The sequence below is a fragment of the Alligator mississippiensis genome, chromosome 9 (genome assembly GCF_030867095.1).
Source record: "Alligator mississippiensis isolate rAllMis1 chromosome 9, rAllMis1, whole genome shotgun sequence".
NCBI classification, from domain to species: Eukaryota; Metazoa; Chordata; order Crocodylia; family Alligatoridae; genus Alligator; species Alligator mississippiensis.
The window spans coordinates 40718001-40858084 of NC_081832.1; the positions used below are offsets into that span (position 1 = coordinate 40718001).

The following is a 140084-nucleotide window of genomic DNA, read 5'->3' on the forward strand; positions in this document are numbered from 1 at the left end:
GCGGTCAGAGACCACCAGCAGAGGTGGTGGTGGCCAGCAGCAATCAGCAACCGCCCAAAGACACCACTGGCAGTTTCAGTGGCAAGCGGGGGAGGGGTGGCATGCGGTGACCACCCGCAGGCACCGCCGGCAGCGCTTCTCTCAAGGAGTGCTCCACCAATCTCGGGGGGTGCATGTGCACCCACGTGCACCCTCTACACATCGCCAATGCTGCCTGCTGTGGCCTCGGGGCTCCCTGCCCTGCTGTCTTTTCTCCAGGAGCCCCACACCAGCTGCACACCCCCTGGCCCCCGGCAGCAGTAAGGGCACAATTCTATGTTGCTGCCACTGGCTGCTGCTGGGCAGGCAGGGGGCATGTTGTTATGGCAGTGCAGGGCTCCTGAAGGAAAGGCAGCAGATTGGGGAGATCCAAGGCCACAGCAGGCAGCCTACATCCACCCCCGACCTAAGCACAAATCTGGGGGGTACATGCCCCCCATGTCCCACCAGAGGATGCACATAGCAGCAGGGAGATGCCCTCCCCCACACCCCTTGAACAAGTCACCCGTGGTTGTTCCACTCCCAGACTCAGGGCCATCCACTACCCTGGCTGGGAAGCACCCCTCCCTCACTGTGGAGGCCTTGATATGCCCCCCTTCTCCCCACCATAGACTTACCTGCAGGGAGCAGCTCTCCAAGCTACCTAGCTCTTTCCTGGCCACCTGCATGCATCCAGGCTTGCACATGCACACAGTGCTCCCTGCACCCGCTCCCGGCAGCCCCAAGCAGCCCCTTGTAGACTGGAATACTGCCAGCCTGCACAGGGAAACCCAGACCTCTGCACAATGCTGCAGATCTGAGACAAATGCTGTCCTGGAGTTGTGCAGCCTGGGACCGGAACTTGATGATCCCATTCCAGAACTGTCCCGCCCAATTAGGGACAGGTGGTCAACCTACCTGAGAAGCCTATCCCAGGCCTCTGCCAACTCTTCTTGTCTCTGCTCTGCATAGAGGGACAGGACCAGGGAAAGTGGATCAGCACCCACCTGGGCTTCCAAGGCTTCTGGTATTTAGTTACCTGAAGGATCTCTGAGGCCCCAACAACATTTACGTCTCTGTTACTCCCCCACTACCACCACCGCCACCACCATCAATTCCTGCCTTTAAAAGCTTTATCTATTCTATAAAATCTCTTTCTAATGGCCATGCTGTCCACAAACAGCCAAATTATCCTGCCTTATCCCTATAGTGACACAGCACTACATGTGTCAGCAGCAGCAGCTGGTTCCCCATGAAGGCCAGCAGGGAAGTCACTGAAACTGAAGTGTGTTTAGTAATGCTGGAGGTCTTCACTAAAACATGAATGGTCCCATAGCATAAGAATTGTCACTGCCTGGGCATGGTTTGCAGCTCAGTAGAGCATCTTGTCCACATTTCACTGAGGTATTCTTTACTGCAAGGGCTTCAAACTACTTCCTAGAAGAGCCCAAACACTTAGTCATCTCTCCAGGAGCAGAATACATCAGGAAAGAAGCCCTACAGGCTTCTCAAGTCACTTGCTAATGGCACCAGCATTCTGCTTTCCTTACTTTTTGGTACCTGTTAGAGGCCCCTTTAAGAGAGCAAGTGGCTGTCATCCCCTCCTGTTCCTAGCTGCTTTTCCAAGCAGTGCACTGCCACCTCTAGCAGTAGTTTGTTTTCCTCAATCCAGGAATCAGCCCATGTTGAGGGGAGGGAAAAGTAGTAATCCAGTACCTAGATAGTGGAGTAATATTTGAGCCAGAAGAAGTGGTGGGACAAGAGTTCCATTTCACAACAGCCTGCGAACTTTCAATGTTTGTTTCCCTTTTTCCTTGAATGAAAGCAAAACCTTGCAAATATTTTTTTTTTAAAATGGAGTAGTGTCAAAATGCCCATTTTTCAAATGAAAAAGGTCAAGTTTCTGATTCTTCAGCCCCCTGTAACTGAAGCAACTACAGAATCCTCGCAGGACCTCTGAGGTGCTCCTATTGAAGACTGTTGGCCCTGAGCCCATGCTGTGGAACATTTCCACTTTGATGAAACAATGCTTTTCTGTGTCAGTACATTTTTCACCAGTATTTTGACCATCTCCAATAGGCTGATAAATACCAAAGTGTTAGATAGGAGGCCTTGAGCTAACGCTTTAGAAAGTATGTCAACAGGAAGTACACAGGAAATGCCCCAGTCATAATACCGTCAAAAGTATATTTGCAAGACAGGTCACTCCACACACTGATTCCCTTCCTCAAATGCCATTTCTCCATAGCAGGCCAGAATGTAAACCAGCCCCACCTGCCCCACCCACCAGACCCTCTGAAACAGGCTGTTAAGGAGGCATCTTCCTAACAAAGTGACAAGAATCAGTAAGCAGCAAACAAGATGCCAAGCCATTGGGAGAAACCAATATGGACCACAGCCTCATGCACGTCTATGAGAGCTGGAAAAAAATCTCCCCATTCCCACACCTGTAGCTAGATGGATCTAGAATCATAGAATCATAGAAGTAGGGTTGGAAGGGACCTTGTAGATCTTCGAGTCCAAACCCCTGCCTGGGCAGGAGGGAAACTGGGCTCAAGTGACCCCAGCCAGGTAGGCATTGAGCTGCTTCTTAAAGACCCCCAGGGTAGGAGCCAGCACCACTTCCCTTGGAAGTTGGTTCCAGATCCTAGCCACCCTGACTGTGAAGTAGTTCCTACGGATGTCTAATCTAAACCTACTCTCCAACAACTTGTGGCCATTATTCCTTGTTATCCTGGGGGGGGCGCTAGGGGAAACAAGGTCTCCCCCAAACCCTTCTGGTCCCCCCTAGTGAATTTATAGACGGTCACCAGGTCCCCCCTTAGCCTTCTCTTGTGAAGGCTGAACAGGTTCAGGTCCCGTAGCCTCTCATCTAGATGGTGATAGTGACAACAAAAACTATACAACAGTCTCTACACTGTAATAAGATCTCTACATTTGGTGTAGGAGCGTGGAATGGATGCTCCCAGCTCCCTAAAATCAGACCCTGTCCTTCCACAGCCCATAAAAGAGCCATCAGTGAGGGCAGCTCAGGAGCTGGGCTTGGCAGGGGTCATCAGTGTCTCTTCTCCTTACCCTTCAGCGCACTGGGTTACCCAAGGCTTTCACCTTTATATGATGGCTTTAAATGAAGCCAAGCTGGTATTTAGCCTCATTCTACAGCATTTTAGTGGCTATCCAAACTAAGTGAATGTTGGGGGATAGGTATCCTTAACACTAGGGGCTTATTGGTGGGGATTCTAGTTTTCTCTGTTTAAAAATAACAAATTCTCTGATTAAGACTCCCAAAATCTGTAGTTTGCGATGATTAAAATGAAACGCCACTATATAAATAAGTATTAGTTGAACACATTGTTTTATTGATATATTTATAATTTTAAAGCAATTTGGAAGCCTACCAGTGCCTCAATCACTATTCTAATATAATAAAAGACTTAGTCCATCTGTCTGTCTGTCTGACCATCCGTAGCGCTCTAGGTCACATGTGTATGTGCCACTGAGCGCGCGGGTGGCGATTGGCTGGTCCAGGCACAACTTTGCACCTCTGCTTGGTGGAGGGGGTGGAGGCGGAGGCAGTTGGGGGCGAGAGAGCCGCTGCACCACACCACATCGACAACAGCCAGCAAGGAGGGCAGCAGGAAGGGGAGGGAGGGTGGTGCCAGGGGAGGAAGGGCAGGGAGGAGGGGGTGACTGAGGCTGAGGCTACTCCAGGCTGATCCCAGGAGGCTGGGTGTGCTGCGCTCAGGCCAGACCGGGTCGTGGGGCCATGGGAGCCCAGCAGATCCTCCAGGGGCATGGGTGGGTGGGTCCCGCCACTGCGCACACTGCAGGGAAGCCGGGGGGGGGAAGTGCACGTGCCACCCCCTTGGCAACCCCGCACAGCATCCCTGGTTGAGCCACTGGGCCCCAGCCGGGGCCCCGTTCACAGTGAATGGGGCCCAGCCAGGCTAGGTCATGGGACACTCGGAGCCCAGCAGCTCCTCCAGTGGCCCCCCAGTCTGTGCACAAGGCAAGGGTGGGATCCAGCCTCTGCTCCCTGCCTTGCTGCCACCACTTTGAAAGCAGTGTGGCACAGCACCATATCAGGGCAGTGAGGCATATTTGGGGAGTGTGGCTGTGTGTGGCATCTTGTGCTGTGTGTGTGGCCTGTGGCTGCGTGTGGCTGTGGTGTGTGTGTAGCGTGTGGTGTTGTATGCGTGGCATATGACACTGTGTGTGTGGTGCTGTGTATGTGTGGCTGTGGGTGGCATATGGCTGGGTGTGTGGCTCTGTGTGTTTGGCTGGGTGCAATGTACAGCATGGAGCTAGGTGTGTGCGGCGTGTGGCGTGTCGTGTGTGTCGGTGCGTGTGTTGTCGTGTGTCTGGGTGTGTGTGTGTGTGTGTGTGGCTGGGTGCATGTGTGGGGTGTGGCTGGGTGTGTGTTGGGGGGGTGCACAGGGCCGAACACAGAGCCGGGGGGAGGGTTGCATGCGGCTGGATGAGGAGTGGTGGCAGCGTGGGGTGGCGGAGCTCCATTCCCGCTGCCCTCCTGTCACTCTTGACAGGCAATTGGCTAGTAATAAAATACATTCTAAATACCTATAATTTTTGGCATTTGATTTGGGGGTTTTTATCATGGAAAAATCAGAGCTCCCCCTGCCCCCTTTGCTCACCACAGGTCCAGCTGCGGCTGCATTCCACCCCTGCATTGCTTTGTGGTGCTGGGCAGCCTGGTATGCTGGTGCCTTGCCCATGCCAGTGCCCCTCACTCCCAACCCGCAGGCCGCTACCCCTCGCAGCCCTGCCGGATTTCATAGACATTAGGGCTGGAAGGGACCTCGGAAGATCATCGAGTCCAGCCCCCTGCCCAAAGGAGGGGGCCCCCAGCTGCCAGCGCTATGGAGCCAGGGACCTGGGTCTGCAGCCCTCTGCCCACCCAAGCAGCACCCAAACCCCAGCTTCTGCCCATGGAAAGCAGCAGCTCCTACAGCCAGACTGGAGCATGGAGCCCAGTTCCCCCCTCCAGTGGGCAGCATAGCTGGAGCGGAGCCGGGGGGGAATGGGGGCGGAACCAGGTTGCCCACTGCAGGTTCAGGGCTCCCCGCCCTGCTGCCCTCCCACCATGGCCTCCGCAGCCCAGCAGGTGAGACCCAGTGCGGCAGGGCAGAGCAGGGGAGGGAGGCCCAGTGCTGCTGCTAGAAGCCCTGCCCCGCTATGATGAGGTGCCCCCTGCCTACCCAGCAGCAGCAGGGCGGGGGGCACAACTCTTTGCTGCTACTCCACTGCTCTCAGGTGGGCAGAGGGCACCTTGCCATGATGACACATGGCTCTTGGCAATAGCACTGAGCCTTCCTGCCCTGACGCACTCTTCCATACCAGGTCCTGCCTGCTAGGCTACAAAGGCCAAGGGGGAAGGCAGCAGGTCAGGAAGCCCTGAGCCCACTGCGGTCAGCCTGCATCTACCCCCACCCCGCACACAAATCTGTGGGTCACATGTCCCCCATTCCTCCCTAGTAACACACACAGTGACAGAGAGACAGCCCCCACAACCCACTGGATGAGCCACCCGTGGCTCCATCCTGCTCCCCACCTGCAGCTCTGTCCTACTCCCTGCCTGAGCCCTTTGGCCATGCATTCCTGCCTCAGCCCTGGGCCCCAGGCCCCACACACCACCCCAGCTGAGCTGAACCCCCAGCCCGGCCCATCTACCTCCCTTTCTGTAGGGGCCTCAACCCCACCTCCTCCCAGACTTACCTGAGGGGAGCTGCAGGAGCTGCTCTCCAGGCTGCCTGACTGCCATATGCATGGTGCACACACACATGCACCATGGCACCCCCTCCCTGATTGCCCTCCTCCCGCTCCCCCCAGCTCCTTGCAGGCTGGAACTCTGTCAGCCTGCAAGGGCTGCGGTTTCCTGCGGTTTTCTCCTTTAAAGGAGAAAATCAGCATTTTACTATGTTTTTCTGCAGCAAATGGAAAACCTGGATTCCTGCTAATTAGGAGGGAACAGAGCCTGGGTTATGGGGAATGATCTCTCCTCTTGCCTGAAGATACAGGGATTTTGGGGCAGACCTGAGGCCTGTCTCAACAGCAGGCAATCTGTGCATGGGAAAGGTTGCCCTTACGCAAGCTCACCTGTCCTAGGGATGGAGGATTCTGCTGACTTTGTGCCAAAGCAACAGTCAGGTGCAGAGAATCCCCTGATAAGGCCTTTCCCAGCTCCCTCCCACATCTCCCATCTGCCCAGAGAATACGAGGAGCCCCTCAGCCTCCACAGAGAGATAAAACAGTCTCTACCTCATGAGTTCCATAATGGGGGCCATGGGAACAATATGAACATCCCAGGGAGAGGGAATCTCAGGACATAATAATCAATGTGCTCTGACAGATTGCAGGATACAGTCCTGACCAGTTTCCTATGGTGATCACCCCGCAGAGGTATCAGGAAGTGGACAAATGATAGACCAATGCTTTGTGCCTGCTATAGTCTCAAAGCTCTTTTCAGAAGCATGTGCCTTTCAGAATCAGTACCTTGCACTCTGCTCCTTCCAGCTGGGACAGAGTGTCTCAGAGAAAGGAGCCTTGCCTCTGCAGAGGCTATTTTTCCCTTAGCAAACTGAGTAGTTTATATTTAGCCTGTAGCCAAACGGATGCAGGTTCCTTAAAGAGATAGGGTGTCAACTGTTGAGCCTTATCAGATCATTAGGCAGAAATGTTGGGTTCCCTTATCTCTTGTGATGGTCTGTAACAGTCCCAGCTTGTCCTCCTCACTGGATGGCTGTGATAGGGATTTGATGCTTTCCCTGCTCAGGATTTGCTGGTCAGGGAGACTCTTGGTTACACCCAGTAGGAGCCCAACCCAAAGAGAAAGGGAAGAGAACGGGCTGTGCTTGTAACTCAGCATGGAACCCTCACAGAGTTCTGCTTCTGCTTTGTCCAAAGTGGAAACAAGCCAGCAATAAGGAGAAGCTGTGCTTCTGCCACTGGCCACAAGATTCAGACTTCCACATGTCAGACCGCCTTCAACTCTCGCACAAGTATATCAGGCTGAGTCCACAAAGGCTGGTAGTGCAAACTGTGCAGTTGCACAAAGCTTTGAGCTGGTCAGGGCACTGGCAATAGCAGCAGAGAAAGTGACTAACAGCCATCAATTTCTAGTCTCCTGTTAGCATAGTTGTTCAGTTAAGAGGGGACACCGGTACTGGGACCTTTGCAGCAGCCTTCCTGGAGCCCACTGCAAATGCCATTCTCTGGGGATCTATTCTGTGCCTGGTAGAGGTACTCTGGGCTATAGTAAGTGTCAGGGGAGGGTGCTAGGCATTTAGCAATACCCTAATGAGGTGCAGCCCAGCTATCAGCCCTGTGATCAGCCAGTGGAGGACTGAAGGATATTGTGAGACTGGCCGGAAACCCAAACCCCTCCCCTCCCAGCCTCAGAGCTCCTCTGAATTTCTTTGCTTACCTTGCCCTGTGGCTGACAGTTGGGTAATAGGGCAGCACTGGTGTAATTGCTAGGCTGCGCATGGCTCTTGCAAAAAAGGGTTGCACTTGAGCACAGCAGAGTGGAGGTGCCACTCTTACCTTGTGTGCCAAGCACCAAAGCTACTTGCTGGCCCAGCTCCACCGCCAGGAATCAATTAATTGTTCCCTTTCGTCAACCATGAGGGCAGAGAGGTCATCTGCCCATTTCCTCCTTCCCATGGAATCCAGGACTCTACAAGGAGCATGTAGATAGGTGTTGCTTGGACAGGCTCCCTGCTGGCTTCCTGGTGTCATATAAAAGGGTGGTCAAAGGTGCCAGTGTTTGCACAGGGCCTGGCAGATGCAGCTTGGGGAACTGCCCTAAGCGTTGTACAGCATGAGCAAATTCCTCTGCCCCAGACAGCACTAAGGAAGCTTCCCTCCCCCTCTGCTCCAGAGGCAGGGGGCTGGCTGCCCCAGTCCACTGTGGGACCAGGCCTGGCTGAAACCTGCAAGACATTCCCATTCAGCAGAGCTCTCCACTTCGTAGGAACCCAGGTAGAGTGGGGCAGTCCCATCTCCAGGAGATGTTCCTGTCTCTATGTCCTGGCCCTTCAGGGTGAAGCTACTAGCTCTGCTGCTTGGGCTGTCTGGTCTTGGTGGGAAAACCACTCCTGGAGCAAAGGAGGAAGTTAGAGTTGAAGAAGGGCTTTCTATGCCATTTATTTATTGACGGTTTCATTTGGACTTGCCCTGTGCTCCTTCAGATGGTGCCCCTTCTGCGACTCCCAGCGTTTCTCTGGCTCCAGCCAAACCCCCCTACTGGCCAGACCAAACCAGAGCAAAGTGCCCTTAGGCCCATTTCCTCAGTGCTCCCCGGCCAGCACTGCATCAGATCAGGGCCTGTGCAGTCAGATGTCCCCAGCAGCAGCTGCAGGGAGCCACAGTCGAGAGAGAAGGGCACGGGACATGCTAGAGCGGGGCAGAAGGTGCAGACGGCCGGGGAAGATCAGAGGACAGCAGGTGCAGGTGCAGGCGCAGGGGCAGCTGGAGCTAACAGACGCACTGCTTGGAGGAGGCAAAAGCCGGGGCAGGGGCAGGGGCAAGGGCAGGGCCAGTGGCGATGGCCGAGCACCAGCGGGCAGGCGCGGCGGCGGGGAAGGGGAGAGAGCCGGGGGCAGGGACAGGACAGGACGGGGCGGGGCGGGGCGGGGCGGGGCCGCCAGGGGGAGGCGCGGGTGGCGCCGCCGCGGGTGCACAGCGCTGGAGAGCGGCGGGCGGAGCGCGCGGGGATCCCGCGCCCACGGGACGGCCGGAGGGGCCGCCGCGATGGCCGCCGCGATGGCGCTCCGCGGGAGCCGGAGGCCGGCCGCGGCGCTGCAGGGGGAGAGGTGAGGGGGTGCGGGGCGGCCCCGGCGGGGGAGTGCCAGCCCGCCCCGTGCCAGGCCGGGGGAGGACCGGCCCGTCGGGGCCCCGGGCCGCACACGACCCTGCTGTGCCCGCCCTGAGCCCGGACGGGCATCGCTGGGCCCCGGGGCAGATGTGCAGCCCGCCCGGGTCCGGCCGCCCGCGCAGTGTCCGCGGCTGCAGCAGGGACTTCCTGCGTGTGTCCGACAGCGCAGGGCAGCGGCGGCTGGCCCGGCTCCTAGCCACGCATCCGCGTGTCTTGCCCTCTGCGCCCCCAGGGGCCCAACAGAGGCCGCTCGGCGCCCCGCCCCCTCCCCGGCCGGCTAGTGCCCTGTGGGGCACCTCTGCCCTGCCCTGCCCTGCCCTGCCCTGCCCCGGTCGCTGAGGGCTGCCCTTGGAGGCTCTTGGTCTTAACCTGAAAGAGAAGAGAGGAGCACTGCTAAGGCCCCGAAGATGTTACTGTAAAGTAGCTGTCACAGGATGCCCTGGGATCCTACTCCCCTATGGCTGCCACATTTCATGGACCAGGGTTTGCACTGGACACACTTGAGCCCAGGGCTGGCAGTGAAGGTCCAGAAGGCTCAGTGCTGCTGCAGCCGAGTCCTGGCTAAGAGTGACTCGTCCGAGGCTGAACAGCAGCAGAAACAGCTGTGGCTTTCAGGGCAGGCACTTGGAACCAGATTCTGTTTCACGTGATAGGTTGTCTAAGCACGATCCTACTTCACCCTGAAAAAAGTTAATGCACCTACTTTTGTAGCACTCCATCATCTGAGCCTTATGATAAGGCAGAAGAAGCAGCAAGGAGGATTAATGTTTTGAATTAACGTTTTTTCCAAGGGCTCACATTTAGATGGTTAATGGCTAGATTAGAAACTGGCCCTTGCTGCCTTCTGCTGTGATGTGGAGAAGTCTCCAAACTCACAGCAGGCTTTTTAGTCAGTTGGTTCTGGAAAGGTTTATTTATCCTCCATGCTTAGCACACACGGCCCACGCTCACGCACACTTCTGCACAGTGATGCATACACTGACACAATTACCAGTGCAACATGCATACACACACATACTCAGTAACCAACATGCAGTCTTGCATATCATCTACAAGTACACACACATCCACACACACACACATCCACACTCTGGTACAGACAACAGTATAACATATTTAGAGATTCGTACATGATACACCAGACACATCTCTACACAGTCAAACAGTCTCTACAGCATACATGGCGCACGCACACAACTATGCACACACAGTTTACATGCTGTTTCAGATGCTAGCATAATAAAATCACATTCACACATCATTTTCCAATACCCACCCACACACACCACACACTGATACAGACAACCACAGAATCTGAAAAACTCAACACACTCATCAGTACATGCACACACGATATCACATACATTACAGATAGCAGTGCACTTTCATAGATACACACAAAATATAGATGAACACACTCACAGGCACAATGACACTCTGAGACATACACACTTGTGCTCAGTATACACAGACTCAGTGCCAGAGTCCTTCCTGTTCCCATTTCAAGGCCGAGGTAGGTCCTGTTGGGAGGAGGGATAGGGCTGCGTGGGAGAATGTGAGCAGCAGGAAGGAAGTCTGCACTGAACAATAGGGGGAAATGAAGGAACTGGAAAAAAGACCCAGTGGCAGTGGAGTTAGCACAGATGGTTTAGTGTGGAGAAGCATGATTCATGGGAAAAAGATCTCACAGCACCATGCACCAGGCTTCAGAGAGCAGAGCTCAGTCTTAGGCTGAAAGGGACAGCAGGGAGTAGGGGAAGCTGTGCAAACTGTTCTGAGACAGGAGAGAAGGAGAGCAATTGTTGTCATTGTGGTTTACATTACAGAGGTTCCAAGCAGAATCAGGATTCCAGCATGCTGGATGTTGCAAAGACCCAAAGGGAAAGAAAGTCCCTGTCCTGAAGAGTCTGCAGTTCCAAGGTATCTGCCTCATACAAATGCTAAGAAAACCTCTTTGAAGCTGCCCCTCTGAGGCAGAGTAATCATTCCCCACATGGGGGCAGCATAGCTGGGAGCCTGTCAGGCACAGATGGCATGTGGCCAGCTGGGCTGTGTGCAGCAGGCTGTCTCCCTGGACTTGCCTGTGAGTCATGTTGACCTCTCCCATGCCCTCACCAGCACTTAGGGAGATGATGGCGCACTCTTTCCGGTAGCAGAGCCCTCCCTGAGCTGGCCAACATCAGAGAACCATCCTGTGGGAGGGGCCCAGCTGCACCATGGCTATCTGCTTTCCCCAGCAGGTCCTCCCCCCTTCCTCCCCACCACCCCCTCAGTGACCAGGACTGAGATTCTGGGCAGAGCAAACAGCTTGCTAATTCTCTCTCACAGCAAATACAAATTGCAATAGGAGCCAGGGATCCTGCCTGAGAACCTGCCTACAGGGATGGAGCCTTCTGGCATGCGCACATGTGCATGGGACTGTTTTTTGTTGGGCTGGGAATGACCCTGTATCTGACTTAATGGGCTGTCTCTCTGGGACTGGGAGGCCTATACATTTGTGAGACCCTTGCAGCCCCTGAGGGAGGGATGGTTCCTGTCACAGCAGGGGTCTTGACCTCCCAAATGAAAGTGGTTTCAGTATTTGAGCGCTTGGGGGAGGGTTTGGAGAAGTTTGGGTTTGAGAGCAAACAACAGTTGCTCAGAGTGCTCAGACCATCCTGCAAGGATGTGCCCACAGGAGAAGTAAGCCAGGGCTTCCATGGCAGGAACTGACAGCAAGACAGACAGGGAGATCCGAGGCACATCCTCAGTTCAGCTTGAAGAGGGTGGGCCTCGGAGAATCTCTTTTCCAATTGGTCTGGAAGTTAGGGCCCCTTTAGGTCTTGGGTTAGGACCTCAGAAGTGTTCAGTTTGCCGGTTACACTGGCTGTCAGTCCCCACTGAGGCTTTGCTGCCCTCTTTTACAGACTATAGATTCATAGATGTTTGGGTTGGAAGGGACCTTAGCAGATCATCGAGTCCAACCCCCTGCCCTGGGCAGGAAATAGTGCTGGGGTCAGGCAACACTGACCCCGGCCACGTGTATGTCTAGCCTCCTCTTAAAGACCCCCAAGGTAGAGGAGAGCACAACCTCCCTTGGAAGCCCATTCCAGATTTTGGCAACTCTTACTGTAAAGAAATTCTTCCTGATGTCTAACTTCAATCTGCTCTCTGTCAGTATGTGGCTGTTGTTCCTAGTTACCCCAAGGGGTACCCTGTTAACAGCATCTCCTATTCCTTGCTGTCTCCCCTGATGAATTTGTAGACAGCCACAAGATCACCTCTCAGCCTTCTCTTGTGTAGGCCGAAGAGATCCAGGACCCCCAATCTCTCCTCGTAATGTGATGTTCTTTAAACTCTCTTCCCTTTCCTTAGATGATGGCTTGACCATTCTTCCAATCCTGGCTGAGGGTCCCTGGGGCCATGATCTCCCAGTACAGTGCTGATTCTGACATAGCAGACTGGCTGTCCATCATCCATCTGGAGAGATACCAGGATGTCTTTAAAAAACATGGATACTATGTGGCCAGAGATGCTGTCTTCCTGGACAATGAGAACTTGCAGCTGATCGGCATCACTGCCACTGGGCACCGCAAGAGGATCCTGAATCTGGTGCAGCAGACACTGGTGTTGGTGGAAGGCAAATTTGGGCCCATGGCAGGAGATGCCCATGCCAAGCCTGGTACATACACAGAGCCCCTGGATGCACCCAGAGTGTACCAAATAGGTGAAACCAAAAATGGTCCAAGTATTGCTAAAGGAGCTTCTGGAGCAGCTGTTGATAGGGTTGGAAATAAACAGCATTCAGCTGGTCTCAGCCAAGACCCAACGATGGAGAAGGAGCCTGTTCCACCCCTCACTAAACCAGTACCCAAGCCCAGGACTATCTTCTACTGCCCATCCCCAGCAGCAAAGTCAGAGCAGGACCCAGTGCCCAAGCCGCTGGCACAGTCAATAGTGCCAACACATAAACCTGGCTCTGATGGGAATCCTGGCTCTTTTGTCAGATTGGAAGGGTTTATGCCAGGGGAAACTTCCACAGTTCTCAAGAATTCAAAGCTTACCCCAGAGCAACCAGGTCGCACAGGAGAAAAAAGTTCAAAGGATGTGGTGGCACCCTCTATAGGGGTGAGGAAGAGTGCTTTGGAGCCTACCCCTGAAAACGAGACAGGGCTAAGTGAGATGGGTTTAGCTAATGAGGGTGAACCTGAAAACTCTTCTCCTCCCATCCCCTCTGTCCCTCCACGACTTGGCCACAAGGCACAGTTAATTGAGTCCAGCCCAGCAAGCCTGACAGAGAGTTGTCCTGCAGGCAGCTCCTCTCTGCCTGCTGCTGCCACCCTTGCTACCAGCACACAGGGAGAGCCCTTGCTGTGTCCAAGTGCCTCCTCCCAACCAGCCCTTGTGCATCGCAGACTGGAAATGGTATCCAATGTCCTCTATGAAGGGCTAAATCCTTTGTTGGAGCCTGCTGGGTATTCTGGAGGTGAAGTCATGGAGAAACAAACTACTACACAACTACCAGGCCTAGCCACAAAGGAAGTGTCTCCATCATCTGAGAAGCCTGAGTAAGTGTGCACTTACCCATAGTATCACAGCCTTCCTGAGCCAGCTGATTCCCAGAAGACATTTCTCAGGTCCTCTCAGAGGGTCTTGGCTCCAAAGGACAATGTCCAACCATACAGCCAGCAGTCCTCAATTGGACCTCCAGACCTTTTCTCATTTCAGTCCTCAGATTCTTAGGACCTCCCCTCTGGGTTGAACAGACAGATGTGGAGAGGGGTCAGACATAGCCGTTAGCCCTTTTCCTTGCACCCCATAGTCCTAGGCTCTCTGCAGGGAAGTCAGAAAGGATGATTACCCTGCAGCAAGGCATGCAGCATGGAAGGGATAGGCTAGGAGCAGTCTGACCTGATGGCTGAATGACGGGACAGCCCTGATTCTCACATTGGGTTACTTGCTGGGGAGGGGATGTGCTGGAACTGCTCAGGGAGCACTGTCACCAAAATATGTGCAGAGGTCATTCTTGAACCTGACCAGTGGTTCCTGAGGGCCCCTCTGCCTGGGTTACACCATGAAGTTGGCAGTACTTGAATTGTTCCAAGTTGCAGATTATGGAGATAAGAAAGGAATGGGACCTGGTCACAAAGTGTAGATTCAGTGTACCATGATGGGTAAAAGCTCTGGGTCGTATGGCTGAGACGTAGTGCAAAGAGGCTGTGCATGGGTATGGGAGCTACAGGCTTCAAAATGGGGTCATACAACACAGTGGGTATGGGCTGAGATAAGCAGGGATCCAGGCCTTTTGAGAGGATCACACAATGCAGAGGGGGCTATATGGGAAAAGGGAACTATAGCCCTGTGAACTGGTCATACAGCTTCAAGGATCTGTGTTACGCTGGAGAGGTCACTAATCCTGTGGCTGGGACATGCAGCACAAAACAGTTACATTAGTTGGGGAAGCAGGGAGAGGGGTTCTGTGTCTTGTGGCCAGGTCATGCATTGGAGGAGGGCAGGCTGGAAGAGGGAGAGTAGTGTGCCCCATGGTCAGTTTACACAATACAGTGGGCCTGGCTGGGATGAAGAGTTCCCATGGGCAGGTCACACAACACAGAAGGGCTGTGTTGGAACAGGAAGGGTTCACAGTCCAGTGGCCAGGTCACACAGGCCAGAGTGGTCACGGTTGAGAAGCTCAAGGCCCTCTTGATTGTTCACAGATAGGACAGGGGCCATGCTGAGATGGGGAGGGTTACAGACCTCATGGTCAGGTTACACAGAACAGAGTGGCCAACCTCAATTGGGAGGGCTCAGCATCCTGGGGGCCTTACTCAGACAGATAGGACATGTATAGATGAGGAGGGCTAAGAACCCTATAGCTGGGTTGCAAAGAGCAGTGGAACATACTGGGATGGAAAGGACTACTGGCTCTGTGGAGGAGGAGCAAAGTTCAGATGGACTGTGCTGGGATAAGAGAGATTAAGGAGCTTCCATATGGGTCAGAGAACATAAAGGGAACTACCCAGAACAGGCTGGCTCAGGACCTTGCCCTGGGTCATGCATTGTAGAAGACTGTGGTGGGATCATTTTCAGTACATCATGCCTGGTTTACACAGTGCATTTCACTTGTGCTGGGACAGAACAGGCTCCAGTCCCCTTGGCTAAGCCACATGGTGCAGAGAAACTATCCTGGGACACGTCTAAGCCATAGTGTTTGTTTGGGGACACAAGTTAAGCTGTTACGCATTCACTTTGGAAATAGGGCAGATCAAGGGGTTGTTCTGGTGTGGACAGTCTGGTAACCCTGGCTGAAACATCCATATGCTCCGGTGGTTCACCCATTTAATATGGCACTGAATGCCACCCAGAGGAGGACGCTCAATGGAGTAATTTGAAATTTTCTTCCACAGGCCCTTAAGTGAAGTGGGGTGGGGCTTCATTATCAGCATGTGAGTTTTCAGGGACTTAATGGTCCCCTGCCACATAAGCTGCTCCCCCTCCTCCCCTGCTTGCAAAGGAGCATTCCATACTGTGTATGCTTAATGCTTTTCTCTTTCCCCATTGTTTCAAGCAAAGGTTACAGTGTCCCTCGGCATGTGCCCACTGCTTGCTCTCTGCCCTACTCTCTTGGATCCTTTCTGTTCTTCCATTTGCTGTGTTATGTCCCATATTTTAGCAGTGGCCTATCAGAAGAGGTTCTCAAAGACCTTATTGCCAGATTAATACAGTGTCTGAGGCAGGCTCAGCAGTAGAGCGCCAACAGAGCCCACCCTCACAGCCCAGGACTATCCTGGCCCAAAGCAGCTGTGGCTGAGGAATAATGGGGAGTGGTGGGTATGGGACATGTGGGCCAGGGCAGGTGGCCCTGGGATGCTTCTCTGCAAGTTCTGGATGGTGAGATGGGGGTGTTGGTCTAAGGACATAGGCCAACAAGCTTCTTTGGGTAAATGTGATATCTCTTATTAAACCAACTAAATGGTTGGAAAAATTGTTCTTTACAAGCTTTTGGGCACAAACACCCTTCTTCAGGCATAGGGATGGTGAGATGTTGATTCAGAAGTGCTGCCTGGTAACGAAGCAGCCAGAAGCAGACCTGGAGAGGGAATTGAGGGAAAATCCCAACAGGTGCAGGGCCAGTGCTAGGAATCCAGGTGGACAGCAAAAAACCCAAGATCTAGGAAAGCCACACCTGGAAAGAGGTCTTTGTACAGGCCAAAGTGCCTGCCCATAACACTAACCTTCTGCCTGCCGCCCCTCCCATCTGGTTTCAGGTTCCCTGTTGCGGTGGTGGGGAAGGAGCCCTCCTGCCTACCTGCTCACCCATCACCATGATGAAAAAGAGAACACCTACCCACATCCCTCAACCTGGCTGTCACAGAACTGGGAAGGGGAGCAGCCTTCCTACATGCACCATACTAGCACGCACACATGTGTGCACACTGACACACATGCAAAATGGCAGGAGGCCTCTCCAGGTCTAGTCTGCCTAGTTGGAGTTTGGGAGGGACAAGTAGTTCAAGGTGACAGTTTCGTCTTTCAGCTGTAATGCCCAAAACCAGAGACTCTGACCCACAACCCAGGGCATCCCTACCTCCGTGGGTATAGCAGAGCACTCTGCTTCATGCAACACAGCTTCCTATGCACTGAAACCACCCATTCCCATAGGTTTGTTACAGTCACTTCCCTGCTGCACCCCCTCTTAGAGGCAAGTTACCCTAGCTGGGTGTATAAACCCCTGATAAATCACTCTGGGGTGAGTGTCCCCTACAAGGAGAGGCTGCATAGTGGAGCCCTGCTCCATCAGCCTATATCCTGTCTGCTTGCTCCTGCAGGTCTCCCAGATGTCCATATTTGAGCCTGCCTCCCATCCCCCAGAGACCCGTCAGCAGACCAGGTGAGTTCTGAGAGTTCCTGCTCACATGTGCAGCCCCTTTAACATAGGGCCCCACTCTTCCACCTGCACAAAGGAAGGGAGCAGAGACATTTCCAGGTGAAGGAGTTGGCATCACAGAGGGACAGAAGTAAAATATTGCTAGAGGAGGAGGGAATAGGGCCCATACGGAGATAATGTGAGATGGGGTGGATTGGAGCCCATAAGGGAATGAAGAATAGGGACAATCTGGGATGGGTAGACTGAGGCCCATATGGGGATGGGGAATGGAAGCACTGTTGGTTGGGGTGGATCTGGACTTATACAGGGGAGAGTGGCAGTGTTGGGCAGAGTAAATTCACACTCATACCCTCCCACTGATACGACAGCTGCCAGCCCCCCAGCTCCTCTCTTTTTTTGGCACCTTCCATGGCTGCTGTCTATCCCCAGGGTGATTTCTGGACTCATGACCTAGCCAGTCATCATTCCCATGCACATGCCCAGGCCAACCTGGCAGTAGATTACTTCATGTGAGTGGTGTATCCATCCTGCTTAGTTTCGAGATCTGCCTTTCTGTGCTGGTCCATGGTCCTGGCTAGAGTGGGGGACTGTGACATGAAACACATTTTCTTCCAAGTAAAAGTTGCTGCAGTCATTGACACTAAACCCTCTCTCCTGAGTATTGGCCTGTGCCCCTCCCAAATTTACATCCACCCACTGAGAAGAGATCAAGAGGAGGTGGGTTCCTCCTCTCACAGCTCTGTGACTGGCTGAAAGTTGCTGTTATCATGCTCAAGTGCAGATCTTGATCACTTTTTTTCCCATCTTTCTGCCCACAGACTTGACTGAGGAGCCCATCAGTCCCTACTGTGAGTCTGTCTTTGTACGTAGTTTCCCTGCCCAGGAGCAAAAGGTGAGTAGGGGTGACAGGCTGTTGGGACTGGGGATGTTTTTGCCAGTTCCCACCTGGATCCTGGTGGATGTAGGAACAGGTCCACACTCAGGCCTCTCTGCCTGTTGCTAGAGGCTAGAGAGCTGCACTTGTGACAGCAGGGTGAAGCAGTGTACTTTTGGTAATATCTTGGCCTCAGGCAGAATGTCATCACTGGAGTAATGTGCTAGGCTGTGGCTTCTGACATACATCCAGTTGTGCTGGAGAATGCAAGCTAAGGAGACCTTGAAAATTAATGGGTGGGGAGGAGAGGGGAAAGAACTGAGATCCAGATTTCTCACCTAGGGTCTCTTTTCAGGGCACTGGGCTCTCCACTGGGCAGGGATATAAAGTGGTGCCACAGAAGTTCCCAGACCTGAAGCAAGAAGGGCCAAGGTAAGTACCGCTGCTCACATCCTATGCCCCCATATATGCTTCTTAGAACCTCTTATTACCCATGGGATGCAGGAGAAGCAGATAGGACTGTGGTTTCCAGGCTTTGGGGATTAGGCTAGAAGGGTTTGCCACTGGGGCAAGAAAGCAAGGCAAATTGGATGTGAGGGAGCTGTGCTTGTGGAGTACAGTGAGAATCCAGGCCCCAGCCTCAGGAAGAGCAGCTGGGACAGACATTGGAGAGTGCTCTGTGACACTCATAGCAGGATGCACTTCTGTCCTTGCATTTTTGGGGGGTCTAGAAGGTGGTGGTATGAAGGTCTGCTGTGTCCCAGACACTTTCATTCAGCAGAAACATTCCCAACAAGGCAAGGTACTGATTTGAGATTGCTCAGAGATCAGTGGCATTCAGTGCTCACAGAGGGTTCAGAAGGGCGCACTGGCCTCCAACTGGCCAGACAATCCAAGGTTTCATCAGACGACAAACACTTAGGCCCTGTACATGCCCTATCAGTGTATACTCTTCTCCACCTCCATGCCCACCCATGACCCTGGTTTGTGGAGGATCTGCCAGAGGAAGATGCCAGCTCTGTTGGCAGGAGGCTGACAGCAAATCAGCCTGCATTGTGGAGGTGGTGGCAGCAACTCATAATTACAGTTGAGTTCCACACTGTAATCAGTGACTCAGACACTTATATATGAAAACTACAGCATATTCTCCTGTTCTTTGAGTGCAGAGCATATTGGCTAAGAGTCTCCAAGTTAATCCTTCAATTAGCTAAGGAACTAAAATAGTTTAAAAATGGATCCTGGAGCATTCAGAAAAGTGTCAAACTTCATTTTTTTGCCCAGCAGTTTCTGTAGCACAGGTTGGCCACACAGTTAACACTTGTCACAATCTCATGTGTGGGCTAGACAAGAATGATGTCTTTTTGTATTTAATGGTAGTCTCCTGTCTCCTTCTAGTTATTAAAACTGAATTTCTTACCTTTCAACCTGCACAAAATGATAGAGCTGTGATTAAAGCATTTTGGAACTTGGGGGCCCAGATTCATAGATGGTTAGGGGCTGGAAGGGACCTTGTAGATCATCAAGTCCAGTCCCCCTGTACTAGACAGGAAAAGACAACCGGGGTCAAGTGACCCCAGCAAGGTGACTGTTCAGTCTCCTTTTGAAGATTTCCAGGATAGGTGACTGCACCACCACTGGAGGGAGTTTATTTCACAGACTAGACACCCTGACTGTGAAGGAGTTTTTCCTGCAATTGAGCCTGAAGCAGCCTTCCAGGAGTTTGTATCCATTGCTCCTGGTCTTCCCCAGGGATACCCTGGTGAACAGTTGTTCACCGAGTTCTTGATGTACTCCCCTGAAGTAGCGGTAATCCGCTACCAAGTCCCCTCTCAGCTTTCTCTTCTGTAGGCTGAAGAGGCCCAAGTCTCTCAGCCTCTCATAGATTCATAGATTCATAGATGTTAGGGTCGGAAGGGACCTCAATAGATCATCGAGTCCGACCCCCTGCATAAGCTCCTCGTGCATAAGCTCCTCGTATGGCTTATCTTGCAAGTCCCTGATCATACAGGTGGCTCTTCTCTGGACCCTCTCAAGTTTTTCCACGTCCTTGTTGAAGTGTGGCACCCAGAACTGGATGCAGTACTCCAGCTGCGGTCTCACCAGTGCAGAGTACAGTGGGAGTATCACTTCCTTAGTTTTGCAGGAGATGCAACAGTTAATGCATGCCAGCATGTTGTTTGCCCTGCTGGCTACAGCATCACACTGCCAGCTCATGTTCATGCAATGGTCAATCACTACCCCTAGGTCCCTTTCGGCCATGGTGCAAGTCAAACTGTCGCCTATAGGTATGGTGGGGATTGTTTGCCCCCAGATGGAGCACCTTACACTTCTGAGTGTTGAACTTCTGGTTCTGGTCCACTCAGCTCTCCAGCCTGTCCAAGTCTACCTGTATCTGCAACCTATCTTCTGGCATAACCATGGTCCCCCATAACTTGGTGTCATTAGGCCAATGTTTAAAGAAGCTAGATTTTTTTCTATTCCCCTTATATTTCACACTGCTAAGCTATGATTTCCTTCTGGTTCTTACTAGAGCTGTGCCTTTTAACACAGGTGCATCCCCTCCCCTACCAAATAAATCTTAGCAGCAGGTTTTAAAGGAACACCTTTGCATGCCTTTTTTTTTTTTGGTTAGCTTTCTTTGACTTCTGGTAGCATCCTAGAAAGTAGAAAGGAAAATATTTTTCCATTGATTTCATGGATTTGTTTATTCATTTATCCTGTTGTGTGTTACTAATACAGCTGGAGCCAAATTACTGCTATTTTTGTATTTCTCTATAGAGAGGGCCGAAGACCCAAATGTAGCAGGGTGGCATCTCCAGGAGGGACCATAAGCCCCTGGGGACCCCAAAAATTCCCTTTTTGTTCCCAGGTGAGCAGGGCAGTCCCCCCTTTACTCTGCTGCCATGCCTTGGTGTCTTTTATGATTATAAGAGGGAGGCTGCCCCAGTGCTTCCCAGACCTGTTCTTGTTCTAATGACAATCTGGTGACCACCTGTGGTCCTCTGTCTTATGGATCAATTGCACGGCTCCGTAACTCCCCTGCACCATGCCTCACAGATGGCATCATCGTGGATGTTCTCTTTGTCACATTCATGAAGCCCTCCTTCACACCTTCAGACCACTCCCATCCCCTTGCTGGGCCACTGGACCCTTCTGGTCCTGCTCTTGCTTTTATTTCGGGGTGTGCTCCCCTAACACTTCCTCACCAAGGGGTAACCTGCAGGGCAGTGGGAACTGGGGTTTTAGGGTGCCCCACACTCACCCTTCCCTGGGGTTTGGCCCAGTGGCACTTTCTAGGGGCTGCTCCACCACAAGCAGTCCCACTACAGTGACCCCAAACCCCAGTAGTGTACAGTTTTCAGTCATACCCAGGACCAGCTTAAACCCTGACCTCCATCTCCAGAGGCATGCTGTCCCTGTCCAACAACCCTGGCTAACAGGCTCCTTGGCCCCTTACTGATGTCATCCCTCTGGGCTCCCTTGGCCCCAGCGCTCTCTCTTTCTAAGCCCTGATCCTTCTGGCTCTCATGTGGCCCCACTTCTGTGCTCAGCTCTCCCCTTCTTCCAGGCTGCCTCTGGCCCTGGCTCTCCTATCTCTGGGCTCCCTGGTCTTGGCACTATCTTAGACTCTTCTCTACATCCAGTGGCCCTGTCCCAGCCATCCTTATTCTGGGCCTCAGTTTTTCTGACCCTTTGCTCTCTGGCTGTGGCCATACCTGTACTTTCAGCCTCTTCTAGGCCCTGGCCCTGCCTCAGGCCAGTTCAGAACTCCAGGTCCCTCTCTGGCTCTGGAAGTCTCCCTTTGTGGCCACTTCCAGCTTTCAGTCCCCCCCTGGGCCCTGGCCCTGTTAACAGGCCAGCAAGATTCTCTGGGTCACTCTGTCTGCCACCTTCTCTCCTGGGTCCTCCTACATTTCAGATAGCTCTGGCTTAGCCATCTTCATTCTGAGCTGCATGCCCCGGATTCCCTTCTTCTCTGGCAGTGGTCCTTCCTGACCGTGGCCTCTCCTAGGCCCTGGCTCCCTCTACACCAGTTGAGAGCTCCAGGATCCTTTCTGGTCCCCTGAGTCTCCCACTGTGGCCACCTCCAGTCCCTCTCCGGCCCCTGGCCCCACTGACAGGCCAGTAAGATTCTATCGGGGTTAGTTCTGCAGCCTACCAGCCCACACTCATTCACAGGTCCTCTTTCAGGCTCCTTAGCAGGTCTTGTAGGCTCTCAGTCCCTGTCTCTGAGTTGACTTGGGCACCACAATGGATCTTATGCACAGTGCTCCTCTCTGGACCCCACAATAGGTCTTCTGTGCTGAGCCCCTCGCTTCAGGTTCACCCAGACCTCCACTCTGGGTCCCTAGGAACTTCCTCCACACCTTTAATTCCTACCCAAACCTCCAGACTGCTTCAGCAGTCCTCTCTGTGGTGGTGCTCCAGAGCAGCAGTCTTTCTGCTAACATGGTGTTCTCTCAGCAGGCTCCAGATCTTACTGGTAGGCTTATACCTGCTCTAAGCCAAGCCCTCCTTCTAAGTCAAACAACTCCCTCCTGAATCAGCTGACTCCTTCTCTCAGGCTCAGCCTCACCTGCCAGCTCCCTGAGTCAGCTGATTCTCAACCAGCCCTGGCCTCCACCCGCTGGCAGCTTCACAAGCTGTTGACCTCTTAAAGTGGAAGGCACCCCAAGTGCCCTGCCAAACCAGATATCTAGAATTTTGTAACAATTAATTTATCACTCTACCTTTGTAGCTCAGGACCTTTTACTTCCCTGAGTGAAACAAACCTTGTGCATAGTGCCAACCCAAAGTCTTTGTACCACTTCAATTTCACATAAATCATCTTTGTGCTGGCTGTCTGCACAGGAGTGAAATTTTAACCTATCTGCATTAGCACTGTTTGAGATGCTAGCATGACTAACAATAGCATTTGCAATGGACTCAGTTGGATCGCTGTCTGGTGCATAGCATCACTGGCAGTTTCAGGGTTGCAACTGACACAGTCTGTCTTGGTGTCTGGATGATTGTTTTGAAATGTGGAGAGATGAAGGCAAGTACCAAGATCAAAGAGCTCCATCAACTTAATCATAAGAGAAAAATTTAAATGCTTTGTCATATCTTCTGATACCAAAGTTGTCCTGTCTTGTGCTCATTACATGTAAGAGATGACTGTATATATGACCACAAATGTTTGATGGTAATGATCTGACTAGTGCTGGAGAGAGTCAGTGCCACTCGCTTGTGTGTCATCAGCTCTGTATAGCTAACCGCTAACTGGCAAAGACCTTCCGTCAGTTCAGGAAGTAGGAGCCTGCACTTTGGAACCACAGGCTCTAAGTTGAACATAGTGTGTAACAAGGAAAACTTCAGAGTCTGCTCAGGAGTTCTTAGTGAACAGATTCTGCCAGGTCAGCAAGTTCATTAACACATCAACAGTTTCACTTTCAGTGGAGGTGATATTGCCTATATGCTGAAACAGGAGATAACCAAGCTTTAATAGATTCAGGAAAGACTGGATCTACTCCCTCCTTTGGAAGAGAAAATCTAACAGGACCACCAAGAACACCATATAGGAGGAAGTAGGGGGTACTCACCCATTTCAAAGTGTTATTTTAATATTTGGAGAGAACAATTTCAATATAGCTTCTAGGCAGCCTGCACCTGATAACAAACCAGAATGGGGTGGAAGCCTTCACTCAGCAGTAAATTAAGTCACAACCTGGGAAAGTTGCCCAGCCAGTGATGCCCCCCAAATACCTGTACCAGCCTGGAAGAGAGGGGTCCTGCTTCCAGTACTCCATCTCAGCTTGGTAAAGGGGGCTTGATCCCCTCATTACTCTCTCTGGCCTGGTAGAAATGGTCTGCCTACTCCCTGACCTCCAGGTTCTAAGGGATTAGCACCCTGCCCAACCTCCCTCCCTGCCCCATGGTACTCCCATCTGTGCAGTGTGCTGCTGGGTCTACAGTAGCTCCCTCTATACTGCTCTTACTTAGAGAGCACAGGTCCTGCTCTACAGTCTCTGGGTTCAGCAGTTTGGACTGGACTAACCCAGATACAGCTAACTGTTGCTGGAATCTTTAAACCAGTACCTCTCCTTCCATCTTGTCTTGAGGTGGAATTATCTGGGATTTTGCCCTCCCTGTACCCATTCCCACATCCTCCTGAATCCAGCATAAGTGCCTCTTTCTGCTCTACTAGGCCAGAATCAGTCTTCATTGAGGATTCCATAAAGCATGGGGTGCAGCCAGGGTCTGGCTGAGGAGGCTTACTCAGGGTGAGGGGGAGGTGCTGATGGTTGTGTGGATGAAACTGAGAGATCACTATCTTGTTCCTGCTAGTTGAGGTCATGTCTCAGTTGCTGGGGAGGCTAGCCAGGTCCCCAGTACCATCAGCTATTTGGAGAGGAGCAGCAGCCAGGTCGTGTTCTCCAACCATGTCCCCATCTTTCATAGGAGAAGCAGTGAGTGCAGCAGTGAGGGGAGAAGTGAGGATGAGGAGAGCCGAGCCCAGCTGATTAATCGGATCATCCAGAATGACACAGAGGGCTACTCCACTGTGGAGGCTCCCCAGGCTGAGGGCTCCCAGTTCAGCCTCCCGCTGCACCTGTACCCAGATGAGGTCTTGGATGACTTGACAATCTCCCCATATGCCAGCTACACCTCACTGTCTGAGAAACCACCTACCATGCTCAGTGGGTGGCTGGACAAGCTCTCCCCACAGGGGTAAGTGCCTGCTTGAAGGTAGGGTTTTATGCATGCCCATCTGGGTGGTAGTTAGAAGTATGGTTTTCTCTATGGAGGTAAAGCCATGTGCAACAATGTCAGGTAAGCAGGTTTAGGCTGACGCTGGTTTTGTCCATACTCCTGGGAACATGGATGCCATTGTTTATTCCAACATGGCCACCTGCGGGAGGCTTCTAGAAGAAGCACCTGGTTTGCTGTTCAGCAGGAGTTGGCATATCCTGGCATATATGTGCCAGGAGTTGGCATATCCTGACACATTTTGCACACAGCAAGAAACTGCTGCCCTGTGTGAAAGGTGGCAGCTATCCCAAATAAGATCTGCCATTGGGAGGCTTTGTGTTTGTTGTGTGTCACTAACCCAGTCAGACCCTCCTGTTTGCTCTTACTTCCTTGTTCAGTTCCTTCCATCAAGAACCCTTAATCTGGCTCCCTGTCCCCCATGTCTGCATTGGTCTCTAGCTGGTGTAGGGGTCACCACTGAGTCAGGACTGTCAGGTTTCTATTACCAACAGTTTCCCTTCTGCTGTCCTTTCAACAGGAATTATGTTTTCCAGAGGCGCTACGTCCGATTTGATGGGAAAAACCTCATGTACTTCAACAGTGAGAAGGTGAGTGCAGGAGCAAGCACGAGGCACAGTCTGGGTCTCATGGGCCCAATCAGCTACCAGCCACTGTACTGGAGGCTTAGGCAAAGATAGGGTGAGTAGGGACACATGGACAAAGAGAAAAGGTTGGGGGACAGGATGGAGTTAGTTCTTTCAGTGAAGGTTTTCACTTAATAGAAGCAAGAGCCCCTCCCCTTCCCCCCTCCCCCCCCCCCCCCCGCCCCAAGTGAGGGCGCACAAGGTTTTCCATTGTATCCTCTCATTTTTGTTGTCTGTAACCTGTCAAAATGCTGCCTCCCTTAGGCTGGAGTAACCAGATGTACTCTCTGCCCAAGAGGACTTTTAAAAGCGTGAGCAAAACTGGCTCTGCATTTTGAGTTTTAGGAGGTGAGAAAGAGATATTTCTCCCAGTAAAAAACTATCTTTGTAACCTTTTGAACAGCGTAGGGGAGAAGGTTTAGTTGGATGGGCCTAGGAGCCTTCTTGGGGGGCTGGGTCTGATCTGCAGTAATCAGGACACTGATGTTGCATTCTCTGTGGTATGCAACATTGTTTGGAATATTCTGTGCCTCTGCAGCTCTGTCAGAGGAAAGGTAGGGCTGACATGAGGTCCTGCACAACTAGTGACACATGGAGGCTATGAAAGACACAGCGTGTTAGGGGAGGGCACCATAGGACTCTTCCCCCTTTCACAGACATAAGATAGTGTAGTTATCTATAGTTAAGTACCCAGCAGGCACACACCTCCTAACACTTAGGTGGCCGGAACCTGGGAAGGTAGTACCCCAGGTATGGCCAGAACTGTCACATCGCCAGAGGCATCTTCACATGAGGCTGTCAAAATACTGCTCCACCTTCAGAGTATTTTGTTTGAGAAGCAGTGTAACAGGAAGCTGGGGATTCCTGTTAGGCAACAGAAGCATGCTTGTCAGAACAGCTGGTGTTTGAGTAAACAAGCCACAGAGATAAGAGCTGCCAGTCAGGGATTAGGCAGTCCCAAAAGGGAAAGGCAATTGATCAATGCAAGCAAAAGAGCCTAACACCTGGGGCCAGTGAGTCACGTGATGCAGGTGGTAAGAGGAATGCTAGATAAGGGCAGGCTCGGAAGCATAAGCAGGAGTTAGAGCTTGAGGAAAAAAGCAACTGCTAGAGGAAGCTTTTCAGTGAGCCAAGCACCCTTCCCCAAAGAAAGACTGATCATTAGGAAGTCCTGGAAGGGGAGCTGGACCCTTGAAAGCCAGGCAGGGAAAGGCGCCCAGCAGGGCTGCCCAGGAAATTTTGTTTATCCCGATCCAAGGGGATTTAGCATGATAAAAGGTACAGCTCAGTTCTCTTCTGCTTGTTGTGCATTTGAGCAGGCCTGCTCAGATTAAAGGGATATTATATCTTTTATCCAGGGTGGGGTATGTTTAGTTGAGGTGCATGCCTGAGTTTCTGTTTGGTGAAACCAGTGGTTTGGGTGGGACTATTTGGGGTGGTATGAAGGTCCTGGCAGTGCCCTGAACAGGGCAGAAACTCCACCTGGAGTTGGGCAGAGACTGAGCCCAGGACAGGATGATGCTGCATAGTGGGAGGCAGAAATTGAACCCAGAGGTAGCCCTGAACAAAATGGAAATGGATAGGGCAGAGAGCAAAAGAGGTGGAGGCCAAGAATATCTTGTCCCTAGATGAGAACACAGAATAATTGAACTATAACACCTGTTAGGCATGGGTGTGGCAGGGGGTGATTGGAGGCCAGGGATGTAGCCCTAAAGGAATCTAATGGGGATCGGTACTCGGTGAGAGTGATAGGGCCAAACAAGTGATATCACTAGGATCCCGGACTGTTTCCCAACATTTATTCCTCCAAACTTTTCATCAAAGTGCTGGCAGGTGACAGAAGAAAGGGTCCAAGAACTAGGCAGGAAGGGGTTTGATGGGTGTTTGGGGGTGCTACTTCCTCATGTGACCTCATCCTGCAACAAGCAGTCTGTGACCACATTACTGAAGAATGCAGTGCGAAGAATATGCCAAAGCCTGAGCTCTGAAAGTAGTCAACAAACAGCTACCTTAGCCTTTTTGTCTCTTGATGAGCTGTGTGTATGTGCGAAGAGTTTTTCTCACTCTCGGTCTCGGTGCACTTTGTAATGTGAGTCAAACTTTCCATTCACACCTACTCTCCTGTCAGGCCTAATAGTATGGGTAAGACATTGAGGCTCCAGTAACCTGGCCATCAGTCTTCACAGTAAAGGGAGTCACACAGGTGTCAGTGTATGGAGTTCACTATGATTCTTCAGTTTTATGCAGAGCACATGATTGTCCCCCTAGCTGTGCTGGCTCAGAAATTGGTGTCCTCAACCCTGACATGCATAGTAAAAAGGAGCTGTATCTGCCCAGCCACTGTTCAGAGTGCAGCAGCACTTTCGACCTTATTCACCAGTCTCACATGCCTATTCACAAATACAAAGTACCAAACAATACCAAATGGGGCCTATTTGCACAGCACCCAGAATGCTGAATTAGCCTTTTAACATGAGAGTTGCCCCTGTCAACTTTCCTGTGATTTTAATGCCAGCATAGGGGCATGGCTACATCTAGTTTGGGTGTGAGACTGCAATTCAGTCTCTAGTTTGGGTATGAGACTTATGTTGATCAGAAAGAGGACAAAGGAAGCTGTGGGTCTATTGCTAAATAGCCAGGGTGAGCTCCTAACAGAAGATACAAAAACAGACCTGCTCAACAGCTACTTTGCCTCAATCTTTATGAAACAATAAGCTGCAACCAGACAGCAAATAAAGATTATATAGATAAGTAAAGGAAAAGTCTGACAGTCACAATAATGACAAAGACAGTCAGTGTTTGATTTTTTTGAATGAATTTAAGTAAGCAGGTTGCTGAAGGAGCTGTCACAAAGGATCTTGGAGTCCTTAGCAATACTATTTACCAAAGCATGGGAGACAAGGTTCCAAAGGACAGGAAAAGGGCCCCTCTTTACAAAAGGCAAAAAGGAAGACCCAGAAAATTATGGGTTAGTCAGCCTGGCCTCAATACCCAGGAAGTTACTGAAGCAAATTATAAAGTCAGTTTGCAAGCACCTGGAGGAGGAAAAGCTGCTCACAAGCAGACACCATGAATTTGCTGAGAATAAATCATGGCAAACAGATCTGGTCTCCTCTGAGAAAGTAACAAGCTGGCTGGATGACAGGACATGAAGTATAGTGTACTTGAATGAAATAGAGCACCACAACTATCTTGGTTATGAAAGATTAAAGAAAATGTTTATGGAGGGAATAGGATGATAGAAAAGGAAGTTCTGGCAGCTTAGTAAGGGTGTGTGATGAGTGGAGTTGTGTTTGGCCTCCTGGTTGCAGCGCAGACTGGAGGGTGCCTAGTTGTTCCATGCTTCTGGGGAGCAAGGAAGGATTTTTCCCCCTGCTGTTTGCTACTTGTGTCTCAGGAGGGAGAGGGGGATCACCTTTCTCAGAATCATTAGGTGCTGGCCTCCGCCAAAGCTAGGGATTTTGGCAGGTGTGCTGATGCTCCTGCTGGGACTTAAAACGCCCAGATTTTCCTGGGTAGAAGGTCTTGTTCTGCTCAGGGTCGGACTGATTTGGGATCACAGAGGAACTTTACCCCACTGTCTGATCAATATGGAGTGTAAGGGGTTTTGTCTTCCTCTAGCAGGGGGCATAGTCCTCTTCCTTGGATCTCTGGAGTGAATTTTAATAAACTATTTCCTGTCCTTGTAGTGGTAGAACATTGACAGTGCTCTCATTCCCCCTGCTTTGCCTGTGGCAAGTTAAAAGGTATTTTTGCTGTTTGGGGCATTGTGCCTGGTAGCTGTTCATGAAAGTCGTTCACAAAGATTTTAAGAGCAAGTTAGACGAGCACTTGTCTAGGACAGTTTAGATAGAGATGATATTGTCTTGAGCAGCTGTTTGGAATAGATGTGACCTCCTGAGGTCTATGAAACAAGTTGATCTGAGTATGGGACTGTGAGCTAGGACATTGTCAAGCTCTCATCCCAGCCCTGCCACTCACTGCATGGCCTTTGGCAGGTCTCTACCCATCTTTGCTTTAGTTTAGGCTTACCAGTAGCTTTTCCTGCCCCTGCCTTAGAAGGATGAGTTAGTGAAGAGCCAGATACAGGGAAATGAGTATTGCTAAAATTAATTGTGGAAATTTGCTGAGTTAAACACCCAGTGCCCTCTCTGAAGGGGACACCCTACCAGTCAGGACAGTGGGACCCCATACAGGGAATCACAGAACAGGGTTCTGGTGTGCAACCTCCCTCTTGGACCCATTCCAGGACCCATACCCTAAGGGGGTGATCCCACTCTCCGTCATCGAGATGGCACGCTCTACCAAGGAGAACAAGTTCCAAGTTGTCACCAGCCACAGGATCTTTGTCTTCAGAGCTGAGAATGAGGGTAAGAGAAACCCCCAACCAGAACTCCCCCATTCACAGCTATCTCCTCCCCAATCAGAACCCCGAGCCCCAGACCTCCCCTTCCAAGTCACTTTCTCCAGTCCCCAGCTCCTATTTCTTTCAGCTATAAACCACAGGCACAGACCTCCCTTTTGCCTATCCTATCCAGAACCTACAAGCACAACCTCCCATTCCCTACCCCAGCCAGAAATTCCAGTCATAGCTCTTTCCTTTGCTGCCAAGCCTATGCCCCCCTTACCAGACCCCTGAACCAAGCTCCTCTAGAATCCTCCCTCCATAACTTCCTCACCTCAGTCATATATCTCCCTCTCTCCTGTGGAAACTTCTCTCAGTCGCCACTTCTCCATGCGCTCTATGGTCCAGTGATATTTCCCTTTGCTGGCCCACCGCCACTCCTGCATCCCCAGTGCTGCAGCAACTCTCTTGCTGCAGTGACAAGCACCTCTTCCCCATGTGTGTTGAGGAGAAGCTCTCTACAGCTCTGTCCACAGGTGCTGCTACCCTTTTGTTGTGGCCCACTGCACATGGGGCTGCCAGTCAGGTCTATGCTACACAGCTGGTTGAAATAGAAAGACCCTAACTTCTGGTTGAGTTCAACACATGAAGACCTGGCTTTTCCCTGCATGGGATAAATTGGCCTGTGCTGCAACACTCAGTGTCTCCAATTCTCCCCAGTTCCACATTCACTTGCCTCTTCCTCTTGGCTTCCCCTGCCCTGCTGCTTCCACAGCTCAGCGGAATGAGTGGTGCTCCACCATGCAGAAGAAAGTGGCAGAGCAGCGGCAGGTCAGCTCCCGGCCTCGTCACACCAGCAACAGTCACTGGCAGAAGTCCGGCTGTCTGGAGTTCAAGGGTCACAAGTCTAAGGTGTTTGCAGTTCTCAGCCTGGCTGAGATGTGGCTGTACAAGAGTGAACAAGTGAGTGTGGCAGCCCAAGTGCCTTGGGAAAGTGTGGGGTGTTTCTTGATGAAGGTGTCCTGGGGTCTACTTCACGTAAGGGTGAGTCTGAAGTCCTCTCCCTAGCAGTTCCTGGGCCTCACTCAGGAGTTTGCAAGAGGGACACTAGGCTGAGGCCTCTGTCCAGGAGTGGAGATATTTTTGGGAGCCTGTGTGCCTTAGCCCTTCATACCAGCTAGTGGAAGCAGGATCACCCTGGCTAGAGTGGCTAGAGACCATGAAAAGGCTGCAGTGTGGACATGTGCAGGGCCTGGGAAACTAGAAGTCCATTTCCATGCTTTGTCACTTCCACCAGGCCATTCATAAAATCATAGAGAAGTAAAGCTGGAGGGTCCCTCCAGAGGCCATCTAGTCCAACCCCCTGCCTGAGGCAGGATCATCCTTATCCAAACCATCCTATACAAACCTTCAGGAAGGCCTTCGAAGGTGAACAAGTTAAGAGGCTGTGACTTGGATGACTACACAGTCCGGTGGGTGGCGAATTGGCTAGAGGGTCGCACCCAGAGAGTCATAGTGGATGGGTCGGTATCGACCTGGAAGGGTGTAGGCAGTGGGGTCCCGCAGGGCTCGGTCCTTGGACCGATACTCTTCAATGTCTTCATCAGCGACTTGGATGAGGGAGTGAAGTGTACTCTGTCCGAGTTTGCGGATGACACAAAACTGTGGGGGGAAGTGAACACGCCGGAGGGCAGGGAACAGCTGCAGGCAGATCTGGACAGGTTGGACATATGGGCGGAAAACAACAGAATGCAATTCAACAAGGAGAAATGCAAAGCGCTGCACCTAGGGAGGAAAAATGTCCAGCATACCTACAGCCTAGGAAATTACCTGCTTGGAGGCATGGAAGCAGAAAGGGATCTTGGAGTCCTAGTGGTCTCCAAGATGAACATAAGTCGTCAGTGTGACAAAAGTCATCAGAAAAGCTAATGGCACTTTGTCGTGTATCAGCAGATGCATGATGAACAGAACCAAGGAAGTGATAATTCCCCTCTATCGGGCGCTGGTCAGACCGCAGTTGGAGTACTGTGTGCAATTTTGGGTGCCGCACTTCAAGAGGGATGTGGATAACCTGGAGAGGGTCCAGAGAAGGGCCACACATATGGTTAAGGGCTTGCAGGCCAAGCCCAATGAGGAGAGACTAGGGCACCTGGACCTCTTCAGCCTCTGCAAGAGAAGGTTGAGAGGCAACCTTGTGGCTGCCTATAAGTTCATCACGGGGGCACAGAAGGGAATTGGTGAGGCTTTACTCACCAAGGCACCCCTGGGGGTTACAAGAAATAATGGCCATAAGCTAGCAGAGAGCAGATTTAGATTGGACATTAGGAAGAACTTCTTCACAGTTCGAGTGGCCAAGGTCTGGAATGGGCTCCCAAGGAGGTGGTGCTCTCCCCTACCCTGGGGGTCTTCAAGAGGAGGTTAGATAGGCATCTAGCTGGGGTTATCTAGACCCAGCACTCTTTCCTGCCTATGCAGGGGGTCGGACTCAATGATCTATTGAGGTCCCTTCCGACCCTAACATCTGTGAATCTATGAATATGAATCTATGAAAACCATAATCTAAACTCTACATAAGATTACCCTCAACCCTGACACAACACAGAGCTAAAACTCTAACCTGCCACAGGTAATGCAGGGGAAACATGGCAGCCATCATCCTGCTTCTATTAAATGTTGTCAGTATATGCTCAAGAGATCCTTCTTGCCACAGTATACTGGTGGCTATTATCTGAACTCACAGATTGACTCCCCACTGTGTGAGAGGAGCCTGAGGTGGACACTGGGGCCAGAGAGAAGCAAGACACAGCATGGAGATTGCCCTTGCAAGCCATGCTTGAGTTGGTCTGGGGTGGTTCCTGGCATGGGTAGCCCATTTTTGACCTACCCCCAGGCACAAATATATGTGGATCTAACAGTTCCATAAATGCTGTCCATGTAGAGAAGCACCTGCTTGTGGGCACTACCCTCTGCAGTTTCCTGCCTGCCACCCTGGGTTCACTGGTATCTGTCTTGGCCATGGGACTGCTCTGCAGAGAACTGTAAAGAGCACTGTGCCTGCTGTGGACCTGGGCATAACTCTGTGAGACTATTGCTCACCACCACCCCCTCACCATATCCATCTCTGTTTGCAGTTCTTTAAAATGCGTATTGGCATCTGCTTGATTGAGCTGCGTGGTGCTACTATCCGTGAGGCCAAGCACCGTAGCTTTGAGCTCATCACCCCATTCAAGATATTCAGGTAACTGGGAGCTGCAGTCCTGGGGTTTGGCTTGTTTCTAGAGCAGGAGTGGGCAATTATTTGGACCTGTGGGTCTCTAGGGGAGTTTTAATGAGCTGTTGTGGGATGGGTCAGCACTCCCTCCCCTCCCCACCCTTGCAACAGCTTATCATAACTCCCTATGTGGGATGGGGCTGTGGGCAGATGGGGAGCAGTGTTTGGGAGTGGGGTGGGCTGGCAAGGCTGGGATCATGGGGTGAAGTCACAGGGCAGAGACAATGCAGAGTTGGGGCTGGAGCAAAGCCATGATCTGCCCGCATGCCCCTGCTACAGGTACTGGTTCTGCAGGCAGGGGCATGCAGGAAACGGATCGCAGCTGTGCCCTGGATCCTGGGCCTCAGGCCCCAGCCCTATGCTGTCACCACCCCAAGATGGCAGATCTGGCCCTGGATGCATCTCCCTGCCCAGCCATGGCCCCATCCTATCCACCTGACTGCATATACTGTGCCCCAGCCCTGGCCTGGGCCCCAGTGTCAATGCTCCAAGATCCAAGGGTCTCCCTGGCCCCTCCCACTCATCTCACTCCTGGGTGCTGCTCCCTGCCTGCCCACAGCCCCACCCCAGCTACTCAGCTGAGCATCATGCCCGTATGTTCCTGCCCTCCCAGCAGTTGGTGCAGGGCAGATGGGCCAGGGTTCCTGGACAGCGGAGCCAGATTTGGCAGTTGCAGTAGCTTTTCCACCAGGGCTGATCGCACGCACCATGGCTCAGCCCCCCAACTCCCCCCCCCCACCCCGTGCCTGGGCCTGGCAGGACCAAGGGACCTGTTACAGGCCAGATAAAATCCCTCAGTGGGTCAAATCTGGCTCGTGGGCTATATTTTGTCCATCCCTGCTCTAGAGAAACCTGCTGTGTTTTGGGGGCAGTGTGTGGGATCCTAGTGCAACTCAGGGACTGGTGCAATTGGGGCTCTGGGTAACTGAGGTGACTGGGGAAGAATCCAGGAAACTCAGTGTTTGCCAGATGTGCTTGTGCCCCCCCCCCCCCCCCCCCCAGTTTCACAGCTGAATCAGAGCGGGAGAAGCGGGAGTGGATGGAAGCCCTGCAGGATGCCATTGCAGAGACACTCTATGACTATGAGGTAGCTGAAAAGATCTGGTCCAACAAAGCCAACAAGTTCTGCGCTGATTGCAGGGCCATGAGCCCTGACTGGGCATCCATCAACTTATGTGTGGTGATCTGCAAGCAGTGTGCAGGCCAGTATATTTCCTTCATTCCTGCCAGCAGGTAGACAGGAGAGGCTGGGGGACACTGCTCCTGAGTGGGGCAGTGGGTGGGATGGCTGGGTGACTGAATTAGCAGCTTGGCTACTTGGCTACAAGTCATTAAAATCACATAGACAGAAGGAAAGGAAAATGGCTGAATTGGCTGATCAGCCAGTTGATGACAGGCAGGTTGAGTTGTGGGTATCTGACTGGACAGACTGGGGAGAGTGCTCATGTATTTACACACTCGTTGCTGCTCCCAACAGGTCAGCACCGGGGTCTGGGCTCCAACATTTCCAAAGTGCAGAGCTTGAAGCTTGACACCAGTGTCTGGAGCAATGAAATTGTTCAGGTACAAGAAGTGTCCTGCTCCCCAGCACTGCCCATTTGGGTTGCATGTGATCTGAGGCCAGGGCTCTTGTGTCCAAAGGGGCTGCTGCTAGTATCACAGAAACATAGTGCAGTGAGAGTGCCAGCTCAGGGGAGTCAGTGGAGAACCAGAGGTCTGAGGGGCTTATCTCTCTGGGGATGCCATAACAGGAACCCACAGTTTCCTCCAAAGTCTTGGGTCCTCCTCCATTTCTGTCTATTACCCCCATACCCTCTCTGGAAGCTTGAGGTGTCCTTCTGCTTTGCTAGCTCATAGATCGTCCCCTCTTTTTTGAAACCAATGTTCTTGTAGCTGTTCATTGTGCTGGGGAATGAGCGAGCCAACCAATTCTGGAGCCCACACATCCCACCCTCTGAGGCCCTTTACCCAGATGCCAGTGCAGAGCAGAGACGGGAATTCATCACTTGCAAATATCGGGATGGGCGATACCGCCTCCAACACCCCAGCTACAGCACTCAGGAGGAGTTGCTGCAGGTGAGTGCTGGTCTGGGCTGGCACACAAAGGCAAACATGAACCCAGCTATATGGGCACATGCAAGATTTGGGGGCATTGGGCAAATCCTTCAGAGAGTACTGCAAGCCCTTCATTCTAGCCCTGATTGTTCCTGTAAAAGCACTTGTATCTCAAGTTCAGATCCTTTAAGGGTGTAGAGGATAATGCATCCCATATATGCACACTCACTGGTCTCCTCCAGCCAATCAGTGATGTGCCAGGAAGCTGCATAGCAGGACAGACATGTGGCAAGTTGGTGTGCCTCCCTTTACAAGCCCCCAAGTTAGCACAGTTCATTGGCTGCAGGGCCCGGGGACAATAAGTTCCCACATGGCTGAGAAAACCATGGCCGCCTATGACATCTCTCACCCACAGACACTTTGTGCTGCTGTGGCAGGACCCAACCTGCTGAAGACAGTCCTGCAGTTCTTCTCCACTGCTGAAGCTGAGGCAGCTTTTGATGTAGGAGGCTGTGATGTGTCTCAAGGTGTTGAACTGTGGCAGATGTCTGAGAGCAGCTGCCATGGGAACAATTCAGGTAACAAGAGCCACCAGAGCCTCTCTCCCCTACAGAGGGGCAGTTCCATGCTGCTGCTGCCCCTACACCCTCTACTACACCTCCCATTCTAGGCCATCTGGTTCCCTTCCCGCTACCCCTAACTCTTCTGTGGAACGTCCTGGGCGTCAGAACTAGAACCTTGAAGCTCAGGCTGTGGCCAGGACTGTGCACACCCAGTGGCTAATCCTGCATAATGCCCATTTCCCTCCAGGATCATGTGTCTCTGTCTCCCACATTTAAGTCAGGGTGACAGGTGCATCTATGAACCCCCTCTGCCTTGGGCTGGGAGGGGTTTTTTGTACTGCAGCATTCCATGTCCTCTCTTTCGACAGTAAGACCCCCCAAGGTTGTTGTATTTCTGCAAGGTCAGTGCTGCCCCATACCTTCTGTTCTGATTCTTCACAGTATGTTCAGCAGGGAGCCATAGTTCAGTGGAGCCAAGCCTAGACAGCGTCTACAATGAGATCACCCAGCCAGTGATGCACAGTGGCTACCTCTATAAGGCAGCAGCCCTCCCCAGGTCTGGTGTCAGCAAGAAGAGCAGAGATGGTAGGTTTGGGGCCAGGCCAAGCATTACAGTGAATGTGATAGGGAGAGTCTGTCTTGCCATTGCTAACTGAGTGCTCCTTGCAGAATTCTGTCGCGTGTGGTGCTCCCTGGAGAAGTCCCTTCTGTTCTATGAAACTGACAAGTGCACTGAGCCACTGGGGAAGATTGAGATGGCTGATATGGTTTCTGTGGGTGTAAGCAAGATGGAGGGCCCAACCAGTCCTGGGCCTACAGAGAGGTATGCATAAGCACAGTCTGCATCCAGGGGCATGCTCTGGGGTGACCAAGGGTGAGGCTCATGAACACATCCCACCATACCTCCTCCCCTGTCATGGGTGCTCTGCATCTGCAAGACCAGTAGCTCAGAGGTAGTGAAGCCCACAGGCACTGGGTAGAGGCAAGTTGCTCTGGGCCTCTTCCTGCCTTACAGAAAGAGGCAATAAGTTATCCCATGGTCAGAGAACTTTATAAAAGGGAAGGGAAATAACTCACAGAAGAGGGATGCTAGCAGTGAATGTGGGGGCCAGTGCTACAGACAAGCCACTATAATAACAGTCTGGCCTGGAGTGAGCCTCCTTCTCTGTCCCTTCTACCCATGACTGAGCCTGTGGGAAAGGGAGCTTGCTTGGCAATTCCTTACAGGTAGTCCTCTGGCTCAGAAGGTTACTGAATCCAGGTCCCTCTATTCAACCCTGTGGGGATGTCTTCCATGGGCTGCCCAGCTCTGATTATGGGGATCTTCTGTTTGGTGTGGTGGATGCTCCAGAAAAAGCCACTCAAGGCAGCTGGGAAGGATTGCCCAATGACCCTGAGCCATATACTCCTTGATGTAGTCCCTGCTATCCTAGGGAGCTGAGTCTGGCTCTCTGTACAGAGGAGAAACTAGTGCTGACCAAGCCATGCACCATTGGAAAGATCCCCTTGCATGTCTCCACAGCTGGAGAAGTCCAACTTTTTGCATTCTGCCCAGAACTCCAGCCAGTCCTGCAAGTGCATCATATTCAGTGTTAATCTCCTAGGGCATTTTCTTCCCTGGGCAGGAGTTCAAGGGAAGGCCTCAGGGTCAGGGCTGCAGGTTTATTGGAAAGACAAGGTGATCCCTGTGCCAGGCCCCCAGGACCTGGTGAGGCCTCCCTAATCTGATGCCTTTGCCCTTGCAGGTTTCGCTTTACCTTGGACCTCTTCCTGGGCAGTGAGAAAGTACAGCAGCTGGGAGCTGATGGGCCTGACACCCTTCAGGCCTGGGCCAGTGCCATTGGCAAGGTAAGCAACACACCTGCAACAAGGTGTTCAGCCAGACCAGTCCCTCTGAGGGGACCTTGAGGAAAGCAGCTGCTGATAGGTTCTTGTCTGATTTGTCTTATTTTAGACTGGATATCAGGAAAAACTTCTTCACTGTTAGACAGTCAATTCCACTGACTCACTGCTCTAGGGAAATGGTGGAATCTGCCTCATTGTTCAAGAAGAGTTTGAACAAGCATTGGTCATTGATGAGCTAGGAGGAACTATGCCTATGCTCTACTGTGGGTAGTAGTTCCTGTGCTTCTGGATTTTGTTGGTGGCCACGTGGAGCTGGGAAGGATTTTTTTTCCTTTCAGTTGCTGCTCATGTTGGGAGGGGGGTTGCTTTCCTCAAATGCATTGAGTGTTCAAAGCTGGGAATTTTGCTAGGATGTGCTAATGCTCCTGCTGGGACTAAAACCCAGAAATTCCTTGCTTTCCCTCTGCTCCAGATCAGACTGGTTAACCAAATTTGGGATCAGGAAGGAATTTGACTCCATGGTCAGATTGGTAGGGACTGTGGGGGGTCTCTTCTTTCCTCTGTAGTGGATGGCTGGCCCTCTTTCATGGATATCACAAGCATATTTTAACAATCCCTGCAGCAGCAGCACACTGGCTGTGGTTGTCCCCCAGGTTTACCTGTGGCAGGTTAAGAATGCTGTGCTAGTAGTGGTGTGACAGGATTAACTATATAGTGCTAGTAATAGGTTAGACAAGGGTTTGTATGAATTGGTTTAGATAGGAATGATCTTGCTTTAGGCAGAGAGTTCGATTAAATGATCTCCAGAGGTCCCTTCCAGCCCTACCTTTCTATGATTCTGTGATCTCTCTGGTATGGTAAATTCCTCCCAAAACAGTCATGCCATGGATCCTATTCTCCTTCCCCGGCTAGGGCCCCGGCCTCTGCATTGGGCCCCCATTCTCCTCCCTCACCCCACCTGGGCCGTGGACCTCTATGTTGGGTTCCCATTTCTGTCCCCTAACTTGGGCCCTGGCTCTCTGTGCCAGTCCAACCCTGTTCCCCTTCCCAAGCCAAGGTTTGGCCCTCCATGTTTGCCCCAATGCCATTCCCTCTGTATGGGGTCTAGACCTGTGCTCTATTTCCCCTTTCCTTCCCATGATGGGGTCTTGTCCTTCTGTGCTAGTCCTCTATTCCTCCTGCTGTCTTGTTTGGCCTAACATAGTGCTCGTGCCCAGATCTACCCAGCCTCTCCTTCTCTGTGCAGTGGTTCACCCCAGTCAGCTGTCACTGCCTGTTGGGCTATGAGTTCCAGAAAGTGGGCCAGCTGCGCTATAAATCCATGCTCAACCCTGATCAGTGGCTGCAGGGCTTCTTCATCCTGCAAAAAGCTCACCTGTTCATTTGCCCAGTGGAGGAAAAGGCAGCTGAGGACAGCATCAACCTCCGGAGGCTACAAGAGCTCAGTGAGTGTGGACCTTCCACTTCCCAAATGAGAAACTACAGCCCTGCCCCTTCTCTGCCCCTGTAGAAGGCTGCATCTTAGTGCTAGATCAGTGAGGCCCATGTTATTATGGCTACATTTAAGTGATGGGTCAGTGAAGTCTGTTCTGTGTGGCTGAGCACCATTAACCATGAACCCTGCCTCATCTTGGAGCAGTGTTTCTCAACTTTTTCAGACTCAAAGGATCCTTATAAGACTTAAAGTACCTATCAGAAAATGCCAGCAATGAGCTTTCACTCATTTCTTGACTGCAGAAAAATAACAGAGCAAGTCTTCTGTTGCAAAGAGTTCAGAAAGACCACAAAGGGCAAAATTTTTTTAACACAGTGGATTCCTGATTGAAATATCTGGTTTATCTTGTGAATTGTGTGAGTGTTTGCACATCTTACAGTGCTAATATTGCACAGAACCCATTAGTACCCATAAAGGATCTTCTAATACCCTAGTGAGATAATATAATACCCAATGGCACCCCAGTTGAAAATTGCTGCCCTAGAGGAACTGGATTTCAGTGCTCAGTCAGCAAGGCCCAAGCTGCCCAGCTGAGTCTGCATATATGCTCAGGGAAGCTGAGCTGCCCTCTTTGGAGTTGACTGCAATTCCGTGCTAGATCAGTGAGTCCCATGCTATGTGGCTGTGCAGTGTTAACCACTAGCCCTGCCTCGCCCTAGAGGGACTGCATTTTAGTGCTGACTCTGTGAGGCCTGTACTATGTGGTTGAGTGGCATTAACCACTGGCTCTGTCTGCATCAGAACAAGCTGCACTTGACCAGTCTGCACTTGGTCAGTGAGGCCCATGGTATAAGGCTGAGCACTGTCAGTGACTGGTCCTGTCCTGGCTGAAAGAGGCTGTGAATGCTGATGTGTTGCATGTAGTGCTGTGAAGATCCTTCTACCTGACTTGGGGGTTCACTGCACCCTAATGTGAGATCTCTCCCTGATCTCAAGGCGTCATCTGATGTATACTTTTGTTCCCATGCAGGTGTGGTCCCCCTTAGTGAAACTTCTGAGAAGAAAGAGATGCTGATCCTAGTGGAGATGGGGAGGTAAGGTCTGCTGGAAGGGCTCTCAAGCCACTGGCACAGTGCAAGGCCCTGCTGCTCTCTCACAGCCACGCCCAGGGCAAAGTGCCCACAAAGTATTCCTGGATCATCACTGGGAGGAGTGGGGCTGGAGCAGCTTGCAGAGCAGCTTGCTTCTCAGACTTCCTCAAGGAAAGTGCCAAGGAAACCTACTTGCTGGGAGGAGTGCCATTGAACCCTAGAGCCACAGCCAGAGTTTGTTTGAAGGATTTTCACAGCATTACGTGCAACACACCAGCACTCACAGTCCCTTTCAGGTGGGACAGGGCCAGTCACTGATATAGAAGGTCTGCTCTTGGGCCAGGCAGGGGGGCAGAGCTCTACCCAGCCCAGCATGAACATCCCCTACAGTGGGTTCCCTTGCTACGGTAGTGCTACCCAGTATCCACCCTGATTTAACTCCCTTGCATATTGACCCAGCCTTAGGGCTTCCCCTACCTCCTGAAGGTTAAACCCCTGTAGACAGGTTCATATCCAGCAAGATATGGCTCCAGCAGGACCCAAGGCTGGTAGTGATGGCCCTTCTGCTTCTCTAGACCTTCACAGAGGGGTGGGGAGTAGGGGGGGGTAAGTCCTGGGGGCAAGGATGTTCATTCCTTGCTTTTTGCCTCTTTTGTTCTCAGGACCTTTTACCTGCAAGGGGTGTCACGAGTGGACTTTGCAGCATGGTGCATGGACATTCAGGCCTCAGCAGGGGGCTGGGGTAATGCCCTGCGAGACCAGCAGCTCAGCCGGAGCAACATCCCCATCATCGTGGACAGCTGCATTGCCTTCATCACGCAGTATGGTGAGCACTGCCACTGACCCCATAGTGTCTCCTGTCATTCACAACCACACTCCACCCTCCAAAGAGGCAACATAGCAAAAGCCAGTAATTTGGGCGTGGAGCAGAAGGTGTGGAGCAGCAGGCACTGCATTTGGGAGGGCACACAGTGAAGCACCCATGCACACAATGACCCGGGTGACACACACACACACGACTTAGGAGGGCATGCTCAAGTCATATTAGCTCCTGACTGCTGATCCTGGCTCCCTTTGGGGACCCTGCCCTCCTACCCCCAGGGCTGCGTCATGAAGGAATTTACCGGAAGAATGGGGCCAAGTCCCGCATCAAGGTGCTGATGGAAGAGTTCCGGCGGGATGCCCGTAATGTGAAGTTGCGCATCAGTGACAACTTCATTGAGGATGTGACTGATGTGCTGAAGAGATTTTTTCGGGAGCTTGAAGACCCAGTCTTTACCTCAGAACTGCACCCACAATGGAAGGAGGCTGCAGGTATCACCTTCTGTCTCACCCTGCCTTCATAAAGCCTATGGTTCTTTTTCACCCAGACCCTCTTTTGCAGCAGTGCGGCAGTATGCCTGGGCACCTGGGAAAAAGCAGATTCAGTGACTTCTGGTTGCTGCTGCATTCATAATTGCAAGCATGTGGCTACCAGCAGCAGCCACTTTTTTCACCCCCAATCCCCTGCCCACAAATCAGTGCCTGGGGTAGTTGCACCTATTGCCACTCCCTCTCTCTCCGCCCCACTTACACCACTGTTCTTTAGCCTTCCATTGAGGTCTTTATGATAGGGACAGGCTTGAGCTGACCCCCTCTGGGAATGTGGACTCTGAACCCAATTCTCTCCTGGTTTGTGTCATGTGCCAGCTGGTACCCCAGTGCTTAGGGCATGTAAATTGTCACCACTCTTATCGGCAGCATGTTACACGTATTTATTTTTTTAGATTTATAACTTGCCCTATCCAAAAGTCCCACAACAGCTTACGTGAGCTGTGCAGCAGCATAACCAATACCACAAGGGCAGTGAGTGCAAACTGGCCCGAGTTGGATCAGTCAGCAGTAGCTGCTTGTGCTTATGCCCATCAATGATGGGATGGCAAGGGAAGCATTGCTGGGGCAGGTGCCACATAAATAAGGTGTTGTGCTGGCATCTTGCTTTTGTGATTGTTTCCTCCCTCCAGAAATATCCCAGAAAGCCCAGCGTTTGGAACGATACAAGGAGTTGATTAACCACCTGCCTCGCCTAAACCGCAAGACCCTGGCTGCTCTGATTGGTCACCTCTACCGGTCAGTCTATCCCTCATTGGTCACTTCCTGCTTCTCTTGTAAGAAGCAATGTGATTCTTTCTGGGCTGGAGATGTAGGGCAAGCCCTGGGCTGACCTCAGCCAACAGAAGTGGTTTAATCAGGATAGGCCGTATGTCTGCTCCCTTCATGCCCCATGCCGTCTGGGACACCACTGGTCTCCAGCTCCTCTGGACAGGTGGTGGATGGCTAAAAATGCAAAACTATTTTCACAAGGTGAAGTTAGTTTCATTTCCCAGGGGCTAAGGCAGAACAACTTGGAGGTTTTTCATTACTGACATTTTTCTCTGTTTCCTTTCTCCCTATTTTTGTTCTCTGTTTTTTTCTTGCCACTCAGGTTAATAAAATAATAGGTTTTCAGGACATATGGTTTTCATTTTGTTTTCTACTTCCCTTTGTTACTGTTCAAAATTATTCAAGCCCAGTTATGATGAAAAATTGGGAAATTTCAAAACCCTGAAAGATTCTTGGATAAAGGTTTCTGGTTTTGAAAAAAACTCAGTAAAAAATTAGGATGATCAGTTCCACAGGGTGTTGGGAGCAGGTCTGGAGGGTGCTGAAGGCTCCTGGTTTCTTATGCCATGGCACTGGTCACACATGGCGAATTCTCTCTTTCCCGGGCTACCAGGGTGCAGAGATGTGCTGACTTCAATCAGATGGGTACCAAGAACCTGTCGCTGCTTTTTGCTCCCAGCCTCTTCCAGACAGATGGCAAAGGTGAGCATGAGGTCAAAGTGATGGAAGACCTGATAGACAACTACGTCCGCATTTTCAATGTAAGCTCCCTTCACTATGTTCCCCTCACCCTCTCCCTGTTCCCTTGCCTTCCCCAACCTGGCAGTACTCTGCCTCTCCCTCCTGCCCTGCCTCATTTCTTTTTCCTTCTCCTGACAGATTGATGAGGATCAGGTGTCACAGATGGACCTAGAGAACAGCTTGATTACCACCTGGAAGGATGTTCAGGTACTGGAGACACAGGTGCACTATGTGATGAATCACCCTCCCTTGGGGATACTACAGTTTTGACCTCAGCCTCTGCTGAGGTCTGCAGGCTTGCAGAACCCTTAGCAGTGAAGATGGCTGGCTGGGAACAGCTCAGTTCAGGCCATGGCTGTAAGTCCTCCCATTCCTGTAGGTATCTGTGGGGGTCACTGTTCCAGCATGGGTCTGCTCAAGCCCCTTAGACGAGCCCCATGCTCTCTCAGCACTAATCACCTCTCGAATGAGGCTTCCAGTAAGTTATTACTGCAGCTTACCAAAGAGCAGTAGACAGCATTGCTTCCCAGCTTTCAGCACTCTAGTTTTTTAATCTCCTGATCCTCTTCTCCCTGGTGTTGTTTCCCTATAGTGAATAGCTATTTTGTGAGGGGCCCAAAACCCCCTTCTCTTTCCTGACACCAGTCACAGTTAGTTGAGTGCAGCTGTTGTGGATGCAAGAGAATAGAAGGCCTGTTTGCAGGAAATGCTGTACTATGCTACTGATTTGCCACACCTGTTCCAGCCTCTGGGGTTGGGTTTCCAGGACACTGTGTGCTCCCAGGGGCTTAACCTATCCTCAATTATCTCTTCTTTCACAGCTTTCACAGGCTGGGGATCTCATCATTGAGGTTTACCTGGAGCAGAAGCTGCTTGACTGCTGCGTCACCCTGAAGGTGAGGGAGCAAGCATGTGGCCTGGCTGTAGCCATTGGCACAAAGTTACACAGATATGCAGGTGTCTGACTTGTCCGTGGCTCTTGGATAGCTCCACTATCCATACAGAGTCACAGTGCTGGGAACTCCTTTGTGGGCACACACTGGAAGTGGAAGTGGCTGCTCAGAACATCAGAGTTGTCCTGTGGTGCCAGAAGATACTTAGCGAGGAAGAGGAAGCCATCTATTGACTAATTTCCATCCTGCCATCAGTTTCCCATGTAGGCAGTGGTGAAACTCACTGATGGCCACAGGGCTTAGACCAGTTTGGTCCTGGAGCTGAGCATTGCTGAGCTGACACATTATGTCCCCAGGTGTCACCCTCTATGACAGCTGAGGAGCTGACCAACCAAGTACTGGAGATGCGCAGTGTGGCTGCAAGCCTGGACATCTGGCTGACCTTTGAAGCTCTAGAGAATGGGGAGCTGGGTGAGTGTGAGGAGTGTCTTGCCATTGAGGTGAGGGCAGATTGAGGGGAAGAGGCAGTGGGTGAGTGGGGAAGGTGGTGCTGAGTTGGGGGGGGCAGATTGAGGGAGAGAGGCGAAGCTGTACCGTTGCGGGGAAGGTGGCACTGTGCCATTAGGCATTGGTTGGGGAAAGCAGTGTTACACCTTGGAGGGACGAGGGAGAAGGCAGCGCTGCATTACTGGGAGGATGGGGAAGGGAGTGCTTCAGCACTGAGGGGAGCAGGCACTGTAACACAGGGTAGGGGAAAGGGCACCATGCTATCAGAGATCAGGGAGACTGCTTGGGTGGGATGATCTAGTTGGGGATGGTCCTGCTTTGAGCAGGTGGTTGGACTAGATGACCTCCTGAGGTACCATCCAGTCCTAATTTTCTATGATTCTATGAAAGGCAGAGCGAAAAGTCATAGTTCTGGTGAGTAAGGGGTGCATCCACATTTCATCTATGAAATGTTCAAGCTTTGGAGCCCCTGTACCTGTTGCCATGAGCCACCATGTAGAGGGGCACACCTGCCCCTCAAAGCCTCCCAGGTGCTAGTGCAGCCTGGTGGTGATGGCTTGCTCAGTGCTGTCATAGGGTCCTGCCTCACAATGTGTTCTGGACTTCTGTCCCAAGTTAGTGATATGCTTGCCCCAAATCAGCTTCTCCCACTGCCCAGCAGCAGCATCTGAGTAGGCCATGTCTCCTTCATCCTTAGAGCGACCCTTGCACCCCAAGGAGAAGGTCCTAGAGCAAGCTCTTCAGTGGTGCAAGCTGCCTGAACCAAGCTCTGCCTACCTGCTGGTGAGGAAGGTACCCATAGGAGAAGGTGGCTGTCTCTTTACAGGTGAATCCTCCTTCCCCCAACAACATGGTGGTAGGTCCTGCAAGGGACTATCAACTTATGGCCCCCATTCTCTTGGAGCAGATATAGTAAGGTCAACAATCCTCTCTCTGCCTGGTCCTTCAATTTCTGCCTTCTTTTGAGGCTGCCTGCAGGGGCCAGAGCAGGCATAATGTGGCCGTGGGTGGCACTATCTGGCTGTGGGGCTAGACCTCACAGTCCTGCTGAGTGAGTTCCAGCAGAAAAGCCCCTGAAGGTTGAAAAGGCAGTGTCCTGTGAACAACATCTGAGCTTTAGGTCTGACAGGGCAATAGTTCCATGACCAAGGGAGTGCAAGCCAGGTAGGGGGGGGCTCTGCCACCTGCCACTCTTCCCTTCCTGTTAGCCCCTAGTCTGCTCCCACCATGCTCTTCCTTTTCCTTTGCCTGCTCACTCTAGGCTCCCATTGTGTTTCTCAGCAGTTTCCCACAGTTAATGTTGCTCCTCCCCCACTGCACAGGTGCCAAGAGGGAGAGCCCCAAATGTGGGCTACTGAAGTGCCGGGAGGAGCACCCCAAACTCCTGGGGAGCAAGTTTCAGGAGCGATACTTTGTCATCCGTGATCAAAAGCTGCTGCTGCTGAAGGAGAAAAGGGTAAAGCTCATCCCAGCAGCCCAAGCTTTGGCTAATGCCCATCCTGCTGCCAGTCTCCCACCTGGGCAGTGGTGAGACTCACTGCACTTTCTAGAAATCCAAGGTATCAGGGAATGGTGTGCACAGGGAAGGGCAGCCTCATGAGCTGTGGAGTAAAACTTTACCTGGTCCTGCTTGACTGATTTGTGCCAAGAGCCGGTTCTGGAATCTTCTGCTATTTTCCCTACACATGTGGGGAGAAAGGCTTCTTCCCTCCCTGCGGAGCAGGAGACCACTAGGTCTTCCCCATAGTGGGAACCCAGAGGTCAAGTGGCTGCTCACTTATGGCTGTGGGAGGGGCATGCTGACAGGGTAAGCAGGCCTGAACTGGCCTAGGTGAGAGGAAGGGGTACTGATGTGGAGGGATAGAGAGGGAAGGGAAGCAGGTGCCAGTTAGGATGACTGAACTAGGGGAAATCAGGGAATGCTGGTAGGGCAGGGGAGGCAAGGGAACCAGGTGCCAGCCACAACAGGGGGAAAGAGGAGAGAAATGACTGGCAGGGCTTGCCTTGGCTAAGTGTCTGCTCTCGTTCTCCAGAGTGCCAAGCCAGAACGGGAGTGGCCTCTTGATTCAGCCAAGGTTTACATGGGGATCCGGAAGAAGCTGAAGCCACCCTCTCAGTAAGCCAGGTCCAGGGGCTGAGCCAGATTAACAACTCCCTCTGATCACTAGCACCTCCTCTAACAGAAGCTCCACACCCTACCTTGTCCTGGAGCCTGTAGCTCCATACTAGGGAAGCTCTTTCACAGTATTCTGCCTGGAGCCCTCACCTCCTAGCCTCAGGGCCTGACCTAAAGGGAACTTGCCAGAGCACAAAGTATGCTTGGTGCTCCCCAGAGCCCAGCACTGTGCCACAGCCACAGCAAGGTCAGATCTTGATAGTGACCCCTTTGCAAGTGCTTGCTTGTGGCCCTGTAGTGTGACCTGCTTGTGGTCCTGTAGGCCTTGTGCCCTAGCTCCCATGTTGGCCCTGGTCCCAAATAATCAGCCTGACCCCAGCTTCGGTTCCTAATCCCTCAGCTCAACCTATCCCCCTAGCTCTGGCTGTAGAGCTCATAAGCTCTGACAACATCTGATGTGCTTCAGTTGCCCTGCCTGACTCTGCTATTGTCCTTTCACTCCAGGTGGGGTTTCACACTGACTCTGGACAAGCAGCAACTGTGAGTATTTTGTATCTCTTTCTCCTGTGGGCAGGGACCTCCACTTCACAAGAGAGGCAGGCCATGAGAGCACCCATGTGCCTGACCTGCCCTTGGGTTTTTACAGCTGTGATCACTCCATCTCCGGTCCTCTCTGACCCTTCCTCCTTAACCCCCAAGCCCATTTTAATTCCCGCCCTCAACAATGATGAGGAGTAAAAGCCTGGCTGCACTGGGCACTGATGTGGTGGGAGCTGGAGAGGATGTGGGCAGGAGCACCGGGCCAAGCACACCTTTAATGCAGGCAGGCTAGTGCAGGACCCTCAGGAAAATGCATGGAGAGAGAGTGGGCATGAGTGACTAATGAGAGAGTGAGTAGAGTAAGAATTGCAGGCTGGGCTTGTAAACTGGGAGGCTGATAGAGCAGAAGTTGAGGGGCTATGGTCAGGCCCCAAAGATGGGAAGAGCAAACTGTCTCTGTGCTCCAGAACGTGTGCACGTGTGTGTGCAGTATAGCTTAGGTGGAGGGGTGGGGTAGCCTGTGTCTGTGAATGTGCATATATGTGTGCAGGGTGTGTATGTGTGCAAAGGGGTAGCCTGTGTGTGAGAGGTGGGGAGGGAGCCTGTGGAAACAGCACCATAGAGCCACCTAGAGAACAGCCCTGTTGGCTGGGCTCTTGAAAAAGCTGGTGATGAGAGGCAGACCCCAGGGTCCCAGTAACCAGTCAGTATCTCCTTTGACTGTTTTGTAGGTATCTGGCATGCACAGGGCAGGCTGAGTTGTGGGACTGGATCACCAGCATCCTGAAAGCTCAGGTGGGTGAGAACTGCCATGCCAAGCCCACAGAGAGCCTGGGCAGGGCTGGGGTTCAGCAATGCCAAGCACTAACATGTCTCGTGATGCCATGCAGCATGATGATCTGCGCTCAGTGATCCTACGGCGGCGCTCCTCCTCTGACCTCTCCAAACAGAAGTTTGGCACCATGCCACTGGTCCCTTTGCGAGGAGACAGCACTGACACTACCATGCTCTCTGCCAACCAGACCCTGGTAAGATAGCACCAAGGCTTAGCAGGGCCCTGCAACCCTGTGTTCCATGCCCACTGGGCCATCCCAACCTCAAGAGCACTTCCTGTCCAACTGTAGGCAGACACAGGGGGAGAGCAAGTGAAACATGCCTGTGAGCAGCTGTGGCAGTGTGTGCAGCAGCACTGTGTCTGTGTGGGTGCTCTGTGCCTGTGTGCGAGCAGGCCATATATGTGCTTGCAGGAGTACCACTCTGCGTAAAGCGTTCGCAAATTGTGTATAGCAGTGTGGTGCACTTTGCCCACGTGTTGAGTTTTGTTTCCCCCAGAGCTCTTTGCAGCCCTGGCGCTGTTCTGTGTTGTTAGGTGCTTATTCTCTCCCCCATCTCCCTCTGTTTCCAGCGTCGCCTGCACAATCGAAGGACTTTGTCCATGTTCTTTGTAAGTATCTGCATGTCTGATGCATATTCATGCAGGGGTTTACAGCCTTTAAGGATCATCTACAACAGCAGGGAGAACCTGGTGATTGGGGGTTTTGGAAATGGGGGCCTATTTGCAAAGCCCAGCCCTTATATTGTGACTTAGTCACAGTGATCATTTAAAGAGCAGTCTGGCCCACTAGTTGCGGGGTGGCCCCTCCAGTGCTGATCTGAGGGTGCTCAGTGCAACACAATTGGCCAAAGCCTGGGCAGAGTTTGGGGAAATTGCCCTGAGGAGTATCATTAGCTATTGTCTCATGGTCTTGCTCAAGGACTGAGGGACCATACTGGTGCCCTGTCTAAGCTGTAGACTGTGGCACCCTGAATTCCTGGCCTCTTGCTTGAGCAGGGGGTTCCTCTTTGCTTGCTGCTCTTGCTTGCTGTGTGGTGTTCTGCATGCTGAGGAATTACTGTCCCACCCCACCCTAGCAGTAGGCAAGGAGATACCATCCAGGGAACACAAGGCAGAAATCTGCTCCACTCTACACTATGAGGCAGCTGCTCCTAACATTTCTGACAGTCTCTACTGGGGCTGAGATGCCATGTACTCAGTCTGCATTGGTCAAAGGGGATATCTTTGGTGTGCACTATAGAAGGAAAATAAGCTGTCAGTGAGGAAAACTCTCTTGCCTCTCTATTTACTCATCTCACTAGAGCCAGATAACCCTATCAAGCTCCCTATGGCTACATCTAGTGAGCATGCCCAATGACTGGAACTGTTGAGTTGCCTCTGACCCTGTAAGTCCTGCTCTGTGTGGTTTCCACTCTGCCCTGAGTACATGCTCAGGTTTCCAGGGAAGTGCTGGGCAACTAAGGCCATGCAGCAGAGCTGGGCTGGGAGAGGCAGAGGCGGAAGCATGCCCTATTGCTTGACTTTGGTGCAAAATGCTGTCACAACACAGCCACTGGGTGTGATGCAGCAGTTCTGCTGGGTGCCACTGCTACAAAAGGTAGGAACATGTCAAGCACTGGAATTGAACTGTGCCTACTTCTGTGGAATAGCCACTAGACTGAGACTGAAACACTGTGCAACACCCAAACCACATGTGGCCCCAGGAGTGGGGAATTGCTATCCCTCACTGCCATATGTGCTGTGACCCAGAGTGGTTGGGCTGATGCACCCCTGCCTCTTCTGCTGTCAGGTTTCCTGACCCAGTGGAACAGCTCCAGCTTCAGTGTCTTCTCCTAGGGCCTATCTATACTGCAGCAGTTGTATATTGCAGCCACACTAGTGTTGAGTACACCTTACCCACCCATGCCTACAGGTGTAGCTGTTCTTGGATGCTCCCCTGTACCCACCCTCAAGCACTCTACAGAATGAGGTCTTGGAAATGGCTACAGAGGGAGGGCCCTGATCAGCCTTACCAGCATATGCCTTAGTCTGGAGCATCTCAATAAGGGCAGGGGTAGGCATGCTTGAGAATGACCAGGCCAGGATACACCACTACCAAGGTGTTAAAAAGCCCTTACAGCTGCATGAATAGATGCTTTTGCCATAGTCTGTTCCCACAGCTGGTGAGCTGAGACTGGGGCAGGATCTGGTGATTCAGAGAGAGCGAGAGAAGGAAGACCATTTGACCTAGTCCAGCCTGGCCTTACCCCATGCTCCATCTAAGGCTAAGAGCCTTCTGGGGAGCAGCTGACTAGAGATTATGTTCTGAACAGCCCAGAACAGATCCATCACAGTTCAAGCCCTTGTCTGGGGAAGGTGCAGAGCTGGTGGCTGAAGAGACCAGGGAGTGATGCTGGGCTGAGAGAAGTCTCTTCCTGTCTGACTGTGATGTGGGGAAGAGAAGACTGTACCGATGGGGGGATTCCTGCCAATGCAAATCAGCCACAGGAATTGAGCAAGTCTGGGAAGCCCACTTAAGGCCAACATCTGCTGGGCTTAGGGCAACAACATGGCCTTATGCTCCCTTCCCTGGCAGAGAAAGGTACAGGAGAAGGCATCTCTCACAAAGGGCCTGCCTCCCACTGCTGCAGCTGCCTCCTGCTCATTTGGTTCCCCTGCTGTTGTGCAGGTGGCTAGGAAGTTTGGTCACCTAATGTCTGTACCTGCTTTCCACCTGCCAGGACCCATGGGGAGGGATCAGACCTGCACAGCATTCCCCAAAGTTCCAGGCTCTCTGCTGCTAGGGCACAGACAAGACCTCCAGGCTCAAGGCAGATAGACTGGGGAAAGGAATGGCATCTAACCATGGAGGAAGAACTGTATCCCAGAAAATGTTCTCTGAGTCTGGGGTTCTATCACACATCTAGCCCCTAATCTCTCTCCCTTGCCAGCCCATGAAAATGCATCAGGACTCACTGGATGAGCAGCAGGAGAAGGAAGCAGCAGATGCAGAGCCTGTCTATGAGGAGGTGGGCAACTTCCCTACACTGTCCCCGCTGGAGCTGGACAAAGGCCTCCTGGCTGCGCTGTCCCAGGTGCCTGCTGTGGACAGATCCGTGAAACCAACCCTGTTCTCAGAGCAGTCTCAGCACCCAGCACTTCGCTCCTCACTGCCTCCAAGCCCAGGCCAAAAGGTGTCCAGCATGCCCTTTACTAAGGCACTTTCCCTTGAAAGAGGCCTCAACCTGGAGTCTGAAAAGGCCCTGTACCACACCAGATCATCTGGGCTCAGACCTACCAAAACAGCTTCCCTTGAGAGAAATCTAGAGCCATCCCAAGTACTACCTGCCTTGGCACAGGAGCAGGAGGCAGAGCAGAAACAGCCTCTAGTGCTAGAGCCCTTGTTTGGCAAGGCACCCCCTCCAGAGGCCTCCAAGAAGATCAGCCATCTGCCTTCACCCATCAATGATAAGCTGATGCAGGAGCTGAGCAGCGTCATCCTCAGGAAGAATGAGGGCCAGGGCCCTGAGCTTGGGCCAGGCCAGCAGATCACGTGATTTCCACTGCTGGACAGGAGGACATGTGACCTTGGGTGGCAGAGCAGAGGCAGCAGGTCATATGACTAGTAGCAGTAGATACAAGGTCTGGGGTAAATGGACCTGTCATGTGGCACCTGAGTGCTCCCTTGTGGACCATTTCTGCCTCCTGCCACAACCCCAGGAGCCAAATCAAGAGTGAGTATTTGAGACTAGAGGAGGCATCAGCTTCCCTGGCCTTTGGATTGGAATTCCTGAGACATGCTGTGTCGGATCAGATCTGCAGGGAAAGAGGGAAGATAACTGCCACTGTTAGCAGCTGTCAGTTGTGCCCCTCAAATGTCTGCACCTGAGCAGTGTCTGTTAGTTACAACATTGTACCTGCAGAAGGGAGCCATGATGGCTTAGTTATCCCTCAACCTCATGGTCCACGTAGGAAGATGTGTACACAAAGATGTATATCTTTATGATAAAGGTGCATATCTTTATCACAAGCATCACACAGGATAAGTGCAGAGCACCACAGCTACAATTGTTGAAGAGCCTGGAGCAGTGGAAAGCATTGCAGAGCCAGACCCAGAAACAGAGAAGTTCCTGGGGGTGGGGGAACAGGAGCTACATCACAACAAGTCTGCAGAACTGGCATTACATATGCAGAGGGAGCTGCATATGCACGGTCTCAATGTGTGGGTGCATGGCTTTAACATGCAGGATGCTTGTATGAGGAATGGGTGCATCTGTATACATGTGCATGTAATTCCAGTGTGTATGTTGCCTATGTGCCTGTCAGCCTTCCAGAGGGGCTTACTTTGTTCTAGACAGAGGTAGACAGGGCTAGTGGGAAAATGGAAGTGGCAGCACTGCTAAAGCCCATCTTCTTAATTACTATTACCCAGACCCCACAGGTGGTCTGTGGAGGCTGTGTCCAGAAGAAGGGCTGCCTTATAGCATTAGAACTCATCCTAAGCAGAGAGAAAAAGGAAAAAGTAGAGTCAAGTTTGGAAAGCATCGTGGCAATCAAGTACCCCTCTCTGCTGCTCTGCAATGTTCTGACCTGTGTCTTGTTGCCACTCCATATGTATTATAGTATCTGTATATACTTTTTATATGCTGCCTGGGACAGGGCCAGGGGACATGCACTGTCCCTGGGCAGGAAAAGCACCATCTGGGAGATGGGGACCTTTATAACAGAGGATGAAACTCGCTCTGTTCCAGAATATTTATATCTGTTTCCTCCACCTTCCATTTGAATAAAGTCTTTGTACCTCCAGACAATATGATTATTGCACATTGACTTGGTGGGGGAGGGGAAGCAGTTAACAGATATGGCTGAAGCAAGAATGGGGAAGGGGTGATGAGGGCAGGGGCTGAGGCATGAAAATGATGGGCAGAACCAACAGGAAGAATGTAAATGGTGCATGGGAACCAGGCTGGTGTGTCAGCCCAGCAACATGGGCTGGTGGAGAGAAGCAGAGGCCCCTCTGGGCAGCCTATGGGAGAAGTGATCATTTAATTACTTGACTAAATATGAGCTGAGGTGCCTGAGTTGGGTTGTGAGCCTAAAATCAGCTTTATGATTCTGGGTGGTCCTACATAAGTTGACTCACCCTTTTGGGTGACCCACCTTTACAATAGAGATAAGTAGCTTAGTAGGGACTGGAGTTGCTCCCTTCCCAACTTCTGAAGGCACAGGGAACGCAACTGCTTTTGTGTAGAGGGAGCATTGGGAATGCTACTGTGTGCAGGGTCTCAGCAGCACATGCTGCTTTTTTTTGCCTCAAGCACTGTGGGATTTTCAACCTGCAGGCCATTCACTGCATCCAGAGCAATAGGCTGGCTGTGTAGCAAGGGTAGGGAATGGCCAGAACAGCAACCAGACTATGCTAACCTTCATGGTAATTGAGCTCTCCTGGGGGTCTAGGTTGCGGTACATCAGGTGCATTTGGTGTTGCAAAGCCATTTGTTTCCATCTTTGAGAGGTCACCCACATTCCTAAGGCCTCAGCCAGTCTCCTAGCCTTCTGCTTGCCCAGCTTGGAGGGGACTGCCAACTCTTATGGCACAGAAATGGCACCAGGTATTTTCTTAGGCTGGTGGATCCATGCCATCTCACTGCCTATCTAGCTTGCTAGCTGCCCTGTATGCTGTTCTATAAGAGCCTTGCCTCCATCTCAAGGCCATGTCATGGGTTGCTACTGATAGGCAAGGTGCCCAGGTAGCTGGTAGCTGCTGTGGTAGGAGAAATTGGGTCCAGCTTGTACCTACAGACTAGAAAGCAGCGGGAGAGCTGTTTCTGGAAAATGCAGTGCCAAGCAAAGTGTCTGGGGCTTTTTTTGTCTGAGGAACTGATCTTAGTATCAACTGTGAAGGTCTTGTGCTCTGTGGTCAGACATGCCTCATGGTGTGCAACAGGGGAAGCCCAAGTTTCTCTAAGAAGTGTCCTTCTCTGTAGGAAGCAGCCCTGTGAGAACTGAGCTGGATTTCATGCCTCATGCTCTGTGGCTTTGGTTTCCAGGAGAGGCAACAGCTGAGGAATCAGTTAAGATGAGGCAGGAGTTCATATAAAAGCCTCATCACTGAAACAGTGACTCCTGTATGAAGGGTGGTTGCCCATTCCTTCCCACAACACCTTGGGCTGATCAGGAGGGGAGGTTGCGGGTGTGCCATTGGAAGACAGTGGTATTGTGCATGTTCCACATTCCTGCTAGAGAGGTGAGGGGCAAAGTGCAGGATGAAGATCACAGTGGCCTACATGCCACACCAGGGTCCCTGAGGAACAGCAGGGAACTGGAGGTCATGGAAGGAGCTACACAAGGCCTTAGCAGGGTAAAAGCGGGGGGAGGGGGGGCAGTTTGTGCTCACAGTGGTGGGTGATCACAGAGCTGAAACAGGTGAACTATGGCAGGGATCAGGAACCTAGGAACTGGATCTGCCCTGGAGCCTGGGGTCTTTGGTGACATTCAGCGGCAGGAGACTTCTCCCATACCACACCATGGTGGGCAACCAGGAGAAGCAGTGGTGATGACCAGGTCCTAGTACTTGCCCACTTTGGATCCAAGCTGGGTCATCCCAGCCTGCCACTGGAAAACCATTGCTGACCCTTGCTATGGTCATGGAGTTGAGGGCCCAGGTGGGACCCAGGGACCATCCCCAAACTGAGTCCCCGGACCAGTCATGTAGGGGGAGCAGGTGTAGCTCACAGTGCTCGAGGAACAGGTCTCTAGTGAACAGTTATGCCACGAGACTTCCTGGAGAGGAAAGGTTTCAACTGTAAATCAGTCACTGGAGAAGACAGAAACAGTAAAGGTAGAAATCACCTAGACTTTAGTTTTAAGAACCACAACTGATCAAACACTCCTGATTTGCTTTGAGCTCTTTTATTGGTGAAATTACAGTAATTTCCAAGCCATGCTCCAAGTGTCACCGCTGCACAATCTGCAGCCAGCCTGAAATGAGAGCTTGTGCTTCATCCGCCACACACAAACCTACCAATGCTGCAAACCACATCATGCTGTTCCATTACAACATAAGCACAGACTATTGTTTTTTGTTCCCATGATTTCAAGCTGCTTCATCAGGTGCTGCTCCACAATGCAGGCACAGATTGTCAGTACATGACACACTGAATCATGAATGTGGGCTGAGTGCAGGGTATGAACTGAAAACCAGAACAAGAGCCTGCAGCCCACTAAATGGGTTACTCTTTCTGTGTTCCCAAGTAACTCTGCAAACATCGGTGTCTGAACACGCAAGAAGCAACACCAGCTCTGACCACAGAGACTGTAAGGCCCTTCCTGCAGGGGCAGAATCCAGCTGCATGGAGTCTGTGGGGTCTGGCAGTGACATGGAACTTGTGTCCAAGCAGAATGGAGTCCAGTCATTGTGTGCCAGATGGGGCAACTGATTATACAGGCAGAGCCGAGGAGGATTCAGAGTCACACTGGGATTACTGCTTACAGGCTCCTTTGCCGCATCTCCTATTGCATTCTGCCCACCTCTTGCATGAAGCATGACTGACCACTGGGGCTAATTTGTTTGAGTCCTCCACACAAAAAGGTAAAGGAAGAACAAGGCAAGACCAACTATAATGGCTCTAGGGGACCACCTCTGCCCCAACCTAGGGCTGGCTCTGTTCGCTGGACCTCAGAGGCAGCACTAGGTTCTCACAGGCCCTGGCCAAAGAGGCCTTGTCTTGCTGTCTCCAGGGGCAACAAACCATGGACCCGAGTTGGGCCCGGAAATCCCGGGAGATATAAAAGTAGATGAAGGGGTCAAAGCAGTTGTTGAAGGCGCTGAGAGCCAGTGCTAAAACATAATGGATGTAGGCGTCATTGCGGGACGAGGATGTGCCCTGTAGGTAGTGGGAAAAGAGCAGCACATTGCTGGGGGTGAAGCACAGGGCAAAAACCAGTAGCACAAGGACCAGAACTCGCACCACATGACCATAATGCCCCCTCGTGGCAAGCAGATGTGCCAGCACACAGCCATAGGAGAAGACAATAATCACAAAGGGGAGTACAAACCCCAGAACTACCAGCGTAGGAAAGTAGTAGGCCAGGTACTGGGTTTCTGTGGACTGCTCCAAGAAGTCATGGCAAGTGGTGATGTTCAGCTGCGGGACATGCTGTGAATGGTGGATGAGCAGCAGTGGACTCATACCCAGCCCTATGGCCAGCCATACCCCGATACAGATGCCTACTGTGCCACATACTCGCTCAGAGCCTCTCCAGATGAATGGGTGCACCAGTGAGACATACCGATCCAAGCTGATGCAGGTGAGGAAAAGGATAGAGCTGTACATGTTTCCATAGAAGAGGGTGACAAGGGCCCGGCATGCATATTCCCCGAAGAGCCAATTGTTGCCCAGCAGGTGGTATGAGATCTTGAAGGGCAGTAGGAGGACAAAGAGCAGGTCAGCACCTGCCAGGTTCAGCAGGAAAAGGGTGGAGGCACACTTCTTGGTCTTGGTGGCCAGGACCCAAAAGGCCATGGCATTGGCTGGCAGCCCAACTAGAAGTACCAGAGTGTAGAGCATGGGGAGGAGGCGCGTGGTCACTGTACCATTGAGATGGTCCTCTGGGGAGGCACAGCGGCATGTGAAATTCCTACCCGTTTCCTTGCAATTGGAGATACGGGTCAGGGCTCGGCCTTTTGATACTCTTTTCTCTGTGGGGACATGATAGGAAAGTGGGTTAGGGCACTCTGTGGATCTGCATTCCAGGAACATGACACACTGCATGTGGACTGCCTGCATGCCTCCCTAGGCATGGGTCTGGTGGGCACACCAGCTACCTGCACTCTGCTAATCCCCAGCAGGGGTTGTGCACAAGTAGGAGGGCTTTTGGCCTTTCTGAGAGAGATTAAGCAAGAGGGAGATCTCTGAAAAATCCCCATTTTGCAGAGACATATCCAAGGTACAGAGAAAGCAAGAGGCTTTCTGGGGCTGTAGACAATGAGAAGGAAAAACAGGACCTGGGAGTCCTAAACCACAAGACTGTCCTGTCCATCCCTGTATGAAGCCACTAGATGGCAGTGGTCTAGCACATCCCTGTTGGAGCTGAAGGTTTGTGGATCCAGTCAAGGGTGCACCTAGGTTATGCTCTGCGTGGCTAATGAATATTGTAATTCCAGTGTAGCCCCTTTTGGCAACAGTGGGAGCTGCCCTAGCCCCCTGCCACTGCCTAAAATACACTAAAGCAGCTGAGCCTGGGCAGAAGGATGGGAAAGGGAGGCTTTGGAAATATCAGTTCCTCCTCCAGCTCACCAAGCAAGAGCAGCTTCTGATAGGGCAGCTCTATGTTCATCATTTTGAGTTGGGGGAAACAATGAATCTTCCTCCAGCTCAATATTTGGGGCACTTACAGGTAAGTGATGCCCTGGGGTGCACAAGCCCTGCTAGAGACCCCAACTCCCCAACTCCATTTTAATTATGAAGGCAAGCAGCCTGAATGCAAAGAATTGCCTGAGTCCCAGGACTGGATCAGAAGCTCTGGCCTCACGTGTGGGTGAGGTGGTCTTCCCAGACCAGACAAGTAATATTCAGAGCAGGGCTGTAGGGTGCTTCTGTGCAGTATGCATGCCGACAGCTGAGGGCTCAAAATTTCTGCACTGTGGATCAACCCAAAAAATGGATGGCAAGTGGAATTGGTAAGTTACCTTGCCCATCAGCCCATCCCACGCACAAGCAGCATCATGGTCTGTCAGTCACACAAAAGAGTTATGGAATGGATACAGAGGCATAGAGGTTAAAAAGGGGGTTGCCTGTCTTGTGGCACAGTTGTCTTGTCCTTCTCTGCATCTCACTGAGCAGTAGCTCCTATGCTGACAGAGGTTGTACCTTTCTTCCTGCACTGTTTTTCAGTGAATACAAGTGGAAAAGGGGGTGGGGGATAGAAGAGAAAACCTCCAAAGAGTCACCTCAAGTTGAAAATGGTATTTTTTTCATTTTCAAAAAATCAAAAACAAAACACAAAACAAACAGAACATTTTGTCATTATCACTGGTAATTAAAAAGTTCTGTCAAAACAGACATTGTCCCTTGGAAAACTGGGATCAAATCCAATTTTTCTGTCCAGCACATTTTATATTAAACATCAGCATAGGAAGGACCCTGCTAGAAAGTATCCTTCAGAAACCATTCTTGTCAGTTTTGTGTGCCTTCAGTGCAGTAAGTGCATCAGGTAGCCTGTATATTTATTCTAGGGAGGACCAGAAATGTAGACAGTGGACTCCTGAGTGGACTCCTGACTTAGAAATCTTCTGCTAAGAACCATAGCAAACTAGTTACTCTGAATGGCAATTGGTTTCACAGCAGGACTTGGCCCAAGTTCAACAGTATAAATAGAAAAAAGAAGCACTGCAGGCCCCAAAGCAACAGACTGAACAGGAGGTGTGACAGTGAACAATGCTGACAGTAGAGTAATCCAGATAAGGGGAAGAAATTACCCCGCAGCAGTGAGTTCTGCACAGAGGAATCAAAGCTCTCATGCTGAATTCTGCAGCTTGAGATGCTGACAGCCATCCATGTTAGTGACTAAGCTGCAGAGACATATCTACAAAACTCAAGAGCTACACCTGTGGCCAAGCATACGCTTGGAAAGCAGAGAGAATGTGCAAGGTTCAAAAATATCTGGCAAGTTTTCAGTGTCAAGCAAATGAGCTGCTTACAGCACATGAAACAGCAACCCGAGCAAAGTTTCCTAGCTTCATAGTAGCTAGGGTCAGGAGGGACCTGAACAGATCATCTAGCCTGACCCCCTGCCACAGGCAGGAATGAATGCTGGGTTCACAAGACCCCAGACAGGTGATCATCTAACCTCTTTTTAAATTTGCCCAAGGTAGGGGCAAGGACCACTTCCCTAGGAAGTTGGTTCCAGATTCTGGCCATCCTAACTGTAAAATATTGCCTCCTGATCTCTAACCTAAACCTATTCTCCATCAGCTTATTACCATTGTTCCTCGTCACCTCAGGTGGTGCTGGGGAGAATAGGGCTCTTCCTATTTGCGGATGATCTCCCCTGATGAGTTTGTAGACAGCCACCAGGTCCCCCCTCAGCCTCCTCTTGCAGAGGCTGAACAGGTTCAGGTCCCTCAGTCTCTCCTCATAGTCTCCCCTCAGTCTGTCCTGCTGCCCTCTCACCAAACACGTGGCCCTCCTCTGAACTCTCTCCAGGCTGGCCACATCCCTTTTAAAGTGTGGTGCCCAGTACTGGACGCGGTACTCCAACTGCGGCCTGACCAACGTCGCATAGAGGGGGAGCATCACCTCTCTGGACTGGCTTGAGATGCATCTTTGGATGCATGACAAGGTATGGCTAGCCTTGCTGGCTGAGGTCTGGCATTAGCAGCTCATGTTCATCTTGGAGTCAATAATGACTCCAAGATCCCTTTCCACCTCTGTGCTTTCAAGAGGGGAACTCCCCAGCCTGTATGTATGCTGTGGATTCCTTCTCCCAAGGTGCAGCACCCTGCATTTGCCTATGTTGAACCCCATCCTATTCTCATCTGCCCACTTTTGTAGTCTGTCTAAATCTAGTTGCAGCCTCTCTCTCCCTTCAAGTGTGCCCACCTCACCCCCCATCTTAGTGTCATCAGCAAACTTAGACAGCGTGCTTTCCACCCCCTCGTCCACATCACTGATGAAGATGTTAAACAGTGTGGGCCCAAGGACCGAGCCCTGGGGTACCCCACTGCTCACATCTCGCCAGGTTGAGTACAACCCATCCACCACTACTCTCTGGGTGCGCCCCATCAGCCAGTTTTTTTACCCATCCAACTGTGTAGGCATCAATGCCACAGTCGCTTAATTTATTAACGAGAGTGGGGTGAGAGATGGTGTCAAAGGCCTTCTTAAAGTCTAGAAAGACTACATCCACGGTGACACCATCATCCAAGGATTTAGTTACCTGGTCATAAAAGGCAATCAGGTTGGTCAGGCAGGACCTGCCTTTGATGAACCCATGCTGGTTGCCCCTGAGCATGATCTCCCCTGCTGGCCCCCCACAGATGTGCTCCTTGATGATTTTCTCCAAGATCTTCCTGAGGACTGAGGTGAGGCTTATAGGCCTATAGTTACTTGGGTCCTCCTTCCTCCCTTTCTTAAAAATGGGGACTACATTAGCTAGTTTCCAATCCCCTGGCACCTGGCCAGATGACCACGAATGCTCATACAGCCGGGCCAAGGGCTCCGCGATGACCCCTGCCAGCTCCTTCAACACCCTCCAGTGGAGGGCATCTGGACCTGTGATTTAAAAATGTCTAGCCCTTCCAGAAGGTCCCTAACTACCTCTGCGCTAACCCAAGGCCTGAGCTATCCCCAAGATTGTCCCTACCTCTGGTAGGAGGGATGTCCCAGTCCCTGTTCAAGAAAACAGAGGCAAAGAAACTGTTAAAAATATCGGCTTTCTCATCTGGCGTAGCCACAAGGTTACCATTTGAGCCTTGCAGGGGCCCTACATTGCCTGGTGCCCTCTTCTTACTCCCAAAGTGAGAAAGGACTTCTCACAGACAAGAGAGCCGACTACTTGGTAGGAGCTAACTATTACCTGAGCAAAGCTATAGCTAGCTCAGGATATGGGACCCTGATCAGTAGCACTGAGCCTGTCTGGAAAGGAAGGGGAATTGGGCACATGACTTTGTTCACATAGCCTGGGCAGTCTGGCAGAATGGCTGAGTCAGCAGCCAGACTAGCTACCAAGCTCAGAACAAAACTAGAGACCAAGAGCAGTGCTCCGTGGGAAGCTAAGCTAGCTGGGTGGAATGTCCCAGCAGAAGGCAAGCTCACGTAACGGGGAATCTTCTGGGCACATGCGGGGCTTGGTGCAGGAACATGCAGAGTTTAAAGTGCCAGGTTTTTTTTGTTTTCTTTTTGTTGTTGTTGTTTTTATGCCTGCAAGCACCCAGCAGCAAAAAAAAAAAAAAGCCAGCACCTATGGATCAATGCACTGTTCAGTTGAAGTATCAGAGTTGCTCCCTACAGACACAGATGGCACTAGGGGATGAGCCCTACCACAGACCTTGACTTTACATTCCTGCCCTGGGGAGGCTGACAGCTACATCAGAATAAGATCCATAGAGAGGCTGAGGAATTAATTATAGCAAAGAAAACAGCAATAACCTCCTTCCTCCTCCCCACTGCACACGTAAGCCTAAGCCACATAGAAACCAGTCTGTGTGCAGAGCCAGGATGCCCCTGCAATTCTTTATATGCACAGGAGTGTCACAGGATTAGCAGGACAGTAGTGGTGGATACACATACAGACCCAGCAGGCAACAACAGGGACTAATATTAGAATCCAAGTCCTTGTCCCTGTTGCTGCTTAAAACATTCAGTTAGACCAGGGCTGAGGCACTCAAGTTTACTTGATGTCTGGCAAAGGGCACTATGTGCCTGTTTAATGCATTAGAGCAAAGGGAATGTTATAAGAGAAGCATTAAGCTTGAATGTACAGAGCCAGCCAGAGGGCATTAAGGACTGCACTTATTAGCACTGTGCTCCATAAATATGTTGCTTGTTAAAGTTCTGCTGAAACAGCTCATCTACCCTCCGTCCTCTACCAAAGTCCTTGATTTACATTTTATTGTGCTACAGCTCTCTAGTGGCCAAAGAGCTTCAGATACTGTAATGTCCATAAAGTATTCATGCACAGAATTCAGCCGTTGACCTTCCATTCTACGATGCCCACAAAGCTGTCATAGCTATTATACTGGGTGCCCAACCTACCAGCCTACTTTATGTTTCAGAAGAATTCTGTGGCATTTTACCATCCAGCCCAGCTGCTGCCCTAAGCAGGAAAAACTTTACTGCAATTGTTCTTAGTCATTTTGGACTTGGGGCACCCCTTGTTAGCCTCAAGACATCCCTCAGAAAATGCCAGATCTTAGTTTTTACTCTGTCTTTAACTATGTAAAAGTAATACAACAAATCTTCTGTTACAAAAAACTCAGAAAGACCACAATAGGTCAGAATATTTTAACACTACAGATTCCTATTTGAAGTCTCTGGGTTTAGCTTATGAATCATGTTTGTCACCTAACATTGTGAGGTACTGATGGCACCCTGTTTAAGAATCACTGCTTTATTGAATTCAGGCAACAGAAGAGAGAAATTTGGGCAAAAAAGGGAATGGTTGAGTCCCAGAGCCCTAACTGGAGACAAGCAAGTACAAAGCACCACAAAAAAATGAAAACTTGCAGGCCAAAATTTTCAAACCTTAGGCCCACAGTTAGCTATATACTTCCATATATATAGGCAGATACTTGAACGGCCTCATTTTCAAAGTGCCAAACTCCTAAGAGCCCAACAGACTCCAAGTCAAATGCACTACCTTTGCAAATCAGGCCATTCATCTGGGTGCTTACATACATCATTAGTAGGATTGGCAGAATTCAATTTTATTTTTTTTTAATTTTGAAAGCTAAAATCGGTTAATTTTTTTAGCATTTATTTCAATTTTTATCAATTGAAATGTTAATGATTACACAAAATTAAGGGTGTTTTTTAATTTGGCATGTGCATACACACATGCAAGCATGTACAGTGGCTGCTGCAGGATCTGGGGCCCATGACAGTAAGGCTGTGCCGAGAGTGGGGGCTGGAGGGGCAGGGCTGGTAGAGCCCTGGAGCCCAGTGCTACTGGTCCCTCATTCTGCCCAGGGCCCAGCCAGGCCACCATGGGAGTTTGGCCCCTGCCCAGGCTAGAACCTGGGCAAAGAGAGCAGCTGGCAGCACTGGGCTCCCCAGTGCTACTAGCCCTGCCCTTGCAACCCCCACCTCCCAGCACAGCCTTTCCTACTGGCATGGCCTCCAGCTCCTGCAGCAGCTGGGGGGCAAGGATGGGTGTATGTACGCATACACATGCTACCCTACCCAGGATTCCCTTACCTCTGTCCTGGGTTTTGTTATTGGGGGGGTTTTATGTCTCCTTTACGTAAATTTCAATGATGTCTGTGAGTGTCAGGTGAAACAAACATGTTTATCCATATCTATTGATAAAATCGAATCCTGCCAAGCCTAATCATTAGGAATCTAGAAACAGGCCCCTGTTTTAAAGCATGATCTTTTACTGGTCCTCAGCTGTGTTTCAGAAATAGTATGTATGTATGTACTGGAAATGGTACGAACTCCAACTCTTCTGCTCTCAGATTAGGCAGGGGAAGTTTAAAGCTACAAGAGATACTATTTTATTTTCGCAAAGACAGGGATATTTTAACAGTTTCTTTGCCTCTATTTTCTTGAACAGGTGGAAGAGGGTGAGCCCACCCATAAACTCACATTAGACTCATAACTAGAATGTCTTCAAGAGATGCATGCTTCAAAAGGGTGAGTACCCTTCATGCTTAGCCCTATTGCTACAGAGCCAGGGTCAGTCCCAGCTCAAACAACACATACAGCTGAGTGCACCAACAGGATAAGCAGTAACAAGAGGGCAGACCCAGCACCTCCTGCCTGGAGCTGGTGTGCAGGGCAGATCATTTGGGCTCCTTAATAAATGTATAACCAAACATCAGGAACATTGGCTAGGGATTCAGTCCTGCCAGACTCATGCACCTACAAAGGATTTAGGGCCAATCTCTTTCTTGTGAGGCAGGGGTCCAGCTTAAAGAGAGAACTGGACCTTCTTGCCTTAAAAAGAATACAGCAGCATGTTCAGTCTGCTTATGGGACTCATGGTGATGCAGCCTCTATGACATGCCACAGGCCAATGACTTCATCTACCACGCAGAACCTGGTATCTCCAGGGACAAGAAAGCATCCCTGGATCATATAGAACCTCAGGAGTCTAATTGCATGTCAGTCCCAGAGACACCAGTCATCCTTCCCAGTGTAGAGGTCCCAAAAGAGGGTATGATGGGTATGGAACCCTGGGAGTTGTAGCAGCTGGAAGCAAAGGGGCAAACTGCCAGAGATTCTTCACAGCATGAAGAAAAAGATCTTAGAGGACTTACCTGTGGGACATTGTTCAGCCCAGCAGAGGCAGGTGCAAGTAAGCAGTAGTGACATGCAGAGAGCTTTAGACCACTGTGAGGATTGCAGGTGCATCATATTTGCTGTCCAGGTTGAGCTCTGCCTTCCCTGAGCCACAGCAGTCTCTAAGGAGTGTGCTCAGCCTCTTTCTGGGGTCAGTCTCGTTTTAGGATGTTGTGGGGAGTCTGTGAGTTATATTGAAACTGCAGGCTCTAAGCCTTTCCCCTTGGTTCCTTCTCTGTCGCTCTCTCTTCCTCTTTCCTGTCTCTCGACATAGCTGGAAGCTGTCTCCTTTTATTGCACAGAAGTGCAGAACAGATGCACAGGCTGAATCTCTAACCCAGACAGACAGATCTGGAATGCCCCCAAAGCATGACAGAAGCCTCTGGGTGGGAAGTCGGGGACAAAGAGAGCACTGACATCAAGAAAGAGGCAGTCAGGAGTTTCAAATGCCCAGGTCTGATGGTAAGAGCCTGAGAACACAGACACACGCCACATATCTGCACATGGAAGCCACCAGAACACGAAAACTCCCCTGGAATCACTAGCCAGCAGGAAGGGGTTTGGAGCAGAGCATCTTGTTACCAGCACAGCTCCCAGCCCAGTACAGAGAGCCAGACCCGTAAAGGGATTTAGGCACCCAGAGATGCCAATATGCATCCAGAGGGATTTTCAAAAGCATTTTCAAATACAGCCGTAAGTTTTAACCCTTTTGGATGTGGCCTTAGAAAACATGCACTGATATGAACTAATTCCTAGGGTTGAAAGGAAAGAGCAGGTTCTGTGGAATACCAATGTTTTCCAGGATTAGTCCCCTCAACTCAGGATTGGTTTCCCTTCAGAAACCACTGATGGAGAGTAGCAAAGATGAAGTGATAGTATTTGAGAGACATTTAATGCAGGTCTTTAAAAATTACTATAGATCACAGAGAGTCAGGTTCTTTTTAGAGGTTTCCTGAATCACCAAAGAGAATTCTATCACATATGTCTAAGCATAGGCTGGTCCAAACCCACTGGAAAAGTTAAAACTCTTAGTTATCAGACTTTTTTTTGCCAGGTTGCATGTACTTTACTGTACAGTGACTCTGAAGTCCAGAAGCCTATGCATAGTGGTGTGAACAGGAAGTGAAAGGTAGCCAGGATGTGGATGCATTTGGGGTATGGTAAGGTATTTTGCAAACTCCCAAAAATTCTGTAGCGGGCACTGGGCCAACTGCTGCTCACTCAGCTTTGGTTGGTGCTCTAGTTACAGCAGTAGTTTCTGCTTGGTGATCTCCTTTCCTGCGTCTCCCTTCAGTGCTGCTAGCAGTTATTGGGGATTCACTGCATCTTCCCATGTACCCCACTGCTGGAGAGATAGTTAGCCATGTTAACTGCCACTGCACATGAATATAGAGAGAGGTAGTTAGCCATGTTAGTCTGAAGTCAGGCAGAAGGCAGAGTAGATTTGCACCTTTTAGACTAACAAAATCAGAAATGTATAGCATAATCTTTTGTAAGCAGAGAGCTCACTTCATCAGACAATGTGCATGAATACAACCAGTAAGGCTGAGCCAGGCTGTAGTACTGAGTGCAAATCTTGTAGCCACTACAGCCCACCTCACCTCCTCCATTGCAGATCTTCTCACCCATCCACCCTCTGACTCCTCTAAGTGGCTCAGCAGTCGATTGGTAGGGGTATGCACTTAGGAGCAGATTTGCAAAGAAGCTTGGTACCCAGTGGATGCATCTACTATTGCTAGCACCAATATATACAGGTATTAGAAAAATGAGGATCAGCTCCTGATCTCCACATGGCTGGTAGGCAGATGCTCTGAGCCAAAACAGCTCTCCCCCTGCAAGGATCAGTCGGGATGGGCCCCCATGCCCCCCTGGCCAGCCCCCAGCAGGCACCTGGGGAAGCCTAGAGCTCCCCCTGGTTACTGTGGGGGGCACAACACACAGAGCAGGGCAGGAGCAGCTCTGGACTGAATTGCTCCTGACAGGCACATGTTTAGCTGCATGCCTGGGATTGCTTTAATGAGCCTGAATTTTCTGCACAGAAAAATTCTTAATATGTATATAAGCTCAGGGGCAGAGCCTACACAGTCTGGCTCTAGAGGCTGCAAAGGGTTGGCTTAGTTCAAGCGGCTTTGGCTAATACCATGCCTAGCTTTGTCGTCTCTGCACAATTTTGTGACAGTGGAGAATTGCTTTCTTGCTTTCCCCCTGGCCTTTTGGCTAGGAGCAAGTGAGACTAGGGGGCATCCAAACCCCAGGGTCCCAGGACATAGGGTGTCTGTCACAAGGTTTGGGGAGTATTTGAAGCCCCAGACTGATGAGCCTGGGAAGGAGGATATTTGCCCTGTGGTAGGGCCACATAGGCTTAAACGATTGAGCTCTGCTCAGTCGAAACTTCGAACTTGACTATTGTGCTTTGCCCAATGGAATTTGGAACTAATTTGGCCTTTGAAGCAAAACAAGAAAAAAAATCCAGTGCAGAGGGAATACAGGAGCTCCTATCTGGCACAGGGGCTATCTTGAGTGTTGCTGCCCTACAGACATATTACCCAGGGTAATGGGAAACCTGGTTGTGCAGGCAGGTAGCCATAAACAAGTGGGGGTTCACTTGGTGTTGCAGCCAGGTTTACTCCTTGGTTACAGCAGAATACTAAGCACTTTTGAAACTCTAGCTATTATTCTCCCATTTCCCATCTTCTCCCTACCAGCTAAGCAGCCCTCAGCTCTTTCTTCTCCTGCACTGAGAGAACAGGGCGGGAAATGGGGATAGACAAGGAAGAGAGTAAAAGCCTGGAAAGCCACATCCTGCTCCCCACGAGCAGAAATGCAAGATGCGCCTGGGTCTCAGCGTACGGGACCGCAGCCACTTCCCGAGTGCCAACATCAGCTAGCTGAAGCCCGCTTCCCCCGTGGCCGCGATCCCAGCTCCTTGCCCTGAAGGTCTAAGCTGCCCACGTCCCCCGCAGGCAGGTGTCTCATGCATTTTGCCAGCATCTCCGGACGGTTTCCTCCCTCTGCCCAGCCTAAGACCCACCCGCCTCGGCCAGGACAGAGCCGCCGCCGCCCACACCCGCAGGCTGCGCTCCGTCCTCTGCGGCATCCACAGCAGCGCTGCCCTCCCGCTCGGCGAGGCTCCACGGGCCGCCCCAGGCTCCGGCCTCCCACGCCCCAGAGCAGACGGGCACCTGCGGGGCGGTGCCAGGCGGCTGCCCCGCCCCGCCCCGCCGCCGTGCCGCCGGCTCCCGGCAGGTGGCAGGGCCGGCCGCGCGGAGGAGCAGGCGGGGCGGATCCCTGCAGTTCCGGGCTCCTAAGGCCTCGGACGCGGCCGTGGGGCGCTGCGCGGAGCGAGGACATGCAGCCGCCCCCGCGCAAGGTGAGCGCGGCCCGGCGCCGAGCCCTGGCCCCGCCGCGCTGCCACAGGTTGCTGCGGGAGGCTGGGGCAGGCGGGGCTGCTCCGAGATGGCGCGGGCTCCCCCTGCCTCGCGGGAGCGCTCGGGCTGGGCTGCTCGGCTCGCTCCCGCCCCCGGGGCCGTGGCTGTGCCGCGGGCTGCGTGGGGAGGGCGAGGCCGGAGCCGCACGACCCTGCGAGCCTCCCCGCGTGCCAGGAGATGGTTGGTTTGCACAGCGGGAGCCACCCGGTGTCCGTGCCCCCGGCCCTGCCCTTCCTCCCCGGGTCGCTGCTCTTGCGCCGCCCCAACCTGCGGCTCCTCTGCTATGATTGGGGCCAGACTCGGCGGTAGCTGGCGTCTGTCTGTTGCCGGAGCTGAGCAGTCTCCTGGTACTTGCCATCGGGGCCGGGAGGAGTGGTATGCTGAGGAAAAGCAGCTTCCTGATATACAGGTTCCTTTGGCAGGTGAAATTGAGCCAGGAGGTAAAAGTGCACTTTGCAGAGCAGCTGTCCTGCCTGCAGAACAAGCAACAACGGGACACGGAGCTCTTGGAGGACATTAGGTAAGGATACCAACTTGGCATTGGAGCAGTGTATCCCTGTCCAGTGAGCCTCCAGCCCTATCATCCTACTTGGACTTGTAGCTAAGACCTGCAGTCTCAGTCCACTCCTGGGCATATGCCTGATCCCATTCTCTGTGCATGGGAATGAGCAGAGGCTACACAGGCTTTCCTTAGGCTGCCTTGATAGGGTGCATCATCTTGTAAGCACCCATTTGTTCCTTGGTACCTTTGCTGAGACTATTGCTCAGTGTGTCCTAGTGCCAGTTGTGATGGTGGCTTGTGGACTAAATTGAGACTTGCCAGCTCATCCAACCTGTGGGCTATTGAGTAGCCATGATATGGTACCAACTTCCAGTCATTAGTGACTTTGAGTCTGTTGGTTTGGATGATTGGGAAATGAGAAGCACCATAAAGTATCGCCAGCCCTCCTGCAGGCCATCCTCAAGATGCACCTGTTGAAGTGAAATTGGGGTGCAGAGATCTTGGGCACTGTAAGATGAGCAAGCTGCAAAGGAGCTGTGTTGACAGATGATGCATGAGGCCTTCAGCACATCCTAGGGCACAGGCAATGCTGCATATACTCTTGTTGCTTTTATCATGTGTTCTCCCTGCAGGTCCTATAGCAAGCAGAGAGCTGCCATTGAAAGGGAGTATGGGCAGGTAAGATGAGGCAGCTGTATTGCTTTTCCTCATTACTGCTTTTTAGGAAGAGATTTTGCTGAGTTATTTCAAGTGAAAGTGTGAGCAATTTGAATCATAACATGGTAAAAGCAGACCTTGACAAAAGGACTTGAAGGGAGTATAAAAAGGCAAATTTTGGTCACCATCCTTAGTCATGACCCACTTATCATGGCTCAGAGCTCACAAGAACATCTCACTATTAAGAGGAGAACAGGAGCAGCCAGGCTCACCACCTTCAAATTAAAAGCCTTCCTGACTTTGGGATGCCCACAAAGCATCTTCCACAGCACAGTACCTCCTCTGGGTAGAAAAAAATAGCACAGTGGTAATCTACTTTTTCCAAGCTTTGGTTTGTTTGTACACCAGGGATGGAGAATCTGTCTGACTGTATGTGAGGAAAGGCCTCCACATGGCTGGAGTCCAGTCTGTTCTGAGTCCACTTCAAACAGAAGCTCAAGGTTGGGATTAGATGTCACGCTTTGTGAGAATAAAGCTACGTGACCCCCATCTTACAGGTTACCAAGTGCTTCAGTTCCCATATTTCACAAGGTGCCCCCTCAGCTGTAGTTTAGAGAATCTATCTAAATTGGCTGTGGTGGTTCTGGAGGGGAGGTGTCTTGCTTTACGTCAGCCAGACAGCAGTGTACTAGTCCCCCGTTCTTTATGTTAGTGAAGCTAATAAGGTGTGATGTCTCTCTCACCCAGAAGTGATATTTTCTCTGGTGTTAGCTGGTACTTGCTTGGGCTGCCAAGTCTGAGCTGTGTGATGTGCCACACTCTGGAAATCAAGTTGCTTGGCGCCTTGGAATGCAGAACTTCACTTTCTCTCTGCCAACCTCTCTCCCAGTAGACTTATACTTATTCCTCCCATTGCCGAAGGTCTGAACTCAGTCCTGGAGAGAGACTAGTTAAAAGTTAGTGTCACGAGACTGAGGAGTTCCCTCCCTTCCCTAAAAACAAAAGAAAGAAAGAAAATTGGCATTGGTGCCTTTATTTTTTCCTCTCCTGCCGCTTCTCCCTCCTGTCCAAGCAGTTTTGCTTCTGGTTAGCTTATGCATGAGGTTGTATCTTTTAGAAATAGTCATGTTCTTCCTCTCCTGCACAGGGGCATGTGGGGCCTTTCTGTTGGATTGCTTTCACCCCTGACGCTAGAGACCCAACCTGTTGATAGATTCAGCCACAATATCAAGAAAAGTTCTTTGCAGTAATTCAGTTTGTATGCCACTTCCACATCCAGGCTCAGTGAAGTGAAAAGGGCTATTTGTGGGACCAGCAGACTGTAGAGCGGGACCCAAATAGGAGCCCTTCATTCAGCAAAATCACAACCTTCCTCTCTGATAATGTATCCACCTTTTAATCTGGATTTCCCTCTCCTGTTTTGCCTCACCCTGATCAATCTCTTCCATCTGTAATAGAAATACAGGAATCATCATTCCTAGATTAAGGATGGAGGGAGAGGGATACAACAGCAACTGTCAAATATTTGAAAGGCTGCTATAAAGAGGTAGAACTGCCTTACTCTGAGGGCGGACCCTGCAGCAGAGAGGACTTAGGTTAAATTTCAGGAGGAAGACATTTCTGACAATAGGAGAACAGTGGAATAAGCTGCCCAGGGAAGTTGTGGGATCTCCTGCACTGGAGGCTTTCCGGAGACTCAACAGACATTTGTCTGGTCTGGGTAGGAGTAATGCATCCTGCATTGGTGCAGGGGGTTGGACTAGGTGATGTTTGAGTTCCCTTCCAACCTTATGATTCTGTTATTTCAAATACATCACGGGTCTGGCTCAGAACCCCTGATGTATACCTTGTTTATGCAGCGTTACCCCCAAAGAAGTAAATTACTGGCTGAGCCTGGCTAAGGCTGCTCATGCCTGGAGAATCCACAGCCTTGGTCAACAGACTGCCTTATAAAGTGCTAGTGGGATTTCCTGTGGACATCTCTGGAATGACTACAGCCCTTCTGATTGATGAGACTTTGGAACAGTGCCAGTTGGTGCAGTGTAAAAATAATGGGATTGCTGGTACTTCAGTGAGCAAACAAAACTTTTTTTTTTAAATTAACTTTTATTTTTTAAATAAAATGGAAATACATTTCTAAACAAGACATTATTTCATATTGAATGTTAATATAACATGTCAAAAGAAAATAATTCAGGTTTTTAAAAATGTTTTAAGGGGGTTTTTTGACTGAAACAGTTCTCTGAAATAAACACAAATTCACAAAATATTTCAAATATTTCACAAAATGTTGGCCTGTGCTTGTAATTTTAGCTGAAAAGTGTTATCTGCCTCTACTGCCCAATTCACTTGTTTCCCTCACTAGGTTTGTTGCACACCGTGGTCTTTTAAATACAAAATACTTCTTCTGAAATTACTTAAGCCATTTGCCTCAGAAACATCTGTAACAATGAGCCTGATAGGATAACAACCTTGTAGAGAAGCATTTGCTTTTATTAATTCAGAATATTAATCATTTAATTTCATTGCCCCCTTGTTCTTGGGTGACAAGAGCTTTTCACTGGCCCTTTTGAGTATTTCTGGTTGAAATTAAATTGCTTTAAATTGGCATGTTGTTTCTGCTTCAAAAGGCAGTAACACCAATCCATCACAAAATTAGTCCCCCCCGCCCCCCAGGAAAAAAACAAATATTGAGCCCAGAAGAGAGAGAGAACATGAGGCAACACAGAGATAAAGGTTTGAAAAGCTGAAAAGAGAATGCACACACCCCAAAGATCTGGACTAGTTGAGAGAAAAGTATGATTGAATTGGTCAGAGGAGAGTAAACTGTGGTGATCAGATGGATGCTTACTGAACAAGCCTGAAGCAGTAACTGCAGAAACTTGTGGGCTCAGGATTTAAAGCTAGGCTCAGACTTTCCAGGAAAGATGAGCAGGTACTGAGACTTTTTGAAAATCTCTCTCCTTTATAAGAGATGAGTCAACCACTGCGATGCCTGGGGAGTTGGTTTAGAGAGGAACAGGAAGCAAGAAGAGTGGTGGGTATACCAAGTAAGTAGTATTCCTGCTGCCTGGTCTCGTAAGAGAGAGCAAGTGTGAGCCAGCATACTGGCTCTGTGGGCTTCACGAGCTGGGGTATAAGAGGGAAAGGGGTGTAGACACCATGGGTACACTGGAAAAATGCTAATTAAAAAGGAAGCAGGAACTCCTTGTGGTGATGCGTGAGGACTGATGGAGACAGGCTTTCTACTAGTCCTATTTAAATGTACTTTGTGTAAGAAGGGGTGGAGATGGACAGGTAGAGGTGGCTGCATAGGAACAGAAGATTTTAAGTGTAGTGGAGGCTCTGCTAGCCAGCAACATGGCCAAGAGAGGAAGCACAGCAGGGCACCAGTCCTGGGAACATTCTAGGACAGATGTGCATGCAGGCTTCCTTCCTGAGAAGATATGCAAGCACCCCAGAAAGGAGGGGTCCATGCTTGCATATAATAGAGACAGAGTGCCCCCTTTTGAGAAACCCATATGTGTCTGGTAAAGGGTATGGTCCTGGGGACTCCCCAAAAGAACAGGGACCTGTATGTGCTTCTGGCAGTGGGCTGGGAACACAAAGGGGCCTGTGCATCCCTGTAGGGCATCCCCTCTCATTTCTTCCTTTTCCAAAGGACATGGTTGTTCCTGCCATCTCTCTCTGAAAGGCTCTAACCATCCTGTATCTGGGTCTGGACCTTTAATTTTGTGAGATGGGTGGCAAGCCAGGCACAGTGGTCAAGAGTCAGAGGTGCTGCCTCTTTGCCTTGTGGCATGAAATCCTTTCTCTCTTGTTGCCTACTTGCCCCTGATCTAATCTAACCTCATCTTCTCTCTCCTGGCTGCTGCTGGGTGCTAAGCAGATGTCTTCACTGAGCCACTCACACTGAAGTCTAGGTCTCTGTCCTGGGAGGGTACAGCTAACTCCTCACTGAGCAGTTCGTGAGTAACCAGCGCGGGTTGTCTGCTGTGTGTTGTGTTCCACCTGTCTCTCAATGCCATCTGCTGTGTATAATCCCATTACCTAGCTGGGTTTCTCCAGCCTTGATTAACCTAAATCACTCTGTTGTCAGCAAAGCTATCTGGCCTGCCAGGTTATTAATAGCCCAGACAGGACTCCAGGCAGCCTTTCTGTTGGATGTTCACTCGAGTCATGCTTATTATTCTCCACCAAGCTTGAAGTGGGAGGCAGGAATTTCCATACTCGCTCAGATTCCTCAGACCCTAAAATCTCTTACTCTTAGTCTTGGCTGCAGGAGCAGAATTTGGAAAATAGTAAATTAAATGGACAAGCTGTTTCAAAATTACTCTGGTCTCTGGAACATCACTGGCTTTTCAGCTTGTGCAGGAGCTCTCACCTCTCTCCTTTTATTTTTTCATTGCCTTTATGGATGCTAGTTGCCTTTCCAGTGCTGTTGTTTGGGCAGACTCTTGGCAGCAGCTCCATAGTAAAACCTATACTAGGAGGCTCCTGAGAATAGATGTTCCAATAACCACAAGATCTGGAACCCTTGTGAGCATTGAGGGTCATTGACCTGTACCCTTAGGCCTGTTTTAGGCTGCAGACATGCCAGTGGAATTCCTGTTCTACTGGCAAAACTTTATACCCACACCAAAGCTCTTCTGCAGTGGTGGGGCCCTCTTTCTGCCACAGAGTTGTACCATTTCTTGCCTAGTGGAGTAAGGTGCTTGCCACCAATTTGCAGAAAGCATGTGTAGTTTCTACCGTGGGTTCTGCTATGGTCCGTTCAGCAACTGATATCTTCCTAGGGTGCATTTCATGCTATGGCAGCACAGCTGCTGCAGTGGAGCCACACAGTATGCACACTGGCAAGCTTAACTAGAGTGATCTCTTTCGAGTCCAGCAGAGTCAGGCAGAGACTTCGGTGGTTCAGCTCTCTCCTGCTGTCTTCTCTGGTACTCTTTGCATGTGACCTCGTTGGATGAATGGATTCCATTCTGGAGGTGAGCATGCCAACCTTCCAGTAGGCTTACATGAATCATCTATTTATTGGGCTTTTTCTACATGGAAAGCTTGTATCACTTTGGGCATTTATACACATAGCTTTTGTCCTGCGATGCACCGGGGATCCACTGCTTCAGAGCAGACTCGATTAATCAAGTTGATATGAACTGCATTGCTCCGCATGCGTATAAGCGGCGAAATGCACATCAGCACACAAAAAATGGCAGCAGTGCACTTTTGAACTAAAACACTGTCTATGTGTTTTAGTTCAAAAGCATGCTGCTGCCGTTTTCTCAGCAGTGACACACATTTCACCACTTATACAACTGCAAGCGCTGCAGCACCAGGCACTTTTCAAAGCACCTGGTGCTGTGGTGCTTGCATGTGTAAAAGTGCCCTTTAACTTTAGTTAGGTTTTAAACTGATGTAATTATGTTGGTGCAATCCCTGTGTGGATGCTTTTGTTTACAGAGCAGACTACTTCAGTTATACTTAATCTTGCCCAATTCCACCTGAGTGACAAAGGAGTGGTTTACATCAGACTAAAAGCAACTGCGTGGGATGGGGAGGGGGTATGTAGCTTTTTCTACAATGGTTGAAATTCACAAATAGGGTTGAACCACAGTGATGAAAGTCACAGAGGTGCTAGGCTCTACCTGCTGGGACAGGCTGACCTGTCTGCCTCCCCAAAGGCCTCTCTGCCCAAACAAGTATCATCACCAAAGTCATGGTGCAGGATGCCAAACCTTTTGGCTCTGGGATGACACAGGCTTGACAAGGCCTATGTTTTAGAGTGGTACACACAAGTAAGATGCATCACTCCAGCAGCTCAGTTAAGGTATTTGGGAAAGTCCCTGGAAATTGTTAGGCAGACACGGAGCTGTGTTGTGGCTGCAGATGCTATGCTGCTGCGCTCTTTGTGGACTTCAGGGTTTCTTGTTTGTTTCTCTCACCTGACTTGGAGGCTGGCAATCTGCCCTGCCCTGAGGATGCTTCTAACTGCTTAAGGTGTGTGTGTGCGTGCATGCATGCATGCTCCAATTTGGCTGTAACCCATGTAGCTAGAATTTCTTCACATTTTATAGGTGCTTTCGTTTTTGCTTTCACCCATCTTGACTTGTTGCTAGCCTCTCTTCAGCTCGGATTGTCCTCTTACTTTGCCTCCATCTCTCTCTTCCAGGTCATCTTTGTAGGAGTCTATAACAGATTCAAAAGTGAGAAAGCCACACAATCACAATATGTTCTTGCCTATTTACTTACTGTCATACAGAGCACAGTATCCTAGATCTGGCTTCAGGGGGCTCCCAGCCCTTCCCAGCAGGAGGCACTGTAGGAAGAAGTGCAGTAGTGCTTGTTCCTCATTACTCCATTTCTCACCCCTCCCTGAAGGAGGCACTGGAAGGAAAGGGGTGTGGAGTGCCTAGGTCTGGGTGTGTACTATGCTGACTACCTGTAAAGCCATGATTAGTGCTGTCTTTGTATCCCTGCTATCTGGTATGGGGAATGACCTTGTGGTGCTTTTGGCAGCAATACAGTAGGAGGAGAGCTGTGGTCTCAGGGCCCTGAGACTGGGGAGCTGTTGAAATGAACCAGCAGGTTGAGGAGTTTGGTGTAGAAGCATGAGTCCTGTCAGGGAGCATCCCTCTGCCCTTGCTGTTCAGGATCTCTAGGTAGAGCCCTTGGTTGGGCAAAATAGATGAGGGGAGGTGCAGTGACAAGTGACCTCATATTTGTTTGCAGGCACTCCAGAGGCTGGCAAGTCAGTTCCTGAAGAGAGACTGGCAACGGGGCCGAAGTGAACTCGGCGACTCCAGGTGGGACAGCTGGCTAGGGAGCAGGCAGGTTGTGCTGGGCTGGCCTCTTGCTCTGTCACCATGAGGTGCTGTGGGCAAACTCTAGCCTTGGGGACAGTTCTCACAGTTCAGTCCTAGACTTCCCAGCTGGAGGCTCTGTAAAGAGCAGTTTAGGAGCACTGGCTGTTGGTGAGCTCCTGGCTACTCCAGCCCCAGCCTCTTCCAGCAGGGAGTGCTGGAGGGGGAAGCAGGAGCACTGTCTGTGGAGAGGTCCCAGATGGTTCAGGCTGAGAGTGGAGCTTTGGAGATCCCTGTCAGTTGCCCTTCTACGTCATTGACATTCTGACAGTGCCAAACACTGAGCAGTTTCCCCAAATCAGGAGGGGATGCCAGAGCTCACTGCCCTTGAAAATTTGACTACTTAAAGTTGCCTAAATGTGGACTTAACCACACTATAAACTGCATTTTTTTTTTAAATCCTGTCTGAGAAATTTTGAACAAACAGAAGGCAGAGTGGGCTGTAAAGGGAAGAGAGCACCATAGCCAGGGGAAATGGAGTGGACAGGTTTGCCCTGCTGTGGGGCTATAGAAATTAAGCCAGGCTGAGAAGTGGGTGTGTTATGGGCGAAGTGTACTGGATACCAGAGGAATTTCTGGGGTTTGTGTGCGTCTATATTGTGCTGTACCCAAGGAGTGTCAGGGAGAATTTGGCTAAGTCCCATGGGGTGTGGGAATGTCTGGGGCAGGGTGCCTATATCCTGGTTTAGGTCCCATGGTATACATGTACTGCTAAATAGTAGAAACCAGTATGAACTGGCTGTGGGACTCTCCTTGGATTCCCATACCCCAAGCCCATGCACTCAAAAGCTGCCATGTTCACCTCAGAGGCAGCACTTTCTGCAGAACAAGTGACATTGATGTAAGATCCTCTTATCCGCCACAGCCACTTTGGTGGTGAAACACAGCAAGGCTTAGTAGTGCACTCTGCACATGTGTGTACAGAATGCAGTGCGTGCACACTGTGTGAGCTTCCTCAAGCCCCGGGGTGAAATGTGCTCCCACCTAGTGGTGTCCAGAGTGAATTTCTTTCTTTTATACAGGGGGGGAGAAGAGAGGCAGGGGCATCTTTTGCTGTGAGAGGAGGGCAAGAGTTGACAAGCATAGATACAAGGAACTAGATTCATGCAACAGGAAAAGGCTCTAACACTGTAGTGTTTGTATTAGAGAGAGGCCTATGTAAGGACCAGCATTAAATGAACAGTGGGGGTGGTATAAGGAACAGGGAGAGCAGTCCCTTCCCTCTAGGACTTTAAACTGGGGACCGTTGTCCCCCTGTCTTGCAGCTCATGCAGTAAGCTGGGAGATAGAGGTGTTTACTGGACTAAGGATGGTGTGACTGCATCTCCCCCTGTGGTCATGAAAGGCAGCCAAACTCTGCGTACAGGGATCTGGAGAGTCAGGGCTTTGGCAGAAGGTGAGGAGGAGATAGGACAGAAGATGAAGGTACTGGGAAGAGGCAGTGCTTCAGAGATGGCACTGACCTGACTCACTAATGTAGTGTCTCTTGGAAGAGTAGGAAAAGCCAGTGGTAGAGGGATCAGCAAGATCATGCCATGAAGGCTGGGTGGAAACAAGAAATAGAGGTGAAGCAGTGGGTCCATGAGGCCAAACCGGTAAGGAAGAGGGAAAGTAAAAGGCCATGTTGGGGATGGATGGATTAGCCTAAAGATGTTGATCAGAGATGTGGGGAAGCTATGATGATCAGGAGCAGAGAGGCAATATGGCAAGTACCTGTAATCCAGGAGGATTGCTGCAACTGCCATTTGTAATATTAAGGGCTGTGCTGTGGATAAGAGAGTGAGGGGACACAAGAAAATCATTGTGCAAGGTTAGCCCTTGTCATTCTTCTGCACTGGCCCCTGAGAAGCAAGCCAGCATTATGCTGGGGGGTTGGGAGTGACTGCATGCTGTCTAACGGTACCGTTTTCCTGGGTCAGGCTTCTTAAGAGATGCCAAAGGACAGAATGAAGCCGTGATTGTGCTGCTTGTGTGGCTGACTCAGCTGTGGGCAGGATGGGGCTTGGCTTGGGAGCCTCAGGCCGATAGATGCATGAGACACTACTCAGTGGTCCTGACAGGCTGGGCCTTGAATACAGTGGAGCATAATGGCCCTGGATCAATGTAGGACTGCAAGCCTGGTAGATTAGGCTGAGAAGAGTAGCCATGGACTCTTTTTTTTTTAAGAGAAAAAGAACCCTTAGCCCTGTAGAGCCAAGGGATGCTTCCAGGTGTATGTACTGGGGGGAGGGCCTGGAGCAGGGCCAGCAGGGACGCAGGATGCATGGAAGGGGAAGAAAATAAAGGGCTCCATCTCCTGAAAGGGCCAGTGGGGAGCTGCTCTGAGGAGTGGAAGAGCAGGTGTCATCATGACTGCTTGTGGTGACCATTCCCTGCAGGAGTGTCTTTGCAGTCTGGAAGGGTGTGATTGACAGCACCATGTGCGTGGGGCAGGCCAGGGTCACAGCCTCAGAGATCTACCGCAGCATGGCTCTGGAGGTGGCCAAGACCACCCGCATGTCCAAGGAGCACCTGCTCAAAAAGGTACTTTCCCCAGGGGGTAGATGTCAGTCCTGCAAGGGATGGTGGGAACACCCCCAGTGGCTGTTGGTACAGGGGGCCCTTTGTGTCAGCCAAGAGTGTAGAGCTACCACTCGTGAGAAAGGGGGTAGGAGGGAGCTAGTGTTGATGGGGCTCATCCCTATTTTTGGCCACAGGAGGAGGAGGAAATGGGGAGGGTCATGTTGGCAGAAAGAGGCAAGAACACCACACTGCTGGAGGGGGAGGGAGAGCAGGATGAGGGTGAGGCTAGTGTGGGTGGGTTCATTCCCCTCTCTGCCTCAGAGCATGGAGCAGTTGCAGAAGGTGCAGGCAGAGTTCCTGGAGACTGTGAAGGAGGTTGACAAGTCCAAGAAGCAGTTTATGCATCTGCAGCGGGTCAGCGAGGTGGCCAAGGAGAAGGCAGCTGATGTGGAGGCCCGGTAAGCAGCTTCCACCAGTACTGCAGACCAGGGCAGGGTGATCCTAAAAGGAGACCCAGTAGAGGGTACACTACTGTGGCACCTTGTTCTGGAGGTGTTTGAAGGGTCTGTGCAGGCATGTGACCCCAAACCCTGTTTTCAAAAAGAGAGAATATCTTTTCCCTGGGGAGGGGGTGTGGCTGAGCTACAGTGGCAGAATGATCTGTGGGGGTAGGAGGGGGCTCCCTCGGGATAGGGCCAGCATCCCTGGTGTGGATGGATAGGCAGTGGGGAAAAGGGACTTGCCATGCTGAGGTAACAGATGCCTGTGTCCTTTTTTGCAGACTCCAGAAGAGTGACCATGGGATATTCCATACGAAAGGCAGTCTGCAGAAACTCAGCACCAAGGTCAGAGACTACGGTCCTCTACCTCCTAGCTTCCTAGCTTGTTTTGGGGATCCAGTGTGAGAAGGGCCTTCTGGATGCAGTGGGGTTCGGTAGAGTGACCATACATCCCATTTTCACTAGGCAGTCTAATATTAAATATATGCCCTGGGCATCCTGTTGGCTTGGTCAGATGACTGCTTTTTGTCCTACTGTCAATGGGAATGGGGTGGCAGAGGTACTCTCCAGTCAGGACATGCAAAAGGGGGATATCAGTCCTCTGGCATCCCACAGTGTTCTGCATTTCCCTCCCCCTGCTCTTTGGTGAGCTCAGGTGAGACTGGAGCTCAGATACAGTTGAACCTGCCAGAGGGGTTGGGGTTCAGAGAAGAGAAGAGAAGAAGCATGTTGGATACAAAGCTTGCTGGGGGAGCAGTATGCATGGAGCTGTGGGGAGGAAGTCCTTGCTGTGGCAGTTGTAGGGTTAGGAGTTGATTTTTGGCAGGCTGGCAGAGGAGATGGTAGCATCTGGAGCTGGTTTAGGCAGGGTGGGGGCATGGTTCTGTGGAGCATTGTTCCCTGCTTCTTTACCCAGGTGCTGCCTGCCTTCCTTTCCTCCCTCCCCTGCAGTTCTCTGGACAACTGGCACAAAATGCACAGCAGCTGGCAGCAGCACAGAATGAGTACCTGCTGACCCTGGGGGCTGCAAACGCCCACCTGGAGCACTACTACTGCACAGAGCTGCCCTCAGTCATGAAGGTGGGATCTCTGTGCTAGTTCCTCTCCTCAGATCAAGCAGAGCTGACCTGAGGTGCTCCAGGGCAGTGTGGGGGCCAGGGATGAGCTCCAATGGCTCATGAAAGCAGTGGGGGTTTGGCTGTCCTCAATCCTGGGTTCTGTTGCCAGCACTTGCCTGACTGCCTGTCTCTAGCTCTGAGCTATGAGTTCCTAAGGGAAGGGTGGCTCTGTGACAAATGTTCTTGCTCAACAGTGGTTCCCAGGAGCTGGCAGCAGGTGTCTCTGCTGTGACAGAATTGAGGGCCCTGGAGTTCAAAAGCAATCCCTTTTAGAAAGCACCTACAAACCCCTGGCTCTGGGAGACTGGATGCCTTAATGAGGCAAAGGCCCCTGTTTGTGCTTGGGCAAGGTCTGGTTACATCTCCTACATATGCAGCTGCTCCCTTGGCTCTGCCTGTGAGAACAGAGGGGTCTCAGCCAGCTCTGGAAGATTTGCCACTGCTTCCTTGTACTTGCACTGTGTACTACTGCACTCAGGGACCCTCCTCTGCTGTACATTTTGGGAACCATGAGCCTCTGCTCCCTGCCCTGGTGATTCAGGGAAGGGAGTGGAGAGTCCATGGTTACTGCTAATGGGGAGCCCCTGCTCCATGTCTCAGAGGGAGACTGAGAGATGCTATAGCTAGAGCAGCTGGGAAGTCCCTCAAATACTTGTGTGCCAGTGGTTGATGCACTGGGGAGGGAAATTAGTGGAGGTTCTAGCTTTTCCCAAGTTTAGCTGCGTCCCCAACCTATTAGCTAGTGGGCCATCCTGTCCTGTTCTATTCTTTCCCTGAAATGGCCCTGAGTGCTGGTGTGGCAGCCACAGGCCACTATCAGCCCAAACCCAGCTAAGCCCTTTGTAAGGCTGACCACTTCCTTCTGAACTTCAGTTGGTCTCCTTGGCCCTTACCTGGATGGCCTTTACCTCAGCAGAACCCTCTGCTCTGAACTGTCTGACTCAGAGTGAGAGACGCTCACACCTCTGAGTAGGTTTGCCAGCTTCCCCAATTCATGTGATTGCCTCCAGGTCCCTGAGAAGGACACCTCCTGGTAGGAGAAGGGGAACCAGAGGGCTTTCCAGAGGAGTGATGCTCTTTCTGTCTTTTCCCTACTGTAATGTGTTGGATTCTGGTTTCCCCAGACCCTGGATGGTGACCTCTATGAGTGGCTTCGGGACCACATGACCCTTATCAGTCAGACAGAAATTGAGACCTGTCATATCACGCAAGAGCGGTTCCATGGGGTCCTGGAGGCATCCACGCAGGTAACAGCATCCATCCCTGCTGGCTGTCCTCCAAGTTCCAGCTGATGGCACAGCACTACCTACAGGTCAGGTGTGTCCGTGCATGGGGAAGGGGGTTGCAGCAGCCGGCGTGTTGATTCCTGCACCAATGGCTGTTTTTTTGAGTTCTGGGTGACAACCTGTGAGATGGCCCCTGACCATTTTGCTCTCTGTTCCCCAAAGCATCCCCTCACTCTCTTATGCCACTATAGGTATGCCGGGAGCAGAACCTCCTCCTCTTCCTGCAGGACCACACTGCCTTCACCCTAATGCCCAAGCAGCACTTCCAGCCTGAGGGCATCAACAAGGTAAAACAGGAGGTCACTTCATTTGGTATTGGGGGCTATGAAGATTGAAGTCTAAGCTTCCCACAACCAGACTGGCATAGCCTCAGCTGGCCATTTTGCTTGGAGCTGGAAGGAAGCACCAGAGCCCCAAGTGGAAAGTGCATACTCTGACCATGATGGGCTGTTCCCCAGGTATGCCTTCTAGAACCACCAAGTGGCAGCACTGGAGAGAGTGGCCTGGAGAAGGAGGCACGGCGATGGGCCACCCGGACAGCCAGGGATTATAAAATAAAGACTCATAGTGGACAGGTGAGTGTCCAGAGCTTCCCAGAATTCTCATCTGTACCAGGAGGCTCATGCGGTGAGATGATGGGGAACTTGTTCTGATGTGTCAGATCAAGAGGGAAAACCTAAAATTCTGGATCTATTTCTCCTGACCCTAAGTGATTGCCTTTCCCCAAAGCACTCCCCTTGGGTTTATGGCCAATGTTGTTTGGCCTCAGCTGGGAGAGCTGCTCCTTTTAGTTTGTGATAACTTAGAAGGGAGCCCACAACAGAACGGCTTCTTCTTTGCAGGGTTAAGAGCCCCCAAAATAGGTGGCCGAAAGGTCATGAAGTGCTTGTCCCCTGCTCCCCATCACTTCCTCTAGGGGGACTGGTCCTGCTGTGAGCAGGGGGGTGGATTAGATGACCTCCTGAGGTCCCTTCCAACCCTAATTTTCTATAATTCTATGAATGTCTGGTGACTCACTATGACTTATGCCTGTACAGATGCTCCAGAGGATGGAAGCCAGGAGGCAGCAGGCCTCAGAGGCAGAGGTGGCAGGCATGGAGAGGAGGATGGAGGAAGTGCGAGAGAATGTCCGGAAAGCAGAGGTGTGTCTTGGCTACTGGCAAGCTGTTCTGGGGGTCTGTGTGCTCTACCTGCACTATGTGTGCATTGGGCTTTGGGTTCCTGAACTGAGGCACAGGCAGGTGTGGCCATAGGCTGGATGCTGCTGCTATAATGGAGTTCTCTGTGACTATCCCTGGAGAACTGGGACATTATTTACCTGAGGGAGCAGGGCGTTACTGAGCAGCGGGGGTGAACAGAATGTGAAAGGATGATGGTGGTATGGCAGGGATGGGAGTAGGACCTGGTGGAGCGGCATTCTCAGTGCAGTAGTGGAGGCAAGGGGGAAGAAGTTTGAGAATTCGGTATGGTGTTAGTCACCAGGTTGAAGGGGAAAGTGTTATTGTATAGAACACAAAATGCCCAGCTAAGGTCCCCAAGCTGGGGTCTACAGCACCCTGCTAGGCTTGCTCTTCTCTAACTCTAGGTAGCAGTTAAACCTGTCTACATGTGCTACTAGCTGGCAGTTGGGAGTGGGGTGATGAGCAGCTATGGAGACAATCCCTTCCTTTCAAGATACTTGTTACCCTTTGAATTTATTTGGGCTGTGGCTGTGTGGTGTCTGGGATGTGGCAGGCTCAGTGCTGCCTATTGGTGACACGTAGGGGTTGCATGTGGGTACACATGCACTCCCTGAGATTGGCGGTGTACCCCCTGAAAAAAGTGCCACCAACGCTGAGGTGACGCTGAGGTGAGGACTGACAAGCACGCATCTCTCCATGCCTGCAGGTCAGCAAAGTGAAGGCTGATGCCCGGTTGACTCTGCTGCGCCAGACTGGCCTTGATGTGGATGCCTGGCTGTCAGGAGCCATGGGGCAAGTACTGGAGGAGCTAGAGCAGGAGCGGCGGCTGAGTGAGGCCCGCAAGTCTAACAGAGAATCCACCACCATGGTGAGAGCTGCCCCTGTGTCTGGGCTAGGACAAGACGGGGTCAGGAGGGAGGTCTGGGAGTTCATCTGCAGTTGGACTGCTGTTTGGGCAGAAGAGGCCCTTGGAGTTTGTGCAGCCTAACCAAAGAATCTGGACTGGAAGGGATGATTGCACTGGTGTCAGGACCTGTGTCTGCATGATCTGGCTGTTCTGTGTGGTGGGTGACATTGGTAGGGTACAGCACTCTCTGATGCTCGGCTTGTTGCTAGGCAGAAGAGTTCGATTTGGCAGAGTTTGAAGACTATGATGATGATGTGGATCTGTTTGAGGATACAAGACCCAGCACTGGTACTACCTGTACCTATCCCTACACCTGCAGGGTTATCTTTGGGTACCAGGTAAGGGCACCATCTCCCTGGGCCTTTGGTACTATATACACTAAGAACCTGTAGCACAATACTACATGGTTGGATATAAGGATCTCGTCTCCAAGATTTGTAAATACTTGCTAGCACCATGCGTGGGCAGGGGGTACTCTATGTGCTTAGTCTCAGGTAATGCACTTCTCCAAAGGTTTGGCAGCCATTCCCCTGGCTGCAGGGAGCACAGCTGCTGATTTGTACTGTGGCTTTGTGTGTCCCTGAGCAGGCCTGCCAAGCTGATGAGCTGTCCATCTCCCAGGGGGAGGAGCTCGAAGTCACTGAGGATGGTGACATGGAAGAATGGGTCAAGGTAGGTACAGGGCAGCTGGGACATGTTTGATGGAATGCGGCAGGTGAGGGACCATCTTAGGCTCTTTGTACTGCAGGGAAGGAGCTGTCCAATCTGTTCTTCCTGGTAGAGGCAGCTCTGGGGTGGGCTTTAAAATCTGGCTGTCCTGGGTCTCCCTCCCCACTGTGTTTTGCTTGTGGCTTGGGCTAGGGTTGGGGGAGAACTGCTGTTGGCACTGATGTTGAGCCAGCAGACCACCAAAACACTACTGCCTGGCCTCAAGCTGGCCACTGTCTCCTGATACAGTGAGGCTGAGGCAGGGGCAGTTGGGCTGGCTCCAGCACCAGCATGTTATTGAGATTCCTAACTCATGTTCTCTTGCCCTGTGGCCACCTCCAGGGGCGCAACAAGGTGGGACAGATTGGCTACATACCTGAGAAGTACCTGCTGGTGCTGGACTCCATGGGGAATGAGCAGAGGTCTGGGAGCTGGAGGGAGGGCCCCTCTGAGACTGCACTGGACAGGGAGCTCACGAACATCATGAACACAGAGTTGGTGCTGGAGCCAGGAGGTGGGTGGCTTGCTGGGTTTTCTAGGACTGCACGTAAGGGCCTGAGGATAAATGGGGCTGTCTATATGTAGGAGATGCCCCAAGGCTATGCAGATGTAGGTGGGCCTCTATGTTCATGAAGGAGTTTGCCTTATCAGCCCTTGTGTCCCTGCTGTGGCTGTTCCTCTGTCACTTGACCCTGTCCTGCATTTTGGCTTGGAGGGATGGATTTGTGTCTTGGCCATAGAACTGGGCACAGTTCCTGACCATCTCTCTCAGGGCCTTTGGCAATGCCTCATATGCCTGATTTAGGACAACCTGAGAATCTTATTTCCAGTGATGCTGAGTATCTACAGTTCCTACTGATTCTGACTGCAGCTTTGAGCACTTACTACCTCCCAAAGCAGGGACCCACTATCTTGTGTGCTTCAGTATTCCCATCCTCAGCAGGATAAGAACTATTTGGGAATATGGGAAATAGCTAAAGGGGATTCTCCAAAGTGGCAAGATGCCAAGTCCTGTCCCAGGTGGTAGCAGCTGGACTGGGCAGGTGGGGTTGGTGTCCATCAGGTGCTGAGCAACAGTGTGCTGCTCCCTGACGCAAGCTCTGCTCTCTCCACAGTGTGGCTGGTCCGAGCCCTCTATGACTATGAGGGACAAAGTGCTGAGGAGCTGACCTTTCCTGAGGGAGCCATAATCCAAGTACTACCCAGGGAAGAGGGGGACGTGGATGATGGCTTCTGGAGAGGAGACTTCAATGGGCGCATTGGGGTCTTCCCTTCACTGGTGGTGGAAGAAATAACAAGAGCTGGAGGAGCTGCTGGGCAGGTTGGTCTCTGTATACCCATGCTCCAGCTAGCTGGACAGTTCTGTTCGTCTTTCTCTAGGATAGAATGATAGCCAAGTCTGCATTGTGACAGTCTCAGCTCCCAGCATCATGCAGTTGACCCAGGACTGGGTCAAGAACACTTTGAAGTGGTGCTGGAGCTGCACTGTCAGTCTGTCAGCTAACTGGGAACAGAAGTAGTTCAGTTCTTCAGTACAATCAAGTCCTGTGTTCCCTTCCCCTCCCAGAGCAGGCAGAGTGGCATGTGCTGGGGGAGCCCAGGACTGGAGAACCACACACATGGCATGCCCAGAAGAGGCTAGAGCCTTCCCTTTGCCTTGCAAACAAAGTGCATTCCCACCTCTGCTAGTGCCAAGTCACCTAATTCACATGTAGATAGATTGTTGCCCCACATGAGGAAGTCTCCCCCTGGCCTTGTCTCCAAAGCTCTTCTGCCGTGTTTCCAGCTCTGCATCTGTGAGCCTTGTGGCAGCTGCTGCCCTTTAATGCCCTACATTTGTATCTCCAGGAGCAGGAGCTCTCCTCACCATCTCCTCCGGCTTTCTCTCCTCCAGTACTTCTGCCTGGTGCCAGGCTGGGCTCCAGTCCTTCTCCAGAAGTGCTGCTAGGAGGTGAGTGCCTCATGGGTTACAGCCCTTTGGCTGCAGTACCATGTTTCTTTTTCTTCTGTGAGATGTTATTGGTGGAAGAGATATTTTTAGGAGATGCTACAACCTTGCCAAGTCTATAAAGTGTCTTTGGTGGGAAGCTGGGATAGGGAGGGTACAGAGAAGTGGGTTTGAATGTATCTTAAGGAGGGAAGCGGAGGAGGGTGCTTGGCCTGTATAGAGAGCAAGGCTGTGTGTATCCTGTCCTTAACCATTTTTGTCTTCCTAGGCTGCAGGCAGGATGGTACAGCCAGTGAGCACAGCTCTCCAGACCTGACTGCTGCACGTATCCGACCGGTAAGAGTGTTCTGGACCAAGGTAGGATGGGGTGACTGGGAGAACTTTGGAGTGTGAGAACAGGATTTCTCTGGGCCTCACCTCATGAGCCCCCAAAAATACAAATGCCTCTCTGGCCCCCTTCCTCTCCTCTCAAATGTTATTATGTCCCTCTCCTCTGGTACCCACATGACCCTCCCCTTCCTGTGCTAGCATTGCATTGTAGTCCTTCCAGTCCTTCCACTAAATATGCTTGTTGTTTGCTCCTGCCTCTCCCACAGTTGCTCCACACCTCAGCATGGCCATCTGGGAGCTGTTGCAGAGCTTGCTGCATCAAGTAGCTCAAGGTTGGCTTGCTGTGCATGCTGTTCCCTCTGCTATCACAGGCCCCAAAGCTGGGAGAAGGCCTTGACTCCTCCCACTGATGCCTCACTTAACTTTGGCTGTGCAGGAGAGGCCTGGTGAATCCTACAGCATGCCCCAAGGGTGGGAGATGTGGGGAGAGTGTTCCAGAGCCAAGCTGAGCAGATGCAGTGCTGTAGCAGGGACTAAAGCACCTTGTGATCACTCTTTGTCTTTCCACAGCTTAGAGCACCACCTCCCCCTCCTGCCAAGGCTCCTGAAGCTGAGCCTGAGCTACACCTCAGCTGACTCTGCTCCCAGGACCTGACCCAGATCCTTTGGCTCCTTCTGAAACAGCCCAATCCCTCCAGCTTAGAGCTGAGTGCACAGCCTGCAAGTCACCTGAGCCAAACTGCTGTTACAAGAGCCGGTGGATGGACGAGCTTCCCACTGCTTCAGCATCTGCCCTTCTACACAGCCAGCAGCAGAACTGCAACTCCAGTAGGGTGCAAGTTTGTCCCCCATAGCCTCTGCTTCTGCCCTGGCTGTCTTCATTGTGCCTACCCAAGGACTGCAGGGGTCTTTTAGGGAATACAGAGCACTGTTAGACATTGATTGTTTCTTCCCTCAGCACCAAGGAGGGCTGAAGCGGCAGGTCCCCCCTCTCCCCTCCCCTCCTGCTGGGGACATCTCCAGCAGAGGCCTCCATGTAGAAAGTGCTTCACCTGAAGTCTGAAAAGGGGCCAAGTGCCTGGTACCACAGCTGTCTGCTTTCTGCATTCCAGCCTGCTGGGACACTGTCCCCAAAGGTTCTGTCCTGCTGTGCTCCCATGCAGTGTGACTCCCAGCTGTCCTGTGAGAGTTGATCCTGCCCTTCATGAGCCAGGTATCTGAGGCTCCTGTTCCCTGCCCCCAACTCCCTTGCTCACATGCTCTTAGCTGGCATTTCTGTATATTTCTCTTAACAGATGCTGAGAGCTTATTCCCTACAGAACTTGTCCTTCTGCCTAGCCTCGGGATAGAATCATAGAAAATTAGAGTTAGTAGTGTCCTCAGGAGGTCGTCTAGTCCAACCCTTTGCTCAAAGCAGGACCATCCCCAACTAGATCATCCCAGCCAAAGCTTTGTTGAACCAGGCCTTAAAAACCTTCAAGCATAGAGATTCTACCACTTTTCTAGAAAACCTATTCCAGTGCTTCACCACCCTCTTAGGCAGGAAGTTTTTCCTAATATCCAACCTAAACTTCCCTTGCTGAAACTTAAGACAACTGCTCCTTGTTCTGTCATCTGCCACTACTGAGAACAGTCCAGCTCCACCCTCTTTGGAACCACCCTTCAGGTAAAAGCAACTATCAAATCCCCCCTCAGTCTTCTCTTCTGCAGACTAAATAAGTCTGGTTCTGTCAGCTGGGGCGCATTCCTCATAAGTCATGTGCCCCACCCCCTAAACATTTTTGTTGTCCTACACTGGACTCTACACAAAGGATGTGGACAAGTTGGAGTGGGGGACCCAAAACTGGACACCAGGTGTGGCCTTGCCAGTGATGAATAGAGAGGAATAATTACTTCCCTTGATCTGCTGGCAACACTCTTACTAATGTAGCCCAGTATGCTATTAGCCTTCTTGGCAAGACGGGCACACTGTTGATATATTCAGCTTATTGTCCACTGTAAGCCCCAGGTCCTTTTCTGCAGAGCTTCCACTTAGCCAGTTGGTCCCAAGCCTGTAGGGGTGCATGGGACTCTTCTGTCATAAGTGCAAGACTGTACTTGTTGGACCTCGTGAAACTTCTTTTTGACACAATCCTCCAATTTGTCTAGGTCACTCTGAAATCCTAGCCCTACCCTCCAGTGTATCTACTACACACTCCAGCTTAGCGTCATCCACAAAATTGCTGAGGGTGCACTCCATCCCATCTTCCAGATCATTAATGAAGATACTGAACAAAACTGGCCCTAGGACCGACCCCTGGGACACTCCACTTGATACCGGCTGCCAAATAGACATCAAGCCGTAGATCACTACCTATTGAGCCCAACAATCCAGCCAGCTTTCTACCCACCTTACAGTCCATTTACCCAGCCCATACATCCTTAGGTTGTTTGCAAGAATGCTGTGGAAGACTATCAAAAGCCTTATTAAAGTCAAGGCCAGGTTCTTTGGGTAGATGTGATATCTTTTACTAGACCAACTGAGTAGTTGGAAAAATGTTCTTTGCAAGCTTTTGTGCACAATCACACTCCTTCAGGCATAGGAACAGAAGAGACTCCCTGTGCCTGAAGAAGGGTGATTGCACCCAAAGATATCAGATTCACCCAAGGAACCTTGTCTGCCTATGTCCTTAGACCAACACAGCTACAACCTACACCCCTAGAAATGGTAGAGATAGACATAGTACATGGTGTTGCTATCAAGGGCTGCAGTAGCTGGGCCTCACCCTGCTGGACTCAGCAGGAGCTGCTTCTGCAGAACAGCTGTTCTTCCATGGTCCTACTCCCTGCCCCCTGGGGGAATGGGTTCCTGAGAGTCCACCCTACTGCCAGGAGCTCAGGCCCAGTTCCTGTGTCCAAATAAAACCAGTTCTGCATATGTTCAGCAGCTTTAATGATTTTAGCTTGTCTATTTACAGTGCAGTTGAACACCAAAGCAATCAGCAGCTGCAGGAGAGGGCACCTGGGCCTCCCCAGTGACCATGTCATTGTCATAACTCACTCTGAACTAGAATGCACAGGCTTAGAGCTACAAGGGCAGCTGCTTCTATCTTGCTGGCTGCCAGAATCAGGCTCTGGCCCCTAGCTCCTAGCTAGTGTGGAAGAGAAGGCTGCCTAAAGTCAGACAAAAGCCCTGCCTGTTTGCAAGCTGTTTCCCATCTTGGAATCCCAAAACAGGGCTTCTTCAGCCTGCTCCCATCCAGGTATTAATGAGGTTCCCTGAGGTGGAGACACAGAGCTGGACTGCCCTAGGCAGAACACTTGCAAGTTCCCATCTGTGTGAGTTGGCATCAAGGGGCAATGATTGCTGTTTAGAACAGGAAGAGTTGGAGGCCAGGTCACTGCAGTCGTTTGTTCTGAGCTGCTTCAGGACTGACTCAGCCCATCCTCGGTTCGTATGATCTTGGGCAGGGCCCCTGTGGGAGGTGGTGATCTGTCTGGTTCTGCTTGTTCTTGTGAGTACATGCAGAGGGTGTCTGCGCAGCACAACGTAGGGCCATGAAGAGATCGCCAACCTACCTTGTTTGGAGTTAGTTCCAGTACCAAAGCTAGACGAGCACAGCACTCCCCCAGCCTAATTAGCCCTGCCTGAAAAAGCAGGGTAAATGAGCCCATGTGGATTGCTGCACTAGAACTAACTTGGGTGTCTTGGCATGGTGCTACATTGTGCCACATAGCCATACCTATGCATACGGACTAAACACACCTGGGCTGCTTCAGCATGCCCAGCTCCACTGCCTTAACTTGAGCAGGAGCTGATCCCCATGTTCTGCCACAGTCATGTATGTGCACAGTCTGTGCCAGTAGCTGATTCACAGCATAGGCACTAGTCAGTTATAAACTGCGTATACACGTACCATGCCATTAGCCCAGCTCTGTCCCACTTGGAATCACTAGCCATGGGCAAGAGCATAGAACAGGGCAGTAACAGCTGGGCCAGGCTCTGGGCTGCTGCAGGTCATTTAGACACAAGCAGAAGCTGGGACAGAACATAGCTATTCCTTCATGAGGCCGTCTCTTAATCTTAGAACTGCAGCTGACCTGAAGGAGCTACCTGCATCCCAGCACCTCAACTGCAAGGTGGAGCAAGGCTGTTGTCCAGGGCCTATGATTGAGACAGTTGCTCAAGCACCAGCTGGCAAAGCAGAAGACCCAAGGTGGGGCTGCACCCTTGGACCATGACATGGATCTGAGCAGGCGTCTTCCCAGGCTGCATGGGGAAGCTGCTATTGCCCTTGCAGTAATAGAAGAGAAGCTGCAGAGCTGGGACAGGCCCCAGTGCACTAAGTCAGGATCGTGCTGCTGGTATCCTGGTGGTGCCAGGCTGAAGGAAAGAGCTGAAGTTCTCCTTAAGGGGCTAATTTGGGGCTGAGAGACTGTGGCTCTGTCTGCAGCTCTGTGTGGTGCCTGTTGTGTAGTGGGGGCAGGGGTTGTAAGTCTCAGGTAACTTGATGGTATGAATTTGTTGCCAAGTGCAGTCACTTGTTTATAAAGCAGCGCATCCTGACATCTCTGTGGCCGTGCCAAGCGTAGTTTAGCTTTTTTGGACTAAGGTTCACCATCACTGTTCCTTTTAAAGACCTGCTGCATCTTTGCCCTAGGTCATCTTAGGTTGTCTGCATCTCCACTTGGCATCTGGAGCCAGGAGCAGAGAGGAGCTGCAGAAGAAAGAAAAAATGAAACAGAAATGTAGGAAGTGTTAGCTGTGGAGACAAACTCCACTCTGCCCAGAGACCCACCGCACTACCGCCATCATGGCTGACAGCTGAGCTGTAAATTTTAATCAACCTGAGGAACCCTGAAGAGGCAGGTATATTGTGGCCTGCACAAGGGAGTGCCCAGGCTTTTGGCAGACAGCTGAAGGCTGGGGCAGCCATGTGGATTCAGTTCCTACCCAAGTCATGTGGTGACATTTCAGTTAATGAAGCAGAGATGTAGTATGGAAAAAAATGCATCTGGGGCCATTGTCTTTCACTCTTCCCCATCTCCCTCCCTCTCATTTCCTCTTCCGCCTGTGGCTGGCCAGCACAGAAATAGCAGCAACACTCAGCACACAGCATTCTGGGAATTGTAGTTCTCTAGTTGGAAGTAAATGTTCCCATTGCTGGGGGAAAACCCATCCATTTTTTGGCCACCAAAGACCATGTCCAAAAGGCAAAAAAATGCATTTCAGTGGCAAAAAGTGGGGGTCAGTTTTCCTCTCAAAAGCAGCAAACTCCACTGCTACTCTGCAAAACTAGGCTTCCCAGAGTGCCTAGTGCTCCATTACACATATTGCCCACTAGGTCCTTCCTGGGCCAGAAACTATGAGCAAAGCAGGCAGAGGAAGGTAGGCAGTAGCCCCAGGGTGAGAAAGCCCTTTCTCAGGTGGCGCCCAGTGCATGTGCGCCTCTCACTTACCCCTTGTTACACTACTGAATGGCTGTGCCTTGTCGTCCCTTTCATGGTCCACACATGCACCCATCTGGCTTCTGGAGGGTGATTCTCCAATGCAGGAGGGGGTGGGGGGTGGTTCCCATACTATCAGAATAGTAGTAAATCTGGATGGGAGTCTGCCTAGGCTGACCTATTTCAGGTGGCCTTTCCCAGTCATTAAGAGACATAAATCTTTCTTAGAAAGGTCTTGATCCAGCTAATCCCCAGCCTTGCAAACCACAACTTAAATGGCAGCAGGTTCCTGCTTAGGCTAGAACAGAAGAATCCACTGTCCCCACCCTCTGGGCTGCCTTCTTCCCAGCTGCACGCACCAGCTTGTACTCCACAATATGTACAAGTATGTCTGCTGGCAGAAGGACAATGACTATGTCAGGGGTAGAGCCCAAAGGGGTAGGAACCTGGGCAAGAAGGGATGACAGACTGGGAAGGACTCTGAAGCAAGTGATCTACACAAACAGACATCGGTAAGGATCTGTAACAACGGCACCTACAGGGGGGCGGAGCCTCCATGTACTGGATAATTCCCATAGATGCGACCTTTCCTGTGGGTGATGGTGTTCTCCAAAGCTGCCTTTTGCCTCCAAAGCTGCCTCTGCCTCATCCCCATTGCATACACAGGCATGGGCCACATTACCATGCTGGAACAGCTGAAAGCCTGTTTTCTCAGACGTGCAGAGATCTTGAAGAAGGCAAGAGAAGCACACCCACTAGCATAAAAGCAGGAAGAAACCCTGCATCTGTTGTGCCGCATCAGGTCATTCCCACCCTGCTCCAATGACATACATAGAAACTCTGCTCCAGCTATCACATATCAGTTGGCTTCTCCCAAGCCACTGACCTGTGTTCTTTCTGATTGTCTCCTGTGTGAAAAGGTTTTTGGATCCCTAATGGTTTTTAGAACCCTAATGGTTTTTGGATCCCTCTCAGTGTGAAAGAGGAGATGGGAATGTTACAGGAGAAGAGACATATAGCCCACTTCCAGCAACTTGCATCATTCTTTCTTACTATAGTGTACTTCTCACTTAGCTTTCAGCCAGCAAAATCCATCCCTTGGCTTCTTGTTATCTATCTTCTTTCCAAATCACCATGTCCAACCTTCCACTGAAATGAAGTCACCTTTGAAGGGGAGCACATTAATTGAGCAGCAGCAGGTACAGTAGTCCAGCACAAGAATGGAGGAATGCTTCATTCTGCTGAAGGGGCAGGGGTAGTTCTAGAGAATCAGAAGGAAGGGCTTGAAATGGAGTTCAGCCAGGAGAATAGGGTTGATTTTCCTCCTGAGAAAAGTACTATGGGATTCTTAACAACCACAGGAACCTTATATTGACATTATACCTCTCCAAGCATTTGAAAAATGGTACATTTAGGAGCAGAGTGGCATCTACATCTAACCCAGGACACTGGGGTCAGAGAGAATCATGCCCACTGAGGCAGCAACTCCAGTTCTTGCAACAGGTGGTTGTTCTTGGAAGGCTCTGTGAAGAAATCCCCTTCTGAATGTCCCTGTTTGGGTGAATCCAGCTACTCTCCTCTTTTTTTCACCTGCTTGCTCTTTGAGATTAACCTGGCCACCCAGGTGACCATGTGGGATAAATTCCTGAGGAGAGGAGGAGCTCTCTGCTCTTCCTCCAGTGGCATTCTGGAACAGGACACAAGCAACAGCCTCCAAAGATTCTCTGTGAATAAATCAGTCAGTAAAGACCTGAAAACTAGTTAGTACATTAGAACTAAGTAATTCATATGCATGTTAAAAGGGTTGCTGAACCCAATATCTATAAGGCTCAACTTATTGTGGTTTGCTCAATGTGTTTTTCTAATGCCTTTGTTCTCTTTCCCCCCTCCCCCCCCCATAAAGGTTTCAGGTTACAGCATGACTAGCTCTTTCACTGTAAGGGGCTGAGAAGGGGCCTTTCTACTCCCTGCAGAGCTTGGCTGTTTATTGTTTATGCTACCTCAGTCATACTTGAGGTTACCCTGGGAAACTTTAGGCTGAAAGAGGCACCAAGAAATATTATTACCTGTGGACAAAGCACCCCCAAGGCTTTCAGGGTCTATGTACCCCTAACTGAGACCAGTGCTCAGGTGGTGGCAGTGTTAACCTCAGGCTTGCGGGTTTTCTCCTGGAAGGGGCCAGCCAGGTGTAGGCTCCCCAGGGGAGACTCCTAAAGTAAGATTTTGGGCCTGGAACAGCGAGGCAGGTGGCTTAGCATAGCAGCACCCCCTACTGGGCCGCCACAGGCTCTCACTCAAGTATTTGCAAGACTAGAGCCTGCTGGACCTGGGATATCAGAGAACAGCCCACAAGATAGGCCTGGGTAAGTCCCTCATCTCTGACGTGTGTGTCCATATTCACAAGAATGTATGTACACTTCTGCTTTAGTCCCTGCTGCCACTGGTAGCAAATGGCACTTGTGTCATGCAGATACTCCTGGGTCCTCCACCACAGTACTCTGTTCCTGAGTGAAAGGAAGAAAGAAATGTGACAGAAAAGAAAATCAAGTGTTTGAAGAGAGAAGACATGCTGAGGGATTCCACAGGTAGGAAGCAGAGGGGAGCACTTTCAGACCTGAAAAGAGATCCTCAGCAGGAATTACAGGGCATCAGGTTTCATGAGCATCAGCAGGGCTGAGTGGATCACAGCCCAAAGTAGCCAGGTGTGCTGCTGGTCTAGACTGGCTAATATATGGCAGTAGTGCTGGATGAGGCCCAGGCCTAAACTAATAAATAACTGATAATGCCCAGACCTTCCAAGCCAATTTACCTCAGAGAATCCCAAAGGGCCTTACAAGCAGCAGTTTATTAATCCTCAACACAGCCTGGTGAGGTAGGTAAGGGATTAGGGAGTTGCAGAGCAGTTCAAGTATGGTGCTGACTTCATAGCCTTACCTCATACTGAGGCTCCTGCTTCTTTGGACCTGAGGCAATGCAACTTCAGCCTCAGCAAAGCACAAGTGGAGTGTAGTGGCAAGTGACTCCCACAGGCTGTAAGCCACAATGCTGCTTTGCTCTTTTTTGCAGAGCAGCTAAAGTGCAACCCTTCTCAGCCTACCTCCCCAGGGAGGCCAAGATCCATACTCAGCCAGGATGAGTAATGCAGCAGGGCAAATCAACAGAGTATTCCCACAAAGGGGACAGGAAACATTGTACCATTGCATCCAAGGACTTTCATTTGCAGGCTTCTCTAAGATCTGTGTGGTCTCCTGGCCATTAGCATGGAGGTCCTGTGCCTCCACACTTCTTCCCAGATCCTTGTGGCCACTTTCAAGCCTCTCTACAGGGGCCCCTAGTAAGAGTGAGATCGGGGTTCATGTGGTAGGGTAAGACAATAGAAGAGCAACTGCTGATAGGATCTGTGAAAACTTATTTTCTAGAAGCATGTGAGGGGAGGCCCATGCTGCAGAAATCCTGCGCAGGTTATACACAAAATGTGGAACAGGGTGGTTTGCCATACCTGGCCACAAGGGGCTGACAGCCCTTCCTCCTTCCACCACAGAGTTCAGTCAAATGGGTCTCAAGAACAGAGCCTTTCTAGGAGTATCACTAGGGCTACCCAGCGCAGGCCTGGGGGAGTGCCAGCTGTGCTTGATTCAGGAAAGGTGAAACTGCAAAGTGAACCAAATTCCTCATAGGGGTCCCCCTTGCAGCCCTGTTCCCTCCCCCAACACAGGTAAAGCTGAGCTTTCAAGGCAATGATGTTCTATTACTAGTAAGTGCATATAGATTCATGGCCTGCATGTGGATTGTGCAGTCTGTGGCAGAAGGGGAGTGAATGAAGACAGGTTATCATTGTAACCAGTCAGCACCATGGATAGGATATTGTTAAAGTCATTCGGTGAAGGAGGGTAAAAGCAGAGAAACACTGATTCTGAGATCAAAGGTGAAAGCAGAGTTATGGGAGAGCTGTAACATCTGCAGACTCTATATACCATCCAAGATGCAAAATTCTGATATCTTAGAGCCTCCTCTGGGAGGCTGGTTGAAGCTGTCTGAGTTTGTTGTTCTATGTACTCAACAGGCCATGATTAGCTGGTCACTAAATAGGTTATGTGAGAAATTCCTAACATGATGAGCTTCTGACATGACATGATGGCCCTTCTGGAAATAAAAAGATAACAAAGAGGATCCTTGGCAACTTTAACATGGAGGCAAATTGAAGCCTAGACCCAAGGAGGGACCAGGTCTAGCGGGTTCTGCCTGAACATCTCTGTGGATCTCAGATGTTTCTGAGGGCTTGGTGCCTACATGTATTAGAAGGATGGTCTTTACAAGAAATGCCCATAGCACAGTTTCATGAAGCAGAGAGACATGGGGGGTGTGAGCCTGAGAATGCAAAAAACGCAGATCCAGATGAGAACTGCAATAAGGTGAAAAGGAGCCTGGAGTAGAACTATGATGACAACAGGAGTAGGTGGAGAATAATAGAACTTCCTCCTCTCCTTGCAGAACCCCTAGTGTCAACAGTGAAGCACCCAGAGTGCAATGTCCAGACATATCCTCTACCCTGGTTTCTCATTAGGCAGGAAAGCCACAAACTTGAGAGAACAAGAGAAAATGACTGCTGTTAGAGCACCAACACAAGAAGAGGGACCTTGCTGGACAGAGATCTCCCTCTGCCTCTATGCCCTGGAAAAGAACAGCAGGCAGCATCCTTTCAGCACAAGAAGCCATTCCTAACACACTGACCCCAATACCATACTGTTCTCTTATGCCAGGACAGGAGTTGACTTTGGAGACTGATTTGTGTGAAAGAGAGGGTAAGAAAGTCGAAAGCAAATGGCAGAAGAGTAGCCACTTACTATTAAAATAAAAGAAATAAAAAACCCATCCCATTGGAACTGAGCTTCTGAAGCTAGGGAGATGGGCAGGAATTCAGCTAGGATGAGATGGGTAGGAATATAAAGAGGAAAGAGGTAAAAAATGTTTCTTGTCTTGATCTGTATACTTTCCTGCTTGCATGTCTGTTGCTGAACCATATACCCTACTCTCATGCTTGTCTTGCTCTGACTCATTGAATCACATTGTTTAGATGGAAAGCTCTTTGGGACAGGGCTATGTCCTCCAATGTGTTTATGTAACACCCAGCAGAACAGAGCCTCAGCAACTAGCAATAACACCAACAACTCTGATGATCCTGACTTTGTAGCATTCTATTTTTAACAAGAAAGGTTATTTCCTTTTTTATAAGTACCTGATACTGCCAGCCATTATTCTTTCTTAATATATTTTTGCCTGGCACCTGCAAGGATATTCTCCTTCACTACTGGAATACAGCCATCACTGGAAGAGGAACCTGTCAGCAGGATGGTGCTGAGCTGTACAATAGCTCTACTGAGAGAACAAAGTGCCCCCACTCTAGATGAAACTGCCTAGCAATATGCCTACTATACTTTTATGAAACCTGTCCTGGGGCCCTCTAATGTCCAGAATGACAACATGCAACAGGGTGAACATGCTGTTCATTCCCCATATGCTCATTGGGTAAAAGGCCACACTCCTTTCTTCCCCTCTTCCCTATCCTTTGAATTTAAATTACTGCTTTCTATTAAGAACCTCTGCTCCCTGAAGGTTCTTTTATAGCATCAGATGAAGTAGGCTGTTGCTTACAAAAGCTTATGCCTCTCTGATTTATTCTCTAAGGTGCCACAGCTCTATCTTGTGCTAGTCATAGAATCACAGAAAAGTAGGGCTGGAAGGGACTGCCAGGTCTTCTAGTCAAATCCCCTGATCAAGACTGAATCATTCCTATCCAAACCACCACATACAAGTCCTTGTCTAACCTTATCCTAACACTATGCAATCAACCCTGTAGCACAACTATAAGGCCAATTTCCCAAAGACATCAAAAGCACCCTAACCTGCCACAGGAAACCAAGGGGACAACACTGCTCAGTATCCCCCTCTGCCTCCAAGGAGCAGGGTGAGTGGGGGGGAAGGGGGAGGCAAGGCCAGTGCTGCTGGCCTCGCCCCCCCAGCTCCAGCCCCTCAGTCCCCATGGTCATGGTGGCGCTCCACTGTGTGTGTCTGTCTGTGCAGGGCACTCTGATTGGTTGTTTCAGTCATCATTGTGATTCGCTGCCAAGACAACCCATCAGAGTGCAAATAAAGTGTTACAGACAGACAGACTAAGGTTTTTATTATATTAGACTAGAATATGGTTTGGAGACTAGATTAGGCCTCAGAATCTTTGCTGGTTCCAGATGACCCTTGCTGAATGGGAGGAACATTCTGCCAGTATGTTTTGACAGAAGAATGTCTAAAAGGTGACTGGAAATTTCTCCTTTAACTCTGATAACCCCAGAACCAGTGTCTAAGAATTACTGAGCACTGTTGAAGTCATCTGGGGAGAAGGCCAAAGGTATGTTTGCTCATTTAGATTTATAAAACCTGAGAAGCCTATTTCATGCTTGAGGTGTTCCTGCCAATGATTTAAATAGACAATCAGTATAAACAGGAAAAAGACAACAGCAACCTCCCAAAAGTATGACAGTTCTTAAAAAGACTGCCCAGCACTAACAAAAAAAATGGATTATCCCACTCTCTTGAGAAGCAACCCCATCCTTAAAAGCTCCCTTAAAAAGATCTGCCTTGTCCATGCCTCAGAAGTTAATAGTCAGGCTATTATGACCTAGATTGGGAAGGAAGCAGTTTCCAAACAAAAAGAATGAGGAATAAAGACTGAGAAATAAGATGACAAAAAATGAGCCAGGATTTCTCGTAGCCTCTATGTCTTCCTAAACTTCCTGAGGCAGTTAGGGCCCAGGAGAACACAGACACCAAGGAGATACTAATATCGGTCATGCAAAAGATGTCACAAAAAGTCCCACTTCAGTATGGTTGGCAGATCAGGTGATGGGTTTCTAGGTCTTGGCTGACTTGGTCCACATAACTCAGTAAGACTGTGATGCTAGTAACCCCTGAAGATATGATAGATTCACTGTCAAGGGAACCTATGAACCAGAGAGATACCAAGGTAAATCCACAGGTGGGTTTAGAGAATCACCCAAGCTGAGAAAAGCTTGCAGATCAATAAGGGCAAGCAATCCTTGAATGAAATTAAGACACTCATCCCAGACAGCAGTATGGCCAAGTTTGAAGACTTCAGGACCACCCTCTTGATGGAGCAGTATACATGAGATGTGAACAAGGGAATCAGTGAAACAGTCCCTGCTTAATGCCATGGAAGATGGCCATTACCTAGAGAGAAGGCAGTTTGGCAGGGCTAGTTCTGGGGGAGCCATATCTATGTCCAAGATTCCAATCAAAGTAATGAGTGCCAAAATAAATGATGCCCTAGATTGTACTGCTCAATGTCACCAAGCCCCATGCCTACAGTTCAGGTACTGAGCTCTGAGGAAGGAGATCTTTAAATAACCAATACTAAAAGGCCTTTTCCTAGAGGCAGTGGTTCTCAACCTTCTTAGATTCAAGGCACTCCTCCAAAAATGGCATATCTTAATTTTCACTTGTCTTTTTTACTTATTTAGACCTTTTTCACTTATTTTTGAATAAGTTTTTCACTTATTTTTGAATTTTTCTGTTGCAAAAAACTAAGGAAGACCACAACATGTCAGAATGTTTTTAACACTATGGATTCCTATATGAAAACTCTGGGTTTATCTTGTGAATCCTGTTTGCACCTCATGGCACACACAGAAGGGTCTCAAGGCACTCCAGAATGCCAGGGCACCCTGGTTGACAGTCACTGTGCTAAGGTGACTGAGCCCAGTGGAGTCAACATCAGAACACAAAGCATTATTGCAGTGAAGATCCTCAAGTCTGAGGCAGAAAAAGAAGGTCTCCCATAGTGAAGATATTCTGGGTGTGAAAACCAGTATAGTCCATACAGTCATGATTTCAAGATAGGGTCTTTGACTTATGGATTCACTTCTTCCTGAGCTCCAAGGAAAAAATACTTTGCTGGGAATCAGCATCCCTGGAAGCTCAGTAGACTACTGCATGGACTCTTTTTCTCTGCCAGTCCAGTGTTTGCTGATAGAGCCAGCTTTCTCCCCATTCTTGTTATTGATTTTTTTCAAATGTGACAGAGATCTTAGCCTGTACTTCCCTCAAAGTACTCTAAGTGCTCACAGTCAATACCTACCATCTTGAAATCCAGTACAGTGCTGGGTATCAAATTTAACTTAGGCCCTCAAAGAGAGAAGCAGCAGTCTGAGCTGAGCAGGCCAGAAGGCAACATCAGGCTGAGCTGCTCCTGGGATATCTTGGAGGTAAGGGCAGGAGCTATGGGGATGGTTTGGAGGCACCTGGTCCTGGGCATGACCTGAAACTGCACTCTGCCAGGGAAGGGTGGTCTGAGGCTCCTAGTGGCATGCAAGCCCCCAGGAAATGCCACACCAGTTAACACCCCCCCTCCTCCCGGGGAAAAGTGAGGAGGAGTGCCTTATAACCCTAGTCCCTGCCTATGGGTGGGTTACCAACACTGGAAGGGAGTGGGGCCAGGCAAGCCCAGTGTTGGGGCTGCCTGAGCCCAGTGTAAAGGCCAGGCACAATGGCAGCCACCTGAGCCTACAGGGTGAGAGACCCCAGTGTTAGGGGCCAGGCACGGCAGCAGCCACCTGAGCCTATAGGGTGGAAGACCCTGGGAGTGTGAAGCAGCCTAGTGAGGGGCAGAAGGCCCAGTGAGGAGCTGAGTGTGTAGAGCGACCCAGTCGAGAGTGGTAAAGATGAGTAGCCCTAGTGAGGGGCAGAACCACTGACTTGGAGGAATAGATATATCAGATGGGACAATATGGAAATACCGGCTGTGACAGTAATACTGGAATTGACAATATGGAAATACTGGATGTGACATTGAAAGAGCTGCGAGGCATGGGACACATGTAAAGGGAGGTCAGAGAGTGTACTTAGGACCCTGTTATCAAGAGGTTGAACAATGGGCAGCCTCCCACCTTAGAAATAACATTCATATTATTTTCATCAAGGTGTGGCAGGAGAGTGAGGTGGGGGTTTAGCCCAGAACAGATGGGCGGCTGGCACTGAGAACTGGCCCTGAAACGTTAGCCTGTTACAGGGTGGTTGCAGCCAGCTTCCATGAAGCATGATCCTGAATGTCATTTCAATGTCTGGAGTAGGGAGATCCACTCCCTGTTTCTGAGATCCCTTTGCAAAGGAGACCTGAGCAATCATCTCACAGCTTAACCCTTCAGCTGCTTATCCTCCACTGCATTTGCAGTGTTGCCCTAGGGTTTAATCAGTGGATTTGGGGCTTACAGCTCCCAGTCCATGAAGCAGCATCCAAAACCTCCAGGACTTGGCTATGCTGTGCAGACCCCTCTCCACCAGAACTTTTGGTTCCCTTCCATTATCTTCAAAGTTTTGACCTCTGTTCCCTAATGACCTGCTGCACAGCAGCAGTCATTGGGTGGATTTTGTGTGCCCTGCTCAGAGGACAAGGAAGGAGCAAAGGGAATCCTACCTGTTGCCCTATGTCCTCCATTTTGGTTTCTTTCCTGTTGGCATCTTCGTTTCCAGACACATCTGCTCTAGGTCTTTCTTGCAGACCATGGGTTCCTTTAATTTCTGATGTCTGATTACCTGCCCCTTGTGTAGTGCTCTCCCGAAGGGCAGTGTTTCTTTTGTCCCACTTCACCACCTCTTTCCTGTCTCCTGGGTCTCCAGCATTCTGCTTTCCAGGAACCCGAAGGCCTTCATACTTCTTTTGGTCACTTTCATTCTTGGGGGCAATGTTTTGGAGACTAACATCCTTCAGTGAGCCAGACTTACTAGCGCCCTTTCCCTCTGGTCCATTTTTGTGAGCATCCAAGTTGGCTGGTGCATTTGTAGAACCCTGGCCTTGGCCTGGGGCATTTGAATAACCTTCCTCTTGGATTCCTCCTTTTTGTACACCGTCCACTTGAACAATTCCACTTTGAGGACCCTCCTGTTGGAGCTTTTCATCACTGCAGGCCTTATGTTCTAAGCCATCGGAACTAGGGCCCTTGCTGCCATCAGGAAGGGACTCATCCTGCTGCTCCTGGAAACTGGACTTCTTCTCAATATGGGTGACCCGAAACCTAGCAAAGAAAAAATCAAGTCAGACATAGGGATGAATATCTTCCTTCATCTCATCCTGACCTTCAGAGTATACAGGCTGACCTCTAGCTGCTGGCCCTTCATTTTCCCTCCATTGGCAACCTGATGTTCTTTTCTTCTGGTTAGCTACTCACCATTTGTAAGTTGAGCCTGACCCCTGCAGTCTTTATATCATCTCTCAAACTGAATCTTGATCTCTTGTCAACTTATACACCATACTGCTGCTATCCTCTGAGATTTTAAAGCAAAGTCTTCTGCATGCCATTACTAACATTTGACTTGCTTGTGCTGTATGATCTTGAACCTGTGACTCCCCTCCAGCCTCTCCCTGTCACATTTCAGCAAACATTTTAAGCTAACACTAACCTTTACTTCCCTTTCTCCAGCATTCAGGTGACAATCCTATTTTCCCTCACTCTCACGCCTTCAGCATGCCCTGCTGATCTCTCCCCTGACTGCACCCCCTTTTGCTTGCCCCTGCTGATCTCACTCCATTCTTTGCACACATTTCTTTTCATGCCTTGCAGAATAGCACCTGCTGTCATATTTCTCTTACTAGGTTACCAGAAAACTGAGAGAGGCTGAGACAGCAGTCACCAGTTTTGACCTGGTGAGAAAGAAGAAACCAGAAGTGATCATCCTTCAAAAAGAGGGTACTGTTGGGACTAGGTATCTTGCTATGGTTTCAGATGCATAATTTAAACTGAAAGTCATCCTCACTCAACCCACCTGTAAATGGGTGCCTGGTCATTTGGGCTGGAGAATCAAGGCAACCAGTTACGATGCTAGTCACATCAATCTCTTGTGTGCCTTTGGCTACAGAAACTGCCACTTCCTAGCCATGCTTGCCCAGTGAGCTGCCTAGGTTCAAGATGACCTTTGACCTCTTGGCTAAGCCCTGTAGGGAGGCTCAGTGTGTGTGTGTCTCCATCTTTGCACTCCTCACACGTGTTAGTATGAAAAATGGCTCATTACGTTTCACATTGAGACTCATGGAAAAGTGACTGGGAAAATGCTCTATAATTGTGTAAGGGTGTTCAGTACTTACTGTGACTACATCACAATGAACAGGTATTTTCTCTAGCAAAAAAAGAGCAGCAGCCTCTGCCAGATATAGGTGAATGAACCTACCTTGCAGGGCTTAGCCCAGCACTGTGTGCCTCTCCTTGACAGAGCCATTCGTTCATTCCTGGGCTTGCTCCACTCTGCCTATTGCCGTTGTCACTGCAGGTCACTGGTAATTTATATGCAGATCCTGCAGCAGGAATGCTCCACCTCTGACATTTGTAGGAGGTACTGATACCAACAACTGATCTGGGACTACTGGCCCTACCTGTCAACAAAAGCCCTACTCATGCACTGTTGTCACAGTGGGTTCTTCTAAGGATGTACACTGAACATACCCTGGTAATCCCACTCACAAGAGCATGCTGCTCTCAGTCAACAGGACAGATCGAGAAAATAGGTGGGAACTGCCTGCTTTTTCTCTAGGAGAGGAATCAGCATCTTCTTTGCTTTGTCTAGAAGGCAAAGAGCTGGGAAAAGAAGTGTTTGCTCTGTGTCATGTAGGCAATTTGGGGCTGGAAAATTTGACTGGGAGCCAAGAGACCTGAGCCATCTTGTTTGTTCTGATCCAGTGGGACTTGTGCAAGTCATCATCCTCTGTGTCAGTGGTGACGCACAGAGGGTGCACGGGGGTGCATGTGCACCCCCTGAGAGCACTGGTGCACCCCCTGACAACCAGCATTCCTTGGTTCAGTGACAAGCAGGGGGGCAGGTGAGAGTGCTGGTGCTCCCCCACCCCCACCCCGAGAGCACCAGCCTGGGAGTGGGGGCGCCAGGAAAAGTGATCCCTGTGGTCCCCCTGCAGCCAATCCTAGGGGGTGGAGGGGGGGGGATTCCCCCATGGCCAGTTGTGCCAACCTGGAAGTGCCAGTGTGATTGGCTGCAGGGGACCCCTCCTTTCCCTCATCTGGTTGCTGACTGGCCGGGGGGGAGGCAAGTGCCCTCCCTGACTCAAGAGGCACCAGTCACCCATACTCTCTGTTTCATTATCTGTGAAATGAGGGTGATAAAACTGCCCAGAGGTCAATCATTAAGACACCAATGGTGCCCAATCTGATGCCAGCATTTCTTCAGTGAACAAGGTGTAGTAATGTGTAGCCATAGACAATTCAAGGGACAGGAGTCAGTTAGATATGGGGATACACTGTCTGAACTACAAAAGGAAATAAATAACAAGGTATGACAATGTTTCAGAATTTAAATTAATATGAAAAGTCAGAACCAGATGCACAAAGAGATAAAAGATAGCTATAAATATCAATGGATAACTACTTTATTAAAGAAATTCAGGATGAATGTTACTAAAAAAACAGCAAGACTTATATAGTTCCAGTTATATTCCTCTGATTGAAAGACTCAAAATAGATTTAGAAAATTGGTCAAATTATGAAATTTTGTGGTCATATAAAATTGCACTGGGTAAAGATAAAGCAAACACTCTGCCCAACAGTCAAACTTAATGTATTACTATGGCTAAAGAAATCTTTTAGGTCCAATTCAATATATAATCACTATTTTACAAAAACAACAATGAAAATTTGGGGAAAAAGATGCTTACTTAGAAATTTGGTGGAAATTTTTGGAACTTGCTAAAAAAAGAAACTTCTGTCTCCAAAAGATAAAATTTCAGAAACTTTTTGAATATTGAAGAAAAGTGCATGTTTTATGAGCTAACACTTAAGAATACATTTAAAATTTTAAAGCAGAGATAAGCAGAAGATAGTAAGATTTGTATTATGCAGAGTTCTGAGAAAAAAGGAGGGTGAATTATTATACAGAGATGAAGAAACACAAAAGCTTAACATTGACTGAGAGTAAAGGAACTGTCAGAGACTAAAAGGAAGAGAAGAAAAGAACACAAGAGTCCTGCGTACATTGACTAGGGTCAGCGGCAGAGGAATCGGCAGCGGGGGCAGCAACAGCTGATCCCCCGAAGGTAAGTGGGGCGGAGGGACCCGGCGCAGCTGAGCCGGATCCGGAGGGGAAGCCCCCCAGGTCCCATATAGCTGAGCCGGTAGGGAGCCATGCTCCCAAGCCGCACAGCTCAAACAGAGCGCGCCAGCGTTTGCACAGGCGTTCGCGCCGGCGGGCGGGCCGGGAGGGCCAGGAGTGGGACTCCTGTAGTGGTAGGGAGTAGACACCACACAGGTCTACAAACAGCAGCTCAGAATGGTGTCTACGAGGAGTGCTGCTAGGGCCTCTCCCCAGGGGGACAAGGCTAACCGGGGCTGGTCTGAGGCCTCCACCCAGACTGAGCCCATGGGGGAGCTGATGTCCCCCGACCTCCTGGTCTGTGGGGGATCCCCAGCAGGGCCGGGGGGGGCAGAGATTGGGGGCCCCCACACCTGTCCGGCAGGTGCCCGTCTTGGGGCTCTGGAGGCGCAGGTGAGGGAGCTCCGGGAGGAGGTTAGCAGGCTGAGGGGAATCAGGGAGGTGGAGGATGAAATTGACAGATATTTCCTTTTCCTGCAGGCCCAGGCACCCAAGGAAGAAGCAGCCCAGGGAATGCCCTCCGCAGCAGAGTGGCAGACGGTCACAGCCAGGACCGGAGCAGCTCGCAGAGAATCAGTACCAGCTTCTCCAGTTCGACTGGAGAACAGGTACGAGGCCCTGGCGATCCTGCGGGAGATGGAAGGGGAGGAGGAAACCCTTGGGCAGGAAGAAACACCACATTCTTCACACTCCAAACAGATCAAGAGATCCAAGAGGACCCAGAGGAGGAGGCGATGAGTGCTCGTCATAGGAGACTCCATCCTGAGAGGTATGGAAGGGCCCATCTGTCACCAGGACCCCTCAGCACGAGAGGTATGCTGCCTCCCTGGAGCAAAGATTCGGGATGTGATGGAGGTAATCCAGGCCATGATCAAGCCCACCGATTACTACCCCATGGTCCTAGTCCATGTGGGTACTAATGATGCGGCCAGGAGAACCCCCTGATGGCGGACTACAGTGCTCTGGGTGGCGTGCTGAAGGAGTTCGGTGCACAGGTGGTTTTCTCTTCCATCCTACCAGTGAACGGACACGGAAGACGGCATGAGAACTGCATCCGAGAAACCAACTGGCGGCTTCGGCTGTGGTGTCTCGAGGCAGGCTTCGGCTTCCTGGACAACGACCTGCACATCACGACGAGGGACATGCTCAGCTGGGATGGGCTTCACCTGTCCCCCAAAGGTAAGCGTGTGTTTTCTTCTAGGTTGGCAGATCTCCTCCGGCGGGCTTTAAACTAGGCTCGTCGGGGGGAGGGGAAGATGAGGGCGGGGGAAGCTGTGGACCACCAAACCATGTGGCACCCACAAGGACAGCCCAGCCTGAAGAAAGAGAGCATTGGGAACCTGAAAGCCATGGGGAGGCCAGCACTACAGCACAGGTAAGAAACGAGAAGGTAAGAAATAAGGGGCCCCTTGGGACTCGGAGCGGGGGGGCAGCAAAGGCACCAGTCGCAGGGCTCAAGTGCCTATATACTAATGCTAGGAGCATGGGAAACAAGCAGGATGAACTAGCGCTCTTGCTTGCACTAAACACCTATGACTTAGTGGGGCTAACGGAAACCTGGTGGGATTCATCCCACGACTGGGAAGTACATATTGAGGGCTATAGATTGTACAGAAAGGACAGGGTGGGGAAGAAAGGGGGAGGGGTTGCGCTCTATGTCAGTGAGCAATATACATCAACCCTCATCAAGACGGAATCCAAGGATGAGGAAGTAGAAGGATTGTGGGTTAGGCTACCTGGGGGGCAAGGAGAAAGGGATTTGGTGGTAGGGGTCTGCTACAGACCCCCACATCAAGGGGAAGAAATAGATGCGGGGCTCCTGAGGCAAATCTCGGAGACCATAAAAGCTAAAGAGGCGGTAGTCATGGGGGACCTAAACTACCCGGACATCTGCTGGGAGTCACAGACAGCAAAGTCCCACCACTCACGCAGGTTTCTAACCTGTGTACAGGACCTCCACCTGACTCAGGAGGTACACGGTCCCACTAGGGGGAATGCCATACTGGATCTGGTATTGGCAACGGGGGATGACATGGTAGCGGACCTCCAGATCGGTAGCCATCTGGGGGACAGTGATCACCTAATATTAGAATTCACCATAAGATGGCGAGTGGGTAAGGTAACTAGTAGGGTGAAAGTGCTAGACTTTAGGAAAGCTGATTTCAATGAACTCAGGCGATTAGTCAAGGACGCACTGCAGAGTAGGAGATTTGAAGAGATGGAAGCCCAAGAAGGGTGGCTGTGCCTTAAGGAAACGATCCTTCGGGCACAAAGCAAGACGATCCCCGAGCGAGGCAAAAGAGGGAAAGGGGCCAGGAGGCTTCCCTGGCTGACCAGAGAAATCCAGGGCAGCCTAAGGGACAAAAGGGGAGCACATAAAAAGTGGAAACAGGGAGAGATCACCAAAGATGAATATACCTCCTCTGCTCGTGCTTGTAGGGAGGCAGTTAGATGAGCCAAAGCTACTGTGGAGCTGAGGATGGCAACCCAAGTAAAAGACAACAAGAAATTGTTTTTTAGATATATAGGGAGTAAAAGGAAGGCCCAGGGAGGAATAGGACCCCTGCTAAATGGGCAGAAACAATTGGTGATGGACAGGGGGGACAAGGCTGAACTCCTCAACGAGTTCTTTGCCTCAGTGTTCCTAAGCGAGGGGCACGACAAGTCTCTCACTGGGGTTGTAGAGAGGCAGCAGCAAGGCGCCAGACTTCCATGCGTAGACCCTGAAATGGTGCAGAGTCATCTGGAAGAACTGGATGCCTTTAAGTCGGCAGGCCCGGATGAGCTCCATCCAAGGGTGCTGAAGGCACTGGCCGACATCATTGCAGAGCCACTGGCGGGAATATTTGAACGCTTGTGGCGCACGGGCCAAGTCCCGGAGGACTGGAAAAGGGCCAACGTGGTCCCCATTTTCAAAAAGGGGAGGAAGGAGGACTCGGGCAACTATAGACCTGTCAGTCTCACCTCCATCCTTGGCAAAGTCTTTGAAAAAATTATCAAGGCTCACATTTGTGAGAGCCCGGCAGGACAAATTATGCTGAGGGAAAATCAGCACGGGTTCGTGGCAGGCAGATCGTGCCTGACCAATCTAGTTTCTTTTTATGACCAGGTTACGAAACGCCTGGACACAGGAGGAGGGGTGGATGTCGTATAATTAAACTTCAGGAAGGCCTTCGATACGGTATCCCACCCCATACTGGTGAACAAGTTAAGAGGCTGTGACTTGGATGACTACACAGTCCGGTGGGTGGTGAATTGGCTGGAGGGTCGCACCCAGAGAGTCGTGGTGGATGGGTCGGTTTCGACCTGGAAGGGTGTGGGCAGTGGGGTCCTGCAGGGCTCGGTCCTTGGACCGATACTCTTTAATGTCTTCATCAGTGACTTGGATGAGGGAGTGAAATGTACTCTGTCCAAGTTTGCAGATGACACAAAGCTATGGGGAGATGTGGACACACTGGAGGGCAGGGAACAGCTGCAAGCAGATCTGGACAGGTTGGACAAGTGGGCAGAAAACAACAGAATGCAGTTCAACAAGGAGAAATGCAAAGTGCTGCACCTAGGGAGGAAGAATGTCCAGCACACCTACAGCCTAGGAAATGACCTGCTGGGTAGCATGGAAATGGAAAGGGATCTTGGAGTCCTAGTGGACTCCAAGATGAACATGAGTCGGCAGTGTGACGAAGCGATCAAAAAAGCCAATGGCACTTTATCATGCATCAGCAGATGCATGACGAATAGGTCCAAGGAGGTGATACTTCCCCTCTATCGGGTGCTGGTCAGACCGCAGTTGGAGTACTGCATGCAATTCTGGGCGCCGCAATTCAAGAGGGATGCAGATAACCTGGAGAGGGTCCAGAGAAGGGCCACTCGCATGGTTAAGGGCCTGCAGACCAAGCCCTACGAGGAGAGACTAGAGAAACTGGACCTTTTCAGCCTTCGCAAGAGAAGGTTGAGAGGCGACCTTGTGGCTGCCTATAAGTTCATCACAGGGGCACAGAAGGGAATTGGTGACTATTTATTCACCAAGGCGCCCCCAGGGGTTACAAGAAATAATGGCCACAAGCTAGCAGAGAGCAGATTTAGATTGGACATTAGGAAGAACTTCTTCACAGTTAGATTGGCCAGGGTCTGGAACGGGCTCCCAAGGGAGGTGGTGCTCTCCCCTACCCTGGGGGTCTTCAAGAGGAGGTTAGATGAGCATCTAGCTGGGGTCATCTAGACCCAGCACTCTTTCCTGCTTATGCAGGGCGTCGGACTTGATGATCTATTGAGGTCCCTTCCAACCCTAACATCTATGAATCTATGAATCTTGAGCACAGTTGGTAGAAAATAAATATCTGTCTTTATGTATATTTTAGGGGATTGGATATACTTGAAATGTTAAATTTGTTATTTGTTAAGTTGGATTAATTAATAAAGTAAAAAAAAAAGATTTTGGGATAGTAGTTGTTTGTCTCCTAGCATTAGTATTGCTGGAGTAATAGTAAGGAGGAACTAGAGAGCTCCTTGGGGCAAGGAAAAGCAGGGAGGAGAGGAGGAAAGGTGCAGGGACCTTGAGATCAAAAATGGCTCCAGTAGAGAGGCCACTCCCTTCTACAACAAATGCAAGGCCAACAGGAAATGCTTTGGTAGGGATCTGCTAAATACCTGCCGACTGAGAAGACAGTTGTCTCCCCAGGATGCATCCTGGCTTTGCTCTCCTTGGATCTGCCCTGGCGATGCAGAGCGTGCCTCTTCTTCTTGCTGCAGTGAATGCACGGGGCCTGTGTGGAGCCTAGGTGCACTGTGTGGTGATGTGGCGGGCCCCCATCCTGGCTATTACGATGAGGACAAAGACTGCTGTAGGAGAGGAAACAGAGACGATTAGTTCCTTATAAATGGGGGAGGCCAGCCATCATGTTGGCCCACTTTCAAGTCTGTACTCAGAGAAGAAAGAGTTCTTGAGGAAATTAATGGAATTAGAGCAGAATTGCTCACAGGGCAGAAGGCAAGAAAAGGATGTTCCATCCTGACAGAAGGAGAGTGGTCACACAGTGACAGAAAATTGAGGTCCCCAGGAACTTGGGGTCTCAGCTTCTTCACAGGTGAGCCATAAGACCCCTGCTTCACCTTGTCCACCTAAGCTTTCCAAGTATCTGTTGAGACCAAGTGGGATTGGATTAGGGGCCTAAGTGCACTCAGATAGTCTCGGGATTGGAATGCTACCCATGACACTGCTGATCCCTTCACTGCTGCAAAAGCTGAGGAATGGTGGATGATCCCCCTCACCTGGGCACTGGCACGTGGACATCCCCTTCACTGTCCCCCAGCATTTCCTTCAGGGCTTCCACATTTGCTGGCAATGAGAAGAAACAGAAAATATATCCAACCAGAACAGTCCAGTGCTCAAGAATACCCCCCAGAGGCAGGCCCAATGAAATACCCACCTTCATTCTGAATGATGCATCTCACAATCTTCTCTACTGTGTCCTCATTCAGTTCCTCCTCTTCATCTGAAAGGAGAAAATATGGCAGCAAGGGAAGATATTTAGGTGCTCCCCTGGCAGGGAGGTAATCTATATACAGTCCCAACTACTGAAGAACAAGAGTAACCAAGAGTAAACCAAGCACCTTTTTTCTATATAGGGAAAGCCCTGAAAAGCAGCTGTATCCTGCTTCCATGCCTAGGAGACACACCAGGTGTCTGGGCTTTCCCTTCCATCATCAAGCCTCATCTCTAGAGACAACAGGAAATGATGCTGTGGTGCTTTCTCTCCAGTAGCAGAATCTTCCCATACCCTGGGAGAGTAGGTTTACCCCTCCACACAGGGAATTAGCGAGACCTCATGAACAACAGCCCCCCACAGTGGCGAGGGCTCTTGAAAAAGGAATGTCATAGAATCCAAGAAAAAATCTAATATAATAAAAGGCTTAGTCTGTCTGTCTGTGTGTCTGTCCATCTGAAATGCTTTTGGGCAGCTGCATATGCACCACCAAGAGGGCTGGCAGCGATTGACTGCATGGGCCTGGGCTACACAGGCCCAAGTTTGTATTGCTGCTGGGGAAGTTTGTGGTGGCAAATACGCCCCAGCCACTCCAGCAGTGGGGTTTCCTCCCAGCTGAGGGATCACGGTGGGGGTGCCCCCACACTGCCTGGCCCCAATGCCCCCCCGAACAGCTGGTAGGGAGGGGGAGGTGGCAGGCAGGGGGGGAGGGAGGCAAGGGCCAGACCCAGAGCAGCAATGAGGGGGGAGTTGAGCGGCGCTGCACCCAGAGAGGCAATGAGGGGTGGGGGTAGAGAGGGGCCAGACCTGGAGCGGCGGCAGGGCAGGGCAGAGTAGGGCCGGACCTGGAGCAAAGGGGTGGAGGGGGAGTTGAGCGGAGTCAGACCCAGAGCAGTAGGGGGCAGGGGCACGGGGCCGGATGCGAGGCTCTGTCCCCACTCACCTGCCCCCGCCCCCCCTGTCATTCTTGATGAGCAATTTGCTAGTATTTGTAATAAAGTCTCATAACTTAGGATTTCTAGACCACAGTGACAAACATGCTTCATTGCTGGGAATGCTTCTGGCTGGGCAGTGCATCGTGGAGTGGTGGAAAGCAGCAGCAGTGCATCAGCAAGAAGGCTGCTCCTTTTATTAAAGGAAATACTGCTGTCAGAGGCTTTGAGAAAGCATACGCTAAGACTGAAAATACCATTTAAGTGAACCACACTAAACCACACATCATAGGAAACCTTGTATTTTCCTGAGGCAACATTCCTTTGGGCCCTGGAGGTGAGATGAGGGGCATGAAGCCAGTCTACAAGCAAGATTCTGCAAGCCTCCTATAGGGGCTCTAGACAACTTTCCCAAGTAATTTAAAAACTGAGCTCCACCAGAAAGTGTTGACCCCAAAAGTACTCTTCCAGCTGAACCGATGATATCTAAAATGAAGTCTTTTCAGTGGTTACAGGTGCAGGGTCCAATCTTGCACATCTGGAAGCTAACAGGAAGATTCCTATTGATATCACTGAGCCTTGGATTGAACTCCCGGGTAATGGAGTACAGAGCTTATAATTTCTGGGAAGCTCAAATATATTTCCACATGAGTGGAACTGAGAGCTGCTAAAGCCTTGAGTCACATCTAAGGGTCCTTGGAAGGCCCAAGTTGCACCTGTATTTGTGAATGCCAAGTATCTGTGAGAGCCACATTTGCCCCGAGGAAGTTGTGAGTTCTGCCAGTCAGAATTACAACTCAGTGTCAGAGGCTGTAGCTTTTGGAGCCCTGCTCTTAAACTGCAGAATTCAATAGTTACACAACTGCCATTTTGAGTTATGAAAGTTACAGAGAAAAGATGCAGCTATTCCTTTGCAGTAAAAGCTGAAGAAGCTAGTAAACAACAAAGGCAGCTAAGATATGGCTAAAGAAAGTATGTCAGTCAGAAGAGCATTAAGAGTATAATATAGCTTTAAAAAAAAAAAATGAAATACAAGCAAAAAATGGTATTTGCAGAGTTTTCAGCATCGACTCTGACTGTGCCATAAGCTCCACCTCTAAGTCAAAGCCCTTTACTGAAGCCCATCTCACCCTACCTGGCTTAGCAATACGGATCCTGTACCACCATAAAGCCAACCCTCACTCTACAAAGTGACCGGGGAGCCAACACACTGGCCAGACTGTACCTTTACACCATGAACTGGCAAACTTTACTGTACTTAGTTGCTGCTTGGCAATATCCTTTATGACAAGCACCACCTGATAGACCCAGATCCCTTTCCTGCAGGTCCCTCACTGAGCCACTTGACACAGCCTTAGGGGATGGAAAACCACTGGCACAATTGCCCAGTCCTTACCCATGCAATCTGATTTCTGTGTTACAGGAGTTGGCTGGCTGACAGCTTTCAACTGTGCACTGGCAAGTTTTGCACACTTTCCAACATAGAACACAAACCCCAAGAATGTGCTCCTAATTATCCATGATAACCCCTGGACTGTAGCGTACATGCTGTTATATACAATACACCCTCAGAGGGTGCCTATAAGTTACAGAAATATACAAATCAATAGTATCTTATTGGAATTCCCATGTCCAGCAAGAAAGGCCTACATTTTGTGACACAGCTAGAAACTGACTCCTGCTCTTGCGTAGAAAGAAGATGGGAACATGGGTCAGATCCCTTGTGCATATCATGAGTGCATCACTGGTATCTACATATCAGAAAGAGTTAAACTGAAGGTGATCCTATATCCATGGGTGCCATAAGCAATGATGCAAATTACAGCAGGTGTGAACTTCAAGTGGAGAAACTATGAAATGGCACTGATTTGGCATCCAGCATGAGTGGAAAAGGAATGCAACTTACATATATAGGCTTTAGGGAAAGAAGGTGCAGCTCCACTGAAGTCAGCAGGAGTTATACACATTTACATCAAGACTGAACTTACCCCATTGATTTGGGGAAAAGTACACATGCACTTTCTTCATGGCTGTTAGCTACTCTTTTCACATCCCTGCCCTTCCCATTCTTGTGATGTACAAGTTATGCTCATTTTGTGTGCCAGCTACCTGCCCAAGCAGTGCATATTATAGTACATTGCCATTTACACCTATTTTCTGACATTCTTACTATTGGGCCACCAGGACCTCCTCAAGCACAGTGCCCACCAGTGCACCAACAAATGTATATTGTTAGCAGGAGGCTGCTACACCCTGCAGAATAAGCCCAGTCCTTTCGCTTCATTACTCACTGGCCTGGAGCTCTGTCAACACCTCCTTGTTGTCAGGGTCAAGCTCGTCACGAAACGTCCGGCACCGATAGCCCTTTTTCTTCAGGACATGACAAATCAGGAAGCCCACAAGCCCCATGATGAAGAAGACCAGCACGAGCAGGAAGAGCATGTACAAGCTGTGCTGGGGATCTGCCTCCCCATCATCGGTGCTGTTCTGGTCTGACATATGGATCTAGGAGACAGCAGGGAAGATGTCTCAGAGCCTCATGCACTGGCACACTCTCTTTGGCCATTCTAGTCCTTGCTGTCCTGCCACTACTGGACTGGGGCAAAGGAAACATCTTGTTCTTTCTCCATTGGGTTTGCAATGCTCCATTTGACTGGTACAGTCCTTCAGAGAAGCAGCTTGGCATTTCTGAGGAGCCAACATCAGTAACTGAGCCTGGGAAAGCCATATTCTGGCCCTTAGGGGGGATTTACACAGGGGGCATCTCCCCAGCTGCTGGCACCATAGGAAAGGTGGGACACAAGAAGGAAGAGGCTCCAATGCCGCCACCTCCAGGGGGCTGCCCACCTCCGTCTGTATCTTGTCATTTTCTACCGGATGCCTTCTCTCTCCTGGCAGCTGAGGTTTCCCAAGGACATCACCAGCCCGCACTTCCCGCTCCCCGCCACCTCCAGCTCTGGCTCCCTGCAGAGCAACTGCCCCCTCCCAAGGGCACGGGTCCCGCTCTCCGCTCCTGTCCGCAGCCCGGAGGCAAGGCACGCTGCTGCCTGCTGCCCCTGCCTGGGAACGAGTGACCCCAGGCTCCTCTCTCCGCGGCCACTGCAGCCGCCCGCTTTGCCTGGCTCTGGCGAGTGCCCAGCACAGTACTCACAGCCGGCGGACAGGGCCTCAGATGCCAAAGTCAAAAGCAAAGGGAGGGGTCAGCGCGGCGGCCGCGGGCGCAGCGCCGGCCGGGCCCACGGAGGCGGGCGCTGAGGCGGGCAGGGGGCGCCGCGGCTACTCTCGGGAGAAGCATCGTCCTTCTCCCAGCGCCGGGCAACATCGCGTACCGCGCTCCAGCCCTGCCGGCGCTGGCTGGGGAGACGCCGCCTGCCTGCCTGCCCTTCCCCCTCCGCACCGAGCTCAGCAGCTACCCCGGCTCTCCTCCCCACGCATGTCCCGGATCGTCCGTCCTTGCGCGGCTGCTCGCTGCCTCCCGTGCTCATCAGCGCATCCTGCCGCCCCTCTCCCTTCCGCAGCTCCTGGCCAGCCGCTGCTGCACTGACACCTTCTGCTACAGAGCAGCGCCCGCGGCCGCATTAGGTGTTTCGCTGATACCTTTCTGCAGAGCTATCCTCTTCACCTTCGCCCGTCTCCTAGCAACCCAGCATCCCGCTGCTGGGTACCACTTCTTCTGGCCCGGCGCAAATGGCTCGTCCTCAGGAAGGAGCAAGACAAGCAGTCTTTGTGCTGCTTCTGTATGCCTGGGGAGCCTTCTGCTGTCTGTCAGTGGAAGCACCTAGCTGCTCTGACCCCCGGAAAATACCTCTGAAACTCCTCTAGTATGTCAGGGAGCAAATGAAGCAGCTGCCCCACAGCAGAAGGAAGGGGCACACCTGTGACACCATTATGGAGGAGGCATTGGCAAGCTGCACGGCTTTACAGGGGTGAGAAGGAGAGCAGGTACTAACCTCACTGAAACAAAAGCCACATCTCATGTCTTCAGGGCCACTTACTCCAACACACATTATGTTCTAGAGGGTAATCAGAAAGGTGACATACTGAGGGGAAAGGAACTTCCGTACCTGGGAAGCCATCTCTCACAGAAGGCTGACATCAATGAAGAAATCCAACACTGCATTAAAAGTGCAAGTGCAGCCTTCAGACACCTGAGGAAACAGGTATTTGAAGATTGTGATGTCACATTTGAAACCAAGGTCATGATTTATCAAGCAGTCATGATCCCTACCTTACTGTACACAGCTGAAATGTGGACAATGTACAGGAGACCTGAAGTCGCTGGAAAAGTACCATCAATGCTGCCTGCAGAAGGTCCCTCCAATCCAGTGGGAAGACAGATGCACCAACATTAGAGTCCACTCACAAGCAGAGTCCACTTCTGTCACACTGGAACACAGGCTGAGGATACGGGCTAACTTGGACAGGCTTGTAAAGTGAACAGATCTAAACCTGATAATTTTTAACATTAAGAAATGTAAAGTGCTCCATCTGGGGAGAAATAATCCACAACATACTTTCAGGCTCAGTGGTGCTACACCACAACTGAAAAAGACTTGGGGGTCATGATCAGCCACAAAATGAACATGAGCCACCAATGTGATGCTATAGCTGGCAAAGTGGACAGCCCTCTGGCATGCATCGATCAGTGCATCACAAGCAAGACTAAGGATGTCATCCTCCTGCTCTATTTGGCATTAGTGAGGCTGCAGCTGGAGTACTGCATCCAGTTCTGGGCACTGCACTTAAAAAAGGATGTAAAGAAGCTGGAAAGAGTCCAAAGGAGGACCGCACAAATTATTAGAGGTCTGGAGAACAGACCATATGAGGAGAGGCTGAAGAACATGGGACTGTTCAGTCTGGGAAAGAGAAGTCAAGGGGACTTGGTGGCAGCTCTTAAGTATGTAAGGGGTGAACACCAGGGGCTAGGAGAACATCTGTTCACCAAGACACCCAAGGGGAAAACTAGGAATAATGGTCATAAAATGATAGAAGATAGACTCAGATTAGACATAAGGAAAAACATTATGGTTCATGTGTCCAGAGTCTGGAACAGACTCCCCCCGGAGCTGGTATGGTCACCTTCCCAGGAAATCTTCAAAAGATGACTGGATGCACATCTCACTGGGGGCATCTGACCTCAGCAGTCTTTCCTGCTTTTCTGCTGGACTTGAAAATCTTGTGAGGTCCCTTCCAGCCCCTAACTTGTATGAATTTTTAAATACCACAAGCATTGAGGTGATGATCATCTGACATCAGCTTTGCTGGGCCAGCCAAGTCATCCAGATTTCTGACACCAGAATCCCGAAGCAAGTTTTATTCTTCCTGCTCAGTCAAGGCATACACTCAAGAGGAGGGCAGAGAAAGCACTTCAAGGATGTCCTCAAAGCCAACTTAAAAAAATGTTACATCAACATCAATTCATGGGACACTATCACCCAGGACCTCTCCAAATGAAGAAAGAGTCTGCTGCAAGGGTCTCAGTACTTTGAAACCTTATGACAACAACGGGAGACAGAAAAGTGGGAGTGGCAGAAACAGCGTGTTGTGGACCGAATCAAGAATCCAGAACCACCCACCCCACACAAACACCTGCTTGAGTTGCAACAGAGTCTGTCAATCCTTGGTCAGCCTCATCAGCTATCTTTAGACCCACAGATGAAACAATCATGAAAAACAGTCATCCTTGACTGTGAGGGGTTGGCAGTGATGATTATGATACTGAGGGGACCAAGGCAGAAATCACAGATAGCAAGAGTGTGAATGTATGTGCACCTTTGTGTGATGAGTGAGGGGAAGGAGATGTGATCTTATTTGTACAGGCATATGTATATTTATGGCAGGGAATAGCCCCAAATCATGTCTGTACCTGTTGTATATGCATTTGAACACATGCACATGTAACTGCTGGCACTACTGTACATACTAGGGTGCAATAGTCTGATCAGTACAAAAGAAACTTTCTCTTGATAAGAAGCTCAGAAACCACTCCTGCTGCTCTGGTGAATGTCACTAACCTTTCTTGCCCACAGCAAAGCAAGGTGCATCCTCACCCAGGCAACCAAACCTGCAACACTTGACAGGACTGGTCCTCAGCCACACGTGTCCCACCTCCTGCAGTCTGTAGGAATGATTAGGAATGCCCTGAACCAGCTTGGGAAACCTTCCTCACAGACCAAACCTAGAGGACTGTTCCTGCTCCCCAAGCTCTCAGATATAGAATCCCACAAGACCCAGCCCTCCCATCCATAGCATGCAAAATACAAAAAGGCATCAGGAGAGCTGGCAAGGCATCTCAGAGGGAGTGCTGGCAGGTCACAAGTGGCACCCAGCTCTGCATCTCTTGTGCCTTGTTTGAATAAAGAGCAGCTGGCAGTGACTAAAGTTGAATCTGGCCAAGATGCTTGCAAGAAGGATACACCTGGAAAAGTCTACCTTCTTTCCAACATTCCTCATTACCAAAAGTACCTCTTTGTTTATTAAATCAGTCTGAATCCTTGGGATCCTTTTGGACAATATCATAATGACAGAAATGCCAATTTCTATTGCAAGTGGCCAGCAGATGCAGTCTACCTTGTCAGACCTGGCCTCGGTAATCCAGTTATTCGTGACTTCTGAGTTTGATTACTGCTGCTCATTCTATCCAAGAGTAAAGCCTTATACCCCAAAAAGGCTCCATCTGCCTGAGAACATAGCAAAAAAGATGCAACAAACACACCAACTTCCCACTGAATACAGTGTATAGCTCAAGAATCTTACGATTCTTCCACACAAATGGCCTTTAGTAACTGAAAAACTCATTCTCCTTCCATAGCTCTGACCTCATACAACAGCAATATTCTACTTCAGCAATGACAGTGCTGGGCAACAGATTTATGAGAACAGGAAAGTCCAGCAGAGGTTTGTGCATACCAGAGACATACCGGAGCTCTATAGGAGCTGGATCTGAAATTAATTCCCACAGGAGTTATGAATGGCCACAGGCCTCACTGTGTTCAGAACTAATGCAAAGTTCATTTAACTAATCTTTTCATGAATGAGCTCTTCCCACATGGAAAACATACCCACCCACTTAGTGAATCAAACACAAGCACTCCCTAATTACAATATTTCTCATGCAGACACAGGAGGGAGAGATTTTTGTTTTCTTTTCTATTTTTATATAATTTGGAGGCATTCAAAGACAGACACCAAACAGCAACATGCACTCTCTCTCTCTCTCTCTCTCAAAATGTCTGTAGATTCATATGTATGAGCTGTACAAAGTGTTCATGAAAATTTACCAGCAGAGGGCAAGCAGCTACAGATCCAGGAGTGAGAATGTGAGTAGCCAAGCTAGCCCAGCCAAGCAGCACTCAGGAGTCTGGCAAAGAGCTGAGTGTGGGACCCAAGGGTCTAGGTCCCCAAGAGGGGCTGAGGGAGGGACCACTAGGGTCTAGGAGTCTAAGGGCTGTCCCCCATTGGGGAAGGGGAGGACTCACAGAGTGGAGAAGGCAAGCCCAAATCATGTTTATTGCTTGGATTGGTGATTCTAAAAAGAGCAATGCCTCAGAATGGTGCCCAGCATCTTAAAGGGGCCATTCTGTAAGAAAGAGAGGAAGATAAGAGATCACCTTGAAAGAGGAGCTGTCAACATCTGCAATGGCACAGTTCTCCCAGAGAGGTGTGGGCAGGGTATAGGGGAGAAGGAGTCCCATGATGACACCCAGTGGGACTCAATTTAACCCTTGTGACAAGCTACAATGGAGGCCAGGTACATTCCCCTTCACCCTGTTCTATTACTAAGACCAGGGCACGGCAGAAAAATCCAGGTGTGACAGGAATGGAGAGTGGGACTGGCGGTTAATACATCAGCCAGCAGAGGTCCCTAGTAGGGCTGTGTGAAATGGCACCGTTCTGTTTTGACTTCTATTTTCATGTTTAGACGGAACAGTGTTTCGGTTTGAATTTCATTTCAATTCAAAACTGCTGTTACATTTTGTTTCGTCAAAACAGTTCTGCTGTTTTGGCACTGTTTTGATGTTTCACCCATAGGCTATAATGGGGAAGTACAAAACAGCCTATAGCTTTGTCATTTCTTGCCTGATTTGGCTGAAACTTGCAGAGATGGTAGCCCCTTCTGAGGCCATGAAGCCTGCTAAGTTTCAAGGAAATAGGTGCAGGGGTTTTCCAGGAAACTGGACCTCAAAGTCTTCAAAGCAAAACTCATGTCATGCATGTGTGTTAAGGCACAGCAGGGTGAAAACTTCAGGGATGGTAGCCCCTGCTGAGGCCACAAAGCCTGCCAAGGTTCAAGGAGATAAGTGCAAGGGTTTCTGGGAAACTGCACCTGAAGCTGCTGACAGGTAAAACTCATGACATGGGTGGGTGACACTGTGTGTTAAGGTACGCTCTCACTGGTGCTGGGGCCCCTACATGACATGGTAGTGTGCCCCAATGAGGCATCCTCCTCCCCTACAGCCTCATCCCGGTCCACCACTTTAAATGACAACAGGTAAAATAACTTAGTGAGCAGTAGCACAGTAGCACCAGAAGCATTTCAGGCAGCCAAACTGTCACAGAGCCCTTCTTTTTATAGAAAAATTGAATAGAAGTACACGTGTTGTGTTGGATACATATGAATGATGTGTTGTTACTTGTGGTGTGTGATGGGTGTGTGTTGTGTTTTCATGCTTCTATGTTTATTATTAAAAAAACCTGAATAGTTAGAGAAATATATCTTAGCAAGTTTCTGGGTTGAAAAAGCCTTTGTCAGGTTGAGTAAGCACCTGCAGTTGGTGTGTCTGTGTACTGTTTCTGGATGAAAGGAGTAGTAAAGAAGCCAGAGGCTGGCATGCAATCCAGGCAAGAAAACCAGTCAGTGAAAAAGGAAATGGAGGTGTCAGGGGGTGAGGGACAGGCTGGGGGTGGAGAGTAGGGGGTGGGGAGGGGAATGTAGCAGCGCAGGTAAAAGTGCAGAGGTATCTGAGAAGTCAGATGTCTGGCAGGTTGTAGTGTCAGAATTCTACTGTCAGTGTCTACATTGAGTCCATGAGTTTCTGTACCTACTACCTCAGAGGCTGATGAAGTGAAGTTCATAGGCCCAGCTCTGAAAAGTGGTTTGTAAATTCAAACAAACACTGAGCCTTGCTAAGCTAACCTTATCACCAGAGCTGAAGCCAACTTCCTACAGCTCAAAACACAAAACCTTCCAACAATCTCCAGTACCCCCACAAACTGCACTCCAGAATCTATGAAAGACAACAATACCCAACTACCTGTGGGGCACATTTCTTTGCAAGCTTTTGAATACAAACACCCTTTATCAGACTGAGGAAGTGTCTGCAGTTGGTCAGTGCTCTTCCTGGATTGAACAGAAAAGAAGCTGTAGGCCACTGAGCATGTGAACAAGCCAGTCAGTGAAAACGCAAATTGAGGCAGTCATTGGGTAAGAGACAGGTGGGAGTGGAGAAGGGCAATGTAGACCTGGTGATAAGAATATAGCTGCTAAACAGTAGAGAGATTACTTGGGGTGTCAGATGTTAGGCAGGTTATAATTTGTCATAAATCTAATGTTTACATTTAGTCCATGATTTTTTGTATCCAGTAGGTTGATGAAGTGAAGTTCGTAGGCTCGTTTGTGAAAGGTTGTGAAGGGGGAAGAGACAGCAAATGGGGGTTTTCCCCAAGTTCCCTTCACCCAGCAGGCTGAACAGCCCGGGCACAACAAGCAGTTCCGCAGCTGCCCGAGCCTGCGGATCGGAGGGAGAAAGGGGCGGAGCCCGAGAGGAGAGCGAGCTGGAAAGGGAGCAACGCACCGTGCTTTCGGGCAAGAATAGCTGAGAAGCGGCGAGAAAATGATGCAGGAGCAAGAGCCGGGGGTGGAGGCTCGGCTTGTCAGAGGGGCGGGGCCGGGCACACGGGATCCCGGGAGAGCAGGGTGATAGCAGCCCCCTGGCACGCAGCCAGAGCAAACTCCTAACTGCACACAGCAACCTGCCGGAGGAGGGCGGGGCTGAGAAGTTGCACGTGGCTTGCCCATAGAGCTGAGCTTGCTGCTGTGCGCCCTGGTGAAGAGTGACCAGGGCAAGAGGGCAGAGAAGCCCAACAGGGAGCTGTGGAGGAGTCGGGAACAGAGCCAGAGCTGGCAACATTGGGACTCTGAGGTACCTCTCGGGGAAGAGTGGGGATGGGATCCAAGAGGCGACACAAATGCTGACAAGGAGACCCCATATGGTCCTGCAGCGGACCAGGGTCTGTTAGCAATTAAAACTTAGGATTCTGGTCCAGCCCAGGGATTGACACGTAACCTCGTTCGATGAGTGACAGAAAGGCTTTATTTACTACAAGTATTTAAAATCAAGTCAAGTGAGCCCAAACCAAATCCAAGTCTAGTAATTAGCTGTAAGGTGATGAGTTCTCACCAAACAGGCGACAAAGAGGCCGTCTGTTTCTCTTCAACTTCTCAAGTCGGGTGCTTCAGCAACTGGTGTCAGAGAGATTTCTCACTCTTGAAGCATGCACACTGTTTGCTGTTTTACTGCCTTTTTATACCCTTAGTTTAGCATCTTCAAAGTGTGGTGGGAGAAACCTCCCTAAGGTCCGTTGTCTAGCTGTAATTTGATTGACAGACAACGCGGGTAAAGAAAGACAGCTGTTTATTTGCTCGAGCAAAGACCATAAAGCCAGCAAAAGGCAAAATGGCCCCCCCTCAAGGGTGAGGCGATCTTTTATACTTCTTACAACAAAGCAAGACTATATGGTTAACAAAAAGCAATACTTGGGGCGGTGCTCTATCTTTGTAACAGCATATTTCTATTAAGCTGAACTAGCACTTTTAAAAGCTAAAAGTTAAGTAACAGTAACATTATGTTAGCAAAACCTTACACAGTAGAAGATACTTCTCAAGGACACAACCAGTAACCTCAAACAATGGTTTCTCTGTCTTATCTTACTTCTTGCTGTAGCTGATTTTTTTAGCACACAGACACAGATTCACTTTTTAACTCAGAAAATGCTTGGTGCAGTTAAAATGATTACTTGACACAAGCAAAGGCCTAGCTATCATTCTGCCTTGTGGTCAGCTGCATTGCTAGGCCACAGGTCATGCCTTGTATTCAGCTGTAAAGCTAATACTTCTTAATAATCCAAATTATTGTAAACCTAACAGTATGCTTTCAGAAAACTATTCTATTTCAGGGTAATGACAAACCTGCGCACTACAAAAGCATTCTTTTAGTTGTGTAAATCAAGACAGAGTCCCAAGCATAATTGACAGGAAAAACCTGCTCTTTACTGGTTATCAGAAATTTTTAATTTGAATGAGTTACCTTCTTTGGTAACAAGTGGTTATCCAGTTTGAAACATATTGAGAAACTGATTAACAGCCAGCAAAAACATACTAAATCAGGACATCTATTACATATGGAGAATGTCTCTTTCTGCATGTAAACACAAGTTAGTTGCAAAAGAAATATTTACCATACTAATTAATCAAGGATAGACATTTCATATGGTTACATACCAGACACCTAGGAGTCTGCTTTAAATCATTCTGAATACAGCAAGATAAGCTGGAAGAGATGCTTCATTATTCCTTCCTAGATGGCCTAGCCATGAACTTGCATCGTCTTGCAATATGCAGGTAGCTTTATTATTCTGCATTTTAACTTTTGTGAGTGGAAACTCATGCTAAGGTTGGGCCTAGAGTCATCAGGTCAGGAAGTGAGCTGGCTAGCAGGGAGCAATTCCCACACAGGGTCAAGGCCCTAGAGTCAAGGCAGAGCACAAAGCCCCCAGACAGCATTGAGGCCAAGGTCGGTGGCCAAAAAGGAAGGGACCCAGGTGAGGACCCTAACAAAATCAAAGGGCACAGCAAGATGCTGGCTAGCCCTAGAGTTCAGTTTGGGATAAGAACTCATTATCCACGAGCGTATCTCAGTGGATAATGGACATTGGAACTTAAAGTTAATTCTCCTAAATTAGTGTTTAAAGAACTCTGTTGATGCTATGTTGTGCTGAGACTAGTTGTCAAGACATTAGGCCAAGATAACGAACCACTAAGGAAGAGCCAAAGGCCGGAGAGCATCTCTCTCTCTGATAGTGGGAGGCGTGGGTGAGAAGCAAGAGCCCCAGGACTATGATGCCCATTCAGGCCCTGGATGTGGTAAGGGTGAGGTAATGGGGAGGTTGGAGCCCCACAAAGAAGCCAAGAGAGTGAGATCTCACAAGGCACCTACAGGTACTGTCTCCCAGCAAGAAAATCAAGACGTGGCAGGTAATACTACTCTTAAGCAGTGTTCCCTCTAAGCTGTGCAGCATGCGCGGCCATGCAGGAATGCTCATGCTATGCTGCCAGGTGCACCTGCGCAGCCGTACACAGCATACAGGGAACACTGTTCTTAAGATCTCACCCTGATGTTGCAAGGAGGTAGAGTGCCAGGCAAAAAGGACTCAAGCCTTATAACATCTACCAGTGACAAAGGTGTTTTGTAAATGCCCTTTGGGGTTTAGAACTGAGAGATTGAAGGAGAGTGATTTTCTTGTGAGGAATGTGCCCCTACAGGTAGTTAGGTATTCTTGTCTTTGATAGATTTCTGGTGTGTGTTCATTCTACTACGCAGTTGTTGTTTGGTTTCTCTTGCACATTGTCCATCAGGGCATTTGGTGCACTGGATCTGATGCATTATATTTCTGGAGGTGCAGGTGTAAGGTCCAGGAATGGTGACGGTTCTGTTCTGGGGTGTAGTAATTGTGGGGGTGGTAGAGACACGTTGGCAGGTTTTACATTTCTTGTCATGGAATTGTCTAGATTCATTGGGTGTGTTTTGGGCCATAGAAATTTGGCTTTTGGTGATGAGGTTGGCAAGGTTTGGTGCTTGTTTAAAGGCCAGGATGTGTGGTTCTGGGAAGATCTCTTTTAAGAATTGAGGTAGTAAGCCACTGACTGCCTCATTTTGCATTTTCACTGACTGGTTTTCTTGCATGCATACTGGCCTCTGGCTTCTTTTCTGTTCTGTCCAGGGAGAACACAGACCAAACTGCAGGTGCTTCCTCAGCCTGACGAAGGGTGTTTGTATCCAAAAGCTTGCAATGAATTTTTTTTCCAACTATTTTAGTTGGTCTAATAAAACATATCGGATTTACCCAAATAACCTTATCTGCCTATATTTTCCAGAAAATTTATTTTCAACTAATAATTTTACCAGCTCTAATTCACCAATTTATCATAATGTTACTTTTTACTATCTTGCCATTATTTACACAGCACAGTTATTGCATTTTCTATTCAAGGTTTGTTACAATTTTATAATGGATATTAATATTTGATTTTATTACTTTTCATATGGTAGGCTCAACCATATGTAGCACTGAAGCAGGAACTGTTCATATTTGCAAGCAGCAAGATCAGGATATGTGAAGGTCCACTGTTGGTACTGAGGACAGGCTCATAATTTTTGCACCCACGAAAATCCATTTATTTTTCAAAATTGGAAATGCAGTTGTTTCTAATATAAGTTCTATTTCTAAACCATATTTGTTCAAACATATTTTTAGATAATACTTTGCTGATATAACATGCTGAGTATTTCAAAGTCTATGGCAAGTTACATGTCTTAAAAGTAGAAAGTTTTGAGAATAAAAAAGCATCTAAAATATTTCACTCCTTTTTAATGCTAAGAGATCTTGCAAAATGCTACAAAAAGTTATAGGGGTGTAGGTTTTAGCCGTGTTGGTTTAAGGACATGGGCAGACAAGGTTCCTTGGGTGAATTTGATATCTTTTATTAGACCAACCCAAGGTTATCAAACTTTGGCAAGTGAATAGAAGTGAGATATTGCAGCTCACAAAGGGAACTTTTCACACAGGTTTTAAGGCATGGGGAAAGAAATGTATTTAGTTATTATTAGTTTCTTTTCCATAGTGAAGAGAGCCCACCAATTAGTCCTACAGTTTGTGCAGTTTTTAAAAATCATTGGTGCTTTTATTTGTCCACTGGACCTTTGCAGTCTATAAACACCCTATCACCTAAGGTTAGTTATCAGCAGGGATCCTGGTTTTCTCTGTTAAAAAAATCCAAAATTCTCTGATTAAATCCCCCCACATCTGCATTTTTCCATGATTAAAATGAAAAGCCACGATATATGTAGGTATCAGTCGAACACAATATTTTAGAGATATATTTACAATTTTAAAGCAATTTGGAAGCCTACTGGTGCCTCAATCATTATAATAAAATAAATTGTAAATACCTATATATACTGGCATTTGATTGGGTTTTTTTTTACCATGGAAAATCAGAGCTCCTTCTGCCCCCTTCTCTCACCAGGACATGGGTCCAGCTATGACTGTCCCCCAGCTGCTTTGTGGTGCTCAGCAGCCCTGATATGTCTGTGCCATGCCCTCACTCCCAACCCACAGCCCCTCACTGTCCCCAGCCCCACTGGTGCCCCTCACTTCCGATGCACAGCCCTCTGCCCCTCATTCCTGACCCCCAGCACCCTGTCCCTGCTGGTCCCCCACCACCCTCAGCCTTGCTAGTACCCTTCATTCCCAATCCACTGCCCCCTGCCCCCAGCCCCCCAGTGTGTGGGGAATAAGGGGGTGGGGGTGGCAAAGGGTGTGTGTATTTGGGCAAGGGGTGTGTGGGTATAGTCAGGGGAACATGGGGGAGGTATGTTCCTCCCCAGACTTCTGCGCCTACAGAGGAGCACAAAGCTGCAGCCTGGCTGGACTGGCACTGGACAGGAGCCACCTCTACGGCCCAGTGGGCAGGACCCAGGACGGGAGGTAGTGCCACACCACCATAGCCACCAAGGTGAAGCACTCCTTGCCTGGCAAGCAACAGTGGGGGGGCACAACTCCACATTGCCACCACCGCTGCCAGGATCCCAACACCAGCCACACTGCCACGGCCACCAAGGTGAGGCACTGCAGTGATGGTGATGTGTCCTCCTGCTGCTGCTAGGCAGGCAGGAGGTACCTCAGCTTGGCAGCCGTGATGACACGGTGTTCCCTGGTGCCAGTCCAGCCAAGCTGCAGCCCCATGCCCCATGTGTTGCTTATGGTGCCCTGTCCTCTGTGTGTCACCTATGCCCTTCCCATATAATTACATTCAGGGAGCTGCAAGAGCTGCTCTCCACCATGCTACCTGGCTGCAATGCTGGTCACGTGCATATTTGCATGCACATGTTATGTGACACCCCCTGCCTCTGATCACCCTCCTCCCACTCCCCCTAGCCCCAAGCAGCCCCTTGCAGGCTGGAACTCTGCCAGCCTGTAAGGGGAAATCCACAGTTTCCCATGCTTTTCTCCTTTAAAGGAGAAGATCACAGATTTTCCTTTTTAAAGGGGAAAATCTGTTTTGGTTTTTTTTTCTGCATTTTTCTTCAGGAAATGGAAAACTCCGATTCCTGGTCATCAGTTAGATATCAGTGTGTGTGTCTACACATGTGCATTTAATGCGCATTAGTTCAATTTAAGGTGCATTAAAGGCACGTGTCTACATGTGCGTGCCCTTAATGTGCCTTTAAAATGACGATTTAAGGCTATTCAAGCCTAAATCTGATACCTGCATAAGGCATAATAAAACAAAATCATATTAGTGAATGTATAGATGTGTTAATGCGCATTAGCACAGAGTGTTTCCATTGACTTGAGATTAACTTTAGTCCCAAGTTGGTCCACGCACCTGTGTTAATGCACATTAGCACATGAATGCGTGGATGCGTGCCTAAATTGCCTTAATGTGCATTAAGCTAATGCACATTAAGTTTAGGCATGCATAAAAGCACATTTAGAAACGCACAGTGAGAGTGGAAACTGAGCTGAGAAATGAGCTACTGCTCACTTGCTGCATTTGGAATATTATTTGGTTCTATCTAGTTAAAGTCAAGTTAGTTTAATGGAATGGATTACCCCCAGGTAATACCCCCAGGATCAGTGAGTACCAGGAAACATAATATGCCCGGTATCGTCTACGCCAAGGTCTGCATCATATTTAACAGCATCATTTTTTAAAACCATGGTTTTCGCCTCCCCGCTGATCAGGAGTGAGCAGCAAGTGGTGGGAGGAGCGCATGAGGGAACCTGCAAAATCGGCAGGCTTGGGGTGTATGGCGGTTCCTTTGATGTTTCAGGTTTCCCCACACATCCCCCCACCACTTACTGCTCACTCCTGATCAGTGGGGTGGTGAAACCCATGGTTTTAAATGTAGTGCTATTTTTGCCTCCTGGCCAATCAACAACAGAGGGGCTGCCAGGGCCCCTTGGCCAATTAGCAGCAAGCGGCAAAAATGGAGGCATATTTAAAACTGCAGGTTTTGCCTCCCCGCCCATCAGGAGTGATTAGTGGGGCTTCTCTGCCAATTAATGGGGGGGAGGGGGGCGGGAAGGTGTATAAGGGAAACTTCAAGATTAAAAGAGCTGCTGTGCACCACACTCCAGCTGTGAATTTGGTAGGTCCCTACTCATAAGTCATGTGCCCCAGCCCCCAACTCATTTTCGTTGCTCTCTCTCCAAATTGTCCACATCTTTTCTGTAGTGGGCAGCCCAAAACCAGACACAGTACTCCAGATGTGGCATTACCAGTGCAGAATAGAGTGGAATAATTACTTCCCTCAATCTGCTGGCAACACTCTTAGTAATGCAGCCCAGCATGCTGTTAGCCTTCTTGGTAACTAGGGCACACTGCTGACTCATATCCAGCTTATTGTCCACTGTAATCCAAAGGTCCTTTTCTGCAGAGCTGCTGCTTAGCCAGTCAATCCCCAGGCTGTAGCAGTGCAAGGGATTCATCTGTCCTAAGTGCAGGACTTTTCATTTGTCCTTGTTAAACTTCATAAGATTTCTTTTGGCCCAATCCTCCAATTTGTCTAGGTCACTCTGAATCCTAGCCCTACCCTCAAGTGTATCTACTACACACTCCAGTTTAGTGTCAGCCACAAAATTGCCAAGGGTGCACTCCATCCCATCTTCCAGATCATTAATGAAGATACTGAACAAAACCGGCCCCAGGACTAGCCCCTGGGGCACTCCACTTGATGCTGGCTGCTAGCTAGATATTGAGACATTGATTACTACCCACTGAACCCAATAATCCAGCAAGCTTTCAGTCCACCTTACAGTCCATTCATCCAACCCATACTTGGCTCTCCAACAATCAGCTTGCTTGCAAGAATGCTGGAGAGATTGTATCAAAAGCCTTGCTAAAGTCCAGGGTGTACTTGGTAGCTGTGTTGGTCTGAGACAAAAAGACATACAAAAAACTAGAACTTTTGGTTCCAAAATGATATGATACATTTTATTAGGCCAACTGGAAAATGGCAAGAAAATTGTCCTTTTCTGCAAGCTGTTGGGATCAAAGTCCCTTTGTCAGGCTCTGGGACAAGTGTAGATGGTACAAGATGGTAAAAAGTCCCCATAGGTAGGAAATAAATTTCATTTGTGCACAGATAGAGTTGAAGATGGAAGGCTGTCCCTCTGGGTCCATGAGAGTGTCTTTGTGAGCTGTGTTGAGTAGCGCTTTGTGTTGATCAAGTAGAATTCCTTCCCTGGAGGTGTCAGATGGCAGGCAGAGAAGTAAAACAACTTTCTTGTTGTTCTGCAATGAAGTTGATTAGGGGCACACTGAAGTGCTCTGGGTTAGAATACAAGGGAGTCAAGGGGAAAGGGACTTAACGGTGGGGGTCTACTACAGGCCACCCAACCAAGGGGAAGAGCTAGACGGGGAATTCTTAAGTCAGCTCATGGAGGTAGTTAGGTCAAAAGATGTGGTCATCATGGGTGACCTGAACTTTCCAGACATCTGCTGGGGAGAGCAGTCAGCCAGGTCTGACCGCTCACATAGGTTCCTAGCCAAGATACAGGACCTCCATCTAACTCAGGAGGTGTACAGCCCCACCAGGGGAGACGCCTTGTTGGATCTGGTCCTGGCCACGGGCCACGACCTCGTGAGGGGGCTGCGGGTACTCGACCACCTGGGTGACAGCAGTCATCGCCTGCTGGAATTCACCATCCGGTGCAAGGTGGCAAAGGCCTGCAGCAAGGCAGCAGCCCTGGACTTCAGGAGGGTGGATTTCAATGAGGTAAGAAAAACAGTTGGGGAAATACTGAGGTCCCGGAGGGGAGGGGAGTTGGGTGTCCAAGAAGAGTGGTCGTTCCTTAAGGAGACATAGATTCATAGATGTTAGGGTCGGAAGGGACCTCAATAGATCATCGAGTCTGACCCCCTGCATAGGCAGGAAAGAGTGCTGGGTCTAGATGACCAACCTCCTCTTGAAGACCCCCAGGGTAGGGGAGAGGAGCACCACCTCCCTTGGGAGCCCGTTCCAGACCTTGGCCACTCGAACTGTGAAGAAGTTCTTCCTAATGTCCAATCTAAATCTGCTCTCTGCTAGCTTGTGGCCGTTGTTTCTTGTAACCCCCGGGGGTGCCTTGGTGAATAAATCCTCATCCCCTTCTGTGCCCCCGTGATGAACTTATAGGCAGCCACAAGGTCGCCTCTCAACCTTCTCTTGCGGAGGCTGAAAAGGTCCAGTTTCGCTAGTCTCTCCTCGTAGGGCTTGGTCTGCAGGCCCTTAACCATATAAGTGGCCCTTCTCTGGACCCTCTACAGGTTATCCGCATCCCTCTTGAATTGTGGTGCCCAGAATTGCACGCAGTACTCCAACTGCGGTCTGACCAGCGCCCGATAGAGGGGAAGTATCAACTCCTTGGACCTATTCGTCATGCATCTGCTGATGCACGATAAAGTGCCATTGGCTTTTCTGATGGCTTAGTCACACTGCCGGCTCATGTTCATCTTGGAGTCCACTAGGACTCCAAGATCCCTTTCCACCTCTGTGCCACCCAGCAGGTCATTCCCTAGGCTGTAGGTGTGCTGGATATTTTTCCTCCCTAGGTGCAGCACTTTGCATTTCTCCTTGTTGAACTGCATCCTGTTGTTTTCTGCCCACTTGTCCAACCTATCCAGGTCTGCCTGCAGCTGTTCCCTGCCCTCCGGCATGTCCACTTCTCCCCATAGCTTTGTGTCATCTGCAAACTTGGACAGAGTACATTTGACTCCCTCGTCCAAGTCGCTGATGAAGACATTAAAGAGTATCGGTCCAAGGACCGAGCCCTGCGGGACCCCACTGCCCACACCCTTCCAGGTCGAGACCGACCCATCCACCACGACTCTTTGGGTGCGACCCTCTAGCCAATTTGCCACCCACCGGACTGTGTAGTCATCCACATCACAGCCTCTTAGCTTGTTCACCAGTATGGGGTGGGATACCGTATCGAAGGCCTTCCTGAAGTCTAAGTATACGACATCCACCCCTCCTCCTGTGTCCAGGCATTTCGTAACCTGGTCATAAAAAGAAACTAGATTGGTCAGGCACGATCTGCCTGCCACGAACCCGTGCTGATTTTCCCTCAGCATAATTTGTCCTGCCGGGCTCTCACAAATGTGAGCCTTGATAATTTTTTCAAAGACTTTGCCAAGGATGGAGGTGAGACTGACTGGCCTATAGTTGCCCAGGTCCTCCTTCCTCCCCTTTTTGAAAATGGGGACCACGTTGGCCCTTTTCCAGTCCTCCGGGACTTGGCCCGTGCGCCACGAGCGTTCAAATATTCCGGCCAGTGCCTTCAGCACCCTCGGATGGAGCTCATCCAGGCCTGCTGACTTAAAGGCATCCAGTTCTTCCAAATGACTCTGCACCATTTCAGGGTCTACGCATCCAAGTCTGGTGCCTTGCTGCTGCCTCTCTACAACCCCAGTGAGAGACTTGTCGTGCCCCTCACTTAGGAACACTGAGGCAAAGAACTCGTTGAGGAGTTCAGCCTTGTCCCCCCTGTCTGTCACCAATTGTTTCTGCCCATTTAGCAGGGGTCCTATTCCTCCCTGGGCCTTCCTTTTACTCCCTATATATCTAAAAAACAATTTCTTGTTGTCTTTTACTTGGGTTGCCATCCTCAGCTCCATGGTAGCTTTGGCCCGCCTAACTGCCTCCCTACAAGCACGAGCAGAGAAGGTATATTCATCTTTAGTGATCTCACCTTGTTTCCACTTTTTATGTGCTCCCCTTTTGGCCCTTAGGCTGCCCTGGATTTTTCTGGTCAGCCATGGAAGCCTCCTGGCCCCTTTCCCTTTTTTGCCACGTCTTGCTTTGTGCCCAAAGGATCGTTTCCTTTAGGCACAGCCACCCTTCTTGGGCTCCCATCCCTTCAAAACTCCTACTCTGCAGTGCTTCTTTGACTAATCGCCTGAGTGCATTGAGATCAGCTTTCCTAAAGGTAGCACTTTCACCCTACTAGTTACCTTACCCACTCGACGTCTTATGTTGAATTCTATTATTAGGTGATCACTGTCTCCCAAATGGCTACCGATCTGGAGGTCCCCTATCATGTCATCCCTTGTTGCCAATACCAGATCCAGTATGGCATTCCCCCTAGTGGGACCATGCACCTCCTGTGTCAGGTGGAGGTCCTGTATACAGGTTAGAAACCTGCGTGAGTGATGGGACCTTGCTGTCTGCGTCTCCCAGCAGATGTCCGGGTAGTTTAGGTCCCCCATGACTACCGCCTCTTTAGCTTTTATGGTCTCCGAGAGTTGCCTCAGGAGCCCCGCATCTATTTCTTCCCCTTGGTGTGGGGGTCTGTAGCAGACCCCTACCACCAAATCCCTTTCTCCTTGCCCCCCATGTAGCCTAACCCACAATCCTTCTACTTCCTCAACCTTGGATTCTGTCTTGATGAGGGTTGATGTATATTGCTCACTGACATAAAGTGCAACCCCCCCCCCCTTTCTTCCCCGACCTGTCCTTTCTGTACAATCTATAGCCCTCAATATGTACCGCCCAGTCATGGGATGAATCCCACCAGGTCTCTGTTAGCCCCACTAAGTCATAGGTGTTTAGTGCAAGCAGGAGCGCTAATTCATCCTGCTTGTTCCCCATACTCCTAGCATTAGTATATAGGCACTTGAGCCCTGCGACTGGTGCCTTTGCTGCCCCCCCCCCCCCGCTCCGAGTCCCAAGGGGCCCATTGTTTCTTACCTTGTTTCTTACCTGTTCTGTAGTGCTGGTCTCCCCATGGCTTTCAGGTTTCCAATGTTCTCCTTCTTCAGGCTGGGCTGTCCTTGTGGGTGCCACATGGTTTGGTGGTCCACAGCTTCCCCTGCCCTCGTACTCCCCTCCCCCCGACGAGCCTAGTTTAAAGCCCGCTGGAGGAGATCCGCCAACCTAGTAGAAAACACACGCTTACCTTTGGGGGACAGGTGAAGCCCATCCCAGCTGAGCATGTCCCTCGTCGTGATGTGCGGGTCATTGTCCAGGAATCCGAAGCCTGCCTCGAGACACCACTGCCGAAGCCGCCAGTTGGTCTCTCTGATGCAGTTCTCATGCCGTCTTCCTCGTCCGGTCACTGGTAGGATGGAAGAGAAAACCACCTGTGCACCGAACTCCTTCAGCACGCCACCCAGAGCACTGTAGTCCGCCATCAGGTGTTGTACTCCCAAGTAAATTGCCTTCTTTGTCTGCCTTCATGCTTTGAGTTTGCCCAGCCCCTCTCTCCCAAAATTAGGTTGCTGTTTCCACCTGGCCAAGAGAAATTCCTGAGGGAGGGAGCTCTTCCCTTGTTCTGTGCAACCCTAAACCCTTAGGTGAGAGTGCTGACGTTTTTCAACTGACCAGCCGGCATCAGCCGTGGTCTGAGGATACTGGTTTATGGTTGGGTCCAGGTGATGAGGTCAGAAAGGTTATTTAAGGGTCTGTCCATCTTGCAGGGAAGAGAAACATGTTTTGGAACACAGCAAACAAGCCATACAGCTTCCAGAGAAAGAGCTTGGTCAAACTCTGGATGTAAACGTGAGTAACTTACCTGAATTTTAGCTAGTAAGTTAGGATGAATTGATCTAGAAACATATCAAAAGACTACCAAGCTGCTTCAATTTGCTCAATGATTTTCTTGTGATACTTCTCTGACTAGTACCCCTCCCCATGCCTACCCTCTCCAATCAATAAAGCTATCCATTATAGCAAGCCTTGCTGTACACAGGATCTGTGTAGCCCAGGTAGCACAGAGCCCAGGTGGTGGCAGCGGTTACCCCAGGCTTGTGGGTGTACTCCAGGAAGGGGGTTAGCTGGATACAGGCACCTCAGGGGAGGCACCTGAAGCACAGTTTTTGGTTGGGCGCAGTGAGGCAGGGGGCTTGGCACAGGAGCACTCCCTACTGGCCTGCCACACCTGGTGGTAGAGGTGAGATCATACAGTTGTCTGGAAGGCACAATTTTGGGGAAGAAAGTTGAGTCACTGAAAACCCTTGAGCAAATGAGTCTTTAATTTGGCATCGGGTCGACTGGATAGGGTAGTTAGCTAGGATGGCTGACCAGTATGACCACCTGACTGTGGACCACCTGGTAAAGGAATTGACAGGGGGAGGCCTCCAAATAAAAAAAAAAGAGGCAAAAGAAAAAGTACCTGATTAGAGCCCTGGGGGCCAATGATCAAGCCAATGAATCCTCCCACCCTGGTCCCAAATGGGAATGGAACTGGTGGAGCCTTTCCCAATGGGCCTCTGGGAGCAAACCCCACAGAGCTAGATATACTCTGTAAGAAAACTCACCTCCTGGAACTGGAGCTAGCAGCTAGAGGCACATCACAAGCGTGAGCACAAACACAAGATGCGCAAGCTGGAGCTAGAAGCCAAGGAGGCATAGCACAAGCATGAGTGCAAGCTCGAGTTACTCCAGGTGCGGCGAGAACTTGGAGTCGAGGTCGACCTGTCCCAGCTGATGCCCACAGCTGCACCTTTCAGAATGGACCTCCAGATCCTCACCCCATACAAGGAAGGAGATGGTCCAGAAGTGTTCCTGAGCAACTGAGAAAAACAAGCGGACCAATGGGAAGTGAAAGAGGAGGAGCATCTGAAATATGCTGCTGGGCTAGTATTGGACAGCCTGGCTACTATCCTGGACAGTCTGCCTACCGAGTCTGAGACTAACTATGACACTTTTAAAGAGGCTGTGTTTAAGAGGTATATGTTGGGGCCAGATTATTTCTGGAAAAGGTTTCGTAATAATAGCCTACTTCAGGGAAAGTCTCCTTGTCAGTGCACTCATGGCGGTGCTTGTGGTGCTGCTCACGGGAGTGGCTGCTGCCGCTGCAGTGCTCCCGCTGCACCCAGCTGACATGCTCCACCTCCCCGCGCAGCTGCCACTGCTGGCCCCGCACTCACTGCTGCAGCCACTGTTGCTGCTGTTCCTGGCCACCACAGGCGCTTTGGCCTCTTGCGGGGACAGCACTGAGCGCAAGCAGCCATGGGGCAAGCAGTTCTCGGGCTCGTGGCAGGGGCACAGTGGCAGCCTGACTTTGTTGTCTAGTGGCAGCCGCCCACTACTGCAGCAGCAAAGCAGAATGGCCCTTGTGGCACACCCTGGGGTGGCCAGTGTGGTTGTGGCAGCCATGGCAGAGGAGGAGGAGGTGGGCTCAGCCACTGCCACCTTCTCCTTGTTGCCGTGCTCACGGCGCCACTCACAGGAGTGGCCACTGCTGCCGCAGTGCTCCCACCAGACCTGGCTGCCATGTTCTGCCTCCGTGTGGCTGCTGCTGTGGAAGGCTGCCACTGAGCTGCCTCCGTGCCCCTGCTGCAAGCCTGAGCACTGCTTGCCGCACAGCCACTTACACTTGTTGCTCTCTGCAGCAGGCCTAGGCTCCTGTGGTGACCAGGAACAGCAGCAATGGCTGCTGCAGGAGCAGGTGCGGGGCCAGCGGTTGCAGCCATGCAGGGAGGCACAGCATGGCAGTGTTACCAGATTTGCCCATTACTTTGGGGTGTACTCATTTATTAGGGATACGTTTCTATGGTCTTGGTAATTCTGTCAATGTGCTGCTTGCGTTTCTATACGGAGCTGTATCTCTCCCTTCTGCAAGCCCTCACCCCCAGTGGAGCTATCTTGCAGGACTCAGTCTCAATGGGGCTGGGTTCCTCCAGTCACCAAATCAGTCATACACACAAACGCACACACAAATTAACATGACACGCCTGACCCGGCTGGGTTGATCAACATGGACAGCCTGACACCCTCATATGCCAAGAATCAGTACATCAGAGCAACAATAAACTGCAGACAGACACAAGCACACAGGTGAACAGAATCCCTCTGAATCCGGCTGGGTGTCCAGCTGACACCCTCATGGGCCAGCATTCAGTTCATAAGGGTACATCTGAGTTAAACTGGGTCAATCAGCCTGTACAAGCTGATCCTCTTATGTGTTTCAAACTCAGCATGTCCCAATCTTTGGTCTCTTGATGAGCAGACCCCACAGTATTTTTGGGATTCACAGGGATCTTTAGCTTAGGTAAAAAGTGCTGCTGCAGAGCACAGGAGGAAAGAGAAGCAGAGAAGGAAAAATATACCCAGTTACTACCAGTTTGACTATAAAAGTTATTTACCTCTAAGCATATGAAATATATAATGGTACTAGTAGTAATAGACATGCAAAAGAAAAAAAACCAAACACAAACAATTACAATACTACCCTGGTTTCACTAAGTATTTGGGGAAACTTAGCTGAAGCTTAACTAATACAGTTCAGGTTCAGAAATTTATGCCTAGAGTGAAAAGAAAGAGAGAGTGTTGGGATCTCACCAGTCCAAGGTACTCGGGCTGCAAAGCTGACAGGCCCAGTCCGTAGCACAATCCTTGAAGGGAGATGATCTGTTCTTTCAGCATCCCAAGAACAACAGGGGATGGTGTCAGCACACGAGTTTTTTCTTGAAGCCCACACACTGCTGCTTTTTTACACCCTCAATTCAGCTGCTTTGAAGCATTCTCAATAGTGTAAATCGTTGTCTTTTCTATTGACAAGGGGTTATCTGGTTTGGAACATCTCAAGAAACTGATTGATAATCAAGAAACACATAAGGTTAGGGAGTAACCAGATACTTCAGAGCCAGCTTGAAATTCCTATGGAGAGCAGATATACTGGATGGGATATCTCATGGTTTCTTCAGAAACAATAGATAGCTTGCAACATCAGGATTTTGGATTTTCACTTGTTGTGAACAAGCCTCAGCTTAGCATGACTTTTCCAGATCTTACTATAGTCTTTTAACAGACTTAAGACAATTATTGGGGTGCTCATAACCTTTTGTGGAGAGGACTTCCACCAGTCGTCTTGGGAAAAGTATGGCAACACCTGTGATGAGGGCTCCAACGGGCTGGACGCTGTGATGAACCCTTAACCATTGTTCAAATGTTGCCCATACCCACTCTGACTCGGTCTCTTTGCCTCAGCATTCCCTAACCCGGCAACCGAGTTTTAGTCAATCAAGTTTAAATAGGCCTCCCATAGTGGGACCGGGGAAGGTACGGCCTGAGATGCCTATTAAACTTAGAGGTGTGTGTGTGTGTCTGAGGGGGTTAGTCCTTTGTAAATCCAGATGAGAACTGGTCTGATAAATGCTGAGTTGGGTGTGTGTGAACATGGGTTGATTAGCATTTGGAGCACAGATTCCCCATCATGCAGTGCTCCCCTACTTCTCTGGTCCCAGAATTCACTGCAGTCTCTGCTTCAGGCTTTCTGTTCTCCATCTCTCCTGTAAATGAATGGTCATCTGGTTCCATCTTGGATGCAAATGAGACCTAGGGCAGTTGTTTCACTCTGGTCACCCTTATCTGGAGGGTCTTAGGTGTGTCTCTCACTGCATCTTAATCAGTCTCATTTATGTAGAGGAGGGGAGGGAGGGGGAAATTCTTTGTGAGTCAGACAGACTGCATCCTGTGCCTGGGTTCCCAAGAACACACAGCTGAGACATAACAGCAGCTGAGCACGGTGGGAGCACTGTGGCAGCAACAACCGCTCCTGTGAGCAGCATTGCGAGCACCATCACGAGCGTGGTGACAGGAAGGCAGCATTTGTTGCAAAGAGAATCGCAGTTGGCCATCTGCTGGGTTGGGAAGCTGGGAGCAGCTGCCAGGGCTTGGCTTCCCAAGGCACCTGGAGATACGAGGCAGCTCCCATAGCTGACAGAGACTCTTATCCCAGGAGTGATAAAGTCAGGAGGAGGGGAAGGCTGGGAGAGGTGGCACGGTGCTCTGGCTGGGAGCTAGCCCTTCTCAGTGGAGCTTTGGACCTCGGAGCTGGGGAGTGGCTGAATCTGGGGAGCAGCTGAATCCAGGGAGCAGATGGACCAGAAGCCTTCAGCAAGGATGGAAGAGCAATGCTGGGCCAGTGCCTCAGCAGCCTACTCACTCCCTGCCCAGGACAACCCTGACCCTGGGGCTGCAGGCAGGTGGTGGGAGCAGCTGGGGGTGCAGAGCCACAGGCTGGCCCCCCACCTAGCTCCCCAGGGACCATGGACCAGAGCAGTGCTCAGGGTCTTCCTCCAGACCCAGAGCCCTCAACACTCAGAAGCTTCTCTCAAAGCTGGCAAGAAACCAATCATTTAAAAGTTAAGACATACATTCTCATGAGATTTTATATGTTTGTATTTTTTCACATTTTGGTTACATAATTATGCGATGGTAGCATTAAAACACAAGTGTAATGGGTATATAAAGGTGAGATATTTACAGTATATGAAGTTTAGCACATTTAATGTTTCAGGAATGATTAAAAAACCCATTGAGATGTATTGTGTAGGCCTACTGCTTTATTTTAATTGCAAGAATCACTAATGGTATTCTTAGACTTTTACTTGAGGCTAACAGTATGGCCTGTATTTTTCTTGTAGTGGTTTACTGTCATGTAAGTACAATGTAAAATGTATATTTAAAAAAATAGTCAAACAAGAGTCTACAAGACTCTTGGTAATCCTTCCATGTAGAGGTGACCTGAGCAGGGTGCAGGACCTAGGGCAAATCAGCCCATGCAGGGCCCTGCCCCTGCTCTGATCCTGGACCTGAAGAAGCCGCCGCTGCCATTGGTGGTGGTGGTTGCAACGGGGATCAGGGGGGAGCAAGTAGCTGGAGGCAGAGTCGCCGCTCCGCCCAGCTCCATGCCACTGCTGCTCTGCCTGGCTTTGTGGGGGCCCCCAAAGTGCAGGGCCCGGGGCAGTCGCCCTGAGATTCACCATCTCTCCATGGACAGCCCTGCTTGTGTGACATTTTGGATCTGAGCTCCAGGCAAGCAGCAGACTTCCTGGGACAACAGTCAGGCCAGCAGATGGATCCCTCTGTCCCCCGTAGAAGGAAGTTTCCAACCACCATCCATTACTTCCCCTTCATAGCAGTGCTCTCAATCTTCCCTGCCTTTAGGATTCCTGCCCTGGCCTCTTCCACCAATGGAATGTGCTCCCCCTTCTCTGTTGCTAGGACTCTATACCTGTTTTCCAGGCAAACCACTGCATGTGGGGATGGTGACTTCTTGCTGCCAGAAGATACAAGCTTCCAGCTTCCATCTTCCTGGGAGCTCATGGCCTCTTCCTTTTCTAGCACTACATCTGGCAGTCCATCCTCCAGTCCTAGAGGTTTCCTCCAGCATAGAACTGATGAAGTCCTCATGGCGGAGGCTGCTTCAGAGCTCCGTTACCTCGTCTTGTAGCTCTCTTGCCTTCTCCCTGAGGGACACCACTAGAAGGCACCACTTACAGTGCAAGCACTCCTCCACCTGGCTGACACTAGAAGGAACCTGTAAGCTGCAGTCTGTACCACACCAAACCCGGACCTGAGTGGAAGCCTCAACAGTGTATGGTCCTGCCTGGACAGACACCTTGCAGGTGGAAGCAGAGGAAGAGCTGGAAGTGGCAGTAGTTCTGGTATTACAACATCTTCCAGTCATGCTTCCTGGTCTTCTAATCTGCTGCCTCTCATTTTGTGCCTCTCTTTCCAACAAACCTTCCCCAGCAAACTCTGCTGTAGTTGGCCTGTTTGCTATTCCTTGATCTGAAGGGTTTCCTTTTCCCTGCAACCTCTTTCCTCTCAGCCAGCTTACAGTAAAGGAACGTGAGAGAGAGTTTCCAAACAAACTCCCCCTCACTCTGGACTCTAACTAAACAAGGGGCTTAAGTCTTGGTCTAGTCTCTTGCAGAGTTTTAACTGCTAAAATAAAACTATCTAGTTAGTCCGCATTATATATATGTATAAAAAAAGAATCTTACCTTTCAGGCTTCTCGTCTAAGAGAGGGATGGCAAACTACCTGAAGGGTGGTTCCAAAGAGGATAGAGCTAGACCAGGGCTGGGCAAAATATGACCCGCGGGCCGGATCTGGCCTGCCAAGCCATTCTATCCGACCTGTGGGGCCCCTCAAAAATTTAGAAAATTAACATTTATCTGCCCCTGGCTTGTGTCAAAGATGACATCTTGTCGCTGCTGTGGTAGTGTGTGACAAGGAGAAGGTGGTGGCGGCTAAGCCTGTCTCTTCCTTCTCCGCTGCAGCCACGCAAGCCCTGCCAAGCAGTATGGGGACTGCATCAATGCCCCGGGGCCAGGAGTGACAGGAGCACAGGCTTGCAGGAGTGCTGGCGGGGGCTCTGCCTGCCATGGGTCGGTGGGGGGGGGAGGGAGGAAACAGGCTGTGGGCAAACCCTTCCCCTCCACAAACCACAACCCTCCCCCACACTCTCCCAGGCCCCCACAAAACCCATGCCCATCCCACAGACCACACACCCACATCTATCCACACCCCAACTAATCACACACACAAACACACATACCCTATACTCACCCTCCGACCCACACCCCTCCCACAATATACAAGAGTAAGATTTCATTTTAAGCTTTTATACTATCATCTCGATGTACACTACATAAACGCCTGTAAATCAGGACGAAAATGTTTTTTGAAATGAAATTAATGAATGTTGTAGTACATATTTGAGATTTTTTAGAATATAATTTGGTATTTTTCTGGTTCAGAGATGGCAAAACACCTTGCTGAAAGGAGTTATTCCAGGGTCAAGGGGAGGGACTTCTGATGGCAAAGGTCAGGGAGTGGGACTTCTGGTCCCAAGATGGCAACCAGGGGATCAGGCACCTGTCAAGGGGCGGGCCTACCCATGTGGTCCTCAATGGCTTGCCAAAACTCCGTAAACGGCCCTTCGCCTGAAATAATTGCCTGCCACTGAGCTAGACTGTTCTCAGTGGTGGCAGATGACAGAACAAGGAGCAACAGTCTCAAGTTCCAGCAAGGGAAGTTTAGCTTAGATATTAGGAAAAACTCTCTCACTGGGAGGGTAATAAAGCACTGGAACAAACTACCCAGAGAGGTGGTGGAATCTCCAGCCTTAGACGTTTTTCAGACCTGGCTGAACAAAGCCCTGGCTGGGAACATCTCTTTGGGGATGGTCCGGCTTTGAGCACGGGGTTGGACATGACTTCCCTTCCAACTTTTTATGATTCCATGATGTTAAGAGACTGATCTTTATATTTCCTTATGATTCAGTTTCCCCCTTTGCTTTTTTCTGTTTACAGGTTTTTGGTGTGCTCTGTTTCACTTGAAACGTGTCTTATTTTCCTAAACCCTTTCCAGTTCAGATAAAAGGCAGATGGAAGGAGTCAGGCAGAAGTTTTGACGAATATTTGCCTCTGGTCATAAAGATCCTCTTAAACACTTCTTTAGGCATGGCATTTCCTCACTGTTGAGCACTGGAGGGAAGAGTAGCTTTACTGGGGATGTTAGCTTTTACCTCTGAGTCCAGTCCACCTTTGGGATTTGCCTGCACCAGGATTCTACTGTATGCATTGTCTGAATCTGTGACTTTGAGTTAGAGCTGTTTCTGGCTTACCCCCAATGCTTCTACTGAGCTTTTCTAGGAAGAAATGCTAAGCTCACCTTCATTTATGTATAGCTTTTTCTTTGGCACTC

The 140084-nt window shown here is 50.3% G+C and overlaps 4 protein-coding genes across 14 annotated transcripts; 2 read left to right on the forward strand and 2 right to left on the reverse strand.

The window, feature by feature from the left end:
- Positions 1–8733: 8733 nt before the first annotated feature.
- On the forward strand, positions 8734–52194 carry ARAP3 (ArfGAP with RhoGAP domain, ankyrin repeat and PH domain 3). 3 transcript variants are annotated; one of them, XM_019487037.2, is made up of 35 exons: positions 8734–8849; positions 10738–10831; positions 12266–13458; positions 16720–16781; positions 17597–17670; positions 18008–18084; positions 24091–24360; positions 24920–24989; positions 29275–29395; positions 30146–30333; positions 32502–32608; positions 33644–33843; positions 34119–34204; positions 34535–34717; positions 35112–35274; positions 35701–35844; positions 35929–36082; positions 37005–37107; positions 38351–38549; positions 39570–39633; positions 40293–40456; positions 40732–40944; positions 41634–41739; positions 42386–42533; positions 42652–42720; positions 43335–43409; positions 43763–43877; positions 44611–44739; positions 45236–45369; positions 45947–46029; positions 46534–46569; positions 47301–47364; positions 47460–47597; positions 47975–48013; positions 50125–50547. In XM_019487037.2, the coding sequence occupies exons 3-35, from the start codon at positions 12314–12316 to the stop codon at positions 50185–50187; spliced, it is 4986 nt and encodes a 1661-aa protein (XP_019342582.1). In that variant the 5' UTR covers positions 8734–8849; positions 10738–10831; positions 12266–12313; the 3' UTR covers positions 50188–50547. The 3 variants fall into 3 exon arrangements, with proteins under 3 accessions (XP_019342582.1, XP_019342581.1, XP_019342580.1); XM_019487036.2 differs by lacking the exon at positions 50125–50547 and adding an exon at positions 49717–50118; XM_019487035.2 differs by having other exon boundaries at positions 8735–8849; positions 50335–52194.
- A 2085-nt stretch (positions 52195–54279) lies between these two features.
- LOC102569898 (proteinase-activated receptor 3) lies at positions 54280–64008 on the reverse strand. The gene is made up of 2 exons (XM_019487047.2): positions 63366–64008; positions 54280–56084 (listed from the first exon to the last, which is right to left on the reverse strand). Exons 1-2 carry the CDS (start codon positions 63460–63462, stop codon positions 55036–55038), a joined length of 1146 nt encoding a protein of 381 aa, XP_019342592.1. The 5' UTR covers positions 63463–64008; the 3' UTR covers positions 54280–55035.
- Positions 64009–66646: 2638 nt separating this feature from the next.
- FCHSD1 (FCH and double SH3 domains 1) lies at positions 66647–88234 on the forward strand. Of its 9 annotated transcripts, none has more exons than XM_059733335.1 (21): positions 66647–66757; positions 67238–67335; positions 67950–67995; positions 74707–74780; positions 77216–77360; positions 77661–77797; positions 78121–78184; positions 78791–78919; positions 80082–80204; positions 80435–80530; positions 80702–80818; positions 81281–81385; positions 82131–82292; positions 82541–82669; positions 82917–83003; positions 83382–83553; positions 84155–84360; positions 84888–84990; positions 85256–85323; positions 85584–85649; positions 85888–88234. In XM_059733335.1, the coding sequence occupies exons 1-20, from the start codon at positions 66737–66739 to the stop codon at positions 85641–85643; spliced, it is 2142 nt and encodes a 713-aa protein (XP_059589318.1). In that variant the 5' UTR covers positions 66647–66736; the 3' UTR covers positions 85644–85649; positions 85888–88234. The 9 variants fall into 9 exon arrangements, 7 of the variants coding, with proteins under 7 accessions (XP_059589318.1, XP_059589320.1, XP_019342586.1 ...); XM_059733336.1 differs by lacking the exons at positions 66647–66757; positions 85584–85649 and adding exons at positions 70947–71024; positions 71864–72965 and having other exon boundaries at positions 67319–67335; XR_009464375.1 differs by lacking the exon at positions 85584–85649 and having other exon boundaries at positions 84934–84990; positions 85888–85907.
- On the reverse strand, positions 88233–112818 carry RELL2 (RELT like 2). The gene is made up of 6 exons (XM_019487048.2): positions 112609–112818; positions 109329–109394; positions 109171–109237; positions 108550–108741; positions 100229–100826; positions 88233–90014 (listed from the first exon to the last, which is right to left on the reverse strand). Exons 1-6 carry the CDS (start codon positions 112814–112816, stop codon positions 89964–89966), a joined length of 1182 nt encoding a protein of 393 aa, XP_019342593.1. The 5' UTR covers positions 112817–112818; the 3' UTR covers positions 88233–89963.
- Positions 112819–140084: the final 27266 nt, after the last annotated feature.

What these genes read in the sequence shown, in the direction of transcription:
- ARAP3 (XM_019487035.2), top strand. Translation starts at nt 12,314, where the DNA reads ATGATCTCCCAGTACAGTGCTGATTCTGACATAGCAGACTGGCTGTCC. An exon ending in AGTCCTGGGCCTACAGAGAG is followed by an intron (nt 36,083 to 37,004) that starts GTATGCATAAGC and finishes TTGCCCTTGCAG; the next exon opens with GTTTCGCTTTACCTTGGACC. An exon ending in ACTCTGGACAAGCAGCAACT is followed by an intron (nt 46,570 to 47,300) that starts GTGAGTATTTTG and finishes ACTGTTTTGTAG; the next exon opens with GTATCTGGCATGCACAGGGC.
- LOC102569898 (XM_019487047.2), bottom strand. Translation starts at nt 63,462, where the DNA reads ATGATGCACCTGCAATCCTCACAGTGGTCTAAAGCTCTCTGCATGTCA. An exon ending in GGCTGAACAATGTCCCACAG is followed by an intron (nt 56,085 to 63,365) that starts GTAAGTCCTCTA and finishes ATGTCCCCACAG; the next exon opens with AGAAAAGAGTATCAAAAGGC.
- RELL2 (XM_019487048.2), bottom strand. Translation starts at nt 112,816, where the DNA reads ATGTCAGACCAGAACAGCACCGATGATGGGGAGGCAGATCCCCAGCAC. An exon ending in GTTGACAGAGCTCCAGGCCA is followed by an intron (nt 109,395 to 112,608) that starts GTGAGTAATGAA and finishes TTCTCCTTTCAG; the next exon opens with ATGAAGAGGAGGAACTGAAT. An exon ending in ATGCATCATTCAGAATGAAG is followed by an intron (nt 109,238 to 109,328) that starts GTGGGTATTTCA and finishes TCTCATTGCCAG; the next exon opens with CAAATGTGGAAGCCCTGAAG.
- FCHSD1 (XM_019487041.2), top strand. Translation starts at nt 66,737, where the DNA reads ATGCAGCCGCCCCCGCGCAAG. An exon ending in AGCTGCCCTCAGTCATGAAG is followed by an intron (nt 78,920 to 80,081) that starts GTGGGATCTCTG and finishes TGGTTTCCCCAG; the next exon opens with ACCCTGGATGGTGACCTCTA. An exon ending in ACAGAGAATCCACCACCATG is followed by an intron (nt 82,293 to 82,540) that starts GTGAGAGCTGCC and finishes GCTTGTTGCTAG; the next exon opens with GCAGAAGAGTTCGATTTGGC.